Source organism: Rhinatrema bivittatum, chromosome 5 (genome assembly GCF_901001135.1).
Source record: "Rhinatrema bivittatum chromosome 5, aRhiBiv1.1, whole genome shotgun sequence".
NCBI lineage: Eukaryota > Metazoa > Chordata > Amphibia > Gymnophiona > Rhinatrematidae > Rhinatrema > Rhinatrema bivittatum.
Genome location: NC_042619.1, coordinates 41,528,341 through 41,639,892, shown reverse-complemented (window position 1 = coordinate 41,639,892; position 111,552 = coordinate 41,528,341). Strand labels below are relative to the sequence as shown.

The following is a 111,552-nucleotide window of genomic DNA, read 5'->3' as shown; positions in this document are numbered from 1 at the left end:
AATCTGATTGAGAACTCTCCCCCTCTGACGAATGATTAGTAGACAAGTGGACTATTTCTATGTCAGAATCGGTTCGTGGAGATTGTGGCATTTGGAGATGTTTCCTCTTAGCCTTCTGTTTGGAATGGTGTTCACGTTGAGGTGGATCTTGGGGAGAGGTCAATGGTGGAGCTGTAGGTGGATCCTGATGTTTTGTATGCTTTGCATTACCATGATGGTGATGGCTAATATGTTTCCTTTTCCGAATATCATGTTGAGATGACCCAGATATCGAAACAGCTCTCCCAGAAGCGCCGTCCGATGCACCCAGCGTCAATGCTTCGTGTGATAAGGCAGCCTGCGCCGATGCGCCATGCACTGAATGGCTGCTCCATTTGCATCTCCCATGCTCAGAGTGCTTCGGCGTCGAGGAGCGAGAACGAGCGGGCACAGAGCCCTGTGCCCCGAACGGCGCATACAATTTTCCTGCCGAAGGAGTCGAGTCCTCGACCTCTCTTCACGGCCCTGGTGGTGGCACCGACCTGGCCAAATCACCTTCAAGTGAAGTCGATCATCTAGGCGGCTTCTTCTTTATTTTCTTCGCCGGGCTCGGCAAAGAATGAGACGACCGTAGGTGCGCGATTTTTTCGGCGCGCTGTCTTTGGGCCCGGGGCGACATCAGACCACAGTCTCTGCAAGAGGCTGTGTTGTACTCCGGGCCCAAGCAAATGTAGCAATAATTATGTCCATCAGTGATGGACATAATTTTTCCACATTGGCAATATTTAAATCCGGATGGCTTCGGACCCATTGCTAAAGTGACAAATCGAAAAAAATAAAAAAATATTCTGAAGAGACGAGGAAGGAGAAATCACCCCGCATGCAGTCCTGCTCGCGGAAAAAAAAGAGAGTAAGGTAAATCGGGCAATCGCGCGGGAACCTCACCGCGCAGCCGCACAGAGTTCAAAACTCTGTACTCTAGGAGAAACTCCGCCTACTGATCCAGTCGCGACGCTCCCAGACAGCATGGCTAATTCAGCCTGCTATCGCCGGGAAAAGTCATTGCCATTGCTTCAAATGCTTACTTAAGGATGGCCTTAATCCTACTATCATGTACATTGTTTAAGGCCACTCCTCCCTCCACAGAGTTAGTGGTCCACTTAGAGACAGCACAGACAAGCGTATCCACTTTCTTAAAATGCAAACACTCATCACTGGAGCCAGGGGGTACAGGCCTCCCAATGTCAGACTCTTTGAAATTGGCCTCCGGAGTGTCCCATTCAAGATCCATGATATGTAAATTGATCTCATGCATATTTGTTGGGGATATCCTGAAAATCTGACTGGCTGTGGGGTCCCCAGGACAGGTTTGGGAAGCCCTGGTCTACACGCTAGGAAAGCCCTTTTAGATATAGCACAGGTGGCCAACTCCTGTGCTCGACAGCCACTATAAATGCCTGATTTTTAGGATATCCACGATGAATATGCATGAAATAGATTTGCATATAATGGCGGCAGTGCATCCATGCAAATCTCTCTTACGCACATTCATCATGGATATTCTGAAAACCTGGCCTGTTTGTGGCTATTGAGTACCAGAGTTGGCCACATCTAATGCAGCATCACCCTTCCACTAATTTGAGCCATTATACATTGCAATATAATTTGTACTCTGGTATGAAGGTGTCCCGTTGATTATCTTCCTTCTACCAGGTCTTAGATACCAATTATATCTACCTCTTCATTCAGTGCAATGCATTCTAATGCTTCCATCTTATTTTTTTAGACTTCTAGCATTTGTATATAGCCATCTCAAGGTATTATTCTGGTTGGTGTTAATCTGTTTATCAGTTGAGAGGGATAATTTGGAATCTGTTCTTTTGTTAAAAAGCACCTCAGCTACTTTAGCATTTATTGCAGCCTGTCTATTGATATACCCTAACTGCATTTCTGAGCAGCTGTCTGCTTTTCCTTATCATCTAGTTTAAATGCTGCTCTGTCTCCCTTTTTAAAGGTTAGTGCCTGCAGCCTATTTCCACTCCAAGGGGGAGCTCATCCTGTAGGTATCTACATTTGTTTTACCTGAATGCAAAAAAAAACCAAAAAAAAAACAGGCCAATTTCTTTCACGGGGCCCCAAAACAAATTGAGGGAGTCCCCTAAATTAAATGAATTCTATTTGCTTGGTTATTAAAAAAATTAAAAATCTGTCAGGCCTAGGCCTAAGGCTGGGGCCGTGCCTAGGGAAAAAGCTGAGGCCCATAGCAGGGGCTATGGCCTACACCTGAGCGCGACACTGGCGCCTCAGCCTAGGCGCGAGGTTGGGGCTGCGGCCTAGCTCCAGGGCTTCGGCTAAGACCTGAGCAAAGGCACAGGCCCCCCAAAAATTTTGCCGGGATCGAGAAATTTTCCATCCCCCCAGTTAACTGATCCATCTATGATCCAATGCCATGACCAGACCCAGTCCTGCCACCGGAGTCATCTGGAGGCCGGATCCTGTCACCTGGGCCTAGGCCAGAGCTCAGACCCAAGACTCACTGCTGAGCCCAGCACAAAGGCTGAGGTCCTGCTGCCTGGGCCTCAGTCTAGGGCAGAGCCCGGACCCAGGCCTAAAGCCAGTGCCCTGTTCGGAGGCCAAGTCTTGAGACATTGGCCTCAGCCCAGACAGACATCGGGGCCTAGCAGAGGCAGGGTGCCAACGCTGGAGCCTCGGCCCAAGGACATGCTCAGAGACCAGAGCACAGGCCTCCTCGGAGTCTTCTTTCTTCAAATGACACCATTCGCAGGGGAGGATGCACTGGAGTTAATTTACTCCAGCATGACCCCAGTGAAGGTGTCATTTGAGGAAAGAACTCCAAGGAGGCCTGTGCTCTGGCCTCTAGGCCTCACCCTGCATCAGCTCCAGCATCAGAACCCAGCCTCTGGTATCAAGCCTTGGCTTGGGCAGAGGCCCAGTCATGGGACCTGGCTTCCAGACTGGTCCCCAGAATCAGGCCTGTGCCCGGGCAGAGGCCCAGGCATTGGGACCTAGTCTCTGGATCATGCTCCATTGTTGGGCCTAGGCCTACACCAAGGCGGCAGGGGCCAGCCTCTTGGCCCGACCCTGGCATCAGAACCAGGCCTAGGCTTACCCAGGCTGAGGTTCTGGCCTGGGTCTAGGCCTTGCCAACAGATCCCCCTGGACCCAGTAAGTGGGGGCCAGGGAGGATCCTGGCCCCAGAATTTTTCCAGGTGGGAAGGATGGCTGATGAGGAAAGGAAACCTAGTTTCATTTTTGTAAACTAAAAAAATGAAATAAATGTTAAACAAAAAAAGATTTGCTGGGAACCATCCCCTCCAAAAACAAAACAAATTTTTATATTCTGTACACTCCCTACCATCCTATCGGAATAGGCTCCCCCTTCCTCAAAATGTTTCCCAGTTCCTAACAAACTTAAAACCATCTTTCCTGCACCATCATCTCATCCATGAATTGAAACTCTGGAACTTAACTTGCCTCTGGGATCCTGAGCATTAAAATGGGAAACATTTCTGAGAATGCAACCCCGGCAGTTCTCGATTTCAATTTCGTACCTAAAAGCCTACATTTATCCTCCAGAACCTCCTTAATATCATTTGGTATCCACATGTACCATGATGGCCAGCTCCTCCCCAGCATGCTCTAAAATCTCATCTCTGGGCCTTGTAAAGTCCACCAGGCAGGCAAAGTTACCAAACAATCTTCACATCCACCAGCCACCCAATTATCTACAGTCTTAATGATCGAATCACCCACTATAATGTCTGTCTTAACCCTTCCCTCCTGATCACAAACCCCTGGAGACACATCCTCGGTATTAAGATAAAGCATCACCTGAAGGGCAGATCCTAGCTACAGGATCACATCTTGCTACACCAAGATTACCACCTACCAGGTGACCTTGTTCCTCCAATAGTATAAAGGTTGTTAGATTGGAGTTGGGTCCTATCTGTTATGTCCCTGAAGGTCTCCTCTGTATACCTGTATGCCTTAGCCCCTCCAGGTCTGCCACTCTGGCCTCCAGAGATAAGACTCATTTGCAGAGAGCCAGGAGCTCTTTGCACCAGATGCATACATGTACCCCCCTCACCAATAGGTAGATAATCTGGATAGCCCCCATCTCTCTGCTAGGGTTCTGTCAGCATCTTAATTTGTTTAGCTGATAAAGTCTTAAAGGCTGATAAAGAAGTGGGTATGTCTCAATTTAAAGATTGTTAAATGATTAGGGTTTTTTAATTTATTAGATGGTGTCTTAAAATCTATGTTGTTTTTTTTTAATTTGATAACTTGGTGAATGACAGACCATCAGCAGGGCTAAAGCCACTAAAAATCAGGGTTAATATAATATTTTAAAATGACTGATTTATTTTGATGATTTTCCTCCTAGTTGGGGTGATTTTTTTTTTAAACAAACTTCCAGTGGAGGTGACAGAAGTCAACATAGTGATAGAATTAACACTTAGTGGCAGGGCAAGGGGGATCAGCAGTTTTGATTTGTAGCAGCACTGTAGATTGGTACAAATGTACATACTGGGTGAACTTTGTGTGTTGACTTTGTTCTGTGTTTTTATGCACTTGAATCACAATCTTTCAGGTTCTGTTGTATCATATTCAACAGGTTCACACTATGCATAAGTTATACCCCATAAGTTATGCATAAGTTATTCCCCATCTTACGGAACCTACATTGGCTACCAATAAACTACAGAATCTTACACAAATCCCTCACCATAATCCACAAAACTATCCACAAACACCACCCGTTGGACCTCCAGATCCCCCTCAAACTCCACTCCTCATCCAGACCCATCAGAGAAATATACAAAGGATCTCTTCAAGCCCCTTCAACCAAAGCCACACGCCACTCCGCCACCAAAGAACGAGCATTCTCGATAGCAGGACCCACTATCTGGAACAATTTACCACCAGACCTCAGACAGGAACCCTGCCTACAAACATTTTCGGAAAAAACCCAAAACCTGGCTATTTCGCCAAGCTTTCCCGTAATCATTCCGCTTTAGGAACTCTACAACTTAAGCCTACCTGGCAATATACGTAGCTAAGCCCTCTTATACCCATAATGGTTGTCTCTCTTTCCTTCTCTTCCCAAGTTTGATCTCCTTGTTAAATGTAACTTTGCCTCTTCTGAATGTTCTATTGTTAAATGGTTGCTAAGAGTGTTTACCCTCTAGTTCCATGTAAACCGATTTGATATCCGTCATGAAGGTCAGTATATAAAAGAATTAAATAAATAAATAGTACTAGTAATATTCAGAATTAGCGAGTGATTTATGATTACTAACATCCATCTGGGTTCCACTACTGATACTAAAGATTTTTTTTAGTCAAAATCAAGCACTAGTTTATGAAAGGTCATTTAAGGCATTTTAGAATATTTATGGTAAAGAATAAAAATGAACTGCACTTAGTTATGTTTTAAATAAGATATAGTATATGATGAATAGCAATCTAAAAAAACACAGTAGATAAGAAACCATGTAACATATCAGGTCATGTGTGTATTAACCATGTAACAGTGGTGCTTCTGTAGTTACACTGGATTTATTTATTTATTTAAAAATTTTTATATACCGGTATTAGTATGCATACATCATACCGGTTTACAATGTAACTTTAAAGGTAGAAATTACAATGAACAGGGAGGGCGAACAAGGAGGAGTATACAAAGAGCAGGAGGTGGAGGAATTAAAGCAATAAAACTGCAACGGACTATTTACAGGAATATACAAGGCGTAGGCAAGATACTTGCAGAAGTCGGTGTACTTAATCAGGGTAGGCTTGTCGGAAGAGCCATGTTTTAAGTTTTTTTCTGAACTTGGCGTAACATGGCTCTAGCCTGAGAGTGGTAGGGAGGGCGTTCCATTGTTTAGGGCCTGCAATGGATAGTGCACGGTCCCTAGTAGAGGAGAGGTGGGCTTTTTTCAAAGGGGGAATGGAGAGGGTGCCTTTGTTGACAGTGCGAGTGGGTCGTTCAGTGCGTATAGGACGAAAGGGTTCATCCAACCAATTGGAATTGTGCGAGTGGATGGACTTGTGCACTATGGTTAGAATTTTGAAGAGAATTCGGGATGCGATGGGGAGCCAGTGGAGTTCTTTGAGTATTGGGGTAATGTGATCAGCTTTCCTTGAGTTGGTGATGACCCTGGCGATGGCATTCTGGAGCATTTGTAAGGGCTTGGTGGTGGAGGAGGGTAGGCCAAGGAAGAGGGCATTACAGTAGTCCAGCTTTGAGGAAAGGGTGGCTTGGATGACGGTGCGGAAGTCATGATAGTGGAGGAGGGGTCTGAGTTTCTTCAGGATGTGAAGCTTGAAGAAACCTTCTTTGAGGATGGAGTTGATCTGTTTTTTGAGATTGAGTTGTTGATCTATGATAACCCCAAGGTCTCTTACTGTGGGTTGGGGTGTTATGACGTTGAAAGCTGGATCGTTGGAGATCGGTGGTTTGGGAGGGAGGTGAGGAGAGATAAGGAGCAGCTCTGTTTTGGAGGAGTTTAGAGCGAGGTGGATGTTGGTGAGGAAGTCATTGATGTTGGCAAGACATGTGTTCCAGAAGGCAAGGGCATCTGAGAGAGAGTTGTGAATGGGAATGACGATTTGAACGTCATCTGCATAGAGGTAGAATTTGAGGCCGAGGTCTGTGAGGAGCTGACATAGAGGTGTGAGATAAATGTTGAAAAGGGTGGAGGAGAGGGAGGAGCCTTGTGGGACACCTTGAGACAAGGGATAGAGTGTGGAGTTGGCGTTTCCTATCTTGACGGAGAACTTTCTGTTAGATAAGTAGGATTTAAACCATAGTAGGGCTAGGCCTGAGATGCCTATTTCGGATAGCCGGTTGATGAGGAGGTTATGGTTGATGGTATCAAAGGCAGCTGAGATGTCGAGTAGGGCGAGGAGGTAACAGTTGCCTCGGTCCATGCCTATGAGTAAGTGGTCCGTGAGGGAGAGCAGGAGGGTTTCTGTATTGAGGTATTTACGGAAGCCGTATTGGGCTGGATGCAGAATGTTGTTGCTTTCTAAATATTCTGTAAGTTGGATGTTTACAATCTTTTCCATAATTTTGGATAGGAAGGGCAGGTTAGAGATAGGGCGGAAGTTAGCGGGGTCTTTAGGGTCTAGTGTTGGTTTTTTTAGGAGGGGCTTGACAATAGCTTGTTTAAGAGCATCTGGGACAGAGCCTGAAGAGAGGGAGGAGTTTATGATGTCTGCGATGGGTTTGGATATAGTGTTCGGGATGGAGAGGAGGGATTTTGTGGGAATGGTGTCTGAAGGGTGGGAAGCTGGTTTGAGTTTTCTGAGAATAGATTCCACTTCTTTAGCGGAAGTCAGGTCAAGGGTTTGGAGGGTGGGTGAATGGAGAAGGGTGTTGAAATCTGCGGAGGATGTTGGTGATTTTTGTGAGGAAATACTGGGCGATTTCTTCGCTCTTAGTGGAGGCATCATTCTCAGGGATAGTGGGCTGAGAGGATTTGGTAAGGTTGGCAACATAATTGAAAAGGGCTTTCGGGTTGTACATGTATTGGTGGATCTTAGCTGAAAAGTAGTCTCTTTTTGTTTTGAGGGTGGTTATTCTATATTGGTGAAGGGTAGTTTTGAAACTTGAGGCGAGTTGGGGTGAGGGGGCTTTACGCCAGTTTCTCTCACGCTGCCTGAGGGTATTTGAAATGTTCAGAGGCAACTCATAAAATATATGGTTTGTAGCCTCTCCAAAATAAGTGTTTAGATACTTAAATTTTTTCATGGCCATTATCAAATAGCTTGACTTAATGACTCAGTATATGAATTATTTCCTTTTAATGTACTATATCATTGTTCAAATACTTATAAATGACTAGATAAAAGAAACAGGCAAACTACATTAGAAGTTCATTATATAAAAGAGTAAAGTTTATTTGTGTATGGCACAAGCTCAAACATAAAACTTGGCATGAAAATACATTATTTTACTTATCAGATAAAAGTTTATTATTTAAAAGCAGCTGTAATGGAAATCATGGAAGCTGGAACTGTGGAAAATATATTTTAAAAGTACCAAATAGTTATCAAAATGTTATTGTACAGCTAGTTCCATGGCTTTTTTAACAGCACAGAATAGGTTCCCTGTCTAACAGGGCTGGGCAGGTTCAAAGTTCAAGCCTAGGAGAATAACAAATTACATGTGACCCACTGTAGGCCAAAGACCCTGAAGTGAACTCAAGGCTTTATTGAGCTCTCTTACAGCTGGGGATCTCAGATTCCCTAATACAGTTGCATTAAAAAAAAAAAAAAAAAAAAGAAAGAAAAAAGTGATGCTTATATTATAGAACAATAACAACTAGTGGATGGTTTGTTATATTCCTTTTCAGACATTCTCATAAAGAGTCTGGACCATCAAACTTCGCTCCAAAATATTCGGCAATCCTATAAGGTTGTTTTGGAAAATACTGATAAAACAAACAGCAAATGAGTGTCTTTATAGTGGTAAAAATGGAGGCTGGTCACTTCATACTCATTTAAAACCATTATTCCCATCCTCTAAAGAGTTCACAAGGCACTCCAGACCTTTTATTGCAGATTCACAACCTCTCTCATCAGGACATCAATCCATAAACAACTGAGGACACTCAGGCCATGGGAAGCTGGCAGCTCTCATTTAGGTGTGCAAAACACACCCTGCAGTATGATAAAACTGTACCACTTCACTGTAGAGGAAATTTGAAAGTCACAGTATTTTATTACTGAATCAAAATAGTCACTGTAGATTAACAAAAAAGTATATATGAACAATCCAGGGGCATCTCTTGTTCATTTAAGATTAAATCTGAACATTTTATACCACATGAACTTTCTTCAAACTTAGCGAACAGTATTTTAAGAACCTGAATGTAATGCGAAGACAGAGGACAAGTAACCAATGCACAAGATTAAGAACAATTCAACCTTAAAACAGGCTCATCGCAATTTTAAATAGATTAGCAAAAGTTGGCATTCTTCAAAGTTTTTAATGGACTAAATCACTATCTTCTAGGTATGCTTTAGTTTATTTATTTTCAAAATGCATTACTGAAGAAAGCGCAGTTGCTTACCAGTAACAGGTATTCTCCTAGAACAGCAGGATGTTAGTCCTCACAGATGGGTGACATCATCAGATGGAGCTCGTCACGGAAAACTTTTGTCAGTTTCTCAAAGCTTTGACTGGCACACTGAGCATGCCCAGCATGCTATTTTCCAGACATCCACGTGAGGTCCCCCCTTCAGTCTCAAAAAATAGGAAAATAAACAAGAGCGAAGAAAATAAAAACGCAGGAAAACCCAACTTTGCGGGATGACGTGCGGGCTTCTTGAGGACTAATAGCCTCCTGTCCTAGAAGAACACCTATTACATGTAAGCAACTGTGCTTTCTCCTAGGACAAGTAGATGGTTGAATATCAAGCTCCAGGCTGCTCTCGGCAACAAGCAAGACCAGCGGGTACCGAAAAAAGTGCAAACAGGCACAGCAATTATGGTGCTGTTGGTCAAATAGGGAGATAGCCTGGTCCCAACCAAGGGGCCTTAGGTAGGAAGAGATGGGTTTAAGCCTGGAAGAGGTTGCGTAGGTCAGATTGGCTGAAGCTACTGTCTTGTCGACCATCCTCGTCCAAGCAATAATGGGTGGCGAACATGTGCAGGGAGGCTCCACGTCGCAACCCTGCAGATTTCAGCAATGGGAACTGTCCGTAAGTGGGCCACCAACGCCCCCATAGCCCTCAAAGAGTGAGCTTTAACTCTGCCTCCCAACTGAAGGCCCAATTACACATAGCAGAATGAGATAGAGTCTGCTAGCCAATTGGATAAGTTCTGTTTACCTGAGGGGCCTGAGCGGGAGAGGCCTGTCCAAATCCTGAAGCCTGGGCACCGAAGGCCCTGTAGGCACCGATGACATCAAGGATACTGGGAGCCCTATTGGCAGCGATAGTGTGGATGGATGTGAGAGACCCAACATCCCAGCCACCAGCTCCGGGAACTGTGGTCTCGGGACCAAAGGACCAGATGGCGTAGACAGCCTCTGCATGTCATCCTCCTTGGAGGACCTGATGATGGGAATCGATCCAGAGGAGGGCAGTGGTGACTGTTGGGGAACCGAAGAGCCCCATGGCACCGGAAGGTCACTGAGTAGTATACCCAGATGCTCAAGCAGGGGTGCCAAGAGAGATGGCACAGGCTCCAGCACCAATTTGATGCACCGCAGGGCTTGGAGCACTGCACTCTGCGGTCCAACTCCTTCTGGAAGTCTGGTGAAGAAAGGACTGATGGAAGGGGACAAGGTGTCACCGGAGCCTCCTCGGAACCCCGAGGAGGCTCGGTGCTCGGCACCGCTAACGGTGTGGAATGCCTGGGACTCCTGGGCCTGTCGGAGGATGGGGCCTCCTTGCTATGAGGTTTCTTCTGTGTCGGCACAGCTACCACCACTGCAGCACCGGAACCAGAGCCATGCGTAGACGACAACGGGTGTCAACGCTTGAAGGTACTTCCCAAGGTGCATGGTCCAGTCTTTCCCCAGTACCAAGGAAGCTGAGGATCCTGAAGTCCTGGAGAGCACCGAAATCAGAACGGGTCGATCACTGGCTCCTCGCTCCTTGGAAGAACTTGCCGGGAGCGTGGAAAGGGACAGGATATCCATCAGTTCCCCTCAACCCCTGGGCATCAGACTCCGAAGCTGGCGTGGACGGAGTAGACTTCTTTGGCCCAAAATTTCTCCATTTTATCAAGCCGAGCACGACGGCCTTTGGGGATCATCTGATGGCACAGCTAATACCCTTGGACATTGTGAGATGCCCCCAGACAGAGGATGCAGACCTCATGCAGATCCGTGATGGACATGGTCCGCGGGCACCGACAAAAACCAGACTATGCCATAAAAGTAAGCCGGCAAACTGTTGATGGCCGGAAGCCACCTGAGCGCAACACCCCAGGAATGAACCGGAAAGAAGGTAGAGGTTGTAAAAAAAACCTACTGCGCCGGGGAAAACCACTGACCAGAGAAGGGGCCCAGACATAGGATGGGCAAAAATGGAGAAATTACTCACCAGATAATTTCTTTTTCCTTAGTGTAGTCAGATAGATTCAGGACCAGTAGGATATATGCTCCTCTGCTAGCGGATGGGAGACGGCGATAGATTTCAAAGCCAACGTCATCCTAGATATACCCCTGCCGTGACCTCAGCTTATCAGTTTCTCTCCGTCTCCCTAGCAGATGTGGACACTATCCCCTCGCTATTACAGTGCTAGCAGGATTACCAAAAAAAAAAAACCCAAAAAAACAGCATTTTACCTTAAGAAGATTTAGCCTCGCTCTCCTGTGGTGATACCTAAGGGTTCCTCCCCCAGTCAAGAATTCCTGAACTGATTTCCGATCCCTCAGAGGTGCCTTGGTCCGGTAGCCAGCTCCCGGCGTGGACTTAACCGCTTCAGTAGTTGAAAGGCAGCAGGTGCAAAGCCGAGCACGGAGGTGAAGGCCAAAGCCCTCTCCCTCCGCAGCTGGAGACTGTCTCTGCACTCAGCCGATAATCGCTGAGACCAGGTAAGTTTTAAAAAATATCTTAAATCCAGAGAAGGACTACAGCAAGCCTTCTCTGGTCTCCTTGCTCAGCGCAGCGTACCAACTTCGTCCTGATCCCGGCAAGGTAATAAGGGGGGGGGGGCCTCCGAACAGGTTGAGCAGCCTCCGATGGGCTATGTCCCGTTTTCGGCTCGGTGAGTGAGCCACGTGGCGACCCCAGCAGGTTTCAGTGCCATCTTCCCCCCTTCGGCCGCCAGTACGGACGGGGCAGGCCAGCCGCTTGGGCGCACAACTGGCACTTTTACAAGCGCACAGCCGCGAGCATAACTACGTGTATAGCTGCACACACGCATATCCAGGCGCATTACTTGTGCGCGCCAGATACCAAGCACACAGAGGAGATGGCCTCGGTAGCAAGAAGCTCAGATTACACTCTCTTTGCGCGGCCTGCCACATCAGAGCAGCACAGCCCGACCTGGAGTCCTGCCTGTGTCAACACTGTCAGGAAGCCCAGGGAGAACTAGATTCTCAAACGTTTTCCAAGTCTGGTCCATCCCAGTCGGAGGACAGGTCGGCAATAACCTTATCTGACAACTCCCTGGAGCTGAGCAATTCCGAGATGGCGTCCTCAACATGAGAGGGCTCTTCAGTAACCCCTACTCTGGCGCTCCAAGGGATAAGCATGGACCCAGGGGCCTTCTCTTGGTTGGAATGTTTCCAGGGACTACAGCCTTTGTTCAGGCACAGTCAGCCCCGGTCATGACCTGGGTGGAACCCCAGTCAGGGGTACCTGATCCCCCCGGCCCTGTCCGGGGCTCGAGACATGCCTCGCCTCACCAAAAGTATCCCTGACAGGGACACAGACACCACAGATGACAATGAGGGCTCACTGGAGGAAGGGGAAATCCCTCTAGGCCTGGAACCATACAGAACCATGCTTCGCTTCTTCCACAGGGATGAATTGCCAGCCCTCGTCTCCCAGACTCTGAGGATCCCAGGCACGGACCCTATGGCGGAACCAAGAAGAACCCCATTCTGGTGTCCCTTCGTAAGGCCTCTTGCTATTTCCTGATGCTGGAAGCCATCCAGGAACTGATTGACCTGGAATGGGATGACCAAGAGGCAAACTTTAAAGGAGGGCAGGGCTTGGAATCCGTGACCAAGGAACGCCTGTGTTTCCCAAAAGTGGACGCCATGGTTTGTGCCGTCTCAAAACAACCAATCCTGTTGAGGGAGGGGTAGCATTGAAGGATGCTCAAGATAGACAATTAAGGATGGATTCTAGTGAGTGAGTGAGAGAGTGAGAGAGAGAGAGAGAGAGAGAAGTAGCCTCAGTAGTGGCGGCCAGAAGGCAATTATGGTTGCGCAGCCGGTCAGCAGATGCGATCTCTAAGGAGAACCTCCAAGAATGCCCTTTAAGGGATCTCTCCTATTTGGAAGCGAATTGGAGAAACTAGCCAGTAAGTGGGGCGACTCTCCAGTGCCTTGTCTACCAGAAGACAGAGGAAAGATCCCAGCGTCTCTCTCCCAGGAGAGCTCGGGGCAGAGGCTCCCAATGCTTCTGGCCCTACAGAAACACGTCCTTCCAGAAGGTCTCAGTCCTTTCGGAACAGACAACCCAAAAGAGGAACACATCCGGGTGCAGGTTCGACCCGAACTTTCCAATGAGAATGGGCAGACCCATCCACAGGAAGAGGAAAAAGAGGGGGTTGACTCTCTCCTTCTACCAACGATGGGTCGAGATCATGTCGGGCAAATGGGTTGTAAACATCATATGAGAAGGCTACGCTCTGGAGTTTCACAGCATCTCTCAAGACAAGTTTATGATATCACCCTGCCACACTCACCTCAAGCAACTGGCAGTGGAATCCACACGGACAAGACTACTCAGTCTGAAGGCTATAACGCTGGTGCCCACTCCCCAGCTAAATATGGGACGTTATTCCATCTATTTTATCGTGCCCAAGAAGGAGGGGTCATTCGACCCATCCTGGACCTCAAAAGTGTCAATCGTCATCTACAGATACTACACTTCCGCATGGAAACTATCCATTCCATAATAATGCAGTGTAACTGGGAGTGTTCCTAATCTCTCTGAAGCATACCATCACATTCCAGTCCATTAAGACCACCAGCGTTTTCTACGTTTTGCGGTTCTGGGCCGCCATTACCAGTTCCGGGCTCTACCCTTCAGCCTGGCAACCGCCCCCAGAACATTCTCCAAAATTATGGTGTTCGTGGCGGCAACACTGAGAAAAGAAGGGATCCCGGTACACCCCTACTTGGACAACTGGCTGATCCGGGCGAAGTCACAGGAAGAGAAGCCTTCAGATGACTAGCAGAGTCAGGCCCTCCTTCAGGAACTCTGTTGGGTCGTGAACATGGACAAGAGCAGCCTACAGCCCTCTCAGTCCTTAGAGTACCTGAGAGCCCGGTTCAACAACAAGCAGAACAAGGTCTTCCTCCCCCCCCCCCCCCCTTCACCTCGAGGAGGAGGAGGAGGAAACTGATGGAACAAATGCGCAGATTGATAACCAGAACACACTCCAAGGTATGGGAGTTCCTTCAGGTTCTAGGCCTCATGGCATCAACTCTGGAAGTAGTACTGTAGGCAAGGGCTCACATGCAGCCACTCCAACACTCCTTACTGTCCCGCTGGAACCCACTGTCCCAAGATTACACGATTTGTCTCCACCTACCAATGGAGGTATGCTCTCGGCTCCAGTGGTGGCTGCAGGACAACCACCTAAACAAAGGCATAAGCCTATCCCGACTGAACTGGATCATACTCACTACAGATGCGAGCATCCGAGGGTGGGGAGCCCACTACCAAGAACTGACGGCCCAGGGACAATGGACCAAGGAAGAGGCGAAATGAAACAAACCACCTGGAAGCTCAAACGGTCAGACTAGTGTGCCTGCAGTTCAGCTACAGGCTGCAAGGGCAAGTGATTCGAATGATGTCTGACAATGCAACAACGGTTGCCTACATCAACCGCCAGGGAGGAACCAGGAGCCAGCATGTGTCTCTGGAGATAGACCTTCTCATGGAATGGGCAGAGGTAAACCTACAAGGGATCTCGGCCTCCCACATTGCAGGAAAAGCCTGGACCTGGGGGATTGGATGCTGTCGACCAGAGGCTTCCAGCTGATAGAAAATCGCTGGGGGTCGCCCGACCATGGACCTACTGGCCACATCTCGCAATGCCAAAAGGTCTCCCACTTCTTCAGCTGCAGACAAGAGCAGCACTCCCAAGTGATCGACACCCTCGTCCAGAGCTGGCCAGAGGAGGACTTACTGTACACGCCTTCCCTTCATGGCCTCTACTGGGCAAGATCATCCGCAAGATAGAACGCCACAGAGGGCTAGTCCTACTAGTGGCTCTGGACTGGCCCAGACACCCATAGTACACAGACATGCAAAGACTCCTTGTGGGGAGCCCTATGCACCTCCCCCCACACAGGGACCTTCTCCAGCAGGGCCTGATCCTTCACAAAGATCCGTCTCGATTCTCTTACAGTCTGGCCCTTGAGAGGACTGACCTGAAGAAGTGCGGTTACTCAAAGGCTGTGATCGCCACCTTGCTCCGTGCGCAGAAGTTCTCAAAGTCCCTGGCATACATACAGATCTGGAGAATATTCAAAGCCTGGTGAAAGGACCTCGGGGTGCCCCCATGAACGGCCAAGGTCCCCATGATTCTGGAATTCCTACAGGAGTGTATGAAAAAAGGACTGTCACTCAATTCCCTCATGGTTCAGGTAGCAGCTCTCTCCTGCTTCAGAGCCGAAGTAAATGGAAACAGTCTGTCTGCACACCTGGACTTGGCCAGTTTCCTAAAAGGGGTTAAGCAACTCCGACCACCCCCAAAGTGGCCGGTCTCCCTATGGAATCTCAACCTGGTACTGGACATTTTAGCAGGATCTTCCTTCAGGCCACTGTGCAGTCTGTCACTACGCCTTTTAACAATAAAGACGGTCGTCTTGGTGGCAATATGCTCGATCCTTTGCATCTCGGAACTACAGGCACTATATCCTGTCTGGATCCATTCTTCCGCTTTACTCCAGGAACGATACAGCTTTGCACCGTCCCCTCCTTCCTACCGAAAGTGGTCTCGGGGTTTCACTTGAATCAATCCATCTCCCTACCATCACCAGAGGGACATAAGGATTCGGAAGACTCCCGACTTCTTCGCCACCTATACAGTCTGCAAACTCCTACGGTAGTACGATACCTAGAACAATCAGAGCCGGTGCACAAAACGGATCGCTTGTTTGTTCTTCACAGCGGGAAGAAACAAGGCGAAGTGGCCTCACAAGCGATTATAGCTCGCTGGATCAAGGAAGTAATCAAGGCAGCTTATATAGAGAGGCAGGGAAGCCTTTACCCCTGCAGGTTAAGGCTCATCTACTAGGGCCCAGGCAGTATCCTGGGCAGAGGCCAAACTACTGTCGCCCACCGACATCTGTTGAGCCGGCGACGTGGTCTTCTCTACACACCTTCTCCAGATTCTACCATCTGGATGTCCAGGCTCGAGAAGACACAGCCTTCGCAAGGGCAGTGCTAAGTGGGCCACGGGCAGCCTCCCGCCCCATCCAGGAGTAGCTTTTGTACATACCACTGGTTCTCAGTCCATCTGGCTATACGCTAGGAAAATGCTGTTTTTAAGTACAAAAAATATTGTAGAGCAGAGCTCCATAAACCACAAGGCAACTATCACCGCAGAAAGAGAGAGACTTAAGGGGGACCTCACGTGGACAGTGGAATGCTGGGCATGCTCAGTGTGCCACTCAAAGTTCCAGAACCTTTGACAAAAGTTTTCCGTGCCGGGCTCCATCTGATGTCCTCATCCATCTGCGAGGACTACCATCCTGCTTGTCCTAGAATATTGCAATTGCAACATTTCCATTATAAAACTAGTCTTATTTGTTAGATCAGAAAAAGGGATTATTGCAAAACCATTCCATGCAAAAATATTAATGGGCAAACATGCTCAAATATTCAGATCTGGAACATTTCTGACCTTTAAAAGTGTAGAGTGTATATATCATATATGCCTGCTTATAGGGATAGATGGTGACAGGTGGGATAGAAAAAGCATGGCTCAGAATTCAAAGTCATGTACTGCTATAGTATAGAGAAGCATCTCCTGTACATTCATTTGCAAACAGTGCTATGTAAAAATGAGAACCAACAAAATGTTCCAGTCTTTTATGCAAAAGATGACCAAAGCTAAAATTATAGAATTAAATCACACGTCTAAAATACATCTTAAACCATTAAGTTTAAGTAGGACATTGATAGAACAGATAAGCAGCATAAGTGAGAGATGGCAGTATGACAAAACTGTTCAAGGCAGCAAGTATTCTTAAAGTACCATTTAATATAATATACAATCAGCATGAAAAAAATTGATAATTGTAAACAGACAAGTGGATTGGTTCAAACAAGAGCCACTTGTGCTTCACACACAGGTATCAGCAAAGATAGATTTACTTGGGAAAAATGATGGCTGAGCTCCCTCGAGAAAAGCCTGTGTTTTGTGGTAGCTAAGGAGGCATAAATAACTCTAAAAAGAGAGAACATTTAGGGCACAGCTATAGAGGACAATGGAAAATAAACCAGAAAGAGCCACAAATTAAATAAAAACCTACATTATAACAGTCACTAAGGGCCTGATTCACTAAGGCATTTCTTCCATTCTGTATCTATGGGAAAATGCTTGATGAAATAGGCCCTTGCTTCTAAAATACTAAAGATGAAAAATGCAGTTTAAAAACATTTTGAAATGAAAAGGGTGCCAAAAATATCACATGGCATAAAGTAACAAATCAGCTGCCAGGGAACCAATGGAAAAAGAAAAACAAAAGTGTAAACAGAAAAACAGAATCCATCTTCAAAAAGGGTACAATCCTAAATGAAATAGACATTAGAGAAGACACTTCTTAGAGTTATGATCATGCCCCTTGAGACAGCTACTGCAAAACATGGGCCATGTCGGAGGAGCTCAGCCATTTTCTTTCTGAATAAAGCTATTTTTGCTAACACCCGTATAAAGCTACTTATTTACAATCACATTTTTATCTAGATTCTATTTTTGCTATTAAACTGTACTTTAAGAATACTTGTTGCCTTGGACAGTTTATTATATTGAGACCTCTTTTCTATGTTGTGATTTATGTAGGTTTTAGTCCTATTCCATTTTTATTTATTTATTTTTTTTGCAACAAAACAGATAAACCAGAAAGTTGCAATATGTTTGGGGAAATAGATTTCATCTTGGCAGCTGGATGTAATATTGCTGAACTGTGCTGAATTCAATGAAGAAACCACCACAACATTTTCCTTGCCATAGTCAGACTTTAGCTGTTTATAGAAAAGAAAAATATAGAACATTATTACAGGCAATGGGCATCAGTGAGCTCATTGCATCATTGAGCACCAAGACTCAGTGTGTCACATTTTGAGAATGGACAGGGAGTATCAAAGTCAACTGGAGAACAATATACAAAAATGCATAATTTAAAGAGAGGCATTGTATGGTGAAATGTGTTTTAGATTGCTTTAAATGCTTGCTGAATGTAAAGGCACTTTAACCTCAAGCTGTTCCCACAATACTCACTGAAATCTGGAGTAAAGAGGAAACAGATACACTGGTAGGAAAACCAGGCAAGGCTGTTGCCAGTATCAAATCACAGCCTGAACTCAGTATCTTTCTTCTGTCACCACTGCCAACCTTCCTTTTAAATTGCTTTTTCTATCTTAAATAGAAACAGAATCTGTAAAAGCTTTTTCAATTACAGCAGTTTTTTTTGTTTAACAAAGGCATTGTATGAAATGTCTAAATTATGCCATAACTATTTTTTTGAGATTTAAAAAAAAGATGCGATAAATCTAGCAAAGAAGATAGAAAAAAATACAAGTTTACAATAAGAATCTATCCGGGAAAGAGACTTAACATTTTCATTATTAATAAAGATCTGACAACCCACTGTTTTTTTCTTGATCGTTCTTTAATTTTCATCTTTTCTCCCTTCAGTAGCATAATTTACCTTTTTTTTCCTCTCTAATACCATAAGACTAAATGAAGTAAGATACAGTTTTACAATTGTTCTCTTCGATTATGTTTTCCAAAACATAGGATTCTGACTCATTCTTCTTTGAAAGTTTTCATACCTAGAAAACAAAGACCTAATTAGCTAGATGCATGTTTAAATGTTTATTTTCAATTGTGGAGAACCTTTCAAGTAACCTTCAGTAAATAACCAAAAAACAAATAGTTATTTCAGTATTCATTGCAAAACTCACATCTAAATAATGCTATAAACTCAGACTTTACTGTGTCTGTCCATGAGGCTTGAGGGCAGACTCATTTTCCCTGCCATTAACCATTAAGACTCCCATTGTAACCTTAACGTCTTTGCAAGAGGGACAACAGACACATAAAGGGGTCGATGCAATACAGTGTGCTCAGCCGAGCACACTGTATAACCAATAGGCGCTAATCCACCCCCTAATGCAATAGGGGGATTAGTGCCTATTTAACACTCTTCCGATGCGGAATGAATGAGATAGCACTCATCACATGCAAATGCATGTGAATGAGGCTATTACTCAATCACTCCAATGCAAAAAAATAAATGTGCATCTCAGACGCACATTTATCACTCAGCTATTAACACCTGCCTGGAGCAGGCATTAATAGCTGAGTGAATTGAAAAAAAAAAGTACAGAAAAGCAGAAAAAAAAACTGCTTTTCTGTACTTTAAAATTAAAAAAAAAAACCCCTCTGCCGGCCATTTTGAAGACAGACGCCGATATGCTCGGCGTCTGTTTTCATAACTGGCAGACTGCAGTAACCAAAGCCGGTAACCACGGGGTCGTGTTAGCAAGCGACCCTAGCGCCTCCTTGCTAGCGCGATCCCCTAATTTGCGTATAGCATGGCACCCCCTTGCGGGCGCCATGCACATATTAAGAAAGCGGGCACTGACTTTTCAGTGCCCGCTTTCCGCATTTTTTATAGCATCAGCCCCAAAAGCAGGGACAAGGGGTTGAAAAGAGGGAATACAGACAGATTGTGGGAAGAAGAAGCTGTAGAGATAAATGGAACCTACTCTGAAGAGAGAAAAGTGCTAAAGTTGAGTGCCTCACAGATCAGTGTTATGACCAGTTCTGTTCAATATCTTTGCGAGTGACTCTGAAGAGGGGTTAGAAAGAAAAGTTTGTCTTTTTGCAGATAATACTAATATCTGCAACAGAGTTAACACACCTGAAGGAGTGGAGAGAATGAAAAGTGATTTAAAAAAAAGAGTGAAGAGTGGTCAAAGGTTTGGTAACTGGGATTTAATGCCAAGAAATACAGAATCATGTATTCAGAATGCAGTAATCTAAAAGAGTCACATGCAACATCTGGAAAATCAGGGCCGACAGTTCATCTCTATGAAAGAACCAGAACACTGTTTGGTACAGTTCCAGCCCTGGAGGAAATTTCCCCATCTTTCAGGGAATCAGGATCAACCTCATCATCAGTGCCATCCGGATGTCGGGAACACCCACAGGGAGCAGAGGTGAGCTACGGAAAATAGGACTGGAAAAGGGAAGAGCCACCGCCTGAGGGTCCAACCGGACAGGCTTGGGGGGAAACGAAGGACTGCGCCTGAAGAAAAGCTTGTAAGACTTGAAAAAAATTCCATCCAAGAAAAAGTAGCCAGGTCCAGACTGAGCCCAGAAGGAACTGGAGCTGGTTCCACAGAACTGCCCTCGTCTGCGGAGGAGCCAGCCAAGGGAGAACCAAGGTCTGGCATTCCTCCACTCAAGGTAGTGACCAGCCCATCATCAGAATGGGAGGAACCAGGCTTAGCAAAATCGGAGGAAGACAACTCTCCCTGAATGTTTGAGCAGCGCTGACACAGCTTAGAAGCCCTAATATGACAGGCAACACAAATAGGAAGACGCTTAAGGCTTCTTGCTTACCGACGCCATTGCAGCGGTAAATGTGCATCTGAACGGCTCGTGCTCAAAGGGAAATGTGCACAAAAAATAAGCGCCTAGAAGAAAGTGCAGCAAGATGCACGCACAACTTGTGCCCCAACCTAAGTGTATGAACAGTGTAAAGTTTGCGCACGTAGAAACAGCCCAAAAGCTGCGCGTACCAACAGCCTGTAGAGAGCTACAGAGAACACAAAAAACGCCGCCACCGCAGCCTATCATGCGGCATGCAAGAAAAAAGCCTAAGTGCAGGGCCTAGTCCATCGGGGACTGCTCAATCCACCATGCTGCCCAGTTCCTCAACCCTAACGGGAGCAGGAACAAACGTCGGTACAGCGTGCCGAGCACAGAGATCAGAGGAAGTTCTGAAACCCTCTGTCTCTGATTCAAAGGTAAAACTTTTTTTTTCTCAAAACCTTATCTGAGCTCAGCACTTACCAGCTGAGTACAGAGACAGTCTCCGGCTGTGAGGGGAGAGGGTATCTGCCATCACTGCCGTGCTCAGCCTCCTGCACCTGCAACTAAGTCCTTGCTGGGAAACCCAACTACCAGACTAAGGCTCACATTTGAGGGACCACAGAAATCACCTCAGGAATTCTCAACTGGGAGAGGGACCTTTAGGTATCACTGCAGGAGAGCAGGGCTCTCTTTTCCTTAATTTACAATTTCAAATTCCTCCTTCCAAAAAGCTCAAAGCAATCCCCATAGGGAGATGCACATTCATCATCTGCTGGAGATGGAGAATGCTGGCAGGCTGAGGTCACTGCAGGGTTATATATCATGTGACATCAGCTTGCTCCATCTCCATCTACTGGCAGGGGAGCATAAACCCACTGGTCCTGAGTCCATCTGTCTAGGAAATTTAAATTTCCTACACAAAATAAGGGAACATTACAGTCAGTGGTTATGTATTCCACACACGATTAAAGGTGTCTGTGCCCCCAGGTGCCTTACCATTTTAGAATTACGTTTGCAGGGATGAAAACTTCAGAGGGGTTTGGTATCATCTGAGCCTGAGACACAGCAAATGATGTAGCAAAATTATAGAAGTTGTCCAACATCTTTTGAGTAAACTGAAAAGAAAAAATGATTTTCTAGATTAATAATTATAATACAAATTATATATTAAGATAAAATAATTGTTTACTAGTGATTTGTGGTCTGCTTCATTTTGCTTAGCATATACAAATATGACAAAAAAAATTTAACTTTTTGGCTGTACACCCCCCCTTTGTAGACCAAACTCATTCAGAAGTCAATATTCTAATAGAGGGAAGGAAGGAGTAAGGTATTGCGGGATACTGCTCTGAACATTTAGGTCTAGATATTTCTACTGTAATCCACTGATATGTTTCTGTTGGTAACAAATAATGGATTATCAAATTTTAATAAATTTCTCTAAACATAATTCTAATATATTCCATGCTGACTTAGTAAAAATGTGTTTTAAAGAAAATTAAAAATGGATTTAAAAGAAATGGTGTCTGGACAGGAAAAAAATATTAAATTTACTAATTTCAACCCTATTGCAGCAAACAAGATCTTTAAAAAAATGTAACTACTGCACATGTATTGTAAATATATACACATATAAACACACAAATTCTTAACATGCCAAGACAATTAAAATAGTTAACTTATTTAATGTCAATGCAAGCAATATGGAAATTAACCAAATACAGCATAAGGAAGCAATACTGTACAGTGACCAACATGCCACCATAAATAACACAAGTAGCACTAGAAATGGGAACTTCACAACTGGGAACTCAGTCCCAGTGCACAGTTGTATAATAAAATGTTAGTCAAACTGGAACAGGAGTCTTATTATAAAACCAATGAGTAGTCAAACTCTCTGTAATGAACATCTACAACTTGAATTACCTGAGTGAATGAATCAACTGTTGATACAGTAGCACTTGCTACAGGTGTTTGCTGCGCTAACTGCTCTAGTAACTCCACTGAGATTCCAATCTGGGCAACTGATGGTGTTTGAGGGATATTCATTGCTCCAAATGGATGTTGGCTCCCTTCTCCTGAAAAAGGACATTATAGGCAGGGCCTTTAGGTTGTACAAAATGTGACCTCTGATCTGCACATTTCAAGCATTACACCATAAATAATTTGATCCAGGTTCCTCTGATAAAGCAAAAACCACCATTTTGTTGAATTCAAGTTTCTTCTCCATTTCCCACCCTCCCTATACACTGTATCAGGGGTGGCCAACTCCAGTCCTCAAGAACCACAAACAGGCTAGGTTTTCAGGATATCCACAATGAATATGTAAAATAGATTTGCATACAATGCAGACAGTGCATGCAAATCTCTTATTTAACACTTTTCTATACCGACCTTCATGAATAAATTCAAATCAAATCGGTTTACATGTAACAAGGGGTAGAACTTAATCAACCATTTAACAAGAGGCGAAAGTTACATATAACAAGGAGGTAGTAACTTGGGGTGTAAGTTAGCCAGAGGCAAAGGACAGCAAAACTGAATAAACTAAATAACAAAACAAAGAAACAGAGGCAAAAATGCATATTCATTGTGGGTATCCTGAAAACCAGGCCTGTTTGTGGCTCGAGGACCAGAGTGGACCACCCCCGCACTATATATACATATATACACACACCAGAATTTAAGATACAAATATAAATTTTAGATGTGTGTGACATGTATGTTTTATCAGTATGGTTTTCAATTTCAGTCATGAAAAGGTTTACAAAGTTATTCATTCAATATACACAATGCTTTTTTTTTTTTTTTTTAAACCAATGCAGTTTTATGGAAGACATATTAAGAACTTCCTCTACATTGTAAATTAACTTGTACCTCACATTGCATGTTAAAAGCTACAAGTCAGAATTTAGTTTACTTCCACTAATTGCTATATGACTCTATTCAATTACTCTTTATTAAAGAGTTTCAATAAAACATGTTTCACTGTTTTTGTTTCATTTGTTATAATATATAACAGCCATCATATTCAAAAATCAGGGAGCCTATGTTCTCCAGTAAGGTGAAAGTGTCATCTAACAATGTTTTCCAACCCTCTCCTGGACGCACATCTAACAGGTCTGGTTTTCAGGATAACTGTAATGAATATGCACAAGAACTTAAGTTTTAGGTTCAAGCAAGTACTAAGATAGTACACTACATAAGAACATATGACTTGCCATACTGGGTCAAACCAAAGGTCCATTAAGCCCAGTATCCTGTTTCCAACAGTGGCCAATCCAGGTCACAAGTACCTGGCAGGATGCCAAGGGGTAGATAGATTTCAAGCTGCTTATCCCAAGAATAGGCAGTGGATTTCTGCAACTCTACCTTAATAATGATTAATGGACTTTTTCTCCAGGAACTTGTCCAAACCTTTTTTTTTTTTTTAAACACAGCCACACTAACAGCTTTCATCATATCCTCTAGGAATAAATTCTAAAGCTTAATTAAGCATTGAGTAAAAAATAATTTCCTATATTATTTATTTTATTTATTTATTTTTATTACCTAGTAACATCATTGTGTTGTCTCCTGGTCTTTGTACTTTTCGAAAGATTAAACTAATGTTTACTTGTTCCATTCCACTCATTTTATAAACCTCTATCATAGCTGCCCTCAGCCGTGTCTTATCAAAGCTGAAGAGTCCTAACCTCTTTAGCCTTTCCTCATAGCGGAATCGTTCCATCCCCATTATCATTTTGGTCAGCCTTCTCTGTACCTTTTCTAATTCTGCTATATTTTTTTTGAGATGTAATGACCAGAACTGTGCACAATACTCAAGATGAGGTTGCACCATGGAGTATTTCCCGTCGATAGCAGGCTGATTTAGCCATGCTGTATGGGAGCACGTCGCGATCCTGGTAGGCGGAGCTTCCCTCAGTGAGTCACAGAGTTTTTAACTCTGTGCAGCTGCACGGGGTATTCCCGCGCAAATCAGCCATCTTCCCTTCAGTCTATTTTTTTCCGCGAGCCGAATGCATGCGGGCTTTTGTTCTCTCAGTGAAGAAAATATTTTCCTCGGAATTTTTTCAAAATTTTTCGATCTTTCCCTGCATAATGGCACCCAAACCGTCTGGGTTTAAATATTGCCAATGCGAGAAGATTATGTCCCTCACGGACGGGCATGATTATTGTTACTTGTGCCTCGGGCCCAATCACAACCAGAGATCTTGTCATGATTGTGGCAGAATGTCACCACCAGCGTGCCGTCATAGCGCGGAGCAGATCGAGCGCCTCAAAACTTCAGGTGCTCATGCCCTGACGCCATCGGCGCAATCTTCGCCTGGCTGGGTGAAGACGACATCGACATCCCACAGGAAACCGACCTCCTCCTTGGGACCACAGGAGAAGCCGTGTCGCTCATCAGGAGCTGGGCCCAGGTACATTATACCTACAGAGCCCAACAAATTGCACCAGGGGTCGAGAATCGCTCCCCCTGCTCCTATAAAGGCCCCAGCTGTGTCGTCTGAGGCACAGGGATCTGTTCCCGGCACTTCGCAGCCTAGAGCGTCAACTGCGTCAAAGCATACGGCGCATGACAGGCGCTCATTGTCTACGACGCAATCGAAGCATCTTGAGATACATAGGACGCCCATGAAGTACCTAGCACTGTCCACGACGTAAATGAAGCAACCTGCTCGCTCACGATGCCTTCGACGCCACAGAGGCATACAGAGCAGCCTACGAAGCTATCGAAGCCAGCTCCACAGTTCACGCCGCCATCGACGCATACTGCACACTCTCCGGCGCCATCAACACATAAGGACCCTTTACACCATCTGCCTTCTAAAAAACGTAAAACTAAGACAGACTCCGGGTCCAGACACAAACACCGAAGGTCTAAAGGAAAACTGGCTTCATCCCTGATGCACTCTGGCCGCTCCTCTCATTCCAGTGCAACCCTTTCGGATATACATGTGGAAGGTTTTTCTGACCTTCCGTCTCCTTCATCTAAGGCGACTTCCAGTAGTGCATACTCAATATCTTCAGACATATCTTTAGCATCCAAACTTAAAAGCCATTCGCTGGCCTTACCTCCACCTTCTCCTAAAAGATCAAAACCTCTATCAGGTCTTTCTTCTCAAGAAATTCCACATCCCCATCCACCTACCGGGACAGGTCAAACCAGAACACCGCAGGGCGCACTAGCATCAAAAGCTATGTCGACAATTTCTCAAGTGTTATCGACTTTCTTTCATGATTTGGAATCCAGGGAAGTACTACAATCTCCACATAAGGATTCTCTACCACCAGCTTCTCCTAAGGAAAATATTCCTGAACCCCTAAAAGGAGTGGATATTCCAGCATTTCCGGGACCGAATCAACTCTATAGCCCCGAATTGCCAATTACATTGGCCTAGTCTCCCTCTCCCTCCATGGGCATGCTGTCTGACCCACCAGACACCCTACCAGAACCCTATTCTCCGCCTGAGGATCTCTCATACTCTAAATTTATTGAGAAAATGGGAACATTCCTCAATGAGGAGACTGGAAAAGTGGCCAACCCACGCTCAGAGACACTCAGTATACTCAAAAGTTTTGACATGCCACATGAACCCACTGCGCTACCACCTCATGCAGTTCTTCAGGGAGTTCTTGAAAAGATGTGGGAAGCCCCCTTTTCCTCTCCTTCAACATCTAGAAAAACGGACTTAAAATTCTGAATGTGAAACTCAGCAATTTATAACTCAGCTCAGCTTCCACATAACTCAATTGTAGTGGAGTCTGCAATCTCCAAGGCAAAGCGTCCAAAATTACATGCCAACACTCCGCCAGGTAAAGACAACAGATATCTGGATGAGTTTGGGCGAAAGACTTACCATGCTGCAATGCTGTCGTCAAAGATATGTACTCACCAATTTTATATGACGCAGTATTTATTTGAGTCGCTGCAAAAGTTAAGACCCCTCTGCACAGCAGACAATTCCTTACCACAACCCTTCACAGATTTGGAGGAAGGCCTGTGTCATTTGCTATGTTCTATACAAGAACTTCGAGACATCTGCCAGGACATCGTCCTGGTTGATGTCTCGAAGTTGGTTGAGAGCTAGCGCTATAATGGGACGATGTCCATGAAAAACTAGCAGTTCTCCCGTGCAAACCTGAAAATTTGAGACCAATTTGCAGAGACGGTTTCGAAACTGAAAGAGCAGAACTTAGCGGTACTCTATTTAACTTCACCAACTGACTTCCATTCTTCGTCAAAAAGATATAATCCCTCGTAATGTCGTAAAATGTACCCAAGGGGTCAGTTTCACTCTTATCCCTCTCACAAAAACAGCCTCTGGCTTTTTGAGGGAGGCGACGCCATCCTCACCTCTACCAGTTGGGGGATGCCTACAATTCTTCCACGATCATTGGGAATCCATCACTTCAGATCAGTGGGTACTACAAATTATAAAGGAGGGTTACCAGTTAAATTTCATAACCAATCCCCTTCTTCCACATATACCACCTCTACAGGGGTTCCAACATCAGATACCCTCATTACAAATAGAGGTCTCAGAACTCCTTCTAAACGAATTCATTCAGCTTCTTCCATTTCAAATGGATCAGGGATTCTACTCCCAATATTTCCTCAGTCCCAAGAAATCAGGAGGTTCTCGGCCCATTCTCGATCATCGAGATCTAAACAAACATTCAGAAACAGAAATTCAAAATGACCTCTCTCAAAGACATTCTTCCTCTTCTACAAAAAAACGATTGGATGTGTTCCATCGATCTGAAGGATGCTTACTCACACATTCCCATACACCCGTCCTCCTGGTGTTTCCTATGTTTCCGAGTCCAGAACACTCTACCAATACAAGAGGTCCTTCCGTTTGGCCTTTCCTTGGCACCCAGGGTGTTCACAAAGTGCCTAGCGGTGGTGGTGGCTCACCTACGACTACAGTCAATCCAAATTTTTCCTTAGCTGGACAACTGGCTTCTAAGTAGCCTCAAACCCACACAACCACCACACTGCAATGCCTCCAGAATTTGGGATTCATTATCAATTATGAAAAATCCCATCTCCAACCCACACAACCTCTGCAGTTTATTGGAGCAGTGATACACACTGTACACAACAGAGCTTATCTTCCTCGAGACAGAGCTCTCACCCTCTCCAACCTAGCACAACGTATGCACCTGCAAACATGCTCTTCTGCACGACATATTCTTCAATTACTCGGTCACATGGCAGCTTCGATCCATTTAGTCCCGCACACGAGACTCTATATAAGACAACTTCACTGGGGCCTCAAGCGTCAGTGGTGCCAGTACAAACAGTTTTTAACAAAAAGAGTCCACATTATGCCGACAATGAAAATAGACATTCTGTGGTGGCTCTCCCATTCCAATCTCTCCATTGGTTCCCCATTCAGGACTCCTCCTTATCAGTTGATTCTCACCACGGATGCCTCCTGGAAAGGGTGGGGAGCCCACTTGACCACCCTAAAGACTCAGGGATTGTGGTCCCCCAGGGAATCAACACTACACATAAATCTTCTAGAACTTCGAGCAATTTGGAAAGCACTTCAAACCTTCTCAGCTCAAGTAGTGGGGAAGCGACTCATGATTTATATGGACAATCAAGTCCCATGTTCTACATAAACAAAGAAGGCGGGTCAGATTCATGGACCCTTTGCCAAGAAGCTCTTCGAATTCTTCATTGGGCGGAGTCCATGCAGATATCCCTTCAAGCAACCTACTTGCCGGGATTGGACAACACCACAGTGGACCACCTCAGCAGGATTTTCCATCCACACAAGTGGATGCTCAATCCTGAAGTGGCAGCATATCTCTTCCAGGAATGGGGATATCCCACTCTCAATGTATTTGCGATGGAGGACAATCGACAAGTCCCCCGCTTTTGTTCAAATTTATCCAAGCACACTTTGTTACGCGCCGGATGCGTTTCTCATTCCATGGACAGAAGGTCTGCTTTACGCTTACCCTCCAATTCCACTAATTTCCAGGACAATTCAAAAATGTATACAGGATGTGTCAGACATGATTTTAGTAGCGCCAGCGTAGCCAAGACAACTGTGGTATCCATAGCCCGCCCAATTCCTCTGGAATCCCACCCAAACCTTCTCACGCAGGAAGAAGGAAATCTACTCCACCCAATGCACCACTCCCTTCACTTGACAGCATGGAGATTGAGAGGCAAATATTAAGTCACCTGGCACTTATGACTCCTGTTGAAGATGTCTTTATAGCTTCCAAAAAAGCCTCCACCAGACGTAATTACAAAGGAAAATGGTTTCGTTATTCACAATGGTGCGCTCACTGAAAACTTGATCCTTTCTCAACAACCGTAGCAGAGTTGCTTCAATATCTACATCACCTCTACGACTCTGGTCTTGCCACTGCATCTGTATGGGTACATATCAGTGCGATTGCAGCTTTCCACGATACGGACAGAGGTCTTCTGATTTCACACCACCCCCTAATCTCCAGATTCATGCATGGCCTAATCCACCTCCGTCCACCAACAATGAAACCTCCAGTTCCCTGGGACTTAAATGTCGTTCTGGAGCAGTTATTGTTGCCCCCCTTTGAACCTCTGGACACCTCACACATTAAATACTTGACATAGAAAACAGTGTTCTTGGTGGCGTTTACTGCTCTTTGTCATCTCTTAATTTCAGTATGCCTTTTTGGAATTCTTTTCACTGATGTATATGAAAAATATTTTGTTTCCTTGTTTAACCTCTTTGGCAATTTTTTCCTCCGCCTCACTTTTTGCTTTCCTAATTTCTTTTTTGTTTCTTTCAGTGTCTTCAGATATTCTACCCTATATTCTTCTGTTTGGGATCTCTTGTAATACTCGAAGGCCATTTTTTTTTGTTTTTATAATGTCAGCCACTTCCTTTGTGTACCAGATTGGCTTTTTTTCTTCTTTTACTTTCTTGCTTAACAAAGATTTGCTGCCTTTTTGATTGAATCTTTTATCTTGACCCAATGTAGCTCTACCTCATTCACTTCCTCCCAGTCTTTTAGCTTTGTTTCTAGGTACCTTCCCATTTCAACAAACTCCGTATTTTTGAAATTTAAAACTCGGGTCTTTGTGTGACTGGTACTCCTCTTGGATGCAATCTCGAACCATATCATTTTATGATCACTGGTGCTGAGATAGGCTCCCACCCGAACATTTGATACATTTTCTTCATTAGTGAGCAGCAAGTCAAGTATGACTCCCTCTCTAGTGGGTTCCTTTACCATTTGTTTGAGCTGAGCTCCCTGCAGAGCATCCACTATCATTTTACTTCTGTTAGATTCTGCAAAAGTGATTTCCCAGTCTATGTCGAACATGTTAAAATCACCATCAGCACCTGTTCCTTCTTCCCTAATTTCTGGATGTCTTTAGATCTCTGTCCAGTTCCTGCAACTGATTTGGGGGTCTATAAACCACTCCTGTCAAAACGGGAATACCATCTTCTCTTTTTAGGACTGCCCACATAGCTTCCTCTCTGCTCCACTTTCCGAGCATTTTAGTAGCTTGGATATTGCTTTTGACATAAGAGTGCTATTCCTCCCCCTTTCCTATCCTCTCTATCCCTTCTTAACAAGTTATATCCCGGTATGGCTGTCTCTCAATCATGCGCTTCTGTGAACCATGCCTCTGTATTGGGAACAATGTCCAAGTCTGCTTCTACCATAGTGGCTTGTAGTACTAGAATTTTTATGCTCAGACTACGAGCATTTACGCACATAGCCTTCCAACCATTCTCGCTTACGTTATTGTTCCCTTTGGACTTTTTTTTCCTGAGATTTGCTGTCCTGTTGTTCTATTTCCTTCTGCTTTGGGTATGGGTATGGAATTGGATTTGGGGGGTGACTTACCTGGTCTTTACTGCCACCACCGTCTTAGGACATAGGATCTGAAATTATCTGTAAGGATCCTTTTTCCTGCCACTAACGGATATAGTCCATCTTTGGCATAGAGCCTTCTATTCTTCTATATAAGCCCCCAGCCTCCAATGAATCTAAAATTTTGCTCCTTACACCAAGTATTGAGCCATGCGTTGAAATCTGTTATCTCTTTAAGCATCTCTGCCCCTTTACCATAGACCAGTAATACTTCTGAAAAGGCAATAGATTTGGGTTTTATTTGAGTGATCTGCTTTGCTAGTGCCTGGAAATCTTTCTGTACCTCTTGGATATTGTTCTTTCCAAAGTCATTTGTTCAAAGGTGGATTATCACATCCAAATCAATGCCTCTATTTTCTCTCTTCATAATGTAGGTTAATTGGGATTCTGTTTCTACCAGCTGATGATCCTGGAAGGCATTTAATTGTGGTTCTATCCTCAAAGGCAGTCCCCAAACACCTGCTATACTAGATATTACCCCTATTCCCCCCCTTTTTTCCTTCTATAATTTTATCCCTTTCATCCTGATAATTTTAACATTTAACATTAAAAGCCAATGAAATGCTATTAGAGTCTGCCATGTTTCTTCAGAGCAGGGGTCAGGAACCTTTTTGGCTGAGAGAGCCATAAACGCCACATATTTTAAAATGTAATTCCACGAGAGCCATACAATATGTTTAAAACTAAATACAAGTAAATGTGTGCATTTTATGTAAGATCACACTTTTAAAGTACAATAAGTCTCTGAAAATATTACACCAGGCCTTAAGACACCAATACATCTCCTATTAGGAAAACGGACCAAGTCAGGCTGCTATAGAGTCCTACACACAAACTACACGCCAGCAGAAAACCTCACCTGAATCACGTGCTGTCCCTCACCTAACATAGAATAAAGAGACCAAAACGCATAACAAGAAGCATGCAGAAAAAACTGAATTGGAAACCGCAACAAGCCAGAGTCTCTGTATGCAGTGTAACAAAGGAAAAAAGAAACATCACCCATCCTTATAAAACAAATCAAGAAATATAAAATCATCAGCAGTAAAACTGTACTAACAAAAAGAACATATTTCAAAACAGCTGATGAGTGGAATATCCAATAATTAAAAACTCATATAAAACATTTCCACATACCAACAAAATATTTCAAAATAGCAGACACAAAGACCCAGTAATGAAAAATAATAAGGATACAAAATTTTTTTTGCTCTGCATACCTGGGAACGTTTGAGATCCAGGTGTCCTGAGATTGTTCTGAATTAGCAGGAGGTGGGGTGGTTTGCTTGGAACTTTCTCCTCTCTCAGTCACATACCAGCGCTCTCACTCACACTGGCTCTCAATGACACACCTATACACACATGCTCTCAGTACTCACATATACACATGTTTTTTCTCTCTCACTTATATAGGCTCTTGATTACACATTTACACCCATGCTGTCTATCTTTTCATGCTTACACACACACAGGCTTTCAATCACATAAATACATGCTGTCTTTTTCTCTCATACACAGACTCTCATTCACATGCTTACAAACATGTCCTCTCTTTCTCTCATTTACACACAGGCTCTCAATCACATACTCACATGCGCCCTCATCTAAATCAGCTCTCAATCACACACAGACACACATGATCTCTCTCTCTTACTTATACACACAGGCTCTTAATCATACATACACATGATCTCTCTCACACACAAAGGATCTCAATCATACACACATACTCTTTCACACAAACAGGTTTTCAATCACAAACATACAGGTTCCCAATGGTAAACTTACATACAGGCTCTCAATCATTCACATACATGCAATCTCTCACACACACACACAGCGCCCCCCCCCCCCCCCCCTGCGGCCCGGAAGAGGAAGTGGAGACTATCGGGTGCCTGCGCGGCAAGCAGAGGCCACGCTAGTGCGCTCGGCATCGGCCCGAAGAAAAGAAGACTGCAGCGCGGCTCGGAGGAAAATGAAGAGATTCAGCCGCGGCCGATGGCACTCCGCCTCCGCGAGGGCTGAAGATGAAGGAGGTTAGCGTTTGGAGGAGGCTGCTGCTGCCGCGAGTTCCCGGGGTGGGGGTGGGGGAGAGAGAGAGTGAATGAGCGAGCAAACACACATGCTTGCTCGCTCATTCACTCTCTCTCTCCCCCACCCCGGGAACTCGCGGCAGCAGCAGCCTCCTCCCAACGCTAACCTCCTTCATCTTCAGCCCTTGCGGAGGCGGAGTGCCATCGGCCGCGGCTGAACCTCTTCATTTTCCTCCGAGCCGCGCTGCTCAGTCTTCTTTTCTTCGGGCCGATGCCGAGCGCACTAGCGTGGCCTCTTCCTGCCGCGCACGCACCCTATACTCTCCACTTCCTCTTCCGGGCCGCGGATGGGGGGGGGGGGGGGGCGGGAAGAAGAGAGCACGCCGGTGCCGCTGATTCCAGCTGTCCTGCCGCGTTCCGCCCGGGCTGACAGCATTTTAAGCCCGGGCGGAGGAGGACCGGGGAGCAGCTGGGTCAGCGGGAAAGTGTGGGGACACTTGTCTGCGAGCCAGGTGCAGCCCTCAAAAGAGCCATATCTGGCTAGCGAGCCATGGGTTCCCGACCCCTGCTTCAGAGGATACTCTCTACAGCTCTCCTCCTCCACCGCTGCTGCCCTCCATTGGCGCTGAAGTTGGTGGATGTGTGGCGGTCGCCCCACCCTCAGTTTCTGGCACCACAGTGCCTCTGCCATGCCACTTCCAGGCAGAGGTAGCTGGGCTGGTGTTTGAGGAGTCCCTGAATGCCACAATATTTAAGCGGCTCGCAGCAATGGAGGCTGAGTAGGGGACGATGGGCTGGTTGAGGTCGATGGTCTAGTTGTGGGCGGTGCACAGACCTTGGCGTCGGCTTTTCTCAGTTTCCGATGGGGAGGGTCTCACCTGGTGCGCTGGTAAGCCGGCTTTCACTTTCAATTCCTCTTTCCCCACCGCTTTCCTTCTTCCCCTGCTCTCGTCCCAGGCAGCCTCTGAATTACCCAGCTCTCCTCCTCCACTGCTGTCCTCCATCAGTGCTGAAGTTGGTGGATGTGCGGTGATTGTCCCTCCCTCAGTTGTCGCCGTAGTGCCTCCCCAATATTCCTCTGCCGCTTCCTGGCAGAGAGAGCTGGCCAGGTGTCTGGAGGAAATGAAGAGAAGGTGATAATGCCAAGGGTGGTGGAGAGAAGATGAGGACTGCAATGGAGCAAAGGGAGAGGGAAGAGAGAGGAAAAGATGGTCATGATATGAAGAGGTGGGAGATGGGGGAGAGGGAAGAGGGAAGAGAAAAGGTGATGGGGGTGGGGTGGGGGAGGAGGAAGAAAAAAAAGCTTGATGCCAAGGAGGTGGGGGATAGGGGAGGTGCTACTGTGCCATGATGAAGTGAGCCCAAAGCCAGGTGTGCCACAACACAAAAAAGGTTGGGAAAGATAATGAAGCATCAAATATTATGCCCAAATTCTTGAATAGGGTTGCTACTGGAAGGCGTAAACTTCTAATTTCAATAAACTCTGGATGATTATCTTTAACAAATCTAGAAACCAGCAAAATTTCCTTCTTTAACAGCAAGTTTATCAAAAAGCCAAGAAGCAATACAGTCAACTGCAACTGTAAACCTAGATACTGCTGCAGCCATAGTGTCATCTACAAGGACAGAAAAACGGATGTCTGCATATAATTTAAAATCCAGGTCAAGATCCGTAAGGCAGTGTTGTGGTGCTTACAAGCTCCCCATTACAGACATAAAAGCGATGAAGAAGCAGTTAAATACTTTTTCACATGTCACATATGAAGTCATTATTCTTGTTCTCAGTTTTTGATTTATCATAATAAACAGTTTCATAAGCACTAAGAAGAAATTACTACTTACCTGATAATTTCCTTTCCTCCGAGGGCAGGCCAGTCCCTACCAGTGGGTTATGCACCTCTGCCAGCAAATGGAAACTGAGCAAAAGCTGATGTCACAGATATATAGTCCTGCCCCAGCATCAACCCGCCAGTATTCTCTGGAAAAGTCAAACGGTAGACAAACTGATTATACTTGAACATTATCAATAACAAATCAGCCACTCATGATTCCAACCCAACAGGAGCACTGAGCTCAGCCAAAAGTAGTAACATTCACTAAACTAAGGGGTTAGATAAGCCACTTATCAGTCTTCAATGTCGCACAGGAATCACACTCTGCAAAGTTCACTCCAAAAAGGCTAACCAAAACATAAAACCTCGGCAGCCTAGGGCTGGTCAGAAATTGGCCAGCCCTCAGAAGAAAGGAAATTATCAGGTAAGTAGTAAATTTCCCCTTCCTCTGCATTCAGGCAAGCCAATCTCCACTAATGGGATGTACCAAAGTTAATCCCAAAGAGGGTGGGAGACTGCTAGCAGTCCAGTTTATACTGCCCGCACGAATGTGGCGTCCTCCCTAGCCTGAACATCCAAATGATAATGCTTGGAAAAGGTGTGCAAAGATGACCACGTCATTGCTTGGCAAATCTTGGCAGGCAACAAATGAAGTCACATCCATGATACCGCCTGAACCCTCGTGGAATGCGGTCTAATCTGTTTCAGCAAAGCAACCTCAGCAGCCACATAGGTGGCCGTTAAAAACTTCTTTAACCTAACAGGGCTATCGTTGCCTGCGTTCCCTGCTTACTGTCATCATGGAGCACAAACAGGTGAATTTGACTTCCAGCAGAAATCAGCAAGTATCTCAGCAAATGTCGCTTAACATCACTCACTTTCATCTCTGTTCCTGTCCAAAGTGGACAGGGAATGGACTGATTCAAATGAAACAAACATCTTTTGGCAAAAATGAGGGCACAGTCTGAAGCTATACTGCTCCCAGAGTCATATGCAGAAAGGCTCACAGCAAGAAAGAGCCTGCGGTTTGGAGACCAGACATGCCGAACAGATTGCTATCAGAAAAACTGTCTTCAAGATCAGCTGCAAGGAAAGAGCACACAGCAGCCGAAACATCGAATCTGCCAAGAATTCCAGGACTAAATTAAGGTCCCACAGAGGCACTGGAAGCCACAAAGGGGGGCAAAGACGCTTAACTCCATTTAAGAAACAGGACATGTAGGGATGGGAAGACAAAGGCCCTCCATTGACTCATCCTCTATAACAAGCAAAAGAGCTGCAACTTGATCTTTCAGGGTGGTAAGGGCCAAGCCTTTACACAAGCCATCCTGTAGGAATTCCAAAATTAAAGGAATATCCACCTTGAAAGGTTGACGACCTCACTCAAACAGCAGGCCTCAAAAACTCTCCAAACCTTAACATAGGCTACAGAAGTAGAAAATTTCCTGTCCTGAAGTAAAGTGGAAATCACATGGGCGAATAACTCCGCTTCAACAGAGTCCTTTCAATTGCCAACCTGTAAGACAAAATATACCCAGATCCTTGTGTAGAATGAGTCCCTGCCACAACATATCCTGAGGGGACTGCCAACCAACAGTCTCTGCAGATCGGCATACCACCGTCTCTGAGCCCAATCCGGAGCTTCTAAAAGAATGGTGTTGGTTTGACTTGCCATCTTCCAGAAGATCCTGCCTATCAGAGGCCAGGGAGGGAATACATACAGCAAAGCGCCTCACAGCCACACCTGAACGAGAGCGTTTATGCCCAATGCTTTCAGGTCCCACCTGCATCTGAAGAAGCGCAGACCTTTTTGCATTGTTGAAGGCTGCCAACAGGTCTAGATCCTGGCAGCCCCAGCAGTTCACAAGGAGCTAAAGACTTTGTCCTCTAGCTCCCATTCTCCAGGGTCCCAGTTTCTTCTGCTCGGTAAGTCAGCTTTGGGATACTGTCCTTTCTAGCAACGTGAGAGGCGGATATGCCTAGAAATTGTTGCTTCGCCCACACCATAGTGCATCTATTTTCTTCAACACCTGTTGACTCTTGGTTCCACCCTTGATGACTGATGTTGTCTCGCTTCTGCTCTGAAAGGCAGAAATAAGTAAAGGAAACTTTAATGAGTTCCCATATAGGTTACTCCCTCTCAAATCACCATGTGATAAGTTTGACACATCAGTATTAGATGAGAACAATTATTTTATAAGATCAGAGCAACTCAATAAATCAGTCAGATTTTTTAAAAAGTATATATATTTTTTACATGAGGAAAGCATATCAATCAAGTCACATCAAATACAGAAAGATATATACGAATTTCTTACCAGATAAAAGTTAGTTTAGCAGAGTTGCTTACCTGTAACAGTGTTCTCCAAGGACAGCAGGATGTTAGTCCTCACAACCAGGTGACATCATCGGATGTAGCCCAGCATGGAAAACTTTGACTGGCACACTGAGTATGCCACTATCCACATGTTAATGCAGGGTCCCTCTTCAGTCTTATAACAGAGTGAGCGAGACAGCGAACAATCAAAAAATCCCGCTAAGAAAAAAAGACCCCAACTTCACGGAGAGGCGGGAGGGTTCTGTGAGGACTAACATCCTGCTGTCCTTGGAGAACACCTGTTACAGGTAAGCAACTCTGCTTTCTCCAAGGACAAGCAGAATGGTAGTCCTCACAACTGGGTGAATTAGTAGCTTCAGGCCTCTCCAACTTTGACCAGTAAAAATGGATGCAAATGTGCACAACAACCGCAGCTGCGGAGACCAGAGGAGCAGACCTTCACCCAAGCGGGGAACCACGGTGGGAGAGATGGGTTATAGCTGAAAAAGGTTCTGTAGGATGGATTGCCCAAAACAGGAGTCCTAACGCCCATCTTTGTCTAAGCAGTAATGAGAGGCAGAGGTATGGAATGAACTCCAAGTTGATGCTCTGCAGATTTCATGAATAAGAACTGCTCGCAGGTACGCTACCAAAACTGATAAGGCCCAGATGGAATGAGCCCGAACAGGGCCAGCAAGCTGCAGCCCTGCCTGCGCGTAGCAGAAGGCAATGCAGTTGGCCAACCAGTGGGACAACGTCTGTTTGGAGACAGCGACACCCAACCTATTTCTGTCCAATGAAATGTACAGTTGAGAGGAGGTTCGATGAGGCGTCGCCTGTTCTAGATACAAGGCGAGAGCCCTCTTACAGTTTAAGGTATGGAGGGGCATGTTCATCTCTATGAGCGTGTGGCTTCGGGGAAAAAAAGACGGTAAGATGGACTGGTTGAGGTGGAACTCTGAAACCACCCAGTCATGACAGAACTTTGTGTAAGGCGGGTATGACACCAGCGCCTGCAGTTCATTCATCCTGCGAGCCAATGTGACCGCCTCAAAGTACTTTCCAGGAAAGGTATTTTAGGTCACAGGAGTGTAATGGCTCAAACAGGGGTTTCATGAGCTGTGAGTGAACCACATTTAGATCCCAGGAAACTGCCGGGGGGGATGAGTAGGAGACCCTTCATAAAATGTCCATCAGTGGATGGCAAGAGATAGCAGAACCATCCACATCCCAATGGTATGCTATGGTGCTGAGGTGTACCCTCACCGAGGGGATCTGTAGGCCAGATTCAGAGAGGAGCAACAACAAATAGTCCAGAAGATCCAAGGGGGAACAGGTGAAGGGGTCCATACTGCAAACTTCACACCAGGAGGAGACACACTTCCACTTCAGATTGTAGGATTTTTTGGTGGACAGATTTCCTAGACTCCAGAAGAACATGGGACACCACTGCTGGTTGGCCAAGGGCCTCAACCATCAGCCGGTTAACATCCACGCTGTGAAGGCTAGGGACCAGAAGATGAGATGGCAGAGTCTACCCTGGTCCTGTGTGATGAGGTCTAGTGCCATCCTCAGTCGGATCAGGGGCCACCTGATTGTCTGTGCGTACCAGGATTACATAGTTCGCCAGCAGCTCCTGGAACACCCATAAGGCATATTGGACTGCCCTCAGCTCCAGAAGGTTGATTTGGAGCCTCCTCTCGAGGCAACCAGAAACTCTGCATGCAATACCCCAAGGACGTGTGCTCCCCACCCTGTCTGAGAAGCATCAGTGGTGAGCAAAACCTGAGGTGGAGCTGCCACCAATGGGGACCCCCGCAACAGATTCTCAGGGAAGGTCCACCAGTGAAGAGAATGTTGTAGCTCATCCAAGACCACAATGGGGGCATGTAGGTCCTGGGACGCCTGACACCACTGGGAACGCAGTGTCCATTGTGTACGGTGCATGTGTAGCTGAGCGAAAAGGGTTGACATGCACAGTCACCACCATATGGCCAAGCAGCTGGAGCAAGTGGCAAGCAGATACCTGGATGTGGCCGGAAATATGACGTGCAAGAGCCGCCAAGATCTTTACCCTGTCCTGAGGTAGGTAGGCCTTGTTCTGGACAGTGTCCAGGTGTGCCCCAATGAAGTCCAGTTGTCTGGCCGGCTGAAGGTGGGACTTGGGGTTGATCAAGAATCCCAAGGTTTCCAGTGTGTCTATAGTGAGGCGCATGGCCGCGAGAGCCCCCTGGATCGAGCTGCCCTTGATGAGTCAGTCATCGACGTAGGGGAATACACAAACACCCTACCTGCGAAGATGGGCACAGACAACTGCCAGGCATTTGGCAAAGACCCAGGACAGATGCCAGACCGAAGGGCAGGACACAATACTGGTAATGCTGGTGGCCCATTCGAAAACGGAGAAGGGGGCTTAGAGTGCCCAGCAAGACCATCTTGAATTTCTCTTTCACCAAGAACCGGTTTAGGGCTCTCAGATCCAGTATGGGTCAAAGGCCTCCCGTTTTCTTGGGGATAAGAAAATACTGGGCGTAGAACCCTGTGCATTGCTGGCCAGTGGGAACTGGTCTGACCGCCTGCGCAGAAAGTAGGGCAGAGTTCCGCTTGAAGTATTTAATCGTTTACCGTTCCACATTCTGGAAACTGTGGGGTGGAAGTCGCCAGAAATGAAGACAGTAATCCTGGTGGACGATGGACAGGACGCAGTGATCCGACGTGATCGAACTCCAACGATCCGCAAAGAGTAGAAGACAGCCTCCAACTGGGGGGTGGGCAGGGTTCCACTGCTGGCTCTGACTCCCTCACCGCCAGTCAAAATCCGGTGGCGGGGTTTTGCAGTAGGGCCGAGATTGCCAGAGGGGGCCAGAGACTGTCTTTGTCTGGGTTTCACCGCTGGCTGCTGAAGTCGAGATCTTGCGGCGGGAAGGTAATACCTGAGAGGCCAGTAAAAAGTTGCTTCGGATATGACCGAGCGGGCTTCCTAGCAGGCTGGGTGTCAGAAGTACTAGCCAACAATTGTTGAAGGGTCTCTTGATAGTCCTTCAGCTGAGCCACAGCCTCTTTGATTCGGTCTCCAAACAGGTTCTCCCCAGTACAAGGCAGGTCTGCTAGATGATTGTGGACGTCTGGGGCACAAGTTGGATGCCTGTAACCATGCTGTGCACCGGGCCCAATGCCTGCTGCAGCCAACTTCATGGCCTTTTCAAACACGTCGTATGCCGCATGGACTTTGTGTTAGTCACATTCAAGGCCCTGCTGAACAACATTCTGAAACTCCTCCTGATTCTGCTGAGGTAGGTGCTCACTGAATTCATGAGCTTGTTTCCACAAGTTTCAAGAATACTGCCCCATGCAGAGCTGACACCACGCTATGCGGGCAATAAGCATGACACTCTGGAATACACCCCGACCAAAAGCATCTAGGGCTTTGTGCTCGCGCACCCTCTTAGCCTTAAGGGCTGACTCTACCATCACAGACTAGTGTGGGATTTGGTGGCGGTCAAACCCAGGTGGAAGGTTTAACCAGGTACATCTCGTCTGTCTTTCTGTTGACTGGTGGCAGCGAGATCAGATTCAACCATAAGCGGGTTAACAGGTCTTTGAAAACGTCATGGACGCGCACCGCCACCACTTCCTTCAGTGCGTCCATGAACTGCAGGATCTTGAGCATTGTGTCTAGAGTCCTGCTCTACCAACAGCTGAAAGGGGACCGAATCGGCCATGGCTTTAACAAACCCCGCGAAGGAGAGATCCTCAGGGGGGGGGGGGGGGGGGGGGAAATCGCCGCTGTTCCTCTGGCAGGGAGGGCTGAGGTAAACCTTCTGACTCATCTGAAGAAGAGACTGATGCTTCCCCTTCCCAGGGGTCATATGGGGGCTCACCCTCACTGCGACCCTCCAGGAAGGCAGGATGGGGAGAAACTCAACCGAATGCGGGGGCCAGGCCTCGATGGAAGCATCGAACCTGATGGCCTATCCTCTTCTGAGGAGTCGCTCACTGGTATGGGGGCCGGTGGCAATGGCAGTGGTGTGCTCAGGGGCCTCTGAGGGGCTTGAGGCACTGGTGCTGGCTGTGTAGGAAGCATACCAAGCAACATATCTAGCCTTTCCAAAAACAATGTGAGCACCGGTGGAGCAGGTCCTTGCGGTGGAGGCGGTACCCGGGGAACTGGAGGCTCAAGGTCCTATAGGGCCCGGCCGACCTCCATCCGCACACGCCTTTCAAGCTCCTTCAGCCTTTCAATGCATATCCAGCATAACTCTCTGCTTCAATGGCAGGGTGGGGAATGAAGAAAAGATGATTTATATTCAGACAACAACAAGACGACCTGAATTACATAGTTTGGGTAAACAAATAAGCATGGGTGTAGCTTGCTTGTTACGGCAGTTACTACCCCGAATCAATTAAGCCTGATACTTCACTTAGACGCAGTTCCAGCACTGCTCTCTACATTAATGGCGGGGGTGGAAGGGAAATAGAACCAAAAGGTTACTAAGGGCCAAGAGAAACAGATACGTATGAGGGAAAAAAAAATAGTGAAAGCTTGCTGGCAGACTGGATGGGCCGTTTGGTCTTCTTCTGCCGTCATTTCTATGTTTCTAAGAAAGCACGGCTTGAGGAGGAGCAGCCGGAAATCGGTAGACCCTCTGAGTGGAGGAGGACCGATCCCTCCACCAGAACCGGAGGCTGCCTGGAGGTGTCGGTGGGGGTCAGAAGGGATGATATCCTCCACCCTCGACCACTTCGTGGGAGGCACAGGAGGTTGATGCTCTCTCACAGTCCTTTTTAGAAGAAGAGGAAGATAGATGTCGATGTTTCCTGGAATTCTCCCGGTGGTCCCCACAATCCTTCCCCGAAGCAGAGGAGGTTGTCGAGGAACCTGAACAGGAACGGGAAGAGACAGACAATGGACAGTCTCTCACACCCACCTCGGCAGCTGGCCCGACAGGTGCAGGAGAACTTGGAGCCTGGGCCTTCTTACTGAGCAGCGTGGAGGTCCGATATACAGTTTCAAGTTTGCTTCTGTTGCTTTTGCAGTTTTAAATAAGATATGCACATTAAAGCTTTGGTGCTTTAGTGAGAAAAATCCAGTACCTAAAATCTTGGATTTATAAATATATACATATATATACACATATACATATAAATAAAAGTATTCTTCACTAAAAAGCACAATTTCAATATAGATAAAATCATATGCTAAAGAGATTTAACTATTAAAATTCATAGATCATGGATACTACATCAGAATGCCTTGCTTCTGAAATATATATTATAGTTAGAAGCATTTATTTCTATATTAAAAGAAAACCTAATCTATTTACATATTTATGATAAAAAAAAACCCAATAAGCTATTATAGGTGTACCTATTTTAAAAGGACTAGAGCAGCGGTTCTCAACCGGTGCGTCGCGACACACCAGTGTGTCGCCAAGCACCGGCAGGTGTGTCGCGTGGCTCCCGGTCCCTCCCGCTGCTCGTTTCTTCCCTGCTGGCCGTTGCCGCCGGGCTATCAGCACGTTCAAGCCCGGCGGGAACGGCAGCGGTGCAAAAAAAAAAAAAAAAGCTGTGGCATCCGCGGCTGCCCTTTTCTTCTTCCCGCGCCTGCATCCCCCCCGGACCCGGAACAGGAAGTGATGCGCGGGAAGAAGAAAGGCCGTGCCGCGTGATAAACTAGCAGGCACGGCCTTTCTCACGCGGCACGGCCTTTCTTCTTCCCGCGCACCACTTCCTGTTCCGGGTCCGGGGTGGGGGGGGATGCAGGCGCGGGAAGAAGAAAGGCCGTGCCGCGTGATAAACTAGCAGCAGCCGCTACTACTTTATCACGCGGCACGGCCTTTCTTCTTCCCGCGCACTGCGTATCACTTCCTGGTCCGGGGGGGGGGGGGGGGGGGGGGGGAAATGCAGGGCGCGGGAAGAAGAAAAGGCCAGCCGCGGATGCCACAGATTTTTTTTTTTTGCACCGCTGCCGTTGCCGCCAGCCCGGCGGCAACGGCAGCGGTGCAAAAAAAAAAAAAAATCTGTGGCATCCGCGGCTGGCCTTTTCTTCTTCCCGCGCCTGCATTTCCCCCCCCGGACCAGGAAGTGATACGCGGTGCGCGGGAAGAAGAAAGGCCGTGCCGCGTGATGAAGTAGCAGCGGCCGCTGCAAGCATCGGCCCCCAAGCTATTGCAGCAGACGGTAATCGGGAGAGGAGAGAGCAGCAGGAGCCTCCCGCGATCGATGGAATTCTTCCTTATTGGCCTGCGGGGGCTGGAGGAGGAGGAGCAGCTACCGTTGGGGGGGGGGGGGGGGGGGGGGAGAGAGAGGAAGTGAGTGACAGAAAGAGAGAGAAGCAGCCAGCCAGCCTGTGTGTGAGAGAATGTGTGTGATTGAGAGCCTGTGTGTAAGTGAGAGAATGTATTTGATCGAGAGTATGTGTGTGATTGAGAGAAACTGGTCAGAGAGCTGATGTATGTGTATATGTGAGAGACAATGAAAGTGACTGCTCAAGGAGATGACTGATGTGTATGTGAGACAGTCAGGGATGTGTGTTTGTGTGTGTGTGAGAGAGAGAGAGAGAGAGAGAAAAAGCATGGAAGTGAGAAATCTGGGTATGTGAGAAAGCATGGGAGTGGGAAGCCTGTGTGTGTGCATGTATATGAGAGAGACTGGTTGGTAAGGTGACGGTGTGACTGGTGTGTATGTGAATGTGAGAGAGAGAATGTGATTCAGGGAATGAGAAGCCTGTGCACGTGGAGAGCGAGCATGGAAATGAGAGAGAGAGACTGGTGTGTGTGTATGTGTGTGTAACAGAGAAAGTGATTATGGGAATGAGAAGCCTGTGCATGTGAAGAGAGTGAGCATGGGAGTGAGAACCTGGGTGTGTGTGTGAGACACAGCATGGGAGGGAGAAGCCTGTGTATGTAAGACAGAACATGGAAGTGGGAAGCCTGTGTATGTGTGTGTATGCATGCATGAGAGAGATCAGGTGACGGGTGTGTGTGTATGTGTATGTGGGAATAAGAAGCCTGTGCATGTGAAGAGTGAGCATGGGAGTGTGTGAGATACAGCACGGGAGTGAGAAGCCTGTATATCTGAAAGAGAACATGGGAGTGGGAAGCCTGTGTGTGTGTATGCATGAGAGAGATCAGGTGACGGGTGTGTGTGTATGTGTGAGAGAGAGAAAGTGATTATGGGAATGAAAAGCCCTGTGCAGGTGAAGAGTGGGCATGGGAGTGAGAAACCTGTGTGTGTGTGAGACACAGCATGGGAGTGAGAAGCCTGTATATCTGAAAGAGAACATGAGAGTGGGAAGCCTATGTGTGTGTGTATATGCATGAGAGAGATCAAGTGACTGGTGTGTGTTTGTGTGTATGTGAGAGAGAGAAAGAAAGTGATTATGGGAATAAGAAGCCTGTGCATGTGAAGAGTGAGCATGGGAGTGTGTGAGATACAGCACGGGAGTGAGAAGCCTGTATATCTGAAAGAGAACATGGGAGTGGGAAGCCTGTGTGTGTGTATGCATGAGAGAGATCAGGTGACTGGTGTGTGTGTATGTGTGAGAGAAAGAAAGTGATTATGGGAATGAGAAGCCTGTGCATGTGGAGAGAACAAGCATGGGAGTGAGAGACTGGTGAGTGTATGTGAGAAAGAGAAAGTGATTATGAGAGTGAGAAGCCCATATATGTAAGTGGAACACGGGAGTGGGAAGCCTGTGTGTGTGTGTATGGCATGAGAGAAACTGTTCAGGAAGGTGACTGGTGTGTTTGTCAAAGACTGGGAGATGATTGGTGTGTGAGAGACAGAAACTGGTCATGGGGGCATGACTGGTATGGTGTGTGTGTGTGAGAGACATGGGCCCTAAGGAAGAGGACCATGAGTATAGAGCTTAGCCACTACTGCTGCTTCTGGTGTGTGCTACAGCCTGCATGGAAGAGGAGTAGGACAGCTGCTGGAGGGGGTAAGTAAAGGTGGCTTTTTAAGTTTATTTTTCTTGATTGACTGCCATTTTAATTATTTAATATTATGTGATGTGTCTGCTTTTTTTGAAATATTTTATTGGTGTTTGGAGAATTTTAATAGTTTTTATGAGTTTTTAATTGTTGGATGTTATTCTGTTCATAGTTGTTGTGAAACATTTATTCTGCTTATTAGTATAGTTTTACAATTATTTCTGTGTGGGGATCTATAGCTGCTTGTTAGTTCTGTTTTCCTAATAAGAGGTGTATTGGTTTTTAGGGCCTGATTTTAATATTTATAGTGTTGCCTTTTCATAGATAGGTTGCTCCTGTTTGAGTGTATTCCATAATACAGGTGTAACTGTGTGTGGATTAGTTTATGTGCATTACTACAGATCCTGGGAGTATGTTAGGTCGGTTCTGTGTCTGTTACAGAGATATTTTACTAGCATGTAAGTGTTTTATCAGTCTTATTTGTTGCGTTTTCTCAAGAGGACATGCATTGGTGGTAAACTGCTGTCTTTTCATAAGTAGGGCTATTGAGCCTGAAAGTAGAAGGAGTTTGAGTTGCTGTTACTGAGATGACACCAGAACCAGAATATCTTTTTTGTAGATGAGTTGAATGGGGAATGTCATAATTCTGCTTTACATCCATTATTGTGGATCAGGGGGGTTCCCGTGGATGCAAACTGTACATTTACATCTAGCCCTGTGACGATCATGGGTCAGTGTGTCACGCATGTGAGAACCATCTGTCAGGTGTGTCCCGACAGAAAAAAGGTTGAGAACCACTGGACTAGAGGACATATTTTTTTTCTCTGATCTATTGCCAATGTAGAGACAACTCTGCCAAACTGGACTGCCTTAAAGCCAGGCTTTCTGCCAACACTGGCCTTTCTGTTCTTATCTATTTCTAGGCTTTCAGCCAACCTGACCAGTTTCAAATTTGTCAGAACAGTTTCTCAGCATCAGCGATTTTTAATGTTTTTAAACAGGAACCCAGAGGATTAGTGCCTTGTCTGTTAGAAGGGACCCCTACACACTGTTACAGGGGGCCCAACCCATGTCAATATAAGCCACCATCATTGCATTGTCTGACATTATTCAGACCGCCTGAGCCTCTAGACACTTGGCGAAATGCAAGCACATTAACCGAATCGCCAGTGCTTCCAGTTGGTTGATGCTCCATTGCCGCTCATCTGCATTCCAGCAACCTTGAACTATCAACTCCTGACAGTAAGAAACCCCCCCCCCCCCCCACCACCAACTGAGAAGGCCCATATCTGCCGTGAGCACCAACCTATCTGGTGCCTCCAGGGAAACTCCCTTCCTGAGATGATCTGCCTGTAACCACCAGTACAATTGAAACCTCACCTCCATTGGTAGGAGCAACCTCACCTTATAGTCCTGCAACTGCGGGTTCCATTGGGAAAGCAACGCGCGTTAAAGAGGTTGCACATGTGCCCTTGCCCAGGGAACTACTTCCAATGCGGTAGCTATCAATCCCAGGACCTGTAGATAAGACCATATGGTCACGCAAATAGTGTTGGTCAGGGTTCGAACTTGAGCCATCAACCTTTGGATTCAAGTTTCCAGCAGAAATACTCTGCCCTGCTTCGTATCGAAGCGAACTCCGAGATACTCCAGATTCACCACCCAGCCTAGCTCCTGTAATAATGAAACTATCTTGCGAGAAGCCTGAAGATTCTCTTCCACCTACCTATCTTCTGCACTAACAGGTGAGCTCGCAAATCCTCAATGAGAAGAACAAGTGGCTACCCTTCCAGAGCCCACATTCTTTCGAGGCATTCAGGGGCGAAAAGACAGATTTGTGGAAGGGACAGGATCTCTGGGAAGAACGTCTCCTATAAGACCAAAAATGCCAGTAGTCTCGAGAGCGGCCATTGCCCGAAAAGTCTAGGAAACCAGCTTCATGTCCTCTGGCAAGCGAGAGGCCTGGGTTACCCCCATTTATTTGCTATTTCTTCCAACTCACTGCCAAACAAAAAGTGATTCCTTGAAGGGCATTTTGGAGAGACTGGACTTTGAAATATCTGTCGACCAGTTGTGCAGCCACAGCTGCTGCCTAGCCGCCTTAAAAGCAACTCCTCTGGCAAGTGTGCAAACCTGGTCACAACCCGAATCAGCTAAGGTGGCAGCCCCCCAGTTCTACCATAGGTCTGCTATCTGAAACAGCACTGCCAGATTCTAGAGAAAGATGCAAGGTATCTTGAGCTACCAGGGCACAACAAGAAGTAATTTGCAAGTTCATCACCCCTGCCTCAAAGGCTTGCTTTAAGTTAGCCTCAATTCTCCTATCCTGAGCATCCTTAAGAGCTGCACCACCCTCTACCGGGATGGTGGTTCATTTCGTGACAGAACACACCAAAGTATCCATCTTAGGGAAACGCATCTGCTCTCTGGCCTGCGGATCCAAGGGGTAAAACCCACCAAGGCTTGCCCCCTTTGAAGGACACCTCTGGCACACTTCATTCTAAGTTAATCAAACTTCTGAATTGCATCCAGGAAGGGAAAGAAACATGAAGCCTTGCGTAGGGGGACCAAAATGGAGTCCTTCTTCTGCAACACCCAAGGAGGCATCCCCAGCCACTCCGAGGGTCTTCAAAGTCTGAGAGATAAGGCTTGGCAACTCATCTCTATGAAAGAACAAAAAAGAGTTCCATGAGGCTCCAAATCTAGGGAAATTTTCCCCTTCTCAACAAGGGAGCCACTACCATCATCGATGTCATCTTGATCCACATTCCTTTGAACCTTGCCAGGCCACACTGCACTTGACAGTAATGGCAAACATAGGAGAACTCTGAGCGCACAAACCTAAACTAGTAGGTATTGTCGACTCAGATAACGGTACCTACAAAAAGGTCTGTAATCCCTGGAAGAATTCCACCCAGGACAAAAGAGGATGACTCCATTCAGAGCCCAATAGGCGCAAACCTGATATCCTAAGTGCGAGTCTCCCCTAAAGTCTCAGCAGTGGCGTAACAAGGGGGTGGGGTGGCCAAGGATCCCAGACGCCAGGCTGTAGGGGGTGCCTGGGAGCCTTTTTGTTTGTTTTTTTCCAGTGCCAGGAACTTCTAAAAACTCCGGGCCCTGCTGAGAGAGCAGGCCTTAATGAAATCGCATGCAGGCAGGCCCGGTACTACCAGGTGTGCTTAAGAAAGAAAATGCCATACTGGGTCAGACCAAGGGTCCATCAAGCCCAGCATCCTGTTTCCAACAGTGGCCAATCCAGGCCATAAGAACCTGGCAAGTAGCCAAAAACTAAGTCTATTCCATGTAACCATTGCTAATGGCAGTGGCTATTCTCTAAGTGAACTTAATAGCAGGTAATGGACTTCTCCTCCAAGAACTTATCCAATCCTTTTTTAAACACAGCTATACTAACTGCACGAACCACATTCTCTGGCAACAAATTCCAGAGTTTAATTGTGCGTTGCCATATAATTGCACAGGGCAGCAAACCGGGGCGGGGGGGGGGGGGGGGCAGGATGCAGCAGTGGAAGATGAGGATGCAGCAGTGGAAGATGAGGATGGCCGCAAAGCTACTGGTGGACCCGATCCCACCAGCAGCCATGCGCTCTTCTGTCCTCAGACCCTCTTCCACTTCCTCACTCATCTTTCCCCCTTTCACTCACTTCAGTCACTCAACCCCCTTTTCCTCACTCTCATCTCTCTTCCCTCCCAGTCACTCACCCCTTCCCCCTCAATCATTAACCCCCTCCCACCCCCTCTGTCACTCACCACCCTCACCCTTCCCTCCCATCCCTCATTCATACCACTTCACTTCCCTCTCAGTCACAAGCTGCCACATGACTCGCCACTCTCCCAGTGGTCCTAGACTTCTTGCTGTTGGCCAGGTGTGGGAAGCCCACTGGCAGATCATTTGGGCCACCACAAGGCATCTAGTGCCTAGCTCCCTCTCTCTTACGCACATGCTCTCAAACAAGGCATCTAGTGCCTAGCTCCCTCTCTCTTACGCACATGCTCTCAAACAAGTAAACTCCTCCTTTCATATGCACACACATTGCTCCCTCTTTTTCATACACATGTTCTCACATAAATGCTCCCTCTTTCATATGCATAGGTTGTTACACACATGCACACTCCCTCTCAGAGAAACAAACAATAGCAGTATATTTCCTACCCTCCCAGTCCCCAGCACTGTTGCTCCCCAGCATCTCTCCCCTTGCAAACCTCCCAGCCAGTCAAATGCAATACAATAATGCAAAAAACCAGAAACAGATGAATAGAGCATCTAATAAATAAGGATAAAAACATTTCCCCAAAATAAATTAAATATTCAAAACAGCAGACATATCAAATATCACCCAATAATTAAAACTAATAAGGACAGAAAGTTTCCCTCACTATACCTGGGAACTTTTGATTTCCAGTCACCTGAGATTGTCCTGGATTAGTGTGTGTATGTGGGGAGGGGGGGCGAGGAGGGAGCACAGACTTGCTCTTCATATATAGTTTGTTTCTCTGAGATGGGAAGTGGGAGAACTTTATTTTCTCTGTGTCATTTTTGGGAAATGTGCATCTGAATATTTTATATTATTGCTCTGATGTAATACCAGAGGGTTTCCAGTTTAGCATTTGTCTCCCTGTTTCTTTTTCTAATTTGTGGCCATTCTGTATTTGGTGAGGGGGTAGGCAGTGTGCTGTAATGAGGCTGCAGTGATGCGTGCCGGTCTGAAAATGAGGACAAATTTGAAATGGTTTTCCTTTTTTTCTCTCCTAATGGTCAGAAGTGGAAAAATTGGAAATTCTGGAAGAGTTTATAAATTTAACATCAGTCCTTGACTGTTGGTCTTATTCTTTATCAGAGAATGTTTTTTTGTTTGTTTGCAGTACTACGGAGGGAAGGGGCAATGTTTGTGGCCTGTCTGCAGGCAGGGAAGCTTTTGTACCATAGACTGTTCACAACAGTCTGTCAGTTTGAAAAAGTACCCCATGACAGGCTTCCGTCACAGTTTATATAGCCCTGCAGTGACATCATTCTGCCAGTATTCTCTTCAAAAGCAACTGTGAACAGACTAGCAAAAACTTGATTAAAAACAGACAACCATTTCTGTACTCAACCAACAAGAAACACTGAACTAGGCAAGAATGCATGCATACTTGTCTAGGAACAGGATGAACATTTACCAGTAATCACTTGGAACACATAGCCAATAGAAGGACCATCACACAATCATTCGGCAGCCAAGGGCAGGAAGCTAAATCCATCTACCTACCTTAAGGAAAAGGAAATTATCAGATAAGTATTAATTTCTTATTTCCTAGCATATGGATAGATGAATTCAGGACCAGTGCGATGTACCCAAGCTACTCCCGAATAGGGTGGGGGCTGCCCAGGGTCCAGTCAACACCACACATGCAAAGGCTGCATCCTCCTGGGCCTGCACATCCAGATGACAATACCTGGAAAAGGTTTGAAAGGAGGACCACGTCACAGCTCAGCAAATGTCAATGGGAGACAACAATCTAACCTCCGCCCATGACACTGATTGAGCCCTAGTGGAATGAGCCCTAACTTGAGTAGGCAACAGCTTTTCAGCAACCACATATGCAGCCGTGACTACCTACTTAGTCCAGCGAGCTATTGTAGCCCATGAAGGACAAACAGGCGATCTGTCATTTGGAAAGGTTTAGAAACTGCCAGATACCTCATGCCATGTCTCTTAACATCCAAGGGATGCAACAGGTGATATTCTTCCACATCTCTTTCCTTACCCAAGGACAGCAAGGAAATGGACAGAAAATCTGAGACCACTTTAAGCAAGAGTGAAGAAACAGTACACAGATGAATTGTTCTTTGAGACACTTGAAGGAATGGCTCCCGGCAAGATAAGACCTGCAGCTTGGAAATTCGACACGCAGAACAAATAGCCACCAGAAACACTGTTTGAAGTCGGTAACCACAAACAAAGGCTATGCAGCGGTCAAAATGTATGGCCCGACAAGAAATCCAATACCAGGTTAAGACTCCACAAAGGAACCGGTAATCGCAAGGGAGAGCAAAGATATTTCACTCCCCTCAAGAAACGGGCCACATCAGGATGAAACGATAAGGATTCACCATTCACTGGCCCCTGAAACAGGCAAGAGCCACTACTTGTACCTTCAAGGGATTAAAGGCCAACCCTTTATTTAACCCATCCTGCAGAAATTCCAAAATGAGCGGAATCTTAACTGAATGAGGAAGAACCCCATAATCTTCACACCAAGCCTCAAACACTTGCCAAACTCGCACATAGGCTAAGGAAGTAGAGAACTTTCATGCTCGTAGCAAGGTGGCAATCACCGCAGAAGAATATCCATGCCTCAAGGGCCATACTGTAAGACAAAACCAAATCAGATCTTTGTGAAGGACAGGCCCCTGCTGAATCAGATTCCGATCTAGAAGACGAAAGGAGGGTTCTACCAGAAGTCTTCACAGATCTACATACCATGGTCTTCTGGGCCAATCTGGTGCCACTAAGAGCACCATCCCCCTGTGGCCTTCAATCCTTTGAACTATTCTGCCCAACATGGACAACGGAGGAACGAGATGCAGCAGCTTGTCTTCCGGCCAGACCTGCACAAGAGCATCGATACTCAAGGAATTTGGATCTCTCCTGCAACTGAAGAATCGAGGAATCTTCGCATTGTGAGAAGTCACCAGCAGGTCTAAAAACGGAAGGAGCCAGCGGTCTATCATCAACTGGAACGCCTCATCCCACAATACCCATTCTCTTGGGTCCAGACTCTCCCTGCTGAGAAAATCTGCTCTTACACTGTCCGTTCCTGCAATGTACGATGCCAAAATCACCTGGAGATGCCTTTCTGCCCGTTCCATAAGTTGGTCTATCTCCTGCCGATACCTGCTGGCTCTTGGTTTCTCCCTGCCGATTGATGTAAACCACCGTCATTGCACTGTCTGACATTCGGACCGTTCAACCCTGCAGACTGCTGCTGAACTGCAAGCATGCCAACTGGACCGCCCATGCTTCCAGCAAATTGCTGTTCCAAACAGACTCCTCTGTATACCAGCGCACTTGTGCTGATAGTTCCTGACAGTAAGCTCCCCAACCTTGGAGGCTCACATATATTGCGAGTACCAACCAGTCTGGCAATATCAGGGAAACTCCCTTTCTCAGATGATCCGCTTGCAGCCACTACTGAAGATGAGAACAGACTTCCATCAGCAGGTGGAGCCGAATTGAATAGTCCTGAGACAGCGGCTTCCAATGAGACAGCAGGGAGCAATGAAGTGGACGCATATGTGCCCTTGTCCATGGCACCACTTCCAGGGTTGCCGCTATCAACCCGAGTACCTGTAGATAGCACCATGCTGTCGGGTGTAAAGTGTTCACCAAGAGACGCACCTGAGACACCAACTTTTGAATATGAGCTTCTGGCAGAAAAAATATGCCTTGCTTTGTGTCGAATCGCACACCCAAATATTCCAATGACTGAGATGGCTGAAGACTGCTCTTGGCTAGGTTCACCACCCAATCAAGCTCCTGCAACAGGGAGATCACCTTGTGAGTCATCAGAAGGCTCTCCTCCAGAGACATGGCCCAACTCAACCAGTTGTCTAAGTACAGGAGTATTAAAATCCCATCCTGTTCTGCTGCTACCAGCATCATGACCTTGGAAAAGGTTCTGGGAGTGGTGGCTAGACCAAAGGGCAGAAACCAAAACTGATAATAGCACCCCAACACCATAACACACAGAAAACATTGGTGCTCCAATCGGATAGGCATATGGAGGTATGCCTCGGACTGATACAAGAATCAGAAATTCCTCGGCTGCATGGACATCACTGAGCGTAAAGTTTCTATGTGAAAATGAGTCACCCGCAAATGATGGTTGACCCCTCTTTGAGATCCAGGATGATAAAGGAGCCCTCCTTCTTGGGCACAATGAAATAAATGGAATATCAACCCATATTTTCTTGAGATGTGGGTACTGGAACCACAGCCCTCGGACTGAGGAGCCGTGACAGTGTACACTTCATCACCTGCTTCTTCTGCAGGGAGCACCACGAACACGTCTAGAGGAACACTGTGAAATTCCAACGCATATCTTTCTTGTACCACCTCCAGGACCCACTGATCCAATGTGATCTTGACCTGATAAAAGAGAGAGAGGCACCCTCCCTATCTCCTGTTCCCGCGATGGATCAGCAAACATTCACCGGATAGGTTGGAAGGTTGCACTACCCGAGCCCTCACCCCGCCTAGCCTGTCTGGGACAAAAGGACAGAGACCTGCCAAAAGGCAGAGTCCTCTGAGGAGTCATCCCTCTGTAGGGACGAAAACACTTGGAACCTCTGATATGACCCCTCATACCAAAGGGGCACAGCAACTGCTTCTTATCCTCCAGCAACCAAGGAACCAGAGATTCGCCCCATTTACTGGCCAGCTTCTCCAACTCGCTCAAACAAGAACGTGCCTTTAAAAGGCAATTTCATAAGATTAGCCTTGGAGGTTGCATCAACCAACCAATTCCATAGCCATAACAGACGTCTGGCCACTATTACCAAAGTCACTCATCTGGCCGAGGTACGGACCAAATCACTGCCCACATCTGCTAAGAAGGTGGCAGGCTCCATAACCACCCTGGAGGCCACTCCAGAGTCATTATCCTCCTGCGAGGGAAGCAAACTAGAGTGAGCCACCAGGGAACAATAGGAAGCTATCTACAAAGTTATTGCAACTGCTTGCTTAAGGATGGCCTCAAGTCTCCTATCATGCACATCCTTCAAGGCCGCTCCTCCTCCTATAGAGAGAGTTGTCTGTTTAGAGATGGCACAGCCAAGTGCATCCACTTTCTAGAAATGCAGATGCTCTCTCGCCTCTGGATCCAGGGGGGTACAAGCCTTCCAAGGCCTGACCCCCTTTAAAATTTGCCTCCGGAGCGGATTAATCAATTCTTGAATGGCTTCCATAACCGGGAAAAAAACAAGAGACTTTATGCAACGAAACCAAAATGGGATTTTTCTTTGGCTGACAAGGAATATGTTCCAGGAACTCCCAGCATCTTCAATGTCTGGGAAATCAGGGCTGGCAATTAATCTCTATGAAAGAATCACAACATAGTCCTATACAGTTCTTATCCTGGAGTAATTTCCCCATCCTCCAGAGAGTCAGGATCTGCCTCATCATCAGTGCCCTCCAGATTTCTGTCAGGAAAAACACGCAGCTTGAGGTGCATTTCAGCGCTTAAATGTAGTACCAGAAAAGGAGAGGCCACCGCCTGAGGAACTGACCTGACAGGATTGCACGGGACTGAGGACTGTGCCTGAACAAAGTATTGCAGTCCTTGAAAGAATTCTATCCAAAAAAAGGCAGAAGGATCCACGCCAAAACCAGGAGGCACTTGTGAGGTGCCCAGTGAGCTGCCATCCTTTGCTGAGGAACCAGTCAAGGGAGTTCCAACAGCAGGTATTTCTCCTGACACATCTTTACCCATAACCTCATCAGGCTGGGAAAAACCAGGCTTGGTAAAATCAGAAGATAATTCTCCCTGAGCCTCTAAAACTGCACTGGCATAAAGTTAGAGGGCACACTAGGCTAGGTGCCCAAATATGACAGGCAGCGCACAAGGCAAGGCGCTTAGGCTTTAGCTATAGGCACCATTATATATAGGTCTTGGGCACAAAAAAAAAAAAATAATTATATATATATATATATATTTATTTTATTTTTAATTAATTAATTAATTAATTTTTTTTTATGTGCCCAAGACCTACATGCAGTCAACTTAAGCGGACACAAACATATGCCCAATTGTGTGCACAGAATAAGCACATGTCCAAACCAGTCGCCACCTAACCTGGACGCACAAGCCTACTCTCAACTAAGTGTCCAAAATCTGGACGCACAACCTAGATGCACACTGGGACACATGGTTGAACAGACGTCCGATAGAGAGCAGCCAAATGCATAGGTAAAAGTGCATGAAAACATTGGCGCAGTCTACCACGCGGCACACGGTGGAAAAGATTCAGAGAGGGGCCAAGCCAAAATAGGCTGCTCAACCTACCAGGCTGTGAAGTAAATTGGAAATGAAAGCTACAAGGGATTTTATATCTCAAATTAACTCTGGAGGGTAGAACTGTACTCCAAAGGCATCAAAATGAGCCATATTGTAATTTGAGGGAACTGAACAACAGTCAAGAACAGCTCTGTCATCTGCATAGATTTTATAGCACACATCAAAAGAAAGCAAAGTTGCTTACCCATAACAGGTGTTCTCGGAGGACAGCAGGATGTTAGACCTCATCTATGGGCAACTTCATCAGATAGAGCCCCAATGCGGAAAACTTGTGTCAAAGTTTCTAGACCTGACTAGGCACACTGAGCATGCCCAGCATGCCTTATACCACGCATCCATGCGGGGTACTTCTTCAGTCTCATAGCACAGAATTACAATTAAAATAAAAAAAAAATAGCACAAACCGAACTCCACAGAGTGGTGGGCAGGTTTCGTGAGGACTAATGGAGAAATTACTTACGTGATAATTTCGTTTTCCTTAGTGTAGACAGATGGACTCAGGACCAATGGGTACAGTGTGCTCCTGATAGCAGTTGGAGACAGAACAGATTTCAATCTGACGTCAGCCCTAGTACATATACCCCTGCGAGACGCCATGCTCTTCAGTATTCTCTTCGAAACGCAATTGGGGATATACGTGTGACTGAGTAACTTGATTAACTTGAACTGGTTGATGTGGTTATAGCTGGAGACCGCCAGTGTACTCAACCGAAAAACGCCTAATTAGAGGAAAGCTTGGCTTACTCGTGTGTGTCTTGTTCTCGGGGATTGTTCCCCCGAGGGTTCCGTGACTGTCGGCAGTTGTGGGTGGGATGTTGAGTCCATCTGTCTACACTAAGGAAAACGAAATTATCAGGTAGGTAATTTCTCCATTTCCTAGTGTGTAGCAGATGGACTCAGGACCAATGGGATGTACAAAAGCTACTCCAGAACCAGGTGGGAGGCTGCCCGTGGCTCACTTAGTACTGCCATTGCGAATGCCGAGTCCTCCCGAGCCTGAACATCCAGGTGATAGAACCTAGAGAAGGTATGAATGGAGGACCATGTCGCCGCCCGACAGATCTCAGCGGGTGACAGCATCTTGGTTTCCGAACAGGACAACGCCTGGGCTCTAGTGGAATAGGCCTTGACTTGTAGAGGTGGAGGCTTGCCTGCCTCTACATAGGCCGCCTTGATAACTTCTTGATCCAGCGGGCTAGGGTTGTCCATGAGGCTGCTTCCCCTTGTTTCTTCTGCTGTGAAGGACGAAGAGGTGGTCCATCTTTCGTACGGATTCCGACTTTTCCAGGTATCAGATTAGGAATCTGCCGACGTTAAGATGGCGAAGGCAGTGAGATTCCTTCTGCTCATCTGGCGATGGTAGCGAGATGGTTTGGTTTAGATGGAAGTGAGAAACCACTTTTGGTAGAAAGGAAGGGACAATACGTAGCTGTATGGATCCCGGTGTCAACCTGAGGAATGGTTCTCGACAGGACAGTGCTTGGAGTTCGGAGATGCGACGGGCCGAACAGACTGCCACTAGAAATGCAGTCTTCAAAGTTAGTAGTCGGAGGGACAGGCCGCGGGTGGGTCTGAAGGAGGCTCCTGCTAGGAAATCTAAGGCTGGATTGAGATTCCATAAGGGTACCGGCCACTTTAGGGGTGGTCGGATCTGCTTGACCCCTTTCAGGAAACGGGAGACATCCGGGTGAGAGGCTATGCTTCCGCCCTCCACCTTGGCTCTGTAGCAGGCCAACGCAGTCATCTGTACTTTGATGCAGTTGAGGGACAACCCCTTCTGTAGGCCGTTCTGCAGTAATTCCAGAATCGTGGGGATTTTGACTGTCCGCGGGAGGATGTCGTGTTCTTCACACCAGGCTTCAAATATTCTCCATATTCACATGTAGGTTAGAGATGTGGAAAACTTGCGTGCTCGGAGCAGAGTGTCAGTCACCGCCCCCGAGTATCCACTCTTCTTCAGGAGTGTCCTCTCAATGGCCAGACCGTAAGAGAATCGAGCTGGATCCTCGTGGAGGATAGGTCTCTATTGATGCAGGTCTCTGTGTGGAGGTAGTGGAAGGGGGCTCCCTGTCAGCAGTCTTCGCATGTCTGCGTACCACAGTCTTCTTGGCCAGTCTGGGGCCACTAGAAGTACTGGTCCCCTGTGGTGTTCTATCCTGCGGATGATCCCACCCAGTAGCGGCCACGGAGGGAAGGCGTATAGCAGGACTTCCTGTGGCCAGATCTGGACGAGGGCCTCGATCACTTGAGATTGTGGGTCCCATCCACGACTGAAGAAGTTGGGAACTTGGGCGTTGGACTGAGTTGCCAGGAGGTCCATGGCTGGTGTTCCCCAGAGTTTACTATCAACTGGAAGGCTGTGGCTGACTGCCTCCATTCCCCTGGGTCTAGATTTTCTCTGCTGAGGTAGTCCGCAGTGATGTCTTTTCCCTGCGATGTGGGTGGCTGAAATCTCTCGTAGGTTTGATTCCGCCCACTCCATTAGGGGTTCTATTTCCAGGGACACCTGTTGGCTTCTGGTTCCTCCCTGTTGGTTGATGTAGGCCACTGTTGTGGCATTGTCCGACATGACTCTGACCGATTTGCCCCGAGACTGAGACTGAACTGCAGGCAGGCTAGCCTGACTGCCCGTGCTTCCAGCCGATTGATGTTCCATCCCAACTCTGCCTTGTCCCATTGCCCCTGGACGGTCAGTTCTTGGCACTGGGCTCCCCACCCTCGTAGACTCGCATCCGTGGTGAGCAGGATCCAGGTTGGTGGGGATAGCCTTAATACCTTGCTCAGGTGGTCTTCTGTACAAGTGTGTATAGAGTCCCGAACTGCTATGGAGAAGGAAAATACTGAAGAGCATGGCGTCTTGCAGGGGTATATATACTAGGGCTGATGTCAGATTGAAATCTGATCCGTCTCCAACTAATATCAGGAGCACACTATACCCATTGGTCCTGAATCCATCTGCTACACGCTAGGAAATATCCTGCTGTCCTCTGAGAACACCTGTCACAGGTAAGCAACTCTACTTTCTCACAGGACAAGCAAGATAGTAGTCCTCACACATGGGTGAACCCCTAGCTACAAGCTGCTCTTTTTAGAAACTTGTTCAAGGCCTTTAGGACTAGGATGGGATAGAGTTGACTTGTTCTCTTTGGAATCAGGAAGTACCTGGAGTAGAATCACCACCCTCATTCCCCTGGGGGTATGGGCTCTGGCCATTAAGAGGGAGGAGAGTTCCGCTTCTAGCAACTCCTGATGTGCTACTGGCTCCCAATGTGGGCACAGAGGGCAATTTGGTGTAAAACCCAATAGATTCAATTGCTACCCTTGGCGAATGATGGTTACTGGTTTGAGGTTACACTTGACCACTGGCTCAAAGAACTGCAGCCTGCCCCCGGCTTGAGGGTCCATCATCCAGGTACAGGCAACTGGCTTACGCTTCCTATGGCCCAGTCAAAACCCTGTCCCCGGAGTTGTCTGAGACACTGGCTGGGGTTTGGGGGCTCTTTGCTGCCTAGGATAGCCGCGGGAGCCCTGATGCTGTTGATGGGAGTGGGGATGTGGAGGATAGTACTTCCTCTAGCGAAAGAAAGACTTCCTTGACCCAGACCTCGATGTCTTCCTGGATGAGAAGGACAAGTCCAGAGAACTGGTGGGTCTCAGTTGTCCCGAAGTTTGGCCACAGCATCCCTCATCCTATCTCCGAAGAGATTCTCTCCAGTACACGGCACGTCAGCAAGTTGTTCCTGTACCTCTGGTCAGAGATCAGAGGCCTGCAGCCATGCCATTCTGTGGGTACTGATTCCCGCTGCAGAGACTCTCGATGCCGTTTTATTTATTTATACAATTATTGTATACCGTTGCACAGTTGAGTTCCATCGCTATGGTTCACATAAAGTAGACATAAAATAGGTACACCTTCCTCCAAAGAGTGTCCATTGCTCTGTGACCCTTCCCAGAGGGCTCCGAGGAATGGGTCCGAGAGCACTTGGCGCCCTTGAGAGTGGATTTGACCACCACCGGCTGGTGAGGCAGCTGACATTTATCGAATCTAGGAGCTTTCTGGATGAGGTAATCCCAGTCTGCCATTTTATTAACAGAGGCACTGTGAGGAGGTGTTCCCATATCCTCAGCAACTCCTTAAGGATCTTGTGTACTGGGACCACCACAAATTTCCTTAGGAGGCTCCACAAACTGGAGGATCTCAAGCATTTTGTGCTTAATATCCTCCTCTGTTAAAAGTTGAAATGGGGTGGCTTCCGTCATCATCATCACAAACCCTGTGATGGAGAAGGTACAGAGAAGGGCTACCAAAATGATAAGGGAAATGGAACAGCTCCCCTATGAGGAAAGACTAAAGAGGTAAGGACTTTTGAGCTTGGAGAAGAGACGGCTGAGGGGGGATATGATAGAGGTGTTTAAAATCATGAGAGGTCTAGAATGGGTAGATGTAAATCGGCTATTTACTCTTTCGGATAATAGAAAGATTAGGGGGCACTCCATGAAGTTAGCATGAGGCACATTTAAAACTAATCGGAGAAAGTTCTTTTTTACTCAACGCACAATTAAACTCTGGAATTTGTTGCCAGTGGATGTGGTTAGTGCAGTTAGTATAGATGTGTTTAAAAAAGGATTGGATAAGTTCTTGGAAGGAGAAGTCCATTACTTGCGTTAATTAAGTTGACTTAGAAAATAGCCACTGCTATTACTAGCAACGGTAACATGGAATAGGCTTGGTTTTTGGGTACTTGCCAGGTTCTTATGGCCTGGATTGGCCACTATTAGAAACAGGATGCTGGGCTTGATGGACCCTTGGTCTGACCCAGTATGGCATGTTCTTATGGTCAAGTCCTCAGGCAGGGACTTCCTCCGCTCATTTGGAGAAGGTTCTGATAAGAGACCATCAGAGCCCTCTGAGGATTCTGTTGAATCATCCTCCAAGGGGGTCATAGGGACCCTCATCCTCACTGTATGTTACAAGGGATGAGGCCCCTAGGTGCTTGGCCTTCATCCAAAGGTGCAGGGGGGGGGGGGGGGGGGTGTCTGCAGGCCTCGGCAGAACTGGCAAAGCCCACCATATCGGTAGAAGAGGCCTCGGCAACCCAGGAACAGACGATAGCTGGGTCAGTAATCACCGATGAACACATTGAGCTTCTCCAGAAGCAGCAGGATGACAGGCAGTACGAGCTCCAGTGGCTTCGGTACCACAGGCCCGTTGCCCTGTAGTGCTTGATCCACTGCCAGCTGGACTCAATGCTCCAGCTCCTCCTCAAAACGCTGGAGGTCGTTCAGCAAATGGCACCAGGACTGGTGAAGGCTATCATGGACCCCTGGCATCGATAGAGTCGCCACCTTGGAAGCACTGCAGCAAAAGCCAGCGCATCCCCCACAGATCGGTACCGATGCTTCTTAGGCTTCCCTTCGATGCTCAACCTGGTCTTTCCCCAGTGCCAAGGCCAAAAACGATGAACTCGGCAGCCTCAGCCTGGAGGAGATTGTCAGCGGTCTTTCTCCGGCACCCCTAACCGCGCCGATGGAACAGATGGTCCCCACCACTATCAATGGCATGGTATCCATTGGTGAAGCTCCAAGGTTCATCGATGCCGCTGTTGGCTCAGACTTTCTTGACCCAAAGAGCTGATCCATCTTGTCAAGTTGAAGCAGACTTCCCTTCGGGTCATTTGGGCACACAAGCAACAATCCCGGATGTCATGAGATACCTCAGGCAGAGGACACATATCCTGTGAGGATCCGTAATGGACACGGGTCCTCGTGCACAGGGACATTGACGAAACTCAGACATGGCCATGACAGAACAAAAGAAAGAAAGTGGCGGCCATTGATGGCTGGTAGGAGCTGCTGCCGCCGGGGGAATCAACCATGAAAGGAAACTTACCAAAAACGCCAAAAACCCCGACTAGGATACTATGGGGAGGCACAGAGAGGGATCCAGCGATGGAATGATACCGAAAACTGCAAAGAAAAAAAAGAAGTTTTCCACTAGGCCAGAAACAGCCAAAGTAAGCTCAATCAGACCATGAGGCTTACAGCTCCATGGAAAAGATAAGACTGAAGAGGGTCCCTGCATGAACACGTGGTATAGGGCATGCTCAGTGTGCACAGTCAAAGTTCTAGAAACTTTGACATAAGTTTTACGCATTGGGGCTCCATCTGCTATCCCCCCCATGTGTGAAGACTATCCTGCTGCTTGTCCTCAGAGAAATCAACTTGCCAAAGTGGTATAAATAAATGATAAGTAGTGCAGCAGATAATGCCATTCCTTGTAGCACCCCCAAAATGATCCCATGTGAACAGGATCAAGTTTATGTTCTTATCTGCTGGCTCAACTAAAAGTAATTTAAGTCACTGAAGGACACCACCACCAATCCCCATGGTTTCCAATCGATCTAGTAATATATCATGACAAATAGCATCAAAGGCTGAAGATATATCCAGTAACACCAAAACAACAGAATGACCTTTATCTAATTCTCCAAGAAGGGAATCAATTAATGATACTAATACAATCCCTGCCACAACTAGATCTACCGCTCGAGGGTCTAGTATAAAATGATCAATGAGGACATTCTGTAATTGGATTAACACACATTTCAGAAGAAAGTCTTCTTCAATTTCAGAAATTGCTGAAAACCTATTTTATCTCAAAAGTATTTGCCGATTATGTGTAAGAAGGTAGGGCTTATTTCCTGGGCTTTGATTGGGTTTTTCCTGTTTTTCATATTCTGTTTTGTACCGTTATCATGACCTTGTCTGGCTCATAGGGTTGTGCAGTACGATGTATTTTGGTATTTATACTTAACAATATTACTTTGTTGTAAAGTTGGCAGTATGAGCATTATAGAATGTGTTAAAGGTCGTCTAATATTGATAATTTTCATCTAATCATTTTAGGAATAACATGTGCCACCTTTTTGTTCTATTTTAACTTCTGTCTTATGGTTTTATTTTTAAGGCTTTTATTTTACTATTTATGGATGTAATTTTATTACTTAAGAATTGTAGTTTGCAGGCTATAAATTTGTTAAATAAACATACTCAGAAAGATTTTAAATTGGGCAGTTAATTTGCAGGATTAGTTACGTCTAGTGTATATATAAAAAAAAAACAAAAAAACACAACTAGACACTGTTCAGTGAAACTGGAACCACATCCTCCAATAATGATGTATTAATTATGTATGGAGAATAAGGGCTCTGCAAACATTTGTTTTAAACAGCTAACAATCCAGAATGGGCAAGAATCCAAAGAACAGGTTAAGGCATTAAGAGACAATAATATCCCTTGGATATCAATAGCTGTAAACACTTAAGACTTATTCCATTAAGGCTACAAAAGACTCTCAGTCTATCTTGACCAGCATCAAAAGAAAAAAAAAATCATACTGTTGCAAACTTAGTTTCAAAAAAAGGCATCCAATGTAAACACAATCAAGAACAAAGTCTATCTTGGTAGCATATAATTTCTCAAGCAACTCTTTAGTTACTGAAAACAATTCATGAGGGCAGTTAAGGGCATTCTGCAGTCTTGTTGTATAGAACAAGCTCTTAGCAGCACTAGCCTTTTATTTCTAACTCATTCATACAGAGAGCCCTTGCAGCATGGTCACTATTTTTCACCAATGTTCCATATGTCTAACAGCCCTTTATTAAGGCAAACATTCAATAGTAAATTAAGGAGTATATTTGTCTTTCCTTAGGAGTAGTTATTTTAAAAGGGGACACCTAGTCAAAAGTGATTTAAATTGGTAGTGAAAGCTACAAGAGTTTCTCCATCTAACTTTGGGCAGAGCTGTACAGAAGAGGCATCAAACTGAACCATACTGATTGCACTTTGGGAAACTCTAAGAGGTATAATCGAAGGCAACAGCTAAATGACCAAATCTCACGGCAAATTGTTTAACAAAATGATCAGACAATGGTACAGCATTAATGAGTGAATTAGTAATGCGATTAGCTACTAACCAACATTAAGCACAAACAACAAATCCAGGGTTTACACTGCTTGATGTGTACGGACATCAATTACTTGGGAGCGATCCAAGCAGTATCACTAAGATCAGTCAAGTAAAACTTGCAGCTGATTTCAAAAAATTGAAAAAAAAAAATAATTATTGGATTCCCCTCTACAACGCCATTAGTTCCAGTTATTCAGTCAACCAATTGCCAAGACACTTGATCTAGTCACTAGCACCAAAATTATACAAATCATTTCTAAAATGAAATCCTCTTCTCATCCACTATCTCCCTGTTCCACTGCCCTCTTAAAAACAATTAAAGAAGACATGGCCTTTCCTGTCACCAATATTGTCAATTCTTCCCTATCTAAAGGCATATTACCAGATTCACTCAAAGCAACAACTGAACCTGACTTCTGCGATTTCTGCACAATTTCATCCTTACCATTCCTCGCCAAGACAATTGAATCTGTTTAAAACAACTCACTACATATTTAGATGATCATTCAACTTTAGACCAATATCAATTTGGTTTCAGATCCAACCACAGCACTGAGACGCTTTTAATAAAAGTACAGATATCATCCACAGAGGCTTCGACTCAGGATCATCATACACTGCTGTTTTCCTTGACCTTTCTGCAGCATTCGATACTATAAACCATTTTAATATCTCAATTTATCAATATTGGCAAAACTGGAACAGTGTTATCTTGGTTTCAATCCCCTCTCTCAAACAGATCACAACAGAGTTTTATACACAATAGCTCACAACCTTTTGATTTAAAATGTAGAGATTACTTACCTGATAATCTCATTTTCCTTAGTGTATGCAGATGGACTCAAAACAAGTGGGTATAGTGTGCTCGTGCTAGCAGTTGGAAACGGATCTCACGTGAGCACGGGTACATATACCCCCACAGGAAGTGCCGCAAATCAGAAATCTTCCTTGCAAAAGCTGTAGCTGACCGATCGATTAATGAACAGGATTACCCTGACCGATTGATAGTAGCTGGAGACCGCCAGTGTTCTCAACCGGAAGGCATCGACACCCGGCAGGGTGGATTTTTATTTATTTATTTAAAGTCTCTTCTATACCAATAGCCATTCGCACATCGCATCGGTTTACAAAAAACAAGAACTTTTGGGCGGAGCCCTTACATATAACTGGTAGAAATACAATTAACAGGGAGAGTAGATAAAACTGAAGGCAATGCAAATTAATGGCCTATTATAAGAAAACATGGCTTACCGTGAACCGGTGAATCCCCATGTGTGCCGGCAGCCGGGCGGGATGCTGAGTCCATCTGCATACACTAAGGAAAACGAGATTATCAGGTAAGTAATCTCTACATTTCCTAGTGTGTAGCAGATGGACTCAAAACAAATGGGATGTACAAAAGCTACTCCCGGACTGGGCGGGAGGCTGCCCGAGGACCATTTAGGATTGCCCTCGCAAATGCTGTGTCCTCCCTGGCCTGGACGTCCAGATGGTAGAATCTGGAGAAGGTATGGCGGGAGGACCACGTCGCCGCTTTACATATCTCTGCAGGCGACAGCAGCTTAGCATCTGCCCAAGAGGCCGATTTCTTGGGTACTAAGAAATAAATGGAATAATGCCCAGAATTTATCTCTCCTGCAGGTACTGGGATTATGGCTTTTAGTGCCAGGAGCCTCTGTAAGGTCACTTCTAGTGCCGCTGCCTTGAGCGGTGAACAAGGAGATTCCACAAACTTGTTCGGCGGAAGCCGAAAGAAATCCAGGTAATATCCTTCTCGGATGATGGCGAGGACCCACTGGTCCGAAGTAATCTCGACCCACCTGCGGTAGAAGAGGGTTAGCCTGCCCCCTATGGCTGCTACCCCTGGATGGGTCGGCTGATTGTCATTGTGGAGTGCGGCCGGGGCCAGAACCCGAGCCGGTTCTCTTCTTGTTGTGCTTAGTCCGAAAGGACTGGTTCCTGGCCTGTGAACGAGGTACTCGATGGCGAGTCCTGTAAGGGTGGAAGCGCTGCGAATTTCTACCTCTAGATGATCTAGGAAAAGAACGCTGGCTCCCCCTCGCCCTGTCTTCTGGTAGACGGGGTAATGGAGAGGCACCCCATTTAGTAGCCCAGTTCTCGAGATCGCTGCCGAACAGTAAGGAACCCTTAAAGGGCATTCTTGTGAGACGTGTCTTGGAGGACGAGTCGGCCGCCCAATTACGTAGCCACAGCTGTTTCCTGGCTGCCACTGAGGAGGACACTCCCTTGGCTGCCGTACGGACGAGGTCAGAGGCTGTGTCAGTGAGAAATGCGAGAGCTGATTCCATGTCTGCTCCCTGGGTGTTGTTTCTCGCCTGTGACAAGCAGGAACGCGTCACCACGGTGCAGCAGGTCGCGATTCGTAGGGACATGGCTGCTACCTCAACAGCTTGTTTCAGAATGGTGTCCATGCGTCGGTCATGTGAATCCTTGAGGGCCGCTCCCCCCTCAACCGGAATGGTGGTGTGCTTCACTATTGAGTTAACTATGGCGTCTACCTTGGGGCATGCTAGTAGCTCCTTGGACGCCAGATCCAGAGGGTACATGCCAGCCAAGGCCCGACCCCCTTTGAATGAGGCCTCCGGTGCCTTCCATTCCAGATCGATTAGCTGCTGTGCTGCTTGTAGGAGGGGAAAATGGTGAGCTGGTTGGCGCAGGCCCTCTAACAGGGAGTTCATCTTAGGGTCCCCTGGGGTGACCTGGCCCGGGATGGCATTGTGAGACCAGGCCTGAAAGATCCTCTTTCCAAAAGAAGCGCCTCATGGTCCGATATGGCTCTATCTCCGAGGGAAGTTCACCCTCCTCGGGGGGGCTCCTCACTGTCCTGGGAGCAATCCGAATCCCCATAATCGGGGCTGTCGGGAGGCGAGTGGCCACGCCTAGGTCTCGAGGGGCCAGGTATCGGATCCACCGGGACGGAAAGACCTGTTCGAGGAGCAGACTGCATCTGGACAAAGGCATGAATCCCCTTGAATAATTCCACTCAGGAAAGCGAAGCCGGATCTGGCCGTAGGGGCACCAGGTCTCTCGGGTTTCCTGGTGGCGCGCCGCGGCCCGCTAAGTCCGGTGTGCTCCCTGAGGAACCGCTGGGCTGGGGCCGATCCTGTCCTGGAACTCCCATGGCCTCCTCACATTGGGCACAAAGTGAGTCTGCTTCCTCGCTCTGTGTGGCTCTGAGATTGCATGCTGAGCAGAGGCTTAGAGCTTTCATGCCAGATTCTGGAGGTGCCGGCTCTGCAGCCGCATGGGCTCTCTTACGCTCCATTTGCCTGCAATTCGGTGTCGCCCAATAAAGTGCGCCTAACAAGAGCGCTTAATAGCATGCGCCTAGAACGGGCGTCTTTCGCGTGCGCGAACAGCGTGCGCGAACGGGCGCCTATCGCGGGTGCTAAGCTAATCGGAGCAGGCAGGCAAAAATGGCGACCTCCTTGGCGTGCTGCCTCGTAGGCAGGCCCAGTTAATCCACACTTCCTCGGAGACCAAGTAAAGATATACGCCTTACCTTGTCTTCGGCGCTTCCCGGCTGCAACCCGGGCGGTCTCCGGCTGCGGGGGGGATAATTACCTACACCGCCGCGCATAAGGAAGTGCGCCCGCTGCCTCTAAGCCGCGCCCGAGCCCTTCTCACTCGGGGGCCAAGCCGCGCCCGAACACGTCTCGCTTGGGGGCCAAGTCCACGCCGGGACCGAGGCTGCCTCCAGGCCGCGCCCGAACTCGTCTCGCTCGGGGGCCAAGCCGCACCCGAGCCCTTCTCACTCGGGGCTAGGTCCCTGCCGCGAACTGGCCACCGGACCGAGGCTCTTACCTCCGAGGGACCACGGAAGTCAGCTCGGGAAACTCAACTGGGTGAGCGCCTGGCATCACCACAGGAGTGCGGGGCTTGTCTTCAATAGGTTTCGTCTAGGAATTTAGTAGTTAGAATTTGGAAACACGCTCAGCGAGCGTGAGGTAGCTCCAAACTGCTTTGGAGACGGAAATTACTGATTTGCGGCACTTCCTGTGGGGGTATATGTACCCGTGCTGACGTCAGATCTCCAACTGCTAGCACGAGCACACTATACCCACTTGTTTTGAGTCCATCTGCTACACGCTAGGAAAAACAGGAATTCCACAAGGATCAGCACACTCTGCCATCCTATTTAATGCCAATTTGTCAATTGCTATCTACCTTGGGTGTATCATATCGTCTATATGCTGATATACAATTCTACTTTCCTACCAAAAGCAGCTGGAATTCTACTCTAAAATATCTCGAACTCTTGTTTATCCACTATCAAAAACTGGCTATCCCATAACAAAATTTGTTTTAACCTAACAGAAATAATGATTCTTGGACAACTGCACTTTGATAATTTACCTAAATCCATCTCCATTAACAATACACACATCAACATCACTAAAAGTTCGTAATCTTGGTGTATTCTAAACCCAAAATTAAATTTTTCCAATCACATTAAATCTATCACCAAATCCTCTTTTTACAAATTCTGATTGTTCAAACACATTAAACCACTAATCAATCCATCCCTATTTCGTACAGTACACCAACTCTTTTTAACCTTCACTGGCTTCCAATCAGATGGAGAATTCAATATAAAAAAGTTTAACAATAACACACAATCTTATTCACAATAAGCACAATCCATGATTTTCAGCAACATTACATTTATACACTTCTTGCAGAAAATTAAGATCTAAAAACCAATTATTGCTACAAATTCCATCTCCAAAAACTACGAGATTAAATATAACTCGAGAATGTGCTTACTCCATCGCAGGTCCTATCTTATGGAACACTTTACCGCTGTGTCTGAGGCTAATCACAAACCCTAAAAAATTACCTTTTTGCTTTAGCCTTTCCAGATTTTTGTGACAGCTTCCCCTACTTTATTATCCTTTTAACTTCATTTTGATAATATTAATTTGTCATTTCTCCATCTTATTTCAAATTTTATAATGTTATTTTGTGGTTTTCTTTTATCTCTAAGTTTTAGTTTTATATGTTGTTTTACGTTATTTTAATTTTATCTGATTATGAATGTTTTGTTGTGACCCACCCTGAACCTTGGAGGGCGCAGGATACAAATACGTTAAAATAAATAATGTTAAGATCTCCGATGAGAAGGCACTCATTTACACATAGAGCAGCTAAGGACTCTGCCAGCTTAGAGAGGGCAACATTACCAGACCCAGGAGGCCAATATATAAGAAAGCAATCAACTATCTGCATACCTTACCAGGCCTTGACAGCTTATTTCAAAAGAAAAATGTGAACCGGAATAGGGCTAGGCTGCTTTTTTAAACAATCAACTCTCCTCCCAACCAATGTATTTATTTATTTATTTATTTATTTTTAATTTTTATATACCGAAGTTCTTGTAGGGACTACAAATCACTCCGGTTTACATACAACGAAGAACTGCTCAACAAAGAGCGGAGCTTTACATGGAACCGTATAACATATGGAACAGTATAACTGGTTGACAATTTAATATAGTGCTAAATAAAGTAATAATATTTTAACTGGTAATAAACAAAGAAATATAATATTTTATATAAGAAGTATAACTATTTAACGTAGCAATAAATATAAATATAAGCAGTGCCTAATATATATATGAAATAAAATGAATTTTTGAGCTCAAAGATAATTGTCCAGTTGCAGATTCTTAAAAATAGTACTTGATACAGCGTCCATAGTTAAGGGATACCTGGTAATTAGGAGGTCTGTCAGTCACAGTAAGTTTGTCAGTAATTAGGAAGTCTGTCAGTCACAGTAAGATTAAGCGTCTGGGAAAGCTTGTTGGAAGAGAAAAGTAATTCTTGGTAGATCATAAATATAACCACTCAGACAAATCATTCAGAATCAGAACACCAGTATGTGAATGCCAAGATTCAGAGACACACAGAATGTCAACATCTTAATCCACAATTAGAGACAGTAGGACCTTAGTGTTTTTTTTGTTAACATTGATTCCACACTGAAATATCCTATACTCAGCATTTCAGGTTTTCTATGGCAGATTTTTCAAAATTCAGTGGCAAGAGTAGTGGTAGATATTTCAAAATTCTGTAAAATTATGTAGCAAATTTGCATAATACTGCATATAGATTCATACCCGACTATGCAAAAAAGTAAGGGTTCTTTAAAATTGAAAACCATGTTTGTTTTTAAAGTACATACAAATACAAAATTTACCAAATTAAAAAATCAACTTGTCAAGACATTAGATACAAACATAGCTGTAAAATATTTGTTTTAAATGTAAACAGTGTAAGCATCCTTTTTATATTTTCTTGAGAAAGTCCTGGTCATCTTTCCAAGTATGAGCTTAAGTATACTAAAATGTCTTCAGCAACAGCAGTTTGTCATGCTGTTAATTACACATAAGAAAATAAGCCACTACCACCACCCAATCTAATGAACCAAAAAATTGCAATCTCTCCAGTCAATCATGCCCGCAACCTCGGAGTCATAATTGACAAGGAACTTTCATTCAAGAACCATATCACAACAAAAATCAAAGACTGATATCACAAACTCCTAACACTACTTCAATTAAAACCTTTCCTTTCCCCCAGCGACTTCAGATCAGTCCTTCAACTACTCATCTTCTCAAACCTGGACTACTGTAACTCCCTGATATTCAATTTACCCCTTAACTCCATACGACCACTCCAAATCCTACAAAACGCAGCTGCACGAATACTCACTGGATCTAAAAAACATGATCACATTACTCCTACACTTATAGCACTACACTGGCTCCCAATAAAGTTTAGGATAGAATACAAAATACTATCTATACTATACAAAATAATATACGGAAAACAAACTGGATAAGTACATACATAAAAATGCATTCTCCAAACAGAAACCTCAGATCAGCAAATAAAGGACTATTAAAGATTCCACCTGTTCGTTCTAAACAACTCTCATCAACTCAAAAGAGAACAATTTCACTAGGAAGCCCTAAACTCTGGAACACCCTACCAATCGAACTCAGAACACAAGAAAACTTAAACTTTCAAAAAAGATCTAAAAACCTGGATGTTTACCAAAGCACCCAATGACTCTAATCCACCACTCCCCTCCTAACTACACTTGGCAAACTTGTGGAACCAATGCAAGAAAGCAACAAAACACTGAATCGAAACATTTATAGCTTAATCTACAAACAATGTTTATAAAACATGTTTATACATTAACAATCATATGAACCTTTTGGAAACGCTGTTAAACATCAAAACTTTGTAAACCGTTGTGATGGCGAAACTGAACGATAGTATATAAAACTCGACAAATAAATACCTGCGCATATATATTGGGCACATGATAAACACAAAAATGGAGTTAAACACAAGTTTGAAACTTCTCAGCAGTAATCATTTCAGGCATATCGCGCATCTTAACACCTGCAAAACAGGTGTAGTTATTTTCCAGTGTGCGATAGTGTACGTTACACTATCACACGGTGCGATAATGTCCCTCATTTTCATTAACCCCGCCCCTTTGAATAAATATGCCAAATTTGCATTCACGCCGCAATGAATATCACGTACGTTGTGGCATTATTGCAGGCGTTAACGCCATAAAGCACTTTGATGAATGATCCTGTTAGTGACAAGGGTGGTAAAAGCCGAATCAGCAAGTTACCCCCATGTTTATTTGCTCCCCAAACTGTAAATAGTCTGGGCCCTCAGTTGCTGTCTGAATCAAATTCCCCTTTCCCACTGCCATTGAAGCAGAGACCAATGATGGAGTTGCACTAATAGTATCAAGGCTTAATTGTTAAGGGTAGCAAATGCCACACCAGCAAGTTACCCCCATGCACTTTCTTTATTTCCATCCTCCAGCCTTTAGGAGTCCACAGTGTTTATCCCATGCCCCTTTGAATTCCTTCACTGTTTTCATCTTCACCACCTCCTCCAGAATGGAATTCCAGGCATTCACTACCCTCTCTGTGAAGAAATATTTCCTGATATTTCTTCTGAGTTGTCCTCCCTGGAGTTTCATTTCATGACCTCTAGTTCTATTGATATCTTTCCAATGGAAAAGGTTTGATGATTGTGCATCATAAAAACTTTCAGGTATCTGAAGATCTGTAAAATTTCTCCCCTGCAACTCCTCTCTTCCAGGGTATACATATTCAGATCCTTCAGCCTCTCCTCATAAGTCTTCCAATGCTGACCCCTCACCATTTTTTGTCATTCTTCTCTGGACCGCCTCTATCTTGTCTATCCAAGGACCTGTACAAGGGCATTATCACCTCTTTTCTTACTGGTTATTCCTTTCTCTATGCAGCCCAGCATTCTTCTGGATTTAGTTATTGCCTTCTCACATTGCTGTGCCACCTTCAGATCAGACACTACCAGACTATCAGACACTACCTCTCCCAGTCTGCACCATTAGTCTTTCACCGCCCATCACATATAGCTCTTTTGGATTGCCGCACCCCACATATATGACTCTGCACTTCTTGGCACTGAATCCCCATCTGCCAAATCTTCGACAGCTCTGCAAGCTTTAAATCGCTTTTCATTCTCTCTACTCCTTCAGGCATGTCCACTCTGGTGCAGATCTCCTGATCTAATATTAAAATGAGGAGGTCATGCTAAAAAGGAGACACTAGGGACAAATGTGCGTCCTTAGCTCCTCCTCAGAATCGGGCACACAGGAGACTTGGCTGTCAGGTGGGCTGACAAGCTGTTTGGAAAAAACGGACGCTCAATCTATGAGCGACCTTTTTCTCCTGCACCCAGAATACACACTCACAAGATACATGTGGGTATTGGGTATCCAAAATTATTTTTCAAAGAATATTTTTTTTTTTTTTAAATAAATACTACTTTATTTGGTTCCTAAGATACTATTAGGAGGAATCTCAGAAAGTAGGATTTTTCTTTTTTTTTCATTGCGCCCTGGAATGTGGTATACCTTTACGCCAGCCCTAGTCTGGCGTAAAATTTTCTGTATTGCAAGGGCGAGTTGGCCGCGAGGAAAATTTATTAGAACGCAGGGGTTAGCTAATAGCCTCATCTACATGGATTTCCATGAGATGAGCGCTATTAGCTAAACAGAGATTTGGACACGCATTTTGGATTGGGGGTTATGAACGCGCATCCAATGTTAGACCGTGAGCAGCGGCTAGCACACAGTATTGAATCGGCCCCAGAGTGCCTCTTCTTTCATCTGATCTCTCTGCTCCAGCCTCAGTCTCACCATCGCCCCCCCCCCCCCCTCAAGCTATTTGTGAGGGGAAGAGCTGGAGCAGGAGCAGAGATAGCGTTTAAAACTGAAGGCATGCACTTGTAGCCTTTTTCAAAATAGTGCACTAACCATATTGTAACAGAACTGACAGCAGTGAAAACACCAATATATGACTAGCTCAACAAGGAACCAGGCACCTAAGTTCCTTAAAACATTTCTTAAGTACACTATAAAAAATTATTAAAAAAAAGAATGCTTCTATTCAAACCACCCCAAGTTTGCACCGAAGGGCACATTCTTTGGGGTACCCTTCGGCATGGGCCACCTGAAAGGTGACCCTTTATGGAGAGGGTTCACAGCCTGAGGGTTCATGTGATCCGTGATGTGGGGAGTCTTCAGCTCAGCATCCATCAATCAACTGGAATCCCCATGAAGCGGAGAGAAGGTCTAGCAGCAATAAAGCACATTTGTAATGATCAGTTAATGTGGATTTAGAGTCTCTGGAAGGCATGCCTTTATGGAAGCGGTTTCAGCCTGAGACACTGTGGGGTAGATTTTTAAAAAGTGCGCCTTCGCGTACTTTTGTTGGCGCACCAGGCGCAAACAAAAGTACGCTGGATTTTAGTAGATACGCGCATAGCCGCGCGTATCTGCTAAAATCCAGGATCGGCGCGCGCAAGGCTGCCGATTTTGTGCAGCCGGCGCGCGCCAAGCCGCGCAGCCTGCCTCCGTTCCCTCCAAGGCCGCTCCGAAATCGGAGCAGCCTCGGAGGGAACTCGCTTTCGCCCTCCCCTCACCTTCCCCTCCCTTCCTCTATCTAACCCACCCCCCCCGGCCCTATCTAAACCCCCCCCCCCTACCTTTGTCGGGGGATTTACGCCTCCCGGAGGGACAAGTAAATCCCCGCGCGCCAGTGGGCCACTAGCGCGCCGAGACGCGACCTGGGGGCGGTTCCGGAGGGCGCGGCCATGCCCCCGGAACACCCCGGGCCGAAACCACACCCCCGGGCCCGCCCCCGAAACGCCGCGCCAATCGGCCCCACCCCCCGACACGTCCCCCTCAAAAAACCCCGGGACTTACGCGAGTCCCGGGGCTCTGCGCACGCCGGCAGGCCTATGGAAAATAGGCGCGCCGGCACACAAGGCCCTGCTCGTGTAAATCCGGGCGGATTTACGCGAGCAGGGCTTTTAAAATCCGCCCCTGTGTGCACCAAGCCTGCATTGAGGGCACTTCCCCTGTCCTGATTCAGAGATGGAAAATGAATCTACTGGTTAATTTAATGGCTTCCAACTAGTTCCAAATCTGACTTGCATCTAAGCACCTATTTTCTGCAAAAGCTACAAATTATTATTTAGGATATTTCACTGCACACTGGGAGAGTAACTTTCAGCCATGCGGGCGTACATGTATGTATGTATGCCGGCTCGCGCCCAGAGATGCAGCCATTTTATAACGTATGCGTATATGAGTGTATGATATAAAATTTGCTGTATGTGCGTACATGTGCACATTTTTTATATGGAGGCACGCATGTGTGTGCAAATGCCAGCTCTACCGCGAAAGTGGGGGGATTTTATTCGATACGCGCAACAATGCAACAGACCTTTTTCCCCAGTCGCTCCCAGCGGCCCACTTAACAGATCAGATTTCCTAACCCCCTTCCCCTATTATTTAGCTTTCCTTTTATCCCTGACCCTTAAAACCCTGCTGACTCGCCTAACCTTTTTTTATATTTTAATACTTACATGCTGTCCATAGTATAAGCAAAGTTACGTGGTAGGGAATCCCCAGCGTGTGCTTGTTACTCCTGGAGGAATTCTGCGCACAAAAACTTAAAATTCTGCAAACTTTATATTGATCAAAAAACACAATTTACATGACAGTCTTTAAGTAATTACATTTTAAATTAATACAGAAAAAAATTACTTAAAGATGCAGAATTTAAAATATTTTGAGCAGAATTTTCCTAGAAATTCACTGTAAGAGTGTCCCTTCCACTCACTCTCCCTACTCCCCTGGCCACTTTGCCCTCTCAGGCCCCAACTCCTCCACCTGCCAGTATCTCTCCCCTCCATCTCTAGGTTCAACCCCTTCCATTCTACTGCCAGTCCCAGAGTCTGACCCTGTTTATTTAAGGCTTTTATATACCGACTTTCTTGATACAAATCAAATCAACTCGGTTTACATAGAACTAAGCAGTAACTATAACCAATCAACAAGAGACAATTTAAAGGAGCAAAAGTTACATTATAACAATGGTGACTTAAACTGGGAGTAGGAAGTAAAGAAGGGAGAACGAGGATAAAGAACTATATGCATGGGAGGGAGGCAAGGAGCCTACCTCAAGGTAGCTTGTAAGCGTGATTTAGCATTAATTTATTTACACAGGTGATGGAAAAGTTCTAAGTCAGGCTGTGGGGCTTGTAGTGGAGAAGGCTCGGCAGAACAGCCATGTCTTTAGTTTCTTTTTAAAAGTTAGTAGACAAGTTTCCTGCCTAAGGTCCGGAGGCATGGCGTTCCAGATGGAGGGGCCTACGATAGAGAATGTCCGGTCTCTGTACAACTGTAGCGTACAACTTTGATTGGAGGAACATGTAAGGATCCCTTGTAGGCATCCCTTAAGGGTCTGGCAGTCGAGTGCAATTTGAGATGGTGTAGCAGATCAAGAGGGGTCTGATGGTGAATATTTTTATAGATAATTGTGAGTGATTTATGGAGAATCCTGAAGTTTACTGGGAGCCAGTGTAGATCTTTTAGAATGGGAGAGATATGCTCTCTCCGATTGGTATTCGTCAGAATCCTCGCCGCTGCATTTTGGAGAAACTGGAGAGGTTTTATAGTGGAAGCCGGGAGACCTTGCAAGATGGAATTGCAGTAGTCGATCTTGGAGAACAGAATGGCTTGGAGGACGGATCTGAAATCGTAATGGAATAGGAGCGGTTTGAGTTTTTTTGAGTACTTGTAGCTTGTAGAAGCACTCCTTTGTAGTGTGTTTTATAAAATGCTTTAAGTTCAAGTGACTCAATTATGACTCCAAGATCTCTAGCGTGGGATATCTGAATTTGTAAGTTAGCTTGCGATTGGTGATGGAAGGGACTGCCTTCTGGAGTGATTAGCAAAAGCTCTGTCTTGGAAGTGTTGAGCACCAGGTTAAGGCTTGAGAGGTGATGGTTGATCGTTTGCAGGTGAGAGTTCCATAACCTGAGTGTTGAGTCCAGTGAGTGTTGAGTCCAGCGAGTTGAGTCCCTGTTCTCAGTACTGCCCCTCTCATAGGCTCCCCTCTGTCCTCCCCTCTCTCACACACATGCTCCCTCTCTCTAATAACCATACACACACCCTCAGACAGACTCCCTCACTCTCTCGCATACACACCCACACAAGCTCCCTTTCTCTCTCACAGATAAATCCTCATACAGGCTACCTATGTCTCTCTCTCACGCACCCGTTCACGCAGGCTCTGTCTCACACATATATAATCCCTTCACACAGGCTAGCACTCTCACATACACACGATCCCTTTTTCATACACACGAGCTCCCAATCTCTCATACACATACACACTCCTTCACAATCTCCTCATATAGGCTCCCTCTCTCTGAAACCCACACAAGCATTCCCCCCCTTACCTCCCATGCTCTCTCTCACACCTTCCTGCTCCCTCTCCCCCTCCCCTCTCTCTCTCACTCTCTCTCACCAGGGCCTTCCTTCTTCGCCGCGAGCAGAGCACGCTCCATTCACGGCACATGGGAGCCTTCCTTCTTCACTGAGAGCGGCGCGCCGGGGCCTTCATCTTTGTTGTGAACGCAGCGCATCCCGCAGCACATGCGGGACGCGCTCCATTCATGGCATGCCAGGGTCTCCTCTGCTATTTTCTGCGCAGAATTTGGCAATTCTGCGCTCCGCAGTAGCGCAAAATTTCCCCAGGGCTAACGTCTGAGTAAATACTTACATGCATATTTCAAAGTAACTTCCTGGTGCTCCCATGCTCTGCCCAAACTCCCTGCTCCTTTTAAAAACCTTTTGATTTTCTGTGTATACTTGCATGCCGGCCCAAGACATGCATGATTCTCACAGCTTTGGCACACGTAGGGCTTAAAAAAAAAAAAGACCTTATTGCATCTCTTTTCTTTTCAAAATTCAGTAATACTAGTTCCCAGTGTTAAGAAGGGATACAGCCAGCCTAGTAAGTCTTTGGAGGTTTTGTGATTTCTCATGCTCCTCTGGACCTCCAATTCAATCAGAACCAGAGCTAGGATCCTGGTGCCATGAGCTGTCATTTACAACTACTTAGGGATTTCTTTCTGGCTGGTATATGTGGTTCTCAACCCAGTCCTTGAGTACTACCTACTATGTATGTGCAATGGTTTCCGAGTTATGCATGTAACTCACAGACTTTATAGTACACTCTTAAAATCAGATAGTGTGAATAACTCAGGTTATTAAAAAGTACACGCATACTATCCGCTATGCATATACGAAAAACGTTCACGATTTACACACACAAAATTAAACAAGTGCACATCCCTACTACTACCCAGTCTCTTTTTCAAGTTTTCCACAATGAATATCCACAAGATACATTTGCATATAATGGAGGTAGTGTATGCAAATCTATTTCATGCATATTCAATGTGGATAACCTGAGAAGCAAACTGGCTTGGGGGGGGTACTCAAGCACCAAATTGAGCACCAAGTTTGGGGTTTTTTTTTAAATCTCGTATCACATGGGAAGACAGACTAGTTCCATAAGCCAGTGGTTCTCAACCTTTTTCCCCGCCGTGATACACCTCAAAGATGATGCTCACGTGCATGACACATTGCACACTACATTAAACAGCTATACAAAAAAAAAATCCTAGATATTTTATTGTTGAAAATGATGTAAGAGAAAAATAACATTCACAAAAAAATGTACTCTTTGCTACTGCATCAGTGAGAAATCTGGGACTGATATGCATATGCAGGTCACAGTTTTTAGATACAGACAAACTCTCATGCATCTCACTGTCAACCTCAAAGTTCTGACCTCTTCTGGAGTTTATACAGAGCAGAGTTAGGAAACTTCCCCTTTAAACTCGTCATGCAAAAAATACATTCAAAGTCTGATATCCCCTCAGTAATAGTACTTCAGACTCCCTTCCCTGCCAGGCATTTTGTGAAACAATATGAAAACTTGCTAAAAAGATATTTAGAAATTATATAGCATACCAGTCATACAATAAGAGTATTAACTCCCAGGACTTGAACTGCAACAACCTTACCTATGAAAAAGCAAGACTGCAAATATAGAACACAAGACACTTACTATTGGCAAAACAAAAAAAGCCAGCCTGCTCTAGATTCCTACACAGAATCTACTAGCAGAATCCCTCGCCTTTGTCAAATGCAGACTGACTTATCTAATACAGAATAAGAGACCATAAATTATAAACAAGCATACAGAGAAAAAACAAACTCCAAGAAGCAGTGGGGATGGGCAGGATACAGCATGCCTGCAACAGTTCTGGCTTGGATTGGTGGTGGCAGTGATTGCCAGGGTTGAGGGAAAAGCAGCAACAGGGAGCAGAGATGAGGAATTTTAAGTTCCAGGCTCCTTACTCTGCTCAAGCAACAAGCATATGTAGCTGTTATAGTCAGCATAGGCTTGCTATGTCAAATTTTTGGTGACACACACCTTCTGACCCTGGTGACAAACCAGTGTGTCCCTACACACTGGTTAAGAACCACTACCATAAGCTATATCTTGTGAATACTATTTTTCAAAGCTACCACCATACATGTGCTCTCTCAGCCTGTCCTAGTAGCTAGGCATTTAATGAAAAATAAGAAGGCGTGATAGTCCTAAAAGATATGAAGGCTCAAAGAATCAGAATTACCACTATTTCCTTTCTAGTTGTGGTCACATTTAATTCTATACCATTACAGCTAATCGGCAGTTCCCAAGAACAGATGGTAAAGATTTTTTTTTTTTAATAAAGTTTGTAGAACTTTTTCAAAAGGAAAATCAGAACAGGAATGGCCATATAGTCTATGATGTATTATAAACAAATAAACAGCAAGTTACAACTTTCCACAATTCTAGAAATAATCTCTCTCAGTGCTCTGTGCTTTATAGATTTCAACAATAAAAAAAAAAAGTGTTATTCATTTAGAAACCATTTCTTTTTGACACCTAAGCCCTTTCTTGTTCAGAACAAAGAAAAACCTATTTTTGTTTCTAAAATATTTGGTCGAGACAGATCCTAGTCACTCTTCTGATTCAAACAGTATAGCTTCCTTTCTTTAGACATTACTCAGGTTAGAGAAAAACAAGGAATGAATCTCTTCTCTTAAAGCCTGAATTAAGCCTAGAAATTAAAATAGGAATTGACCTCATGACCATTTTCTGCTTATGAAGCACCTTGTAAAGGTTCTCTTACACAAAAGACTATATTTAACTATTCTCACTATAATTTAAAAAAAAAAAAATCATACACATCTGTTAACAGCTTAAAAGGAAATCTATTAAGGGCATTATGTACCAAATGAAAGTCCCATGATGGCATCCAAGACCTCTCAGAAGAATGATCTTGATTTTCTTCAATTATCTTATATTAATAAGGTGAACCATCTGAACAAGAGAATGAGTTGTTAAGCATGACACTGGAAGCATTGCTGCATGAAGGCACACAGAAACCATATAGGGTTGCCAATTGGCTCCAGATTTTCAGGACAAGCTGATCCAGTCCTGGTTTTACTCCCCTACACGCAGTTACTCAGTCTTGCTTTTCTTAGGGAATGCAATAAGGAAATTAGAATAAATCCCAGCAAGCAATAAGGTAAAACCAGGACTGATCAACCTATCCTAAAAATCTGGAGCCAGGTGGCAACCCTAAAATGTCTAGACAGTCAAAGTCAATCTTCTCTAGGAATGTTGGTTGCTATAAGCTGCCTGAAATAAAGGAATCTACAAGTGAAGCAAATCTTTGGCTGAGTACAGTAAACACTTGTCCAGTTGTTCTGCTAGGAACTATGAGATTTAATGAGAAATTACTACTTACCTGATAATTTCCTTTTCTTTAGGACAGTCAGATAAATCCAGAACAAGTGGGTTATGCACCTCTACCAGCAGATTGAGACAGAGCAAACTGATATCACAGTATATACACCCCTGCAATGACATCAGTCTGCCAGTATTCTCTTCAAAATCAACTGTGGACAGACTATCAAAAAACTTGATTAAAAGCAGAAAACCATTTCAATACTTAGCCAACAGGCAACACTAAGCTCAGACAAGAATTTAACACTAGTCTAGGGACTGGACAAACACTTACCATAGAAACACAGAAATGACGGCAGAAAAGGAACAAATGGTCCATACAGTCTGCCCAGTAAGCTTATGATAGTACCAGCTGTGCCACGTAGGTTACCCCATGGTTATCAGTTTCCCAGGCCATAAAAGTCAGAGCCCTCGTTGATTGCTGTTGAATCCAATTCCACATTATGCCTTCCCATTGAAGCAAAGAGCAATGTTTGAGTTGCATTAAAGTATCAGTCTTTTTGGTTAAGGGAAATAAACACTGCACCAGCAAGTTACCCCCATACTTGTTTACCCAGACTGTAAAAGTCAGGGCCCTAGTTGGTTGCTGGACGAATCCAATTCCCCCCCTCTCCCCCTGCCGTTGAAGCAGAGAGTAACGATGGAGTTGCATCAACAGTATCAAGGCTTATTGGTTAAGGGTACTAACCGCCGCACCATCAAGTTACTCTATGCACTCTTTTCATCATTTCCAACCTTTAGCCTTTAGGGAACCACAGTATTTATCCAATGCCATTTTGAATTCTTTCACTGTTTTCGTTTTCACCACCTCCTCCGGAAGGGCATTCCAAGTATCCACTACCCTCTCTGTGAAGAAATATTTTCTGACGTTGGTTCTGAGGTGTCCTCCTTGGAGTTTTGTTTTGTGACCTTTAGTTCTACCAATTTCTTTCCAATTGAAAAGGTTTGATGTTTGCACATCATTAAAACCTGTTAGGTATCTGAAGATCTGTATCATATCACCCCTGCGCCTCCTCTCTTCCAAGGTATACATATTCATATTCTTCAGTCTCTTCTCATACGTTTTCTGATACTGACCCACACCATCTCTGGACTACTGCATACCTGTGTCTATCCCTTATGAGATAAGGGCTCCAGAAATGAACACATTACTCCAGGTGAGACCTCACCAAAGACCTGTACAAGCGTATCGCCACCTCCATTTTCTTACTGGTTATTCCTCTCTCTATGCAGCCCAGCATTCTTCTGACTCTAGCTAGCGCCTTGTCACATTGCTTTGGCATCTTCAGATCACCTTAACATCCCGCTCTTGGTCCGTGCACTTCAGCCATTCCCCACATCTCATACAGCTCTTTTGGATTACTGCATCCCAGACACATGACTCTGCACTTCTTGGCATTGAATCCCCGCTACCAAATCTTTGACCACTCTTCAAGCTTTCGTAAATCACTTTTTATTCTCTCTACTCCTTCCGGTGTGTCCACTCTGTTACAGATCTTGGTATCATCCGCAAATAGACAAACTGATATCCCCTCTGCAATGTCGCTCACAAAGATATTGAACGGAACTGGTCCCAATACCGATCCTTGTGGCACTGCACTTAACACAGCTCTCTTTTCAGAGCAGGTTCCATTTACCATTACACACTGCCTCCTATCAGTCAACCAGTTTGTAATCCACTCCAACACCTTGGCGCTCATTCCAAAGCTTATTATTTTGTTCACCAGCCTCCTGTGTGAAATAGTATCAAAAGCTTTGCTGAAATCCAAATAGATGACAGAGTGCTCTTCCTTAATCCAATTCTCTAGTCACCCAATCAAAATAAGTAAATAAATAAAACCAGGATTTGTCCGACAGGCCTTTCCTCTGGTGAATCTATGCTGCTTTGGGTCCAGCAACTTACAGGATTGTAGTTAGATCAGTATCTTTTCTTTCAGCAGTGCCTCTATTAAATTTTCCCAACACTGAGGGAAGGCTAACTGGCCTGTAGTTTCCAGTCTCCTCTCTGCTACCACAACTGCTTTTCTCCAGTTTCATGGCACCACTCCCGTTTCCAGGGATCTATTGAACAGGTCATTTAGTGGACCTGCCAGGATATCAGAGTTCTCAATAGTATCCTGGGATGTACCTCATCCAGCCCCATGGACTTGTCCACATTCAGTTTTCTTAGCTCCTCCCATACATACTCTTCTGTAAAGGGGGTTGTGTCTAGCCCATTTCCTTCTACAGTCTTGTCAACCAGCAACAGTCCTTCTCCAGGGTCTACTTTAGTGAACACAGAACTGAAGTATTTGTTTAATATTTCCACCATTTCCTTGTTTATCTTGGCACATTGCTCCTTGTCACCTTTCAGTTTCACTATACCACTTCAGGCTTTGCTTCACTTTCTCTTATATATCTGAAAAATGTTTTGTTACCTCTCTATCTCTTGGCCAATTCTTTTTTCTGCTTAACCTTTTGCTTTTCTTATTTCTTTCTTCATCTCCCTCATTTTCACTAGGTGTTGTTCCCTGTGTTCCTCTTTTTGGGAACCTTTATACTTCCTGAACACTGATCTTTTTGCCTTTTATTTCTGCAGCCACCTCCTTTGAAAACCAAATTGGTTCGTTTTCCTTGAACTTTTATTTACTTTTCTAACATATAGATTTGTTGCCTTTAGCTCATCCCCATTTTGTCAAATTCAAAACTCAGGTCTTCGTGTGACTTCTTTGTATCTTACTCGCAATATCAAACCATACCATCTGATGATTACTTGTCCTGTCTGGATATTATAGACATTATCCCCATTTGTGAGCACTAGGTCCAGGATTAAACTGTCCTCATGAGATCCATTACCATTTGTTTGAGCATAGCTCCTTGGAGGCCATCCACTATCTCTAATTCTTGTAGATCCGCAGAAGGGATACTCCAGTCTACAACAGTCAGATTAAAATCTCCAACGAGCAGCACTTCTCCCTTCTTTTCGATGTCTATGATCAGATCTTTGTCCAGCCCTTGTCTGAAATGGAGGCCTAAAGAAAACATAGATGTAAATGGAAGCATCATCTTTTTTTTAGGCTAGCCCATAATGCTTCTTCCCTACCCCAATGTCCCTTGCATGATGGTTATATCCTGTCATGTGACTCCATAAACCATGTTTTGGAAAAGCAAATGTTGCTTACCTGTAACAGGTGTTCTCACAGGACAGCAGGATGTTAGTCCTCACATATGGGTGACATCATCAGGATGGAGACCAATCACGGAAAACTTCTGTCAAAGTTTCCAGAACTTTGACTGGCCCCTACTGGGCATGCCAAGCATAGCACTAACCCTGCAGCCAGCAGGGGTCCCCCTTCAGTCTTATTTGAAAGCTACAGGCAGTGCTGAAAAATAAAATAACGAAACGTTACGAACCCAACACCATGGGGCGGCGGGCGGGTTTCGTGAGGACTAATATCCTGCTGTCCTGTGAGAACACCTATTACAGGTAAGCAACATTTGCTTTCTCACAGGACAAGCAGGATGGTAGTCCTCAGATATGGGTGAGTACTGAGCTGAGGATGTCTGAACCTGCACCAAATGTACCCAAAGGCGCGCAACAGGCACAAAAACTGGGGTGGAATTTGGGAGAGGGCATCATGAACCCCATAGGGCAGGCAGAAGGGTGTTGGTACGTTATGTTGTAAACAGGTTACACAGGACAGACTGCCGAAGATGGAATCCTGTCTTCCGGCTTTGTCCAAGCAATAGTGGGCTGCAAAGGTGTGGAGAGAACTCCAGGTTGCAGCCCTGCAAATGTCAGGAAGCAGCACCGATCGCAGGTGTGCTACTGGCCCTCAGAGTGTGTCTTAACACGGTCTTGGAGTGGAATGCCCGCTTGGTGATAGCAAAAGGATATGCAGTCCGCCAGCCAGGAGGAAAGAGTCTGCTTACCCACAGGCTTTCCCAACTTGTTAGGGTGGAAAGAGACAAATAATTGAGAGCTTTCCCTGTGGGCCGCTGTACGGTCTAGGTAAAAAGCTAGAGCCCGTTTACAGTCCAAGGGTATGCAGAGCCTGTTCTCCTGGGTTGGCATGGGGCCTGGGAAAAAAGGTAGGTAGTATAATGGATTGATTTAGATGAAAATCCGAAACTACCTTAGGTAAGAATTTCGGGTGAGTGCGGAGTACCGCTCGGTCCTGCAGAAGTTTAGTGTAAGGCGGATAGGTAACTAGGGCCTGCAATTCACTAACTCTGCGCGCTGAACTGATTGCCAAAAGGAAAATCACTTTCCATGTGAGATATTGGAGTTCACAAGAGTGAGGAGGCTCGAATGGCGGTTTCATGAGCCGACCGAGAACTAGATTAAGGTCCCAAGAAGGAGCCGGAAGACATAATGGAGGCTTGATATGGAGCAAGCCTTTCAAAAAGCGTGTTACAAAGGGGTTGTAGTGAGATAGGAACATCCCCAGTACCCTTATGGAATGCAGCTACCGCACTGACATGCATTCTGATGGAAGAGGTCTTTAGACCTGATTCTGACAAATGCCAAAGATAGTCCAGAAACTTCAGGATTGGACAGGAAAAGGGGTCAAGGGACTGAGAAGAGCACCATGACGTGAACCTTTTCCATTTGTAAGAGTAAGATTTTCTCGTGGAAGGCTTTCGCGAAGCAATCAAGACATGGGAAACTGGCTCAGAAAGGTTAAGTGGTTGAAGTATTAACCTCTCAACATCCATGCCATCAGGGACAAGGCTTGAAGATTGGGATGTCGTAGGCTCCCGTCGTTTTGAGTGATTAGGAGCGGGTCCTTCCCCAAGGGAATGTGCCTGCGGATGGAGAGATCCTGAAGTATTGGAAACCACACTTGGCAGGGTCAGTGAGGTGCTGTTAGGATCATGGTTCCCTTGTCCTGATGCAACTTCATGAGGGTCTTCGAGAGAAGAGGAAGTGTATAGACTGTGATATCAGTTTGTTCCATCTCCATCTGCTGGTAGTGGTGCATAACCCACCTGTTCTGGATTCATCTGACTAGTCGCTAAGAAATTATAAATTTAATCTCCAAAGAAGCACTACCCAAAAGAACAGTTCAGGGAATTCTGACCAATGAATCTACATGTAACCCTTTAATTTTATATTGATTTGGTACAATAAATAATACTGTAAGAATCCAGATACAGAATGACAGATAAGAACAGTAAGAACCATCTGTAGTCTGTCCAATGTGATGTTTTGCTTTCTTTCACTTTTAAGCAATTAAGGATCCCGTGTGCTTATTCCATGGCTTCTTAAATCCCTTTACTGCTTTTATCTCTACTACCTCCACCATGCTCTTTGTTAAGAATTATTTCCTAAAATGTTACTCCTAAGTCTACCTACTTTGAACCTGTTCTAGAATTTTTCTACTGAAAAAAGTTTGCTTCTTGTACTTTATAACTTTGAGCTATATAAATGTCTATTTCCACCCCTCTCTCTCCTAGGATATGCGAATTTAGATCCTTAAGCTTCATCCAACAGAGCTTTTGGTATAGACCCTGCACCATTTTAGCAGCCCTTCTATGGACTGCCTCTACACTATTTATATACTTATGGAGGCATGGCCTCTGGAACTGGACGTAATACTCTAGATGAAGTCAAATTAGTGATCTATACAGAGGCATTATTTCCTTTGCTACTGGGTATGCCTACTGCTATGCACCATATCATTCTCCTCGCTCTTGCCACCACGTCACACAGTTTTGCTACCTTGAGATGATATAATCACTCTACACTTCTTTGCATTGAAACATACTTGCCCAGTCCTTAAATCACTCCTTATTCCACTTACTCTCCTAGGGGTGTCCACTTTGTTTAGATTGCTATCTTCAAAAAAAAACCAAACAAAAAAAAAGGCCTTTCCTTCTAACCTTTCTGCAACAATCACTCCTGAAAACCACCAGCCCCAGAATTTTCCTAATGCACTCTGACCACTCTTCCATCCTTTGCCTGATCTTCATTTAAAAACTAACCTTTGTTATCTATTATTCAACCAGTGCCTAACCTAATTTTGCGGCCCACCCCTAGGTTGCTCAGTTAATTTATGAGGCTCCTATGTTTTATTCAACACTAGTATAGTAAGTCCTGCACATACCACTGATTCAATGCTCTGGTCATCTAATCAAAGACGTAGATCAGATTTGTCTGATTGGATCTCCCTTCTGGTAAAATCATGCTGCCTTTTATCCTGCAACCTGCTGGATTCAAGTCACCTCATTATCCTTTAACTTTAGGAAGTCTCTACTAAATTTACCTACCACTGATAGACTAATGGGCCTGTAATTTCCCAAGTGCTCCATATTTCTACTTTAATAGAAAAGAACACTTGCTCTTCTCCAGTGCTCTGGAACCACTTCCATTTCAAATACCCCACAGCTCTAGAGTGTGTTATGCTAAGAAATACTCAAATTACTTTTAAAAATCTTATTCCTTTCTCCCAGTTCTTTCAACAAAAATAGCAATTAGTAACTGTTGTAGTCTTAACAGGTCAGCCAAGCTGAAGCTGCTTTCTGAAACACGCTTCAAAATGCAGATGGCTAATAATACTATTTTTCATCAGTTCAGAAATATGTATTACCTGAGAAGTAGGAGAGATTTTCACAACAAAATGTATGTTGTATATAGCAATGCATATTGTATGAAACTCTTCGAGATGGATCTCAACCCGATTTAAAATTCAGTTACCAGCCAAAAAAATTAAACTGTAGAATGGCAATACTTTTGTCCTTACCAGATTTTAAACCAGAAATTTTAAAGATGGCACTTGGCTTCTCATTTGTGATGAATCCCAATAGTTGCCATACTGGGATGCCGCTTTGGTCAGGATATGAAATGTATACAGAGCCTCCCATTCTGTCAGGAAATGGGACAGTACCCAGCATGAAAACCACCACATGGTTGATACTTTCATAGTCAGGCAAGTTAAATACAAATTTATCCTCTGTGATTTGCTGTGCATCTGTCTGCACCTAGAAAATAATTTAAAAAAAAACATTTTGTATAGAAATCTCATGTTTTCTTAAGAATGTATCATACTGTACTATTTTGTGGGTTAGAGGACTAATACAACCACAAAATAATTTTTAAAAATACATAATACAGTTGTAAATAGTGACTAGTTCATGTCTCTGATTTTTCAAGTTTCTACTTATATTGTTCCTCTAACAGTAGTTTCGAACCCTATTTTGGAGGCCCATTCAGCAGGTCTTTTTTTTTTTTTTTTTTTTACTTATCCATAATGAATCTATAAGAAAATTGTTAAACTTAAGAAAAATTCTCTCTTTCTGAAAATAAATTTCAGAATATACACTTCACAAGACTCTAAACTATTAGCATATCAGTTTCTCAACAAATTCCACCCAGAACTAAAGAAGACCACATTCCAGACGTATATATCCCAGATCAGGTACAAAAAAACCCCCAAACACACACACTCCATCAGTCATGCCCTAAAAATCTGATGTGAATAAGACACCAAACTAAAAAGTTATTAGGGAAGTACACACAGTTATCTCAAAAGCTCTCTTTTCCTTTGGAAAGTAGGCCAAGAATAAACTGTTCCATTGTGATGGCATCTCAGCTTTTAAAGGTATGAAGTGCAACACAAAAAAATCTAATGTCAGTTATACAGCATGCAAGCTCAGATTTAACTAACCATACAAATACATTAAATTAAACCAGTGCATGGATTTATTGATCCTTGTACTGATTTAAGTAAGGCACAGGGTTTTTTTGTTTTTTACTTTACTGTTAATGTGTATCTTAATTTTATTGACTATTAGAAAAGAGATAGGCAACTCCAGACCTCAAGAACTGCAAATCAGTCAGGTTTTCAAGGAATTTGTAAAGAATATCCAGAAGATGTATGTACTGTTTCCACTGCATGCATATACATTTCATACATATTCACTGCGGATATCCTGAAAACCCAACTCGAGAGCTGAAGTTGCCTATCCTGTATTAGAATAAAACAGTTAAACAAATCAAACTCCAGTCCTGAGAAGCCACCAACAAAGCCATTCATAGAGTACCCAAAACATAATTTAACCACAGTCTACACTCAGCCACTGTATATAAATTCATTTCCTGAACATTCATTGTAGATATGCTGAAAACCAAACTTGTTGGCTGCCCCAAGGACTAGATTTTCAGCCAAAATAACTAGATTAATATTTTGACAAGTTAAAAGCAAAAAACACAGCTTTCCTAAAAGGAAAGACATGAAAAATCTAAGTAATATATTCAGGGGCAGCAGAACAGCTTTTTAATTGAAGGAGGAAAACCAAAACTATTGCACTGCACAGGACCATATTCAAGGGGTCATCTTGCCCACTCCCTCTGGCACTCTTTCATATGATGCCTGGAAGCAGGAGACTCAGGAACCTTATGCTGGAGGAAAGAGACTTCTGTCTGTGGTGGTAAATGAAGGATCAGCCTGAAAGGAGGAGGAGGAGGAAGGGACTTGAAGGATTTTTCTGGGCAGAAAAGGGGAAACAGGAAGATGCTGAGCATTATGGGTAGAGAGAAAGCACAGGGAGAGGGAATACAGATGCTGGCCAGAGAGTGAGGGAAGAATTGAGGAGGAGAAAGAGGGATATACTGTGCTGGAGCCACTGCAGAAGGAGGGAGTACTATGCTAAAGCTACCGACAAACGAAGGAGTGGAGGGGAGGCACAAAATTCAAATTTTGCTCAGGACACCAGTTAGCCCAGTGTCGAACCTGTCTGCCCCCCAAAATCCCTAGTTTCTGATGTGTGGGGAAAAAAGTTGGCTGGGCCATTTCACTACCTATGAGTATCATAGATAAAGAGAAATTACGACTTATTTGATAATTTCCTTTCCTTTAAGTGAACAATTGGGTTGTGCACCTCTGCCAGCAGACGGAGACAGAGCAAAAGCTGACGTCACAGCTTTATAGTCCCGCCCTAACATCAGCCCGCCAGAATTGCCTGGAAAAGCCAAACTATGGACAAATTGATTACACTTGAACATTATTATCCACAGGCAAACTTCATGTTTCACTGTTCACTTGTTCCTTGTAATTGTTTCACTGTTCCTTGTAATTATGTTCAATGGTTGATTGTTATTGTTCAATGTTCTATGTAAAAAACCCCAGTCTAACCTCCCAGACCAGGGCAACCTTTCGTTACTTGTAAACCGGATTGATTTGTATTGCATACAGGAATTCCGGTATATAAAAATGAAAAATAAATAAATAAATAAATAAATAAATAAATAAATGTTTCTCAACCAGCAAGAACACTGAACTCAGTCAAAGAAAGGAACATATCTAGCAAACTAATGGCTAGAGAAATCACTTACCAGTTGACAAACAGTAGGAATAATATTCTGCATGGCTTGCCCTAAGAAAAAAGTTAACCACAATTCAAACATCGGTAGCCAAGGTAAGGTCTGGGATTAATCCACCCTTCACTAAAGGAAAAGCAAGTTTGCTTACAGTAAACGGTGTTTCCGTAGATAGCAGGATGAATTAGCCATGCTGTCATGGGAACTGCCAATCAGGGCCCGGGAGGCGGAGCTTAAGTAGCAGAGTGTAGATTTTTTAGTCTCTGCGGCTGCACGTGTGTTCCCACACAGGAAAGTAACATTCTCCTCAGTCTGTAGTTAAGCTTGAGCGTAGGTGCTGAATTTACGACTACCAGGGAGGTGGGTGGGTCCGCATGGCTAATTCATCCTGCTATCTACGGAAACACCGTTTATAGTAAGTAAACTTGCTTTTTCCCCATCGATAGCAGAGCTGAATTAGCCATGCTGTCATGGGAGTCCTAAGCTCCCTATCACGCTTAATCATTTACCTTCCGCGTGATGGGTGAGTGTGGTAGTCGCTAGTTTAAAGTAGGCAATGTATGAAGAATCGCCTGTCCCAGTTTCGCATCTGCTGACTGCTTGTCCATGCAGTAATGAGAAGTGAAGGTATGTAGTGAGGACCATGTGGCCGCCTTGCAGATGTCCACTGGGTGTACATTCCTGAGATGTGCCATGGAAGTTGCCATGGCGTGAACTTGATGAGCTCGTGGAAATTATGGAAGTGGTAAATTCTTCTTGTATCCAAAACTGGATACACTGTACTATCCAGCTTGAAATCGTTCTTTTTGCCAACGGTAATCCCGGGGCATTCGGGTTGAAAGAAACGAATAGTTGAGATACCCAGTTCGTGGAGTGAGTTCTTCTTTTGTAGTAAGCCAGTGCTCGTTTACAGTCCAAGGTGTGCAACAAACGTTCTGTCGTTTGAATGAGGTCTTGGGAAAAAGATGGGTAACTATTGATTGATTGAGATGGAAGGCTGAAATCACCTTTGGAAGGAAGGCTGGATGAGGCCGCAGGATGACTTTATTGTATTGGAATTGTAGGTATGGTTCATAATGTACGAGTGCCTGCAATTCACTCACTCTACGTGCTGATGTTATTGCTACTAAAAGTACTACTTTCCAAGTAAGATATTTACTATGTGCGGACTCCATAGGTTCAAATGGTGATAGCATTAATTGTTCTAGAAGCACATTGAGGTTCCAAGGAACCGGTGATTTAGCTATAGGTGGACGAAGATGCAGCAACCCTTTGATAAACCTGGATAACAAGGGGTGTTCAGCAATAGAGTGATTATTAATTGGGCGGTGATATGCTGCAATCGCACTGAGATGAACTTGTATGGATGACGTTGCCAACCCAGCCTGATAGAGTGAATGAAGATAGTCCAATAAGAGGGTTGGTGAACAATCGATGGGTAGAATACCCTTTTCTGTACACCAGTTAAAATAGTGCTTCCACTTGAATGTATAACTGCGTCTAGTCGATGGTTTCCTTGATTCCAGGAGAAATAGACTGCGCCACTGCGGAAACTCCCTGTGCCGTTAGTAGTGTCCGTTCAATCTCCATGCAGTCAGATGGGAGGGAGGAATGGAGTGGATAAATGAGTATTCCGTCTTCCTGAAGTAGAAGATCTGGCCGGTCTGGAAGACGAACTTGATTGTCGATAGACAGTGTAAGGAGAAGAGCAACAAGCTCCTATCCCGGCAGGACAGTAAGCGGGTCCAAACTAAACAGTTGTCTAACTATCCCAAGGGGAAACAGCAGGGGGCGTTGAGACAACCTGTACGGACTACAATACCCAGAGTTCCAGAGCGGCAGTGGAAGGCTCGTGACCTGGAGGAGGCTGAGGTGACTGCTGAAGGTGATCTGGGGGAATTAGATTCAGCTGAGTCCATGCTGTGGGAAGGAGAGGGTGTGTCCCTGAGTGAGGAGGAAACGGAAGAGAGCAGTTGCTCTGAGGAGGAGGAGGAGATGGACTGGGAGATACCCACAGAGGATTCATCTGTGTCCGGCATGGAGATAGAGTAAGTGGGGAAGAATTGTAAAGCTGAACTGAGAAAAGACTAGAAAAACCTGCAGGGAAGCAGTGTCTGTCTCACCTGGTTTCCCAACAGGCCTTAACTAAGGACAAGGCTGATTGTTTTGGGTGGTAGAGGTGAGGCATTGCTGAAAGCACAACTATAGGGGAGAAGGGGCGAGTTGTGCTGGATCCCCAAACAGGGCTGTCATGGCTAGGATGGAAGCCTGACCGCAGACATTTGGTGTTTTCAGGGAAGATGTATTAGAAGTACGAATTTCTGCACAACCCTAAGAGAGGGGTAATAGACTGAGCTTATAATAAACTGTTCTATGTTTTTTTTTTTTTTAATCCTTGCTCGGAGGGAGAGGGGAAGAACTGCTAGTTTCCCTACCTGTGGGAGCTTTGGAAAAGGGCCTGGCTAGGGGGACTAGCCAGAGCCAATATTGGAACCCGGCTCAAAAGGTTTGCCAATAACTATTTTGAAGAGTTGCCAGAGTGTCTGAGATTGCAGCAGAGACCAGCGGTTTCAGCAGTGCTACGGTGCCCGGAGGGTTTGCAGAGATCTGAGAGAAGAAATTACGCCATCCGGGGAGATAGCTGGAGGAACCCACGACAACAGACGTAAGAGATAACTGTACCATGGTTGTCTGGACCAGGCTGGGGCAATGAGTATCATTTGGCTGTTGTCCCATATGCACTTTTGGAGTGTCCTGGTGATCAGTGGAATCGGTGGGAAGGCATATAGAAGATTTGCCGTCCATGGTATAAGGAAGGCATCCTGGGCTAGTCGTGATGAGCTTGGTCGAATCGAGCAAAATTGTGGAAGTTGTGTGTTCGCTTCCGTTGCAAAGAGATCTATCGCTGGGGTTCCCCAGCGATCGAAGATCTGTTGAGTCACTTCTGGGTTGAGTGACCATTGTGCGGGTGGAAAATGCAACCACCTGTCCGCTCTGGTGTTTGCTAGTCCCGGCAGGTAGGTCGCTTGAAGATGGATGGAGTGTCTGTGTGCATGGTGAAAGATCTGCAGAGCTTCTCTGCAGAGGGACCATGAACTGGACCCACCTTGCCTGTTTATATAAAAAACATTGCCACTTGGTTGTCAGTGTAAATCATGCCATGTCGACCCTGCAGGTGTTGTTGAAAGGTTTGCAGGGCATTGTGTATCGCTCTTAGTTCCAGTAGATTTATCTGCAGATTCTATTCTGCCGGTGTCCATAGACCTTGCGTCTCTAAGAGGTCCAGATGTGCTCCCCACCCCTTCTGGGATGCATCAGTCGTGAGGACTGAATAGAGCTCCTTTGGTTAACGTGTGTTCTAGGAGTCACCATTCGATATCTTTCTTCATTTGAGATGTCAGTGTTACACGTTTTTGTAATGGTTGCACATGCTGTTTCCACTGCCGCTTGAGACCCCATTGCAAGAGTCTCATGTGGAGTCTCGTATTTGACACCGTGAAATTTGCTGCCGTCATATGTCCCAAGGCCCTCAGGATGTTGCGAGCCGTTGGGTGTTTGGTTTCTTTTAGTGACCAAAGGAGATAATGTATAGTTATCTTCCTGTCCTCCGGAAGGAATGCTCGTGTGTGAATGGTGTCCAGGCGAGCTCCTACGAAGTGTAGAACCTGGGTTGGTTGTAACGTGGATTTTGGGTAGTTGATGAGCAACCCCAAGCTCTGGAGGCAACTGATTGCTATGTTGAGATGATTCTTTAATAGAATCGGATCTGACGCTACTATCAACCAATCGTCTAGATATGGAAAAACTGTCAGACCTTGCTGTCGAAGGTGGGCCACTACCTCTACCATACATTTGGTGAAAACCCTGGGCGCTGCCGATAGACCAAAGGGAAGGACCTTGTATTGGTAATGTTGATTGTGATATTGAAAACATAGGTATTGCCAAGAGGATCGGTGGATTAGAATGTGTGTATATTCATCCTTCAGATCTATTGAACACATCCAGTCCTTGGGTTGTAATGGAAGGATGGACTTCAGCGAAACCATCTTGAATTTTTCCCGAACTATCCATTTGTTCAATTCCCTGAGGTCCAGGATCAGTCGATTGCCCCCTGATTTCTTTGGAATTAGGAAGTAAGGGGAGTAAAACCCCTTGGGGAACATACTGGATAGCCCTTTGCAGGTAGAGTTGGGTGATCTCTTGGGCGAGTTGAGGCTGTAGAGTTTTCGAGCCCCGGTGTGTTAGATGTGGGGTTTGGTGACAAACTGAAGTTGATATCCATTCTTCACTATTTCTAACACCCACTGGGCCGATGTTATGGACTCCCAGGCAGAAAAGCGATTTGTGATTCTCCCTGGAGGTGCTGCTGTTGAGGGTGGTGGTGGCCTGGTCCTTAAAAAGACTGTGAGGTCTTTACTGGGGCCGCTGTTTGCTGCTGCTGTTGTTGTCTTTGCGATCGTGGTTTTCCCCTCCTCTGTTGGTGTTGAGGAGTAGGATGAGTCTGCTGTCTTTGATATGAAGGATAAGACTGCATTCTAAAGGGTTGATAATTCCTATACGGGCGTCTAGAGAAGGGTTGTCTACGAGCCGTCTGATAGTACCGTTTGGAGGATGTTGGTGTCATTAAGGATTGAACTGCGAGAGCTTGATCCTTCAACTTGCCGACTGTATCGTGAAAACGCTCACCGAATAAGTTATCTCCCATACAAGGAAGATTAGCTAACTTCTCGTGTAAGTCGTCTCGGTAAGCACTGGCCTTTAACCAAGCCAGTCTGCGTACCGCTATTGCTGTGGCTGAAGCTCGAGAGGAGTTTTCAAACCCTTCACAGACTGTCCTCAGCAGATGATGTGAACATTCTTCCATGTCTAAAATAGGAGAAGGAATGTCATCTCCAGTCGAGGTGAACATTCTTTTTGTTGCTTGAAGACATTCATACATGTACTGGACCATGTAGAATTCATGGTGGCAAATGCGAGATTTTAACATAGCGTTTTGGTAGATTCTCCGGGCGAAATAGTCTAAAAAACATTTATTATCCTTGCCAAGGGGATTTGAGGCATTGTTTTTGACTTTTTTGACCTCTGTAATGCTGACTCTTTAACTATGGAGTCATGTGGTAACTGCGGGGTGGAATATGTAGACTGTTTTTGTAACTTGAATTTCAAGTCCATCTTCCTAGATACTGCTGAGATGGTAAACGGTGTCTCCCACGATTTTTGAAGGATGCTATGCAACACACTCTGAGGTGGTAGCGATGTAGGCTCCCCTGGTGTATCGAAGATTTTTAACAGGTCCAACGTTTCCGCCCTGGGTTCTGGCAATTTTTGTACTTCCAATTTTAAAATGGCTCCTATCTTTTCTACAAACTTGGGGTAGAAAAGATCCTCCGGGGGAGAATATGATTCAGATGGTTGTTCTGGCGGATCTAAAGGGTAACCTGTGGATGAGGAAGGCGAAGATTGTGAGGCTATTGACTCGTCTTGTGTGGATTGAGAGCGAGCTGGAGATGAAGGCTGTGGTTGTACTGGAACCGGTATTGGGCCTACCGGTAGTACCAGCGGTTGTTCCGTCGGTTCCCTTGGAGTAGAGATGTCTTCTAGTGGTAAAATAAATGAAGATTGTAGGGTTTCAAAAAATCCTGCAAGGGAGTGTGAGAGATTCCAAAGTGTCTTTGTGGTTTGCGGTGGCATAGCAGGGCGTTCATGAGACGTGTCCAATGGTGGCGGTTCATCCCGTGGTTGGACAGACTGCTGAGCGGGAGGTTTCGGACCAGTATCCTCTACGAATGTTTTAGCCCGACCTCTCGATTGTCGTCCGGAGGATTCCCTATCAGAAGACTTTGAGAGGGAACGAGATAAATTAGAGGATGAAATTGGAATTGTTCGCCCCTCTGCCTGTGAGGACCTTCCTGCTGGATTGGAGGAAGATGACGTTGGTGATTTATCTCCCGTATAGTCTGAGGACCAATGACGTCTATGCCTATGAACATATCTGGAGGAGGAAGATAACTTTTATAATGTCTCGACCTCTTCCGCTTGTGCGAATTATCACTATCCGTAGGAGAATCCCTCCCGGATCGTGAGCGTTTTGAAGATATGCGACTTCTATCAGATGAGGCTTGCAGTTTTTGCCTCAGTCGTGGTTTGATACGTTTTATGAGCTGTTTCCGCATCTGCGGCAGTCCTGGAAGTCTACAGAGGCCTGGCCTGATGTACTTGATCCCGGCTCTGGAGATTGTTGCACCGGCGTTCACCAGTGCGGCGCCAGCTCCAATGTCGACAGCGCCGTCTTCGTTGTCATCTGTTCCAGTGATTCCGGCACCGGCTCCGGTCCTCTGTATTCCGGCCCCGACGGCGCCAGTCGGTCCCGCTCCTGTGCCTTCAGCGCCGAATGCGTCCTCCTCGGCCACGGTTCAGACGTCCTGTGCGCCGTGTCCCGTGTTCTCGGCACCTGAGTCAATATTGTCAGCAACAGCTCCAGCCCTTTTAGGCCCGTCGAGCGGTGCCATTTCGATGTGACATGTTTCAAGTGGGCTTTGGTTTCCGATCGGGAATGAGCCCTTGATGGATCACGGTGCGTTCATGTATGCTCAAACGACCGTCGGCGCCTTATGTCCTGAGTTGAAGCCACACTCAGACCGCTCAGGGGTCTGGTTCCCCCCGTGCGGTGACCCAGATCCCTGGGTCTTTCCCTGTGCTTTGGTCCTACCTCCGGTCCCGGAGGCTTGCTGGTCCCAAGACGAAGCTCTTCTCTTTTGGGGTGGCGTGCGCGTCATCGGCCCTGGTGAGGAGTGAACCGCCGCCGGCCTGTTTGTGAGCTTGAGCTCCAGCATTCTGTAGGCCCTGTGACGCCGGGCTCACAGGGACATCCTTCGACAAAATTCACAATCGGATTGATTGTGTTCCGGTCCCAGACAGCGGTAGCATCGATCATGTCCGTCTCTGACGGACATGATCTTACCGCAGGGACACTGTTTGAAGCCCGACGGCTTCTTCAACATTTCTTCAGAAAACTAAAAGTGTGAGGAGAATGAAGCTCCGCGTGCGCTCCCGCGCGCAAAAAAAACAGACTGAGGAGAATCTGTTACTTTCCTGCGCGGGAACACACGCGCAGCCGCAGAGACTAAAAAATCTACACTCTGCTACTTAAGCTCCGCCTCCCAGGCCCTGATTGGCAGTTCCCATGACAGCATGGCTAATTCAGCCCTGGTAGCGACGGGAAAAGGAAATTTATCAGATTAGTAATTTCTCCTTCCTTAGCATTCAGGTAGGTCAATCCCAATGAATGGGAAATACCAAAGCTAATCTCGAAAGGGTGGGAGGCTGCCAGTGGTCCAGACAATACCACCCATGAAACGGCAGCATCCTCCCCAGCCCTAACATCCAAGCGGCAGTGCTTGGAGAAAGAGAGCAAACATGACCATGTCACTGCTCGGCAAATTTCAACAAGCGGCAAACGAAGTTTCATCCACAATACCTCCTGAACCCATGTGTTATGCAGTCTAATCTGTCTCAGTAAGGCAAATTCAGCAGCCATACAAGCTGTTGTAATGACTTTCTTAATCTAGCAGGCAATCATTGCCTGCACTGCCGGAGCACTTTACTTACTTCCACCATGGAGCACGAATAGGCGATCAGACTTCCCAATAGCCTTAATCACCTTCTAACACTGCTATAAAGGGCGCTTGATGACAAAGGAACACAAAAGGTGGTTCTCATCTTCATCTCTGTCCAAGTCAGGCAGAGAAATGGACCGATTCAAATGAAACTCTGTCCAAAGTTGAACCGCACCCGGAGTCATACGGAGAAGGCTCCCACAGCAGGAAAGAGCCTCCAGCTCAGGGCCCAGACATGCCGATTAGATTACTACCAGAAAACCTGTCTTCAAGGTAAGCAGCTGCAAGGAAAGTACACAGCAGTAGAAAAGTCAGACCCGCCAAAAACTCAAGGACTAAGTTAAGGTCCCACAAAGGCACCAGAAGCCACAACGGAGAGTGAAGATGTTTAACTCCCTGCAAGAAATGGGGCACATCTGGATGGGAAGACAAAAGGTCCTCCAATGACTCTTCCCCATTTAAGCCAGGACTGAAACTTGACCTTCAAGGTGCTAAGGGCCAAACCCCTAAGCAAGCCATCCCTTAAAACTTTTAAAATCAAAGGAATATCTACCTTGAGTGGTTAAGTACCTTCCTCAGAACTCCAGGCTTCCAGACCCTCCAAACTCTACCCTAGGTTAGAGAAGTAGAAAATTTCCAAGTTGAAGAAAAATGGAAATTACAGCAGGCGAAAAACCACGCTTTAACAACCGAGCCCTTTCAATGGCCAAACCGTAAGACAGAATAGACATAGACCCTCTTGCAGAATGAGCCCCTGATATAAAGGACCATCCGAGATGATAGCCCAAGGGGACTGGAGATTAGCATACAATGGCCTTCGAACCCAATCTGGAACCAACTAAAGGATGATGTTGGTTTGACTTGTAAACCTTCTGGACCAGACTGCCAATGAGAGACCAGGGGAAACACATACAGTAGGGCGCCATGTGGCCACGCCTGAAAAAGAGAGCATCGGTGCCCATCACTTTTGGTCCTGCCTGCGACTGAAGAAGTGTGCAACCTTCACGTAGTTGAAGCTTACCAACAGGCCTAGATCAAAAAGGACCCAGCAGTTCATCAGGAGCAGAAAGGCCTTGTCCACCAACTCCCATTTTCCTAGATCCAAGTTTCTCCTGATGAGGAAATCTGCTCTGAAGTTGTTCTTTCCAGCTATGAGAAGGCAGATACGCTTAGGAGAAGCTGCTCGGCAAATTGCCGGCACATCAACCAAACTGCTCATGCTTCCCATTTATTGATTTTCCACTACTGCTCTGCTGCATTCCAGCGTCCTTGCAGCACCAACTCCCGACAGTGAGCCCTCTCAGTCCCGGAGGCTTGCATCTGTCACGAGTACCAACCAAACTGGCGGTGTCAGGGAAATTCCTTTCCTAAGATGACCCGCCTGTAACCACCAGTCCAACCGGGATCTCACCTCTAACGGGAGAAGCCTCACCGTATAGTTTTTCGACTGCAGACTCCAACAAGAGATCAGTGGGCGCTAAAGAGGGCACATATGTGCCCTCTCCCAGGGAACCACTTCTAATGCGGCAGCCATCAACCCCCAGACCTGTAGATAAGACCCACAGTCGGACAAACAGGGTTCCAAAAGGATCAAACTCGTAGCATTGTGTAGAATCGAGGCTGCAGCAGGAATACTCTGTCCCGCCTTGTATCGAACAGAATCTCAAGATACTCCAGGGTCTAAGACAGCTGCAAATCACTCTAGGCCAGATTCAACCCCAAGCCTAGTTCCTGTAGCAAGGAACCACCCTGCGGGAAGTGTGAAGCCTCTCTTCTTCTGTCATCCAGGTAGGGGTGAACTAGAATGCCCTCTCTGTGGAAAGCCACTGCTACTGCCATCATGACATAGGAAAAAAAGATCCTGGGCACCACAGCTAGCCTGAAAGTTATGGCCTGGAACTAGTAAGGATGATCCAGAACAGCAAAACAGACCACTGAAGTGCCCAACGGAAGGGAATATGCATCCAGTATGGGCCAAAATGACCCTTCTTTTCTTGACCAAATAAATAGAATAAAAGGCTGTATATTTCTGTGATTCGGGAACAGGAATCATGGCTTTCAGGTTCAACCTCCATTGTAATATCACTTCCACTTCTACCCTCTGCTGAGGGGAGTTAGAGAGAACATGAAGACCTCCGGAGGAATGCGAAGAAATTGTAGAGCATACCCATCCCAAAAAGCTTCGAGAACACATTGATCCAAGGTAATCTGGACCCACCTATCTCCTGAACCAACAGGTGAGCCTGCCAACTTTCACTGGCAGACTGAGGGGCTCCTTTCATTTCCTTTCCACATCCTTTCAAGGTCCCTGGGGGCAAAAGGACTGAGATCTGCGGAAGGAATGGGACATCTGGGAAGAACCTCCCCTATGAGGCTGAAAACACCTCAAATGATTTACTTTAGGATAGTTTCAATCCTCCAATCCTGAGCATCCTTCAGTGCCGCACCTCCCTCTACCGGAATGGTGGTACGGTTCGTGATATTACACACCAAGGCATCCACCCTAGGGAAATGCAACTACTCTCTGGTCTACATATCCAAGGAATATAAACCTGCCAAGACCATCCTCCTTTAAAAGATGCCCCAGCACACTCTATTCCAGAAGACAACTCCTGGAGTGCAACCTGGAGGGGAAAGAAACAAGAAGCCCTGCGTAGTGTGACCAAAATAGGAACTTTCTGGGAGGGGGAGGGGGGGAAGATTCAAGATGGCTCCCTGAACGGTCGCATACGCTGACGCTCCTGAGAATTTTCAAGTTTTCTTTTTGCTTGGCATATTACCACAAGTAATATGCCAAACAAGAGAAAGTGAGGATATATCCACCCAAGCCCTCACTTCCCTCAGGTCAGCGGGTAATACCTCAGTATGCAACACCCATATCAAATATTGGAGTCTCGAGCCCCGCTGGCGAGTCGGGAGGGGGAGTCCCTTCGTCGCCTGGGGAGATATCGTTGACTCCGCCAGAGCCGTGAGAACAGCCAAAAGCAGTTCCTCCAGGCAGCGCCGGGACGGCACAGTTGCCAGTGAATGAGGTCATGAGAGCAACTCTGGTGGGTGGCCAGAACGACGCGGCTGTGGATCGGGAGAGGCCCTTGACTACCTCTAGATCTCAGGAGACACTGGGGAGGAGTGGGGAGAGACATCAGAGTATACTGCAGAGAACAGCGGAAGCCGAAGAGAGTGAGGTATTACGAGGTTTGAAGAGCTCCCTGGAGATAGACTGGCAGTGATAACTATGGAATTGCTCTGGAACTTGATTATGAAGATGACTAAGATATTTAACGAACATACCCAGGTAACAGAAGAAAACTCACAGAAATTTGAAGTGCTGGAGAATAATATTAAATTAAAAGAGGAAGAGCAAACTTGAGCCAGACTCAGGTTGAAAATGATTTAAAACAACTGTCTGGACTGAATGCATGAAACAGGCAATTTCAATGCACAGGCTGGAGTCGGTGAAAAATTATTTGAGACAATTAAATATCAGAGTAATTAATTTTTCAAAGGTGACTGGTGAAATACCTACTTTAACATTCAGAAGGTATTTAAAAGAGATCCTGAAGATTCCGGAAGATCAAATACCAGCACTGAAAAAGATTGTTTACCTGAGACAAAGACAAAGCCAGATACAGATATCTCCCATAGGGGATATGGGAGGATTTGAGAACTTAACAGAATATCTGGAAAACTCTGGCTTAGAAGTAGTAGAAAGACCGGTCTTGTTTGTTTCACTATTTTCAGAACATGATAGAGCGATAATAATGAGATATTTCAAAGCAATGAATATTCCTTACTTGGGTGGGTTAATTCGTATTTTTCTAGATCTTTTCAGAGTAACTCAGTTATGCCGTAAAAATGTCTTAATAATGCGTCCAGAGGTTTTAGCGATGGGCACCAATTTCCTATTGAGATATCCAGGGAGGTGTGTAATAAAGTATTCTGGAAATACCTATGTGTTCTATAATCCAGAGCAGCTAAGGGAGTTCTTAAATGCCAGAATAGTTGTCCCAACAAGTCAAAGCTCGCCTATTACTTAATGAAAGATATGGTTTACAGAAGAGTATGAAATAATTATTGTTTCCTTGTTGAAAACTCCTCATTTGCTTTTGTCTCCCCCCTACATATTTCTTGGGAAAAAGAATGAAAGTAATTATTGCCAAGTATTTAATTTAGGATTACAAATTTTCCTTTTTGTAACTTTCTTCTGTTGTATAAGAAAAGTTATCTTTATTTTGTATTATAAAATCGCATAAATAAAAAATAAAAAAAAAACAAAATAGGAACTTTCTTCTGCCTTCCCAAGGAGTCAGTCTCAGTCGATCTGAGGGTCTTCAAAGCCTGTGAGACCAAGCTAGACAACTCATACCTAAGAAAGAAACAAAGTAGAGTTTGATTTGGCACAAAAAGTGGGGAAATGTTCCCCATCACCATCGGTATCATTTTGATTCACCTGCATTTGAGTTTAGTCAGGCCGCATTGTATCATAACACTTGGCCTTGGAGCCAGGTGAAGGAGCACTTGAAATGAATGGACCAACCTGGAGACTGGCTCTGTAGGAACGTCTACCAACCCTGGAAGAATTTTACCCAGGAAGAGAGGATGGGTCCATTTCAGGCCCCACGGGCTCAAATCTGACATCCTGAGAGCTAATGGCTCATAACAACTCGGCCCATAGATCAACCAAAGGAGGGAATACCCTCATTGCGTCACTCTCAGTCCCAGTCCCCACAGACTGCAGAGATGGACCATCACTGACAAGAACAGAAGGGGGTAAATCGCCCCGAGCATCCAGGCAGTGCTGACACAGGCTTAGAGAAAGTTACGGTTGAATGACCCTGAAGTGACAAGCAGCACAACAGATAAGCACTTAAGGCTTCCTTGTTGCAGGTGCAGAACAGTGAAAACCCGCACCTGGAATATGCTCGCATAAAACTCACTCCCAAAATGGGCACCTAAAAAGTGTGTGCACCTATATATGTCTAGGCCACACACCCAACTAGGTGCCCAATAAACCAAGGCGCCTAAGCAGGATGCACAAAAGGGTCCACAGCACAAAAAACATGCACAAAAATCTTGTGGCGTGGCGTACCATGCACTCAAAAAGGGAGAAGCCTGCGAGTGGGGTCTAGCCAGATGGCTGCTCAACCTGCCAAGCCAGCACTGCCTCCTCAGCATAAAGAACTCCACAGAGACATGAGTAGCTAGCCTATGATTGATGGATTTATTTATTTATTTTTAATAAGAAAAATGTTCATCTGGGCCCAGCCCTCCGTAGCTGAGTGCAGGAATGGGTTCTGGCTACGGGGAGAGAGAGCTAAACCCTCACCACCGAGCCTCTCTCAGCCTGCAATCACTAATTGCATTTTAGGTCCAAACCCCTCAAGGCTACCAGCCAATACCTCCCTCTATTGAGGGAGGGACAGCGCGGTATCCCTCAGGAGGCAAGCAGTGCTATTGCCATTTCGTCCCAAAAGGACATTGAAGTTGGGTGCACAACTGGGTGTGCAGGAGCGCGCTGCTGCCAATAGTGAAAAAAGGCGCAAAGTCACCTCACGGCCTATCGCACACCAAAGACAAAAACCTGGAAGCGGGGCCTAGCCAAACAGCTGCTCAACTCGCCGTGCCTGTACTACCTACAGAGACATAGAAACACAGAAAAACAGAAATGTCGGCAGAAAAGGAGCAAACGGCCCATCCAATCTGCCCAACAAGCTCTCATACTTATCAGTCTCCCAGACTGCCAAGGTCAGGGCTCTTGTTGGTTACTGTTCGAGTCCAATTTTCCCTCCACCCCCTGTCATTGAAGCAGAGAGCAATGCTGGAGTTGCATCAGAAGAGTAGTATCACACCTATAGGTTAAGGGCAGTAACCATCACATCAAGCAAGTTACTCCCATGCTTATTTGTTACTACATACTGTATGGTTCTATGTCCTTGTTTATTGTCTAAATATAATAATTTCTCTTTTCCTCTTTACCTCCTGCCATTGAAGCAGAGAGCAAAGATGGATGAAGGCTTATTGATTAAGGGTAGTAACTGCCATGTCAGCAAGCTACTCCCATGCCTCTTCCTTCATTTCCCACCTCTAGCCTTTAGGGATCCACAGTGTTTATCCCATGCCCTTTTGAAATCTTTCACTGTTTTTATCTTCACCACCTCCTCCGGAAGGGCATTCCAGGCATCCATCACCCTCTCCGTGAAGAAATATTTCCTGACATTAATTCTGAGTCATCTTCCCTGGAGTTTCATCTCGTGGCCCCTGGGTTCTACTGATCTCCTTCCTATGGAAAAAAAGGTTTGTTGTTGATCATGCATCATTAAAACTCTTCAAGTATCTGAAAGTCTGTATTATATCTCCCCTTATCCTCCAGTGTATACATATTTAGGTCCTTCAACCTCTCCTCATAAGACATTTTTTGGAGACCTCCCACCATTTTGGTCTCCCTTCTCTGGACCGCCTCCATCCTGTCTCTGTCCTTTTTAAGATACGGTCTCCAGAACTGAACACAGTACTCTAGGTGAGGACTCACCAACGACCTGTACAATGGGATTATCACTTCCTTTTTCTTACTAGATATTCCTCTCTATGTAGCCCAGCAATCTTCTGACTTTAGCTATCGCCTTGTCACATTGCTTCACCATCTTCATATCACTAGACAATATCAACCCAAAGTCTCACTCCTGCTCCCTGCTCCCATCGCATACAGTTCTTTCGGATTACTATACCCCAGATACATGACTCTGCACTTCTTCGCATTAAATCCCAGTTGCCTTATCGTCGACCGCTCTTCAAGCTTCCTTAAATGTAGTCTCATTCTCTCCACTCCTTCCGGCGTGTCCACTCTGTTGCAGATCTTACTATCATCTGCAAACAGACAAATTTTACCTTCTATCCCTTCCGCAATGTCGCTCAAAGATGCTGAACAGAACCGGTCCCAAAACCAATCCCTGCAGAACTCCACTTAACACCATTCTCTCTTTAAAATATTTATTTATTTATTTATAAAATAGGTTTCATTTACCATCACATGCTGTCTTCTATCCGTCAACCAGTTAGTAATCCACGCCACAAGCTTGGCGACCACTCCCAAGCTTCTCATTTTGTTCATGAGGCTGTACTAAAATTTAAATAAATCACATCAAGCGCTCCTCCCTGATCCAATTCTCTAGTCACCCAATCAAAGAAATCTGATTCGTCTGACAGGACCTTCTTCTGGTGAATCTATGCTGTCTCGGATCGAGCAACCCACTAAATTGTAGATAGTTCACTAGCCTTTCCTTCAGCAAAGTCTCCATTAACTTTCCCACCACCCAGATGAGGCTAACTGGCCTGTAATTTCCAGCCTCCATCACAACAGTTTACAATATAAAAGAAGAAATACAATTCAAAGAGGTGGAAATCTTTCTTGCTTGCAAAAGGGTAGCAATACCTCTCTCAGCATATCCTCTCTAGAGATGTGAATCGTGTGATCGATCGTCTTAACGATCGATTTCGGCTGGGAGGGGGAGGGAATCGGATCGTTGCAGTTTGGGTTTTTTAAATATCGTGTAAATCGAAAACCGGCACACTAAAACATCCCTAAAACCCACCCCGACCCTTTAAAATAAATCCCCCACCCTCCCGAACCCCCCCAAAATGCCTTAAATTACCTGGGGTCCAGTGGGGGGGGGGGAGGGGAAGGGGGAGGGCGGGAAAACCGGCACACTAAAACAACCCTAAAACCCACCCCGACCCTTTAAAATAAATCCCCCACCCTCCCGAACCCCCCCAAAATGCCTTAAATTACCTGGGGTCCAGAGGAAGGGTCCCGGTGTGATCTTTTACACTCGGACCTCCGTGCGTTGTAGAAATGGCCATTTTGTTTTTTTGTCCCCCGACGTCAGGAGCGTAGGAGATCGCTCCCGGACCCCCGCTGGACCCCCAGGGACGTTTGGCCAGCTTGGGGGGGGCCTCCTGACCCCCACAAGACTTGTCAAAAGTCCAGCGGGGGTCCGGAACGACCTCCTGCAGTCGAATCGTGTTGCCGTACGGCCGGTGCCATTTTGCGCAAAATGGCGCCGGCCGTACGGCAACACGATTCGACTGCAGGAGGTCGTTCCGGACCCCCGCTGGACTTTTGGCAAGTCTTGTGGGGGTCAGGAGGCCCCCCCAAGCTGGCCAAAAGTCCCTGGGGGTCCAGCGGGGGTCCAGGAGCGATCTCCTACGCTCCTGACTTCGGGGACAAAAAAAACAAAATGGCGCCGGCGCTACCTTTGACCTGTCATATGACAGGTCAAAGGTAGCGCCGGTGCCATTTCTACAACGCACGGAGGTCTGAGAGTAAAAGATCACACCGGGACCCTTCCTCTGGACCCCAGGTAATTTAAGGCATTTTGGGGGGGTTCGGGAGGGTGGAGGATTTATTTTAAAGGGTCGGGGTGGGTTTTAGGGTTGTTTTAGTGTGCCGGTTTTCCCGCCCTCCCCCTTCCCCTGATTTACGATTTTTTAATGATAAATCGGGGGAATTGTTATTGTATCGCGGCTCTAACGATTTTTACCATTTAAAATATATCGGACGATATTTTAAATCGTCAAAAAAACGATTCACATCCCTAATCCTCTCTTCCTTAAGGACTTCCTCTCAACAGCCAAGCTGCGAGAGAAGCGAGCTCCTGTTCGGAATAATGGGAACTTGGTGCAGAAGCTTTGGCAGATGGGCAAGCCTCACTGGACTATCCACCGCTAAATTTATCAGGGCTGCAAACCAAGGTCGCCTCAGCCACTCTGGCACCACCAGGATTACCTCACCTGGATAGATCTCTATCCGCCATAAGATGAAGCCATGGGGAAAACATTAACAGAAGAACGCCGACCAGCCAAAGTAAGGCATCGACCCCTTCTGCTCCCAGTTCCCTTCTCTGACTGAAGAACCACAGGGCCTTGGCATTTTGGAAGGTAGCCAAGAGATTCATATTGAGATGGATTACCTCCTCAGTTTCCACTCTCCGGGATCCAACTACTGACGGCTGAGGAAATCTGCTTGCACATTGACCGTTCCCGCTATGCAAGAAGCCTCTAACAGCACCAGATGCTGTTCCATCCAGTAGAACAATGCCTGGGCTGCTTGAGCTACCACCCGACTTTTGGATCCACCATGTCGGTTGATGTAAGCCACCCTCATTGCATTGTCCGACAGGACCCTCACAGGCTTGCCCTTTGACAGCAGCAGAAATGCTTGCAATGCCAATCTCACTGCCCTCTTTTCTAGGTGGCTGATGGACAACTCTTCCTCCACCAACCATAGACTCTGAACAGACTGATCCTGGAAAGACTGGCAGTGGTGTAACAACTGTCTGGTCTGGAACCTTCAAGTCCACCCCTCGACTCAACTTTTCCCAAACAAGTCACCATGAGAGGCTGAACCTGGCCAACTCCGTTAAAGGAAGCGTCAGATGAAACTGCCCCAACCACAGATTCCAACGGGAAAGCAATACTGACTGTAAGGGTCGCATATGAGCGAATGCCCACAGAATCAATTCCAACTTGGAGGCCATACAGCTGAGAATCTGCAAGTAATCCCAGACCCTGGGAACCTGTTCCGCAGCAAAGCTCTGACTTGAGCTGAAATTTGGATATGCGCTCGTCTGTGAGAACAACCTTCCCTACCTTGGTACTGAAACATGCCCCCAGAAATTCCAACACCTGAGAAGGAGAAAGATGGCTGAATCAAGAGGTCCTCCCTCCAGAGAGCCACCGCCACAACTATCATCACCTTGGTGAAAGTCCAGGCCGCAGTCACCAGACCAAATGGAAGGCTGCAACACTGAAAATGCCATCTCAGGACCATGAATCTGAGATATCTTTGATAGTCTGTTTGGATTCCTATATGCAAATACGCCTCTGTCAAGCCCCGAGAAGCCAGGAATCCCCCCTTGCGCACTGCCGTAATCATGGAATGTCAAATCCAAAATGTCCCTTCTTTCTTGGGAATGATAAAAATAAATGGAATAGCAGCCCTTCCCCTGCTCTTCTAGAGATACGGAAACAACAGTTCTCAGCAACCGCAGACAGAGAGCAACTGTTTTACAAGTCTCTTTCTCTTGTATAAGCAGGGGGAGCAATGAACAAATATCTCAGTAGATGAGCAAACTGTAAAGTGTAGTCTTGTGTTATCACGTGTAGCACCCAGAAAGAAAGAAAGAAAAGAAAGAAAGAGCTACAGCTGGTTCCGAGGAATGGACCAGCCTCGCATCATTGGGCAGACATGGCTCCACCACTTCCCTGGCTAAAGCCATCCCTATTTGATCTGTGCCAGCAAAAGGACTGATTCCAGGATGATTGCTATCTGGCAAACTGGCTCTGGGTACCCCTAAACATTTATTACCTCTGTAATAAGAGCGTGAAGGTAAAGAACCTTTCCCTTTAGGCTTATCCTCAGGCAATTTATGACCTTTATTCTCTCCAAGACATTTGATCATCTGTTCTAAGTCTTGTCTAAAATGCAGCTGCACTTCAATAGGCAAAGCTCCCAGATGAACCTCCACTGACCAGTTCCTCAACCAGAGGAGTCTCCCAGCCGAAACCGCTGACGACAGTGTCCTCAAAAAAAGTTCAAATGAGGTTGTATAGTGCACCGGCTCCATAGGCTACCACGGCTACCAGCCGCTCAACCTACTTAGCCTCAAAGTCAGACATGGGCCTGTCTGTCTGCAACTGTTGAACCCAGCGGAGACCTGCCCTTAGCATAACGCTGCTGCATACTGCAACCCATATGCCATGGGTGGACACCTCAAAACCTTCTTGAAGTGAACCTCCAGGATCCTATCCTGAAGGTGAACACAAAAGGAATAGATGCCGTTATCTTTTCCAAATACTTTGATGCAGAGACGTTCCAGATAAATTGCCCGACTCTGGCCGAGTTTCGCAGCCTTCTAGCCGCTGCCTCAGGGGCTCCAAAATTCAAATCATTAATAATGTTTGATCCACTCAAATCAGATAATGTGCCAACGATGATAAAACAACTTCACAACGATGGGTCCAAACACAGATTTGTGTGTAAACCGCAGTCTCTGCTATGCAGCTAAGGTCCTTCAGCGCTGTAGCACTGGGCACTGGAATAGTGGCCTTCTTTGTAACAGCCGAAATTGTGGCATCCACCTTCAGTACCCTGGAGTTCTAGAATATCCTCCGGCAAGGGATACAATTTGTCCATTGCTATGCGCACCTTCAGGCCCGTCTCAGGAGTATCCCACTTTCTGAAACCAACTTCTTGATGGATTAATGGAAAGGAAAGGCCCTCGCCAGACCTTGGAGACCCTCCATGAACGGGTCCACCCCTTCCTGTTCCGAATCTTTCTGCGGAAGCTTTATCCCCAATTCTTCCAGAACATGGGGTATCAGGGGGCCCAACTCTTCCCTGTGGAACAGCCGAACCACTTTTGGATCATTCCCCTCCACAGTTGGGCCACTCCCCAGTGCTTCTTCCACATCCTGGCCAACATAGTAACATCCAACCCCTGCAAGGCTTGCGCCTGTGGGTCCTCAACGTCTTCAGAAAACTCAGTCTTGCCTCTCATGGCCCAGGGACTCTCCAAACCCTTGTGGCCTCTAATGCCTTTGCAGGTCCAGCCCTCTTCACCAAACACGGGTGTGCGAGGGTCCTCTGACCAGCCTTGCGCCGCCCCGCGGCTTTCCTGGCCAACAACGCCTCGTGCATCAAAAGCACAAAGTCAGTAGAAAAAATCTGAGGAGTTGTCCAAGGCTCCCTCCGCTGCCTCATCACCAGAAGGGGCCTCTCCAGCCTGCTGACCTACTCTCGAGGCCCTATAAGCTAGAGAAAGAGGCGGGATTCCCCTTCCCCCTCGCAGCCTGCAAAGCAGCCGTGAAAGTGAATAAAATGGCCGCTGTTCCCGCTCACAGCAGTTACGGGCCCTCCACTGCCTGCAGCAAGCCTGCCAGGCTCGCGCCACTTCCCCAATTCTGCCGGAATGTGCGCAGATGACCCACTCTCCCCCAGAGAGGCACTGAGCACATCGGCCATCACAGGAGAGAAGCGTGCGCGCATCCCCGCCAACCTCCCAATGCAGGCCACGTGGCAACGCCTTGAAACGCCGGGACCCCTGGAACGCATGACAAACCAACAGCCACTGGAGTGACCCACTGGGGAGACTGGCAGCAACGACCGTCAGAGGACTGAGGGACAAGGAGAGCTGCTCAATCAGCTTAAAAAAAAAAAAAAAAGAGGTATTTTTTTTGTAAACTTTTAAATGAGGTTGCCAAACTAACAAAGAAATAAAGAAAGAACTGTCTGCATGCTCTGACTGTCCTCCTGTGGGGCAAGAGAACTGGGACCCCCAGTTATCTGCTTGTGCCTGCGATCAAGGACTGAGCACCAAGGGTCACCAACGCGCTGCTCGTCTGCCTCAAAACCAAGTAGGATGGCCCCACCAGGACCTAACAACTCCCTGAGAGGCTATTTCCAATGTTCCAATTTTTTTTTTTAAAGAAACAGACTGCACGTTTTACACCTCCACCATCTGCCGGAGACAGACAAATACTGAGGGACTGCAGGTGGCACCTTGGGTTATGTTGCAGTGTCAGTAAAACGTTCTCTGTCTCCATCTGCTGGAAGGGAGGCAAAACCCAGGAGTTTGGACTGATCTGGGTATGTACAGGAAACCCATTTGGGATTGATCTACTGTGTGTGTATACATATACATACACACGTACACACACATAAATGGCTTGTGAGGTCAGTCACGGTGTCATGTCTATGGCCACAGGGTGACATCCTCAATACTGACGGGTGCACCATGCAAAGTCGTATCTCTCTCACACACACAGGAGTCAATGCAACAAAGTGTGCTCAACCTAGTGAATGTACGCATGGCTGGGTGCATTTTTGGGACACACTAGACTAGCACGTGACGCAAAAAGGAGATTAGTGTGTCCAAAACACCTGCCCAAAGAAATGCATAGCCGATAGTGCCCATCACATGTAAATATCATGTAGATGAGACTATTAGCCATTCCCTCCGATGCAGGAAATCGCAGGGCATCCAATCAATGCACACTTTTTAACACTACAAATTTAACTCCAGCCCCAGAGGTGGCATAAAGTCAATTCACGAGCCAAGGGCTCATGAAAAATAAAAGGTATGATCTCTCTGTGTGTCCTATCGTTGAGACACAAATTAACTGCTTGCGGTGTTGAAAAATAAATGTATATTGGCTTCATTAAAAAAAAAAAAAAAAATCTTACAGCAGCACAATTTAGACTCCCATAGCAAGGGGTGTTTAGCTATTTTTTTTTTAATAAAATTTGTTAAATCACCTTCCAAGTTTTACCATAAAATGAACATAGCTAAAAACCATATAAACAATAAAATAACAGTTAAAACATAACAAATACATTTAATATTGCATCCTTCAACCACAATAATATACACTGCCAACCAATTTCCCATCCTTAAACCTTAGGGGTAGAAAGGTTCTCCCAGATTTAATTTGGACCATGTTTTTATTTTATGCCAAAACCTCATCAAGTCAGTTTCTTCTCCTTAATTTAGGGGCCCTCAACCAAAGGGACAAAATTTTGACATGAAGATTCCAAAATCGGTAACTGAAGGGAGTTGAAGTTATAAGCTGTATTGAGAGTGGGTAATTCTTTGGGAACACTTCCCAAGCTATGGGCATCTTCAGCAAAATCGGCCAGAAGAAGCAGGATAAAAACAGACACGCCTACTGAGTGGCCGTTGCAATTGTGGGCACCCGATGCATTTGAACGCTAATCACCGTTCGCCCCTATTTTTTTACGTAGCCCCTCATTTAAATACTACATTTGACACCCAGAGGATGTGGCTGCGTACGTGTAAGGCAAACAAGTGCTCAACACAAGCACTAGTTTTAAGCACGCAATTTACTGCATTGGCCCCAGAGGTTGGCAGATCGGTAGGCAGGTATACGCACAGGTGCATGGGGCAGACCCCCTCACCCACGTGCACACACAGACACACACCCCCACCCACGTGCGCACAGTCATACCCACCCAGTCACAGGCCTCAACACCCACAGTCTGTTATAGACTAGACCGAGTAACGCCTATTCACTAGTATTTAAATGTAAAAATGACAATACTGAACTTATGGAGAACTAGCTTATCCTATTTAATGAGGCTTCCTCCACGGCCGCCAAGCCGAGGAGCCCAACCCGACCCACTGAGCAGAACCTGCTGCGGCCCAGCCAATATTAGGACTGCCAGCTCAGGTCAGAGGTCGCCCCACATTGTTTTGGGCAGGAAAAAGAAAACGTTTGGATACGCCAATATCCCTCACATGAAAGCGGCAGCACCCATCACCTCTAACGCGACTATTTCACAGAGGTGTGTGTGAGTAATCCTCAGAAGCAGCAAAACGCGCGGACGAAAAGTCAGGAGGAAAAAAAATGGAAGAGACGGGACACACACAAACGCCGCCAGGCGCCCCCGATCTCAGCTCTTAGTACTGCGCCTTACTTTCCAGGCACGGAAATTACCTACCAGCCTCCCCGCGACCAGGCAACCGAACATGTCTGCGGTGGTGACGCTTCCAATCACCGCCTCATAGCGGACGAGATCCTCCGGCAGCGCCGGACCACGGCTCTGCGGCCTACTCCCGAGTTCCGCCCACCCCCGTCTCACCCAATGAGACGAGCAGAAATTTCCAGAACGGTCCCAGACAGGGGGCGGGGCGCAAGAAAACTACTTTCTCCACCTTCCCGCGCACCCGCGTTCTGCAGCCTTAGGAGCTGTGTGAGAATCCTGCAGGTCAAGTCGCCATTTGGAGGTTGTTTAGCTTTCTTTATATATTTTTTTTTATTTAACTTACTTATATATCCAAGAGATACATCGTGATAAAGCACACAGGTCCAGTCGCTACAGTAGTACCTGACGCGAAAGGCATATTGAGTGTTATTTTTTGGAATATAAATACACTGAGCAACCTAGGGAGTCTGTCCCAAAGCTACCTCCTCAACTCAGGTCAACCGAACTAGATGCTCCAGTCCGGATTTTGTCCTTGTCATACGACTGGATTTGTAGTTCTCATTTTTGCAGAGGCAGCAGAAACCCTTTTCGGTGGCAGGGGATAGAGCCAATTTAACCAAGCTTCGCCATTAGCCTCTTCTTACCCCCACCCCAGTCTTCTCTGTTATGCTTTCCCACCCTCCTCCTTTTTTTCCTCTGCCTTCACCCCTACGCTTTCTCCTTTCTCTCCCAACCTAGATTCTGTGTCAGAACAGCAATATTCATAGCCCCTCTAGTCACTTCTTGCTCCTTTAGGCTACAGATTCCCTATGCCGAGCCCGCCTTGGGCCATGTTTTCTGCCAGGCCCTTCTGCAGCTTTGAACCGCTGGGTTGTACAGTGACCGAATGGAAAAAAAAAACCGTCGTTAGAAGAAGATCCAAGTGTGCCATCCGGTCTGTCTAGCAAGTTGTTTGTTTGTTTGTTTGTTTGTTTTTAATTGGGTAGTACTAGTAACTGCCATTTGCTTTGCAGGTTACTCCCATACCTTCTGTTAAGGATAGTAACTGGCTCCATGCAGGTTATCCTGTTTATTTCTATCCTTTAGCCACTAGGTATCCTCTGTGTTCATCCCAGGCTCTTTTGAATTCCATTAGTATTCTTTTTTTGAAGGGGTTAATAAACATGTGGATAAAGGTGAACCCGTAGATGTATTGTATTTGGATTTTCAGAAGGCATTTCAGAAGACCCTGGAGAGGCTTTTAAGAAAACTAAAAAGTCATGGGACAGGAGGCAATGTCCTTTTGTGGTTTGCAAACTGGTTAAAAGACAGGAAACAGAGAGTA

At 45.8% G+C, this 111,552-nt stretch overlaps 1 protein-coding gene across 2 annotated transcripts; it reads right to left on the bottom strand.

The window, feature by feature from the left end:
- Positions 1–7,880: 7,880 nt before the first annotated feature.
- HIKESHI (heat shock protein nuclear import factor hikeshi) lies at positions 7,881–110,393 on the bottom strand. 2 transcript variants are annotated; one of them, XR_003856841.1, is made up of 6 exons: positions 110,244–110,393; positions 85,537–85,774; positions 22,406–22,557; positions 21,476–21,594; positions 18,585–18,708; positions 7,881–8,696 (listed from the first exon to the last, which is right to left on the bottom strand). XR_003856841.1 is itself a non-coding variant. In XM_029602263.1 (5 exons), exons 1-5 carry the CDS (start codon positions 110,271–110,273, stop codon positions 18,654–18,656), a joined length of 594 nt encoding a protein of 197 aa, XP_029458123.1. In that variant the 5' UTR covers positions 110,274–110,393; the 3' UTR covers positions 9,160–18,653. The 2 variants fall into 2 exon arrangements, 1 of the variants encoding a protein (XP_029458123.1); XM_029602263.1 differs by lacking the exon at positions 7,881–8,696 and having other exon boundaries at positions 9,160–18,708.
- Between the last annotated feature and the right edge of the window lie 1,159 nt (positions 110,394–111,552).

What these genes read in the sequence shown, in the direction of transcription:
- HIKESHI (XM_029602263.1), bottom strand. Translation starts at nt 110,273, where the DNA reads ATGTTCGGTTGCCTGGTCGCGGGGAGGCTG. An exon ending in AATTTCTGGTTTAAAATCTG is followed by an intron (nt 22,558 to 85,536) that starts GTAAGGACAAAA and finishes GTCCTTTTTCAG; the next exon opens with GAGAAGGGAGCCAACATCCA. An exon ending in GCAAACGTAATTCTAAAATG is followed by an intron (nt 18,709 to 21,475) that starts GTAAGGCACCTG and finishes TTTGTTTTCTAG; the next exon opens with GTATGAAAACTTTCAAAGAA.